Consider the following 144,179-nt stretch of genomic DNA (forward strand, 5'->3'; position numbering starts at 1 on the left):
TGAACATCAAGATGCACCAGACGATGTGCACGATGGTGCTGCAACGGGCGAAGCTGCTGAAGATCAAGAGGAACCAGACGATGTGCCCGATGATGATGATCTCCGCCGGGTCATTGTCGATGCAAGGACACAATGCGAAAGTCAAAAGGAGAAGCTGAAGTTCGATCGCATGTTAGAGGATTACAAAAAGGGGTTGTACCCCAATTGCGAAGATGGCAACACAAAGCTCGGTACCGTACTCGAATTGCTACAGTGGAAGGTAGAGAATGTTGTGCCTGATAAAGGATTTGAGAAGCTACTAAAAATAATGAAGAAGAAGCTTCCAAAGGATAACGAATTGCCCGACAGTACATACGCAGCAAAGAAGGTCGTATGCCCTCTAGGATTGGAGGTTGAGAAGATACATGCATGCCCTAATGACTGCATCCTCTACCACGGTGCCTACAAGGATCTGAACGCATGCCTGGTATGCGGTGCATTGCGGTATAAGCTCAGACGAGATGACCCTGGTGATGTTGACGGCGAGCCTCCCAGGAAGAGGGTTCCTGCGAAGGTGATGTGGTATGCTCATATAATACCACGGTTGAAACGTCTGTTCAGAAACGGAGAGCATGCCAAGTTGATGCGATGGCACAATGAGGACCGTAAGAAAGACGGGAAGTTGAGAGCACCCGCTGACGGGTCGCAGTGGAGAAAAATTGAGAGAAAGTACTGGGATGAGTTTGCAAAGGACCCAAGGAACGTATGGTTTGCTTTAAGCGCGGATGGCATTAATCCTTTCGGGGAGCAGAGCAGCAATCACAGCACCTGGCCCGTGACTCTATGTATGTATAACCTTCCTCCTTGGATGTGCATGAAGCGGAAGTTCATTATGATGCCAGTTCTCATCCAAGGCCCTAAGCAACCCGGCAACGACATTGATGTGTACCTAAGGCCATTAGTTGAAGAACTTTTACAGCTGTGGAATGGAAACGGTGTACGTACGTGGGATGAGCACAAATAGGAGGAATTTAACCTAAAGGCGTTGCTGTTCATGACCATCAACGATTGGCCCGCTCTCAGTAACCTTTCAGGACAGACAAACAAGGGATACCACGCATGCACGCACTGTTTACTTGACACCGATAGTATATACCTGGCAAGCTGCAGGAAGAATGTGTACCTGGGCCATCGTCGATTTCTTCCGACCAACCATCAATGTCGAAAGAAAGGCAAGCATTTCAAAGGCGAGGCAGATCACCGGAAGAAGCCTGCAATGCATACCGGTGATCACGTACTTGCTATGGTCAATGATTTACACGTAATCTTTGGAAAGGGTCCCGGCGGACTAGCTGTTCCGAATGACGCTGAGAATCACGCACCCATGTGGAAGAAGAAATCTATATTTTGGGACCTACCCTACTGGAAATACCTAGAGGTCCGCTCTTCGATCGACGTGATGCACGTGACGAAGAACCTTTGCGTGAACCTGCTAGGCTTCTTGGGCGTGTATGGGAAGACAAAAGATACACCTGAGGCACGAGAGGACCTGCAACGCTTGCACGAAAAAGAGGGCATGCCTCCGAAGCAGTATGAAGGTCCTGCCAGCTACGCTCTTACGAAAGAAGAGAAAGAAATATTCTTTCAATGCCTGCTCAGTATGAAGGTCCCGACTGGCTTCTCGTCGAATATAAAGGGAATAATAAATATGCCAGAGAAAAAGTTCCAGAACCTAAAGTCTCATGACTGCCACGTGATTATGACGCAACTCCTTCCGGTTGCATTGAGGGGGCTTCTACCGGAAAACGTCCGACTAGCCATTGTGAAGCTATGTGCATTCCTCAATGCAATATCTCAGAAGGTGATCGATCCAGAAATCGTACCAACGCTAAGGAGTTATGTGGCGCAATGTCTTGTCAGTTTCGAGCTGGTGTTCCCACCATCCTTCTTCAATATCATGACGCACGTCCTAGTTCATCTAGTCGACGAGATTGTCATTCTGGGGCCCGTATTTCTACACAATATGTACCCCTTTGAGAGGTTCGTGGGAGTCCTAAAGAAATATGTTCGTAACCGCGCTAGGCCAGAAGGAAGCATCTCCATGGGCCATCAAACAGAGGATGTCATCGGGTTTGGTGTTGACTTCATTCCTGGCCTTAAGAAGATAGGTCTCCCTAAATCGCGGTATGAGGGGAGACTGATTGGAAAAGGCACGCTTGGAAGGGACTCAATAATATGCAGGGACGGATATTCTTGGTCTCAAGCACACTACACAGTTCTATAGAACTCTACCTTGGTGACCCCGTATGTCGATGAACACAAGAACAGTCTGCGCTCCAAAAACCCGGAGCAGTGTGACGACTGGATTACATGTGAACACATCAGGACTTTCAGCAGTTGGTTGGAAACACGTCTCAGAGGTGACAGCACTGTTTGTGATGAGCTGTACTTGTTGTCCAGGGGACCATCTTCGACTGTAATGATTTGGAAAGGATACGAGATAAATGGGAATACATTTTACACGATTGACCAAGATGAAAAGAGCACCAACCAAAACAGCGGTGTCTGCTTTGATGCAGCGATCGACAATGGAAATGACACATATTATGGTTACATAGCAGACATATGGGAACTTGACTACGGAGTAGATTTTAAGGTCCCTTTGTTTAAGTGCAAGTGGGTCAATCTGTCAGGAGGCGGGGTACAGGTAGACCCACAGTACGGAATGACCACAGTGGATCTGAAAAATCTTGGGTACACTGACGAACCGTTCGTCCTAGCCAATGATGTGGCACAGGTTATCTATGTGAAGGACATGTCTACCAGACCGAGGAAAAGAAAAGATAAGGAAGCGAATACATCATACAATGAGCCAAAGCGCCACATAGTTCTTTCAGGAAAAAGGGACATCCTAGGAGTGGAGGGCAAGACAGACATGTCTGAAGAGTATGAAAGTTTCATGAAATTCCCCCCTTCAAAGTCAAGGCTGACCCAAGCATCCTGATAAACGATGAAGATTATCCATGGTTACGGCGCAATAAGCAAACGACACAAGCGAAGAAAAAGTGAAGACTTTCTCCCGCAACTATTATGATGATAACATGCCAACTTTGTAACAGACGAGTATGATACCATTGTCCGTTTTGTACATGCACATGCTATGCCAACTTTTTCAGAGTTCATTTGAAAACTATGAATTTTAAAACCTCGCCAACCGAAGGGCGCTCACACCAGTTTATAAATAAAGCAACGAAGAAAACAAAAAAAGAGTTTCCAAATTTGAAAACTAATGGCACTAACAGAAAGTTTATAATTTTTCTAAAACTAAAAGCAAAAAGAATTAAAAAATAAAGCAAAAAACAAAAAAAAAATAATGCAGAAAACAGAACAAAAAACTGAAAAAAAATAAAAATAGCAACAATAAGTATTTTGTTGTAAGTAGAAACAAAATAAAATAAATAAAGCAACAAAGGAAAGAAAAAAAGAGTTTTCAGATTTGAAAACTAATGGCACTAACAGAAAGTTTATAATTTTTCTAAAACTAAAAGCAAAAAGAATTAAAAATAAAGCAAAAAACAACAAAAACTAAATAGTGCAGAAAACAGAACAAAAAACTGAAAAAAATAAAAATAGCAACAATAAGTATTTTGTTGTAAGTAGAAACAAAATAAAATAAATAAAGCAACAAAAAAACAAAAAAAGAGTTTTCAGATTTGAAAACTAATGGCACTAACAGAAAGTTTATAATTTTTCTAAAACTAAAAACAAAAAAGAATTAAAAATAAAGCAAAAGACCAAAATAAAAATAAACCAAAACCAAAATAAACTAAATAAAGCAACAAATAAAACAAAAAAACAAAAAAAATGCCACCTATTGGGCCCCCACGGCCTGAATACGACTAGAAACCCTATGGGCCAGGATTCAGGCCCGTGGAAGGCACAGTAGGCCCACATGCACAGATGGCAGAGGTAGGCCCGAAAGCCTGCTTTAGAGAGGAGCTCGAGAGGGGAGCCGCACCGCACCTTATAAACTGGTGCGGCTCCCTCTCAACTAGCGAGGTGGGACTAAACATTTGGCGCGGGGCAGCACAAGGCCTTTGGTCCCGGTTGGTGCCACCAACCGGGACTAAAGGGGGCCTTTGGTCCCGGTTGGTGGCACCAACCGGGACCAAAGGCCCCCTTTAGTCCCGGTTGGTGCCACCAACCGGGACCAAAGGCTGCCGCTTCCCTCCCTTTGGGCTGCTGAAAATTGGCCTTTGGTCCCGGTTGGTGGCACCAACCGGGACTAAAGGGGGGCATTAGTCCCGGTTGGTGCCACCAACCGGGACTAATGCTCAGTGTATATAAAAAACACTTGTGAAAATTTTCAGTTTCATCGCGCATTTGCCCCCCGACGACGCCGCCAGGCTGCCCCGCCGCCGTCGCCATCGCCCGTGCCCCGAGCCCACGCCGTCGCCGGCCGCGCCCTCGAGCCCAGACGCCGTCGCCACCCCGCGCTGCCCCGACGCCGTCGCCACCCCGCGCCGCCCCGACGCCGTCGCCGCGGGCCACCCCGGCCGCGCCGTCCCGACGCCGTCGCCGCCCCGCCTCTGCCTCTCCGTCGCCTCTGCCTCGCCGTCGCCTCTGCCTCGCCGTCGCCTCTGCCTCGCCCCGCGCTGCTTTGGTCAGGGCCGGCACCGCCCCCCTCTTCCCCCTTTTTTTTGCAAATATAGTTTTTTTTTCCTGATTATGTGTGTATATGTATGAGTATATATGTATATGTGTATATCTGTTTATATGTATTTTTTAAAAAAAAATTTGTTTTTTGCATTTTTATGAAAATGTATATATGTTCTCTGTGTGTATATATGTTTTATGTTCATAGATTTTTATTTGAACATTATTTAAAAAACAAGCAATACAAGAAGAAGAAAAAGAATGAGAGGAAAAAGGAAAAAATAAGAGGAAGAAAGGAGAAGAAGAGGGGATAGGAAGAAGAGGAGAAATAAATAAGAAGAAGAAAAAAGAAAAAAAGAAGAGGAGAAGAAGAAAAGAATAGAGGAGAAGAAGAAAAAGTAGAATTTTTTTTCTATTTTTTCTTCTTCTCCTCTATTCTTTTCTTCTTCTCCTCTTTTTTTTTCTTCTTTTTTTCTTCTTCTTCTTCCTTCTTCCTTCTTCCTCTTTTCTTCCTTTTCCTTATTTTCCTTTCTCGAGGGATAAGAAGAAAAGAAGAGGAGAAGAAGAAAGAAAGGAATAGAGGAGAAAGAAGAAACTTTGACACGAGGGGGGGGGTACCGATACCCCCTCCCCGATAACATTATTTTCCCATGTATATGTATGTTGCGTCGTTGTCGATATAACGAGGGTGTCGAGGATCACCGAGGGGTCGAGGGTCGGGAACTAGGGTAGAGGGTCAAGGGTCGTTAAGGGGTCAAGGGTCGAAGGTTTCAGGGTCGAGGGTTCATATAGTGTCAAAGTATTGAAGAAATCCATGGCTTCATCATTAGCCGGAAGTAACCATGGCATGATGGTACGAAGTCCTCCAAAGTTGTTCTGGAATGGAGTCTCGGATAGGATAATTTGCCTTTTTGCTGAACTTTGTACCAAAAAGCGAATTATCCTATCTGGAACTCCGTTCCAAAACAACTTTGGAGAGCTTCGTACCATCATGCACCTGTTACTTTCGCCTAATGATGAAGACATGGTTTTGTTGAATCCTTTCACACTAGGCAACCTCCCGACCCCTCGGCGATCTTCGACCCCTTGACCCTCGACCGCTCTGCGATCCACGGCCCTCTACCCTACCGCGGGCGTCGATGCCCACGTCACTTGTGGGACATAGATGTACTGTTCAACACCGACCCCCTCCCGATAGCTTCAACACGTGGGGGTGGGGTCGATATTACCCCCTCCTAGCTTGAAGCGTTCTCGAGGCCACCCCTAACCCTTGAAGCGTTGTCGAGGCCACCCCAAACCCTAGAGAAGCGGCGTCGAGGCCACTAATATGATTCCTTATTGTGATTAGCTAGCTAGTTCTACGTTTGCCACTAATATATCCATATCTGTCATGTTTGAATAATAATTGCCATGTGGTAAATATTTGTAGAAACTATGGACACCCCCCGAGACGAAGCACAAGAAGCGTTGTTGAGGGACATAATCGCAGAAGGAAGTGATGCCCTCTCCTCCATGTTTCTCAACGACAAGATGGTCTGGAAGGAGAGGGTGAAGAAGCAGCTGGCCCTCTCCTCATTGATTTACATGGCTCCGATGACCCAATGCCGGTGCAAGAAGGCGAGGGTGAAGAAGTAGACCGTGAGGACGGCTCCGGTGATCACCAAACCGAGTCCGGCCAGGTATATATATTAGTTAAGCCTGTGCTGACTAGCTAACTGATGCATTCATTGTTTTGGTATGTACACATATTAATTAACTCTCGTCTTTGTTCTTTTTTCTAGCCCTCCGGATCGAGCACAACTTCGGTAAAGAGACGAGGCCCGAAGAAAAAGTTGTGCTCAGATGAAAAGTTTGAGATCATACAAATCGCGCGCCACGGCCAACCGATTGAACCCTACCGGACAAAGAAGGCATTTGTTGCTCAGTGTGGGGTTCTGGTTAGGGACAAGATCCCGATCAGCATCCAGCAATGGCATAAGCCTAAGAACGAAGACCCTGAGGTGTCTTATGTCAATGAGATGCAGAAAGAGAATCTTTGGACTGAGCTGAAGTCAAATTTCACCCTACCGCCGGAGGATGATCCGGAGAAGCCAGTTATAGAGCCATTAATCAAGTCTTTGGCTCTGAGGAAGATGGCAGACCTATTCAGGAATTGGAAGAAAGAACTCAATAGGTATGTCGAAAAAAATGAGACACCAGAATTCATTGGCAAATATGAGAAGATCAGAGATGACTGGCTCGCATTTGTGGCCCACAAGACATCGGAAAAGAGTAAAAAAATGTCGGCGACAAACAAGAGAAATGCTGAGAAGAAGAAGATTCACCATCGCACGGGGTCAGGTGGCTACCTCGTAGCCCAGCCTAAGTGGGCCAAGGCTGAGAATGATCTGCTTGATAAAGGGATCGAACCAGAGACAATGAACTGGCCAGAACATTGCCGGACTTGGTTCTTTGGGGTCGGCGGATCCTTGGACCCTATAACAGGGAAGTGCATTTGGACGGAGGAACAATTGGACATACCAGTCAAGAAGCTTCAGCAATATATCGAAGCAGCGCAGGAAGGGACGTTCGTTCCAGACAGGGAGAAGGACGAGCTCACAATTCCCTCGGCAATCCTAAGCACCCTGGACGGACACGAGGCATGCCAGGCTCCGTTTCGTGGAAGGCTGGATTTCCGGACGCAGGGGGTTACAAAACCCACGAGAGGAGGAAGAAACTGGAGCAGAGCCAACTGCAGTCGCTGCACGAAAGGGTAATGGGGCTAGAGGAACGAGAAGCAGATCGCAACAAACGACCTGCCGAAGCTTCCCCCGAAGCTACCCCGCCATCTCAACGGAAAAGCAGCGTGGCTTCCACCGAGCTGCTTCAGCCAGAGCATGCCTTGACGGCTCCTGCCAGCTATCCCGTGGATGCTATCACGGATGCTGAAAATTGCCACCTTATGGCGCAATGGAGCAATTTGAAGGTCAAGGCGGCTGTTGGCTCTGTTTATCCTACTAAACCCGACTCAACTTTTCACTGCCGGCCGATTCCAGAAGGATATGCTAAGGTGATGGTCGATGAAATAACGAAGGGATTTGAGGACCTCCGGCTTGACCACCCTACCGGTGAAGGGGAGTATCAGCTGGGTTCTGCTCTGAAGACTCCATGCCTATGGCGGAAGGATCTCATCAACCTTCCGAACTGGACGCCTCCGCCTCCGCCTCCTCCTCCGGCGAGTCAGGGCACTCCGCCTCCTCCACCGGCGAGTGACGATCAGGGCACTTGGCCCGCTCCTTCTCCGGCGCGTGGCGGCACTCCGCCTCCTTCTCCGCCTGCGCCGGTGCGCCCGAGCAGCCAGCCTCCTCCTTCTCCGCCTCGTCAGCAAGGGCGGAAGAGACCCGCCGCCGCTCCGGCTTCTACGGCGCGTCGCAGTCCTTCTCCTCCACCTCGTAAGCAAGGAAAGAAGACATCCGCTCCGTCTACTCTGCCGGCGTCTAGCAGTACAGCCAAAGGCGGGAGGAGATACAGATTCGGTCCTTCTCTGAAGACTCCAGAGAAGTTACCGTACGAGAGGAGCGAGGAGGAAAATGCGAAGATCGCGCAGACCGAAGTGGATGACTGGTTTCAAGGGTTGAAAGCAAAGAGACATCCACCTCCGGAGGAGAAGGTAGATTCGGTGAAAGGGAAGCGCACTCTGGCTGCCCTGACAAAACCACCCAAGTCTCTGCCGAAAGGCAACTATGAGCGCATTATTGGAAAGGCATTTGCCGAAGCGGAGAGGTCGGGAAGTACTAAAAGTGATCAAAGGATGAAAGAACGACGAGCTGGGAAACAAATTGCCCAGCTCGGCGAACAAGCGAAGCAATCGTGCCCCCCGCTCAAGGTGCCTGCTAGCGACATCGTCGATCCGAGGATGGTGCCCGGTTATGGCAATCCTGCAAATTACCTGCTCGACGATGTACATTATGATATCATGGAGGTGCAGATACAAAGATACGAGTACGGGAAGCCTCTCGTCAAAGATGAAAGTTCTCTATCAACGATGATGCGAAGATTGCATGATTGGTACATGAAAACCTGCAATGAGTCTGAGGGGAGGAATACTTTGTATATGAGAGTTAAAAAGGAGCATGACCTCCTTGGAATTGAACTGTTGCCTATTCCATTTGAGGAGTTCTATCAGTTTTTCAATCAATTGGCCATCGATAAAGCAACGGTCACCTCCTACTGTCTGTAAGTAGTACTACTTCCGTCATTAAGTCTCTCTATATAACTCAGCCCTTTCATTTGCATGTATTTATAATTAGCGTCACTATATTATGCAGATTGAAGATCGCCGAATTGAAGAAAAGACAAGTGGGAGATATTGGGTTCATTAACACGTATCTCATAGATGCAACTGAGGTTCAATATCGTGCCCAAGAAACCGAGGCCAACTTGCTACGATCGTTGGAAATAAATGAACACAAAGATATAATACTCTTTCCTTACAACTTCAAGTGAGAGTTACTGTCTTGTGGCACATTCGGTTTCCTTATTAGTCCAGGTTCTAGTAATGTAATATTGATGAGTTATGCATGTGTGCGCAGCTACCACTATATTCTCCTAGAGATTAAGCTTGAGAAGGGAGTAGTAACTGTCTTAGACTCCAAGTGAAAAGATCCCAAGGAGTATGCGGACATGACTGAAATGCTCGAGAAGTAAGTTAAATCGATCATTATCCACCATATCAGCAACTTTGTTCATTTCTGATATCAAGTAATTGTTTTCTTTGTATGGCAGGGCTTGGAGAAAATTCACCAAAAAAGCTCCGGGACTACCGAAGAAGCTGCAATTTAGGCACCCGAAAGTAAGTACTATATAGTAGCATATTCCAGGCATCTCCTAGTGATTCAAGCGCTAGTTTCATCAATACCATTTAGCATGCTTGCTAATTATCAGTTTGATTGACCTCTATTTCTTGTAAAGTGGTTGTGGCAGGAACAAGGGAATGATTTATGTGGATACTACATTTGCGAGTCCATCCGCCAGACGACCTGTGAGCGGGGCTACTCCGACAAACAATATGAAGTGCGTAAATAACAATATTCACAATTTTATTTTATTACCATCATTTGTGTTGAGTTTCATTCATTCATATATATATATATATATATATATGTATTGACCCCCTTCTTAAAATTAGATGTTTCGGATGCGGGATGAACTCCTAGCACCAGATCGCATGCGAGCAATTCAAGAGGAATTGGCGGCATTCTTTCTTGACCACGTGATCGCTGAAGACGGAGAATACTATGTGGACCACGCGTCCGTATTTTAGGAGATTATATATTTATTGTATATATGTAGCCGGTAGTGTCGGATAGATATACGAGAACTTGTTTGTTCGACCAATCTCTCGGAGAAGGAGAGGTGGTCGATATCACTTCTCTCTGTATGCATATATGTTCATGACGATCTTCTGTTTGCTTACTAGCTAGCTAGCGTGTCTAGCTAGTCCTCTCTATACGTATGTATGTATGGTACGTAGCGTCGACCAAGCACGGACAAAAGAGAGGACACTTCTCTATATTAATTAGCTAGCTATAGCACAATATATGAAACACCTAAATTAACCCCCCAAACCCCCCCCCCTTTCAAAAAAAAAACAAAAACCACAGCCACATAAACGCTGACGCGTGGATGCCTATTGGTCCTGGTTGGTGCCACCAACCGGGACCAAAGGCCCTCCTGCCTGGGCTCAGGGGACAGGCCACGTGGAGGCCCTTCTGTCCCAGTTCTGGATTGAACCGGGACTAAAGGGGGGAGGCATTAGTACCGACCCTTTAGTCCCGGTTCACCAACCGGGACTAAAGGCCCTTACCAACCGGGACAATAGGCCCTTTTTCTACTAGTGCGCCAAATCTTGCGTAGGCGGCCTCTCACAAGTCTGGAAGTGTTGTGCTGGTTGCAAACGCCCCACATGTGTCTCCGGGGTGTGGCCCCCCTCACGGACAGCGCCGCCGCCGGCACCTGGAGGGGGGAAACGAACGCGTCGAGTCTACACGGAGGGGATGTAGCTGTGGGTTTGGCCCGGATGTTTCTCCCAGGTGTCCCTCTTTGCTGACCTGACACAACCGGGTGGAGATGTCCACTGGTCAAAGCCTGTTCATGGAAAGTCAAAGGGCTAGATCTCGTGGTCAACTGCTCCAGGGTTAGGCGGGACGGGGGCCCTGGGGGGTAGCAATGCCACCGGAGCGTTGCACCGGGCCCTCATACATGCCGTACGGTGTTGTGGCATGTCCGAAGAGGCGACACGCATCTCCGGGGTGTGGCCCCTCTCACGGACGGCGATGACACAGTAGTAGACCACTAGTAGAAAAGAGGGCTTTGGTTCAGGCCGGGTCAGCCCATTACCCCCGGTTCAGTCCAGAACCGGGACCCATGGGGGCATTGGTCCTGGTTCGTGAGCCTAGTGGGCCGGCCGGGCCACGTGGGCCATTGGTCCTGGTTCGTTTGGACCTTTTGGTCCCGGTTGGTGGGACGAACCGGGACTAATGGGCCTGGCTCCTGGCCCACCACCATTGGTCCCGGTTGGTGGCTTGAACCGGGACAACAGGCTACCCTTTAGTCCCGGTTCGTGCCACCAACCGGGACCATTGAGGTGCCTATATATACCCCTCGCCCGCGAGCAGAGCACTCAAGTGCTCTGTTTTTCTCTGGCCGGCGAGGGGAGGGCTTTGTGGTGCTCTAGTTCACCTCCTATGCACATGAGGTGTTCGATGAAATGCCCGAGCCACACTAGTTAAGCTTTCTCCTCTCAAAGCACAACCTCCGAACTCTATTTTTCCCGAGATTTGTCTAGGTTTATATTAGCGGCCCGTCACGCCCCGTCCCCATCTTCACTGTCGTCGATTGTCCGCGCCGATCTCGTCGCCTGCACCACCGTGGTGAGCCTCTTGTTCTTATCTTCTTTCTGAAAGAAAAAATTCTTGCTTTAGATAGATACTTGTCTAATTTTCTTACTATTTTATTGCTTGTTATTATATAGTGCAATGGTTTTGGTATCCACCCCCGTCGGCCCTCGTCCTATCTATGATTCGGATGTGGTATATATTATCTTTATAACTATTGGTTCATTTATTGTTTATGAAAATTATGCCGACCAACATGACATAGATTTTATTTATCTAGGAGGTATGTGAACCAGAAATTCCAACCGACCCTATTGTTGAGAGGTTAAATTTAGTTGAAGAAGAAAACAATTTCTTGAAGGAAAATATAAGAAAAATTGAGGAGGAGAAGATGATATTGGAGTTGCATGTTGCGGATGTCGTCGATGATCACAAGATCAAGATGGATGCAATGCGCTTGAAGATTAGTAAGATTAGAAAATATGCCATTCATACCGAGGCTTGGTATCATTATGCCGTTGGATCAATTGTTACCTTGGTTGAGATTATGATCACATTTGTTTTCACGTAGAAATGTTTTACATGGTTTCAATGTATGGTTTAATTAATTTAAATGCTCCGGAGAGCTTTATGTTGTTAGATGAGAACTATGTATGTACTTTGGTTTTAATGTGATGATGAACTTCTATTAATTTGGTCACTTAATTATCTATTCATGATGTTCTGTAATGGTTTTTGATACACTTAATTATATTTAATGCACGCAGATGAACCGGCAATGGATGTACGGTGACAGACACTCCTCCGAGTACATTAAGGGCGTGCATGATTTTCTTGAAGTGGCTGAGGCAAACAAGCAGAATGGTTTTATGTGTTGTCCATGATCTAAATGTGGGAATACAAAGTCTTACTCTTACCGGAAAATCCTTCACACCCACCTGCTTTACAATGGTTTCATGCCACACTATAATGTTTGGACGAGGCACGGAGAAATAGGGGTTATGATGGAAGACGGCAAAGAAGAAGAGGACGATGACAACTATGTGCCCCCTGAATACGGTGATGCTGCAACGGGGGAAGCTGCTGAAGATCAAGAGGAACCAGATGATGTGCCCAATGATGCTGCAACGAGGGAAGCTGCTGAAGATCAAGAGGAACCATACGATATGCCCGATGATGATGATCTCCGCCGGGTCATTGTCAATGCAAGGACGCAATGCGAAAGTCAAAAGGAGAAGCTGAAGTTCGATTGCATGTTAGAGGATCACAAAAAAGGGTTGTACCCCAATTGCGAAGATGGCAACACAAAGCTCGGTACCGTACTGGAATTGCTGCAGTGGAAGGCAGAGAATGCTGTGCCTGACAAAGGATTTGAGAAGCTACTGAAAATATTGAAGAAGAAGCTTCCAAAGGATAACGAATTGCCCGACAGTACATATGCAGCAAAGAAAGTCGTATGCCCTCTAGGATTGGAGGTGCAGAAGATACATGCATGCCCTAATGACTGCATCCTCCACCGCGGTGCGTACAAGGATCTGAACGCATGTGTCACATCCTAGCTAGTCTATGCATTAGAGTGTTGCATCATGTTTACCTTTCATCAGAAATTTGAAATGGGGAAGACAGAACCCCCAGAACCCTCTGAATCCAACTAGGGTTTACTAAAAATATTTTCAATGAACCCGAAATGCCCTTCTAAAATGTTCATCACCTTTGCCTTGGTCCTAAACCACTGTCAGAAGTGATGCACGGATTTCTAGGTCACTCTAAGGTCACTGGATTAAATCTCTAACTATTTGAATTTGGGCATTTAAATTATATAAAATATTTCAAATGCTCAAATAATCCCAAACTAAAATGTTCCATGCTGGAAATATTCCAACTAAGGACCAGGTGCAGTTTGGTGATTTTTGGAGTTGCCTAGGTATTTTTAGAAATGCAACAAACCTATAGAATATTAAAAAAAACAGAAACAAAAGAGAAAGTCTTACATGGCGCCACCCAGCAGGCCCACCTGCCGGCCCAGCCCAGCCACCGCTCCAGCGAGCTGCTTGGCTTGGCCAGGCAGGCAGGCAGCTGCTCGACGGCGAGCACAGCATGCGTGCCACGTAGCTGCCCGCCGCCTCGCCGCTCCCCTCGTCCAGCTGTTGACGTGGGACGAACCCTCTCCCTCTCCCCGACCCCGCAGACACCCGCTCCTCCCTCTGGGTCCTCTCCCTCGCCATACCCGATGTCGACCGAGACGTCACCGTCGCGGCCGCTCGCCGCAGCCGCGTCCAACGCCGTCCCCGCGCCCTCGCACCGTGTCCGGACGGTTCGTCGTCGTCGACTACGTCGACTAGCCAAGCCGCACGACGCCGGAGCTCCTGCATCATCCCCGCTGCCGTCGTCTTCAACCTCGGGCCGCCCCAAATCGCCGTCGCCGTTCCGACCGCACTGAGCCTTCCCCGAGCACGCTGACCATCCCTGCGGCTTCTCGGTGAGCTTCTGATCATCCTCCCCCTCTCCGTTCTCTCTCTGGCATGCCGTAGCCGCCACGCCCCTCTCGCCCGACTGCGCCGCCGCCTGCACTCGCCGCCGACACGACTCCGGCGACCATTTGGTCACGGGCTTGTGCCCGTCATACTCCCCGCAACGCATAGGAGCCGTAGATGCTAGCGCCACACCGCCTAGGCCACTGCAGCCACGCGCATGAGCTGGCCCGAGCTTCGGCCTCCGCTAAACTCGTCGCCGGTGATGCTCCGGCCACTCCCCGACCAAGCCATCACCACGGCTGGATGCAGGCGAGCACCAGCTGCCCGTAACTGCTCTCCGCGTAGCAAATGGAGCCCTGTGGGCAAATCTCGCAGCACGCCGCCGCGTCTGGCCTCGCCGGCGGCTAAACGGCGGCAGGCGTTGACCCACTGACCGGCGGGTTTGACCGTTGACGTTGACTGGGTGGGCCCAAGATGACTCCCCTGAGTCAATGACAAGTGGGACCCCCCTGCTAACTAACCAGATTAGTTTAATTAAAATTAGTTAGCCTAATTAATTGCTGACAAGCGGGACCCACTGGTCAGGTTGACCTGGACGCCTCGTTGACCCCCTGACGTCAGTCTGACGCACTGCTGATGCAATAACTAATTTCTGGATTTATTTTTATTTAGAAAATTCCAGAAATTGTTGCAAACTTCTAAAAATCATAGAGAATCAATTGTAGCTCCAAATCAAATAAATTATATATGAAAAATGATTAGAAAAATCCAATCTATCCATCTGCACTGGTTTCATGCATGTTAGAACACATTAACCTTGTTGTTTAGGTGAAACAATTTAATGCACTATTATGACCTCTTGAAATGGGTTTGCATTTGAATCTTTGGTTCAAATGGACTCATCTCAATCTGTTCTAGCTTGCATTAGCCAAAACACATTCTATTGCCATGTCATGATCATGCATCATATTGTGCATTGCATTGATTGTATTTCTTCTCTGTTGCCGGTATTTGCCCCCTCTCGATAGACGTGTTCCGACGATGAGTTCGATGACACCGATGAAGAGCTATATTTCTTCAGAAGTGCCAGGCAAGCAAAACCCCCTTATTCATTCCGATACAATCCTACTCTCTCGCTCCTGCTCTCTTTTACTGCATTAGGACAACAACGATTCATCTGTTACTTGCTACGGTAGCTGAACCCCTTTATCCTCTACATGACCTGTCATTGCCACAGTAAATAGATGAAACCCACTAGCATGAGTAGGAGTTGTTTGAGCCCTGTTGTGCCTACTCATTCATGCTTGTTTGTCATGCCTGCTACTGCTTAGAGTTGAGTCAGGTCTGATTCATTGGGGATGAATCAGAGGTGTGTGAACATGTCCTACTGTGTGTGAGCTAAGTGTGTGAACACGATTTGGTAAAGGTAGCGGTGAGAGGCCATGTAGGAGTACATGGTGGGTTGTCTCATTGCAGTCGTCCTCAGGAACTGAGTTCTGTGTTTGTGATCCATGAAACAGATACTACCACGCATTGGGCCCGAAACCAATGGACCCTCTCGGCTTCTTAATCACCCTTGTCCTCTGTCCAGGAGTTGCAAGTAGTTTCTGGTGTTTGTAGTTGCTGGAGGTCGTGGGCAGCGCTGACCGGAGGGGTGGGCTGTGATGTGGTAGGCACGTGGCCGGGTATACCGAGCGCCCGTTTGGTGTCACGGAACCCTGTACACATCGTTTGGGGCTGTGAGCGAAACCCCGGCCGGATCTCCTCACGGATGGAACCCGAATAGGCGATAAACCTGGACTAGAGACTTGAGTGTTTAGGTAGGCCGTGGCCGACACCCACGTTGGGCTTCCGCTTGAAGGTTGCCGAGTACATGTCGTGTAAACGGCGGTAAGTGGTGAGAGCGTGTGTGAAGAAGTACACCCCTGCAGGGTTAACATCATCTATTCGAATAGCCGTGTCCGCGGAAAAGGACTTCTGGGTTGCCTGTACAGTTCATAGACAAGTGAAAGTGGATACTTTAAAATGCGCAAGATAAGCGTGAGTGCTATGGATGGCGTTCTCGTAGGGAGACGGGAGCGGATCCATAGTGGTGTATTGGTTGGTGAATATGTGGACTCGTGTGCGCCACCTCAAAAGAGTTACTTGCAGTCGTAGTTCAGGATAGCCACCGAGTCAAAGCTGGCTTGCTGCAGTTAAACCCCACCATCCCCTTTGTTGATAATGATGCATATGTAGTTAGTTCTGATGTAAGTCTTGCTGGGTACATTTGTACTCACGTTTGCCTATTTTATGTTTTTGCAGAGAGACTTCAGTCTCACTAGTAGTTCCGCGTGGACTTCGACGTTTAGCTTGTTACCTCAGCTACGATCTTGTGCCCTCGGCAGGATCTGGTAGTTAGTCAGGCTTCTAGCCTTTTTCATTTGTAGATGTCTGTACTCAGACATGTTAAGCTTCCGCATGTGCTTTGACTTGTATGCTCTGAATGTTGGGTCACGAGACCTATGTTTGTAATATCTCGCTCCTCGGAGCCTATTGAATAAATACTTGAGTCGTAGAGTCATGTTGTGATGCCATGTTGTATTTGCACATATCGAGCATATTGTGTGTATGTTATTGAAATGCTTGGTATGTGTGGGATCTGACTATCTAGTTGTTTATCCTTGGTAGCCTCTCTTACCGGGAAATGTCTCTTAGTGCTTCCACTGAGCCATGGTAGCTTGCTACTGCTCCGGAACACTTAGGCTGGCCGGCATGTGTCCTTCTTCGTTCCTGTGTCTGTCCCTTCGGGGAAATGTCACGCGATGAATACCGGAGTCCTGTTAGCCCGCTACAGCCCGGTTCACCGGAGTCCTGCTAGCCCAGTGCTACAGCCTGGATTCACTCGCTGATGATTGACACGTTCGATGTTGGGTCATGGATGCCTGTCCCTATAAGTTTCTGCCAATTTGGGTCTACGACTAGCCATGTCAGCCCGGGCTCCTTATCATATGGATGCTAGCGACACTGTCATATACGTGTGCCAAAAGGCACAAACGGTCCCGGGCAAAGGTAAGGCGACACCTGTGGGAATACCATGCATGAGGCCGCAAAGTGATATGAGGTGTTACATGCTAGATCGATGTGGCATTGAGTCGGGGTCCTGACCGCTTTGGTATCAGAGCCTGACTGCCTGTAGGATTACCAAGCCAAACTGGTCGAAGTTGAGTCTAGAAATTTTTAGTTATATAAGGGAATTGATTGTGGGATGGAACATAAGGCTCTTTTTACTCCTTTTACCTTATGGCCTTCTGATCTGAGTCATCTTATCTTTCCTGCGGGGTTAAGAAACTAGGCTTCCTCCTCTTCTATCAGGATCACGTGTTACTAATCCGTAGACTTATAAGATTGTTGGATTTAAGCCTCAGTTCAGTTTCTACCTCTGTATGTTAACCATTGATCTCGAAACCTTGATATTGTGCTTCTGAGTGGTTATGCCACCATTTTTGTAGCATGTCTCAAATCCTTTTTGAGCATTTACAGCCGTTATGCTGTCTGAGTCATCCTTGGTTTCTAAACATTCTGATGCATTTGCAAATCCCTTCTTCCCGTTCCCGATGTTCCTTTGGCCAGATTAATGACACAAATTAGTGAGTTGAGGTACTTTATTGCCTCGACACATACGTTGGAGTTAATATTATGACCCTAGGTGTTTTAGGGGATCATCTAGTAGTCTAGCCATGATCTGTGTTTCCAGTGTGATGATTCTGGCCGTCATTATCGAAAGCATCCCGTGATGCCATTTAGTTAGTAGGCATTCTATTTCTGGGTTCTGAACCCGAGATTCACCCCATTTACCTCATGTTGATAGTGTTTGCTAGTTCCTTTAGGAAATTAGTAACCTTTGCATTAGTCCTCGAGGTCCATGGTATTTTCCTTCCTCCAAATACTATGAACCACTTATGGCAGTAGTTTGTTGGATCAAAGATCATAACAGGAGTGCTCTCGATGGGTTCTCTATTCTATATTGTGACTCTGCCAGTTCAACTTTTCTGCATGGGTTATCCGGAAGAAATTTGTTGAACTTGGTTCAACATACTAATCTATGCATCCACAACTCAGAAAACCGTATGTTCCTTTGAGTTGTCCCGCTTTAGTCGTCTTCTGACCCTCGTCTATCAATTGATAGTCAAGAGTATGCGTGCATTCATTCATCGATGCCTGTTACTCTTGTGGTCCGTCAAGCCATTCTAGTTCAGAATGACTAGGAGAAAGAAACTTCAGTAGCTCATCCATTTCTAGGATTGGGTCAAAGCAGTTGTCTTCCGCAGATCAAATGCAATCCAGCTTTTGAATTCTGTTCTACCCTGGAGTATCACCCCCTTTATGTCAGGTTTTTCATGAGAATTGCTCCAGCTCTTGTGAATTCTTGACGTAGTGATACTTCTCGCCATCATTACTCATTCCTTGGTTCTGTGTTGTCGCAACCGGAATACCGACAAGTGAATCGTGATGTGTGAAATCAATACTCATAGCAACCTTGTTGCTTGGTAGTAAATGGACAATATTATCATTCTTAGCGTGTTGGTTATTGAATCATCATTCTAAGATAGATTGTGCTACCTAGTCCTTATTTTTGGTGCACTCTTCGATCAATGAGTCAGGATTATTCAATCCTTGCTTATTTGATCATATCGTCTTGCCCTGAAAAGCAAGATTGTTCCCGAACTTAGTAACATACCGGTGGTTCGTGATTTTCCGTATATCTTCTTGGAAGTATAACCAGGTTGTCACCTGACCGCTATGTTGAGTTCGTGATCAAGTAGGTTTCTGATAAACCACCCCTTCTCCAAGAACCTGTGTTGGGTACCCTGAGCTAGTTGGTTAAGCTAAACAACAACTTGGAGAGTTGGAAGATAAAAGCTTTCCTGGCTTAGTTCATTTTAAGGGATATCCCTTTGTGCGTGTGTTGAAGGAAGATGATATCTTCATTGATTGATCCTCATGGTCAACTGTTGGATCTATTGTCTTACCAAAACTTTGATTTGAGTGTGGGCTATCCTCAAACCAAATCAGAACCAACGATGTTCCTAATGTTGTCTTACTCGTGGTTGATCCCTCGAGCATACACCATTATATCCCTGGGTCTGACCAATGCTATCACTTGTTCACATGATTATGGAATTCCATTTTTATGGAAACTTGGATGAATTGTTGTTGAGCCCATCAGCAACATTGTTATCTCCTCCATGATTTTTGTTGAATATTAAGCTAGTGTTGGAAACTTTTGAAAGCATTTCTTCATGTTAGTTCATGAAGCATATGCCCGGAAGAAAGAAGTGATTTCCTCTAGCTCATGTGCATTTGATGCAAGTTGTCGCCATGACTACGAGAAAGTCAATGTTGCTTCTTTTGGAATCATCCCAAATCGGTCATGCATACGTGCGAAGTATTCTGTGGTTCAGAGATTTGCAGCCTTCATTCTATATGTATTCCTAGCACACCAAGCCACTGATTGATTTGTTCAAGGAGAAGAAGTTCCTTCTTAAGAGCAAGACTTAGGCAAGGACTTCGACATCCTCGATGATGGTTCCCCTCCTGAACTCGGTAGTGTTTTATTGTAAGACTACTTTGTGGTCATGCTTGTCTTGGACAACATGTTCACATGTTGTAGCAGAACCGGCTCGTGTTTTTGGAGCTTGCTATCATAGTTCATTCCCCGAGAATCTCGCAATGTCGTCTCGTCGATTTGTGTTGCAAACTTTCATTTTTCTTCTTAGACTCGATGAGTCTGCATATCCTGACACCAGCCAGATCTGAATCTCAGGCAGATATGATGGTTGGAACGTTTTCCCAAGAACTATAATATTGGTCTCTTTGTAACCCGGTAGAGTGGATGTCGTGGCCAACACATCTAGCCGGAAGACCCATTATTGTAGGCTCTTGATTGAGAAAGTTGGCTACCTCCCCATAAGGATTTCGTGGGATTTACTCCCTAGTTGACCCTTATGGATTTTGAGATCCCGAAGTCCGACCTTTTACTTGATGTTCTAGATATAAAACCATATCTATGAATGGATTACGCTAGCACATCAAGGAGAACATTAGAAGCGGAGTGCTAAATGTCTCTTGGTCAATCATCCAGATTTTGTCCCCTTGGTTTCGCTAAGGTGAAATCTGAGAAAGTGTTATCCTCCTTTGCATCTGCATCCTCCATCACCATTCATCATGGTAGTAAGTTGTGTTGCCCGGATCCTTGACACGGATATTGGTAAACCTTGATGGATATGGAAATGCTCAAGTTCTTGAGAGCACGTATAAGCTCTAGGTGTTATCAGCGACACTAACTAGGATTGCTCCTAGCTTCCTCGGTTATGCTATAACTTTTCAAATAATGGACTCACTCTCTTCTGTTGAGCTTCTCCCCATGTTACCAAAATTATCCCTTGTGTTGTCTTCAACAAGGTAATCCACATCATCCATTCTAGTCTGGGTATGCCATTCCTTCGAACTCTGCCAAACGATTGATGTGTTTTGCCTTAGGCTGATATAGAGAGTCTCAATGATCTCTATATCAAAGATAATTCTTTTTGCCACTTAAGGTAATAATTCTACGAATCACCCTCCTCCAAGATGTCTCGTTATGGTATCATGGAAACTCAACTCCTCGCTACGTTGAAAACCGTTCACCACCTTCTTAAGCGTGAAAATTGTTGTCCACCTAGTGAACCTTCGTCATCTGCTTCACCCCATTCCTATGGATGTGTGCTTCGCGTCTCAGCTCGTGAGATGTTTCTATGTCTCAATCCGTGAGTTGATCATGAGTTGCTTGATCTTTGAGAAGATCGATCCTTCTAGAGTTTCTTTTCCCTCTCGTGGTCATATTGGTCGGAGTTCCTGGAGGAAGACATCGAGTTAATGATGGTGATCGAATCAATGTTCTTATGAAGGGCAACCTGGATCGTGAGGATTGTGTTAGGTTGCGTTTCCCCTTCGTCTTACCCTACGCTGGAATCTCGGGTCGAGATTCTTGTTTAGTGGGGGTGAGTTGTCACATCCTAGCTAGTCCATGCATTAGAGTGTTGCATCATGTTTACCTTTCATCAGAAATTTGAAATGGGGAAGACAGAACCCCCAGAACCCTCTGAATCCAACTAGGGTTTACTAAAAATATTTTCAATGAACCCGAAATGCCCTTCTAAAATGTTCATCACCTTTGCCTTGGTCCTAAACCACTGTCAGAAGTGATGCACAGATTTCTAGGTCACTCTAAGGTCACTGGATTAAATCTCTAACTATTTGAATTTGGGCATTTAAATTATATAAAATATTTCAAATGCTCAAATAATCCCAAACTAAAATGTTCCATGCTGGAAATATTCCAACTAAGGACCAGGTGCAGTTTGGTGATTTTTGGAGTTGCCTAGGTATTTTTAGAAATGCAACAAACCTACAGAATATTAAAAAAACACAAACAAAAGAGAAAGTTACCTGGCGCCACCCAGCAGGCCCACCTGCCGGCCTAGCCCAGCCACTGCTCCAGCGAGCTGCTTGGCTTGGCCACGCAAGCAGGCAGCTGCTCGACGGGGAGCACAACATGCGTGCCATGCAGCTGCCCGTCGCCTCGCCGCTCCCCTCGTCCAGCTGTTGTCGTGGGACGAACCCTCTCCCTCTCCCCGACCCCGCAGACACCCGCTCCTTCCTCTGGCTCCTCTCCCTCGCCCTCCCCGATGTCGCCCGAGACATCACCGTCGCTGCCGCTCGCCGCAGCCGCGTCCAACGCCGTCCCCGCGCCCTCACACTGTGTCCGGACGGTTCGTCGTCGTCAACTACGTCGACTAGCCAAGCCGCACGACGCTGGAGCCCCTGCATCATCCCCGCTGCCGTCGTCTTCAACCTCGGGCCGCCCCAGATCGCCGTCGTTGTTCCGACCGCACCGAGCCTTCCCCGAGCACGCTGACCATCCCTTCGGCTTCTCGGTGAGCTTCTGATCATCCTCCCCCTCTCCATTCTCTCTCTGGCACGCCGTAACCACCACGCCCCTCTCGCCCGACTGCGCCGCCGCCTGCACTCGCCGCTGACACGACTCCGGCGACCATTTGGTCATCGGCTTGTGCCCGTCATACTCCCCGCAACGCGTAGGAGCCGTAGATGCTAGCGCCACACCGCCTAGGCCACTGCAGCCACGTGCACGAGCTGGCCCGAGCTTCGGCCTCCGCCAAACTCGTTGCCGGCGATGCTCCAGCCACTCCCCGGCCAAGCCATCACCACGGCTGGATGCGGGCGAGCACCAGCTGCCCGTAGCTGCTCTCCGCGTAGCAAATGGAGCCCCGTGGGCAAATCCCGCAGCACGCCGCCGCGTCTGGCCTCGCCGGCGGCTAAACGACGGCAGGCTTTGACCCGCTGACCGGTGGGTTTGACCGTTGACGTTGACTGGGTGGGCCCAAGCAGACTCCCCTGAGTCAATGACAAGTGGGACCCCCCTGCTAACTAACCAGATTAGTTTAACTAAAATAAGTTAGCCAAATTAATTGCTGACAAGCGGGACCCACTGGCCAGGTTGACCTGGACGCCCCGTTGACCCGCTGACGTCACTCTGACGCACTGCTGATGCAATAACTAATTTCTAGATTTATTTTTATTTAGAAAATTCTAGAAATTGTTGCAAACTTCTAAAAATCATAGAAAATCAACCGTAGCTCCAAATCAAATAAATTATATATGAAAAATGATCAGAAAAATCTAGTATATCCATCTGCACTGGTTTCATGCATGTTAGAACACATTAACCTTGTTGTTTAGGTGAAACAATTTAATGCACTATTATGACCTCTTAAAATGGGTTTGCATTTGAATCTTTGGTTCAAATGGACTCATCTCAATCTGTTCTAGCTTGCATTAGCCAAAACACATTCTATTGCCATGTCATGATCATGCATCATATTGTGCATTGCATTGATTGTATTTCTTCTCTGTTGCCGGTATTTGCCCCCTCTCGATAGACGTGTTTCGACGATGAGTTCGATGACACCGATGAAGAGCTATATTTCTTCAGAAGTGCCAGGCAAGCAAAACCCCCTTGTTCATTCTGATACAATCCTACTCTCTCGCTCCTGCTCTCTTTTACTGCATTAGGACAACAATGATTCATCTTTTACTTGCTACGGTAGCTGAACCCCTTTATCCTCTGCATGACCTGTCATTGCCACAGTAAATAGATGAAACCCACTAGCATGAGTAGGAGTTGTTTGAGCCCTGTTATGCCTACTCATTCATGCTTGTTTTTCATGCCTGGTACTGCTTAGAGTTGAGTCAGGTCTGATTCATTGGGGATGAATCAGAGGTGTGTGAACATGTCCTACTGTGTGTGAGCTAAGTGTGTGAACACGATTTGGTAAAGGTAGCGGTGAGAGGCCATGTAGGAGTACATGGTGGGTTGTCTCATTGCAGCCGTCCTCAGGAACTGAGTTCTGTGCTTGTGATCCATGAAACATATACTACCACGCATTGGGCCCGAAACCAATGGACCCTCTCGGCTTCTTAATCACCCTTGTCCTCTGTCCAGGAGTTGCAAGTAGTTTCTGGTGTTTGTAGTTGCTGGAGGCCGTGGGAAGCGTTGACCGGAGGGGTGGGATGTGATGCGGTAGGCACGTGGCCGGGTATACCAGGCGCCCGTTTGGTGTCACGGAACCCTGTACACATCATTTGGGGCTGTGAGTGAAACCCCGGCCGGATCTCCTCACGGATGGAACCCGAATAGGCGATAAACCTGGACTAGAGACTTGAGTGTTTAGGTAGGCCGTGGCCGACACCCACGTTGGGCTTCCGCTTGAAGGTTGCCGAGTACATGTCGTGTAAACGGCGGTAAGTGGTGAGAGCGTGTGTGAAGAAGTACACCCCTGCAGGGTTAACATCATCTATTCGAATAGCTGTGTCCACGGAAAAGGACTTCTGGGTTGCTTGTACCGTTCATAGACAAGTGAAAGTGGATACTTTAAAATGCGCAAGATAAGTGTGAGTGCTATGGATGGCGTTCTCGTAGGGAGACGGGAGCGGATCCATAGTGGTGTATTGGTTGGTGAATATGTGGACTCGTGTGCGCCACCTCAAAAGAGTTACTTGCAGTCATAGTTCAGGATAGCCACCGAGTCAAAGCTGGCTTGCTGCAGTTAAACCCCACCATCCCCTTTGTTGATAATGATGCATAAGTAGATAGTTCTGATGTAAGTCTTGCTGGGTACATTTGTATTCACGTTTGCCTATTTTATGTTTTTGCAGAGAGAGACTTCAGTCTCACTAGTAGTTCCGCTTGGTCTTCGACGTTTAGCTTGTTACCTCAGCTACGATCTTGTGCCCTCGGCAGGATCTGGTAGTTAGTCAGGCTTCTTAGCCTTTTTCATTTGTAGATGTCTGTACTCAGACATGTTAAGCTTCCGCATGTGCTTTGACCAGTATGCTCTGAATGTTGGGTCACAAGACCTATGTTTGTAATATCTCGCTCCTCGGAGCCTATTGAATAAAATACTTGAGTCGTAGAGTTATGTTGTGATGCCATGTTGTATTTACACATATCGAGCATATTGTGTGTATGTTATTGAAATGCTTGGTATGTGTGGGATCTGACTATCTAGTTGTTTATCCTTGGTAGCCTCTCTTATCGGGAAATGTCTCCTAGTGCTTCCACTGAGCCATGGTAGCTTGCTACTGCTCCGGAACACTTAGGCTGGCCGGCATATGCCCTTCTTCGTTCCTGTGTCTATCCCTTCGGGGAAATGTCACCCGATGAATACCGGAGTCCTGTTAGCCCGCTACAGCCCGGTTCACCGGAGTCCTGCTAGCCCAGTGCTACAGCCTGGATTCACTCCCTGATGGCCGACACGTTCGATGTTGGGTCATGGATGCCTGTCCCTGTAAGTTTGTGCCACTTTGGGTCTACGACTAGCCATGTCAGCCCGGGCTCCTTATCATATGGATGCTAGCGACACTGTCATATACGTGAAACGGTCCCGGGCAAAGGTAAGGCGACACCCCTGGGAATACCGTGCGTGAGGCCGCAAAGTGATATGAGGTGTTACATGCTAGATCGATGTGGCATTGAGTCGGGGTCCTGACAGCATGCCCGGTATGCGGTGCATTACGGTATAAGATTAGACGAGATGACCCTGGTGATGTTGACGACGAGCCCCCCCGGGAAGAGGGTTCCTGCGAAGGTGATGTGGTATGCCCCTATAATACCACGGCTGAAACATCTGTTCAGAAACGGAGAGCATGCCAAGTTGATGCGATGGCAAGTGAGGACCGTAAGAAAGATGGAAAGTTGAGAGCACCCGCTGATGGGTCGCAGTGGAGAAAAATCGAGAGAAAGTACTGGGATGAGTTTGCAAGTGACCCAAGGAACGTATGGTTTGCTTTAAGCGCGGATGGCATTAGTCCTTTCGGGGAGCAGAGCAGCAATCACAGCACCTGGCCCGTGACTCTATGTATGTATAACCTTCCTCCTTGGATGTTCATGAAGCGCAAGTTCATTATGATGCCAGTTCTCATCCAAGGCCCTAAGCAACCCAGCAACGACATTGATGTGTACCTAAGGCCATTAGTTGAAGAATTTTACAACTGTGGAATGGAAACGGTGTATGTATGTGGGATGAGCACAAATAGGAGGAATTTGACCTAAAGGCGTTGCTGTTCGTGACCATCAAGGATTGGCCCGCTCTCAGTAACCTTTTAGGATAGACAAACAAGGGATACAACGCATGCACGCACTGTTTAGATGACACTGAAAGTATATACCTGGACAAATGCAGGAAGAATGTGTACCTGGTCCATCATCGATTTCTTCCGACCAACCATCAATGTCGATAGAAAGGCAAGCATTTCAAAGGCGAGGCCGATCACCGGAAGAAGCCCACCATGCATACCGGTGATCACGTACTTGCTATGGTCAATGATTTACACGCAATGTTTGGAAAGGGTCCCGACGGACTAGCTGTTCCGAATGATGCTGAGGGACACGCACCCATGTGGAACAAGAAATCTATATTTTGGGACCTACCCTACTGGAAAGACCTAGTGGTCCGCTCTTCAATCGACATGATGCACGTGACGAAGAACCTTTGCGTGAACCTGCTAGGATTCTTGGGCGTGTATGGGAAGACAAAAGATACACCTGAGGCACGGGAGGACCTGCAATGCTTGCACGAAAAAGACGGCATGCCTCCGAAGCAGTACGAAGGTCCTGCCAGCTACGCTCTTACGAAAGAAGAGAAAGAAATCTTCTTTGAATGCCTGCTCAGTATGAAGGTCCCGACTAGCTTCTCGTCGAATATAAAGGGAATAATAAATATGCCTGAGAAAAAGTTCCAGAACCTAAAGTCTCATGACTGCCACGTGATTACGACGCAACTGCTTCCGGTTGCATGGGGGGGCTTCTACTGGAAAACGTCCGATTAGCCATTGTGAAGCTATGTGCATTCCTCAATGCAATATCTCAGAAGGTGATCAACCCAGAAATCGTACCAAGGCTAAGGAGTGATGTGGCGCAATGTCTTGTCAGTTTCGAGCTGGTGTTCCCACCATCCTTCTTCAATATCATGACGCACGTCCTAGTTCATCTAGTCGACGAGATTGTCATTCTGGGGCCCGTATTTCTACACAATATGTTCCCCTTTGAGAGATTCATGGGAGTCCTAAAGAAATATGTCCGTAATCGCGCTAGGCCAGAAGGAAGCATCTCCACGGGCCATCAAACAGAGGATGTCATTGGGTCTTGTGTTGACTTCATTCCTGGTCTTAAGAAGATAAGTCTCCCTAAATCGCGGTATGAGAGGAGACTAACTGGAAAAGGCATGATTGGAGCAGACTACATAATATGCAGGGACGGATATTCTTGGTCTCAAGCACACTACACAGTTCTATAGAACTCTACCTTGGTGACCACGTATGTCGATGAACACAAGAATAGTCTGCGCTTCAAACACCCGGAGCAGTGCGACGACTGGATTACATGCGAACACATCAAGACTTTCAGCAGTTGGTTGGAAACACGTCTCAGAGGTGACAAGACTGTTTGTGATGAGCTGTACTTGTTGTCCAGGGGACCATCTTTGACTGTATTGATTTACAAAGGATACGAGATAAATGGGAATACATTTTACACGATTGAACAAGATCAAAAGAGCACCAACCAAAACAGCGGTGTCCGCTTTGATGCAGTGTAAGTGCATCTAGTGCCCCTTAGTGATTTTGGTGTATTGAAGACTTATAGGTTAAGGGACTAATGTGTTTATGAGTGTACACAGGTCTGTAAGTCTATGAGGAGTTTGATATTTACAGAGAAATTCGACCCCTAAAAATGAAGTTCTTTGACTAAAGACTTTGGTATTCTGAAGACTTTCTGAAGACTTTGAAAGTGAAGAAATTGGTGTGACCTTGAAGACTTGGTATTCATTTGAGGAACATGAAGCGTGAAGACTTTTGTTTTCGTAGTTTCGTTTTCTCTTTATTGAGTCATAGGAAACACCCTACTGTTAAAGGGGGTCGAGGAAATACTAAGGAAAAATTTCCATGTGATGCTCAACTCAAAATCCTACACCTACCAATACCTTCGAGTGAAGCCTTTGGAAATCTCATACAGTTCAGTCAATTTCTTCAATGACAGAGACGAAGTTCTTCTGGTCACTGAGGAATTTGTTCTGACTGAGGAGTTAGGAATTCGCCAGTGCGGATTGCCTACACAGTGAGGAACATGATAGCCGTGAAGAATTTGAGAGTCAAATTTCCGACCGTTGCTGTGATGCGTGCCAGCTGTCCTAAAATATCTTATCCACCTAACTGTCATATCATTGAAGGGCATGTATGACTTATCATGTCGGGCTGCTCCCTAGGCTATAAATAGCCGCCCCCTACAATCACTAGCTGGTTGGCTGCTCCGAGAGAAACTGACACTTGTCATTTGAGAGCAACCCATCCTCCGAGGACTTTGAGCGAAAATCATCGAGTGAGGAAAAACCCAAACCCAAACACCTACAAACCCAAAGTGATTGAGCATCACTGAAGAGATTGATCCTGCGTGGATCTGACGCTTGTTACCTTTGAATACTGTGCTTCTTACAGACGGTTAGGCGTCATGGTCTAGAGCATCCAAGAGGAGTTGTGGATCGCCGAGTGACCGAGTTTGTGAAGGTTTGGATGTCGGTTGAAGACTTACCATGAGTGATTGGACGAGGTCTGTGTGACCTTAGTTGAAGGAGAATACGGTGAGGACTTGGTGTCCTGAGCTGCGTGCTCAGCGACTGGGTGTCCGGTACTGTGTCTCCTCGAGTTTAAATACTTAGCCGCTCCAACCAGACGTACAACTGAGACAGCAGTTGGAACTGGTCTACCAAATCATTGTCTTCACCAACCTTACTGGTTCTATTTCCTCAACTCTTTCATTTCCTCATTACTGTGTTGACTGTTTGTTCATATCTGTGTTTGAAGACTTTGACTGAAGACTTTCTCAATTTCCTCAGTTCAATTTCTTCAGTCTACTTGTCTTCATCTTGTGTTATCCTGTGTTTACGCTTTCTGTACTCTGTGCGTGTCTTCATGTCATCATGATAACCATGCATGTATTCTGTTATGTTTACTTCTGAGTACTTATTCCGCTGCAAGTAGTTCTTCGCTAAGGAATTTCCTCACCGGCAAATTCCTCAGTGAAGAATTCACAAAAATCGCCTATTCACCCCCCCTCTAGTCGATATAACGCACTTTCATGCAGCAACCGAGAGGGGAAATGACATATATTATGGTTACATAGTGGACATATGGGAACTTGACTACGGACATGATTTTGAGGTCCCTTTGTTTAAGTGCAAATGGGTCAATCTGTCAGGAGGCGGGGTACAACTAGACCCATAGTACGGAATGACAACAGTGGATCTGAAAAATCTTGGGTACACTGACGAACCGTTCGTCCTAGCCAATGATGTGGCACAGGTTATCTATGTGAAGGACATGTCTACCAAACCAAGAAAAAGAAAAGATAAGGAAGCGAATACATCATACGATGAGCCAAAGGGCCACATAGTTCTTTCAGGAAAAAGGGACATCGTGGGAGTGGAGGGCAAGATAGACATGTATGAAGATTATGAAAAGTTTCATGAAATTCCTCCCTTCAAAGTCAAGGCTGACCCAAGCATCCTGATAAACGATGAAGATTATCCATGGTTACGGTGCAATAAGCAAATGACACAAGCGAAGAAAAAGTGAAGACTTTCTCCCGCAACTATTATGATGATACCATGCCAACTTTGTAATAGACGAGCATGATACCATTGTCCGTTTTGTACATGCACATGCTATGTGGGTGAAATTATGATACCATGCCAACTTTCAACTTTTTCAGAGTTCATTTGAAATGCTTTAATGTCTTATGGTTCGGCCCTCGTAATACCATTAATCCCGGTTCGCTCCTTGTCAACTATGTTCTCACCAAGAACACTCAAGAGGGCAGCCACGTGGGCCATTGATCCCGGTTCGTCTGGACCTTTTGGTCCCGGTTCCATGCACGAACCGGGACCAATGCGCCTCGCCCCTGGCCATGACCATTAGTCCCGGTTTGTGCCACAAACCGGGACTAAAGGGTTGGTCCTCGTTGCGGACAGAGTTTAGTCCCACCTCGCCAACCGAAGGGCGCTCACACTGGTTTATAAGCCCCTCCCTCTCTGCCTTGTTGAGCTCCTCTCAAAGTGAAAATAGATGCCCTTATATAGGGAATTTGACCTAAATTCATACTGAATTTCTCTGAAATTCATAGAAATTTATTATGAATTTAGGTTGACTTTTCTCTATAGGCGCATCTATGCTCATTTTTTTAGTAAGTTAATCACAAACTTGTGATTTACACAAATTTCAAAGAATTCAAATCTTAACTATTCAAATTTGAAAACTAATGGCACTCACAGAAAGTTTATAATTTTTGTAAAACTAGTGGCACTAACAGAAAGTTTATAATTTTGCTGACCTAAAGGCAAAAAGAATTAAAAAATAAAGAAAAAACAAAAGAAAATAAACAATGCAAAAAACAACACAAAAAAACTAGAAAAAAACTTTGAATTTTAAACACAGTAATATTAAACACAATAATTTTAACTATTCAAATTTGAAAACTAATGGCACTAACAGAAAGTTTATAATTTTTGTGACCTAAAAGAAAAATAATGAAAAATAAACTTTAATAAAATAAATAAAAATATCAACAATAAGTATTTTTTTGTAAGTAGAACCAAAATAAAATAAATAAAGTAATAAAGAAAACAAAAAAACAAAATAATTTTTCTAAAACTAATGGCACTAAGAGAAAGTTTACAATTTTGCTGACCTAAAAGCAAAAAGAATTAAAAAAAGCAAAAAACAAAAGAAAATAAATAATGCAAAAAGCAGAACAAAAAACTAGAAAAAAACTTTGAATTTTAAACACAGTAATATTAAACACAGTAATTTTAACTATTCAAATTTGAAAACTAATAGCACTAACAAAAAGTTTATAATTTTTGTGACCTAAAAGAAAAATAATTAAAAGTAAACTTTAATAAAATAAATAAAAATAGCAACAATAAGTATTTTGTTGTAAGTAGAAACAAAATAAAATAAATAAAGCAACAAAGAAAACAGGAAAACAAAAAAGTGCCACTACTAGGCCCCCACGGCCTGAATAGGACTAGAAACCTTACCATGGGCCAGGATTCAGGCCCGCAGGAGGCCCAGTAGGCCCACAGGCACACAGCATACGGTTAGGCCCGAAAGCCTACAATTGAGAGGAGCTTGAGAGGGTGGGCGTAGAAGCGCTTATAAACCACTCTCGAGCTCTCTCAGCTAGCGAGGTGGTACTAAACTTTTGACGTGGGGCAGCGCAAGGCCTTTGGTCCCGGTTGGTGCCACCAACCGGGACTAAAGGGGTGCATTGGTACCGGTTCGTGGCATCAACCAGGACCAATGCCACCCTTTAGTCCCGGTTGGTGCTACCAACCGGGACCAAAGGCCGCCGCTTCCCGCCCTTTGGGCTACTGAAAAGAGGCCTTTTGTCCCGGTTGGTGGCACCAACCGGGACTAAAGGGTTGCATTGGTCCCGGTTGATGCCACGAACCGGGACCAAAGCCTTTTCTATATAACCAAACACTTAGGAAATTTCCACCCACCCGCCATTCTTCTCTCGAACGCCGCCAGGCTGCTGCTGCTCCTCGACGCCGGCCCCTGCCCCAACGTTGTCGTCCCCTCCCCGAGCCGCCCGAGGTCGCCGTTGCCGCCCGCTCGCCGTCGCCCGTGCCCTCGCCCGACGCCGTCGCCGCTCGCCGCCCTGCCCCGACGCGCGTCGCGTGCCCCAGCCCGCCCCCGTCGTCGTCGTCGCCCTGCCCCGCCCCCTTCCTCGCCGGCCGTCGCCCCTGCGCCGTCACCGTCCTTGCCGTCGAACGCGCGCCCCCTGCCCCGTCGCCGTCCTCGCCGCCGAACCCGCACCCCTGCCCGTCCTCACCTTGGTCCGGCCGACGCCCCTCCCCTGTCCTTGTTTTTTTTCATATATTAAATGCTTGTTTTTTTCAAATTATATATATGTATATATGTGAGTATATGTATTGTGTATATATTATATACGCCTTCTTTTCAGATTTTTTGTTCATATATATGATTATTTGTATTTTGCTTTTTTATAAAAATGTATATATGTTTGTATGTTCTCTGTGTATATATGTTCATATATGCAAAAGGTAGATTTATATATCTAGAAAAGGATTATCTATATATGTTCTCTGATTTAGTACATTTTAGGTTAGTTTCATTTTTAGATAAGTTTTATATATTTAGGAGAGTAAAAAGGAAAATAAGAAGAGGAAAAAGGAGAATAAGAGGAGAGGAAGAAAAGGAAGAGGAGAAGAAGAAAGTAATAGAGGATAAGAAGAAAAAATAGAATGTTTTTCTACTTTCTCTTCTTCTCCTCTATTCCTTTCTTCTTCTCCTCTTTTTTCTTCTTCTTTTTTTTCTTCGATCTTCTCCTCTATTCCTTTCTTCTTCTCCTCTTTTTTCTTCTTCTTTTTTTCTTCGATCTTCTCCTCTATTCCTTTCTTCTTCTCCTCTTTTTATTTCTTCGTTGTTTTCTTATGTTTTATCGAGTCTGTCGTCGTCGATATACCCCTCCCTATAACTTCAACACGAGGGGGGGGGGTCGATATACCCCCTCCCCGATAATATTATTTTCCCATTTACATATGTCGTCGTTGTCGATATAACCCCCTCCCGATAACTTAAACATGTGGGGGGGTCGATATACCCCCTCCCCAATAACATTATTTTCCCGTGTATGTATGTCATCGTTGTCGATATTACCCCCTCCCGGATAACTTCGACATGAGGGGCAGTCAATATATATACCCCCTCTCGACTGTGATAACTTATACCGCGGGAGCACCCCCGACCCTCTCGCTCGACCAAAACTCTCGAGGACACCCAAACCCTAGAAAAAAACGATGTAGGTCTCCTACCCCCTCCCGCCGCGCCCCTACCCGACAAACTCTCTCGAGGCCACCCCAAACCCTTGAAGCGTTGTCGAGGCCACCCCAAACACTAGAGAAGAAGTGTCAAGGCCACTAATTAATATGATTCCTTACTGTGATTAGCTAGCTAGTTCTACGTTTGCCATTAATATATCCATCTGTCATGTTTGAATAATAATTGCCATGTTGTAAATATTTGTAGAAACTATGGACACCCCCTGAGACGAAGCAACAAAAGCGGTGTTGGGGGACATAATCGCATAAGGAAGTGATGCCGTCTTCTCGTTTCTCAACGACACCTATGGTCTGGAAGGACAGGGTGAAGAAGCAGGCTATGATTATGATGGCTCCTTTGACCCAATGCCGGTGCAAGAAGGGGACCGTGAGGACGGCTCCGGTGACCCAATGACGGTGCAAGAAGGAGACTGTGATGATGGCTCCGGTGACCGAACCGAGTCCGGCCAGGTATATATATTAGTTAAGCCTGTGCTGACTAGCTAATTGATGCATTCATTGTTTTGGTATGTACACATATTAATTAACTATCGTCTTTCTTCTTTTTTCTAGCCCTCCGGATCAAGCACAACTTCGGTAAAGAGACGAGGCCCGAAGAAAAAGTTGTGCTCGGATGAAAGGTTTGAGATCACAGCAATCACGCGCAACGGCTAACCGGTTGAACCCATCCGGACAAAAGATGCATTTTCTGCTCAGTGCGGGGTTCTTGTTAGGGACAAGATCCCGATCAGCGTCCACCAATGGTATAAGCCTAAGAACGAAGACCCTATGGTGTCTTATGTCAATGATATGCAGAAAGATGATCTTTGGACAGAGCTGAAGTCAAATTTCACCCTACCGCCACAGGAGGATGTTGGGGAACATAGTAATTTCAAAAAAAATCCTATGCACACGCAAGATCATGGTGATACATAGCATCGAGAGGGGAGAGTGTTGTCCACGTACCCTCGTACACCGAAAGCGGAAGCGTTAGAACAACGCGGTTGATGTAGTCGTACGTCTTCACGGCCCGACCGATCAAGCACCGAAACTACGGCACCTCCGAGTTCTAGCACACGTTCAGCTCGATGACGATCCCCGGACTCTAATCTAGTAGAATGTCGGGGAAGAGTTTCGTCAGCATGACGGCATGGTGACGATCTTGATGTTCTACCATCGCAGGGCTTTTCCTAAGCACCACTACAATATTATAGAGGACTATGGTGGAGGGGGGCACCGCACACGGCTAAGAGATCAAGAGATCAATTGTTGTGTCTTTGGGGTGCTCCCCACTCCCGTATATAAAGGAGCAAGGGGGAGGTCGGCCGGCCCTCTATGGCGCGCCCCCAAGAGGGGAATCCTACTAGGACTCCAAGTCCGAGTAGGTTTCCACCTAAAGGGAGAGAGGGGGAAGGAAGGAGAGGGAGAGGGAGAAGGAAAGGGGGGCACCTCCCACCTCTCCTAGTCCAATTCGGACCAGAGGGGGAGGGGGCGTGCGGCCTGCCCTGGTCGCCCCTCTCTCTCTCCACTAAGGCCCATCGAGGCCCATTAGTTCCCCCGGGGGTTCCGAAAACCCTCCGGCACTCCGGTTTTATCCGAAACTTCTCCGGAACACTTCCGTTGTCGGAATATAGTCGTCCAATATATCAATCTTCATGTCTCGACCATTTTGAGACTCCTCGTCATGTCCGTGATCACATCCAGGACTCCGAACAAACTTTGGTACATCAAAACTCATAAACTCATAATATAACTGTCATCGAAACCTTAAGCGTGCGGACCCTACGGGTTCGAGAACTATGTAGACATGACTGAGAACCATTCCGGGTCAATAACCAATAGCGGAACCTGGATGCTCATATTGTCTCCTACATATTCTACGAAGATCTTTATGGTCAAACCGCATAACAACATACGTTGTTCCCTTTGTCATCGGTATGTTACTTGCCCGAGATTCGATCGTCGGTATCTCAATACCTAGTTCAATCTCGTTACCGGCAAGTCTCTTTACTCGTTATGTAATGAATCATTCTGTAACTAACTCATTAGCTACATTGCTTGCAAGGCTTATAGTGATGTGCATTACCGAGAGGGCCCAAAGATACCTCTCCGACAATCGAAGTGACAAAACCTAATCTCTAAATACGCCAACTCAGCATGTACCTTTGGAGACACCTGTAGAGCTCCTTTATAATCACCCAGTTACGTTTTGACGTTTGGTAGCACACAAAGTGTTCCTCCAGTAAACGGGAGTTGCATAATCTCATAGTTATAGGAACTTGTATAGGTCATGAATAAAGCAATAGCAACATACTAAACAATCAAGTGCTAAGCTAACAGAATGGGTCAAGTCAATCACATCATTCTCCAAATGAAGTGATCTCGTTAATCAAATGACAACACATGTCTATGGTTAGGAAACATAACCATCTTTTATTAATGAGCTAGTCAAGTAGAGGCATACTAGTGACATTAAGTTTGTCTATGTATTCACACATGTATCATGTTTCCGGTTAATACAATTCTAGCATGAATAATAAACATTTATCATGATATGAGGAAATAAATAATAACTTTATTATTGCCTCTAGGGCATATTTCCTTCAAAGGATCTGGAGAAGTCAGTTAAAGAGCAATTAATCAAGTCTTTTGCTCTTAAGAAGATGGTAGACCTATTCTGGAGGTGGAAGAATGAGCTGAAAAGGTTTGTCGACAAAGAAGAGACGCCAGAATTCATCGGAAAATATGAGAAGATCATAGATCACTGGCCCGCATTTGTGGCCCACAAGACATCGAAAAAGAGTAAGAAGATGTCGGCGACAAACAAGCAAAATGTTGCGAAGAAGAAGCTTCACCATCGCACGAGTAAGTTGGGTACCTCAAAGCCTGGCCTAAGTGGGCCAAGGATGAGAATGATCTGCTTGATAAAGGGATCGAACCAGAGACAATGAACTGGCCAGACCGTTGCCAGACTTGGTTCTTCGGGGCTGGCGGAACCTTGCACCCTGTATTTGGGAAGTGCCTTTGGACGGACGAGCAAATGAAAATACCAGTCAAGAGGCTTCAGCACTATATCGATGCAGCGCAGCAAGGGACGTTCGTTCCAGACAGAGAGAACGACGAGCTCACAATGGCCCTCGGGAATCCTGAGCACCCTGGACGGACACGAGGCACGCCAGGCTCCGTTCCGTGGAAGGCTGGTTTTCCGGACGCAGGCGGTTACAAATGCCAGGAGAGGAGGAAGAAAGTGCAGCAGACCTAACTGCAGGCGCTGCATACAAGGGTGCAAGCGATAGAGGAATGAGAAGCAAATCGCAGCAAACGAACTGCCGAAGCTTCCCCCGACGCTATCCCGCCATCTCAGTGGAGAAGCAGCGTGGCTTCCACCGAGCTGCTTCAGCCGAAGCATGTCTTGACGGCTCCTGCTAGCTACCCCGTGGATGCTATCAGGAGTCTCAAAATTGCCACCTTATGACGCAATGGCAGAACTTAAAAGTCAAGGCGGCTGTCGGCTTTGTTCGACCTTCTGAACCCGGGGCAACTTTTCACTGTCGTTCGATTCCATAAGGATATGCTAGGGTGACGGTGGATGAAATAACGGAGGGATTTGAGGACCTCCAGCTTGACCACCCTACCGGTGAAGGGAAGACTCGGCTGGGTTCTGCTTTGAAGACTCCATGCCTATGGCGGAAGGAGTTCATCAACCTTCCGACCTGGATGCCTCCGCCTCCTCCTCCTCCTCCGGAGAGTCAGGGCACTCTGCCTCCTCCACCGTCTCCTCCTCCGGCGAGTGATGATTAGGGCACTCAGGCTCCTTCTCCGGCGCGTGGCAGCAAGTCACCTCCTTCTCCGCCTGCGCCGGCGCTCCCGAGTAGCCAGCAGCCTCCTCCTTCTCCGCCTCGCCAGCAAGGGCGGAAGGGACCCGCCGCCGCGACGGCTGCTCAGGCACGTCGTATTCCTTCTCCTCTGCCTTGTAAGCAAGCACGAAAGAAGACAACCGCAGCCGATCCATCTGCTCCGGCGTCTAGCAGTACAGCCAGAGGCGGGAGGCAATACAAATACGGTCCACATCTCAAGCCTCTAGAGAAGTTACCGTACGAGAGGACCGAGGAGGAAAACATGAAGATCATGCGGACCGAAGTGAAGGACTTCTTTGAAGGGTTGAAAGCAAAGAGACATCCACCTCCGGAGGAGAAGGTAGATCCGGCCAAAGCAAAGCGCACTATCGATGCCCTGAGGAAACCACCAAAGTCTCCGCCGAAAACCAACTATGAGCGCATTACTGAAAAGGCATATCTCGAAGCGGAGTGGTCGGGAAAAACTGTCAGTGATCAAAGGTTAAAAGAACGAGCAGCTGTGAAAAAAATTGCCCAGCTCGGCGAACAAGCAAAGCAATCGTGCCCCCCGCGCAATGTGTCTAGCGACATCGTCGCTAATGCTCTGGGGACAGTGCCCGGTTATAGAAATCTTGGAGATTACCTTCCTGACGATGTAAATTTTGATTTCTTGGAGGTGGACGAACACAGATACGAGTACGGGAAGCTTCTCGTCAAAGATGAAAAATCTCTAACGTCGATGGTGCAAAGATTCCATAATTGGTACATGAAAACCTGCAGAGAGTCTGGGGGACGAATACTTTGTATCTGAGAATTAAAGAGGAGCACGACCTCGTTGGAACTGATCTGTTGCCTGTTCCATTTGAGGAGTTCTTCGAGTTCTTCAATCAAAAGGCCCTCGATAATTAACGGTCTTTTGCTAATGTCTGTAAGTACTATTTCTGTCATTAAGTCTCTATATATAGCTCAGCTCTTTCATTGCATGTATTTATAATTAATTATCTTCACTATATTATGCAGATTGAAGATCGTCGAGTGTAGAAAACAAGAAATGTATGATATTGGGTTCATTAACACAAATATCATAGATGAATTTCTGGTTACAAAGGACGCCGAAGAGGCCGAGACCTACTTGCTACAATCGTTGATCAAAAATCAAAACAAAGATTTAATACTCTTTCCTTACAACTTTGAGTGAGTGTTACTGTCGTGTGCATATTCGGTTTCCCTTATTACTCGAGCAAGGTTATAGTAATGTAATTGATGAATTATGCATCCGTGCGCAGCTTCCACTATGTTCTTCTGGAGATTAAGCTTGAGCGGGGACTAGTAACCGTCTTAGACTCGAGACGAAAAGATCCCGAAATGTATGCGGACATGACTAAAATGCTCAACAAGTAAGTTCAATCGATCATTATCGCACCATATCGGCAACTTTTTGTTCATTTCCTGATATCTCAAGTAATAATAATTATTTTCTTTGTCTTGCAGGGTTTGGAAACAGTTCACCGCAGAAGCTCCGGGACTGCCGAAGGAGCTGCGATATACATACCCAAAAGTTAGTACTACTAGCTAGCTAGTTGCGTGCATCTCCCGTTGATTCTATAGCTATACTTTCATCAATGCCATTTATAATACTTCATTATCAGTTTGATTGACCTCTATTTCACATAAAGTTCTCGTGGCAGGAACAAGGGAATAATTACTGTGGATACTACATGTGCGAGTTCATCTACAACGCGACTTTGAAAAATAAGCGGGGCTACTCTAAAAGACAATATGAAGTGCGTAAGCAATAATATTCACAATTTCATTTTATTACACCATCATTTCTGTTGAGTTTCATTCATATATATGTATTAACCCCCTTCTTCAAGTTAGACGTGGCAGATGCGGAATGAACTCCTACCACAAGATCGCATTAAAGCAATTCAAGAGGAATTGGCGGAATTCTTTCTTGACCATGTCATCAATAAAGCCGGATAATACCATGTGGAAGTTGATTTCAAATGCTAGGGGATTGTAAGAGATCTTACATATTGTATATGTATGTAGCCAGTAGCATCGGATAGATAATACGAAAACTTGTTGTTCGACCAATCTCTCGGAGAAGGAGAGGTCGATCGATCACTTCTCTCGGTATGCATGACGAACTTCTGTACTTAATGGTTTCCTTCATTTTCTTACTAGCTAGCGTGTCGAGGGCCTCTCTATCTATAGTACGTAGCATCGACTAAGCACGGACATAAGAGAGGACACTTCTCTCTATTAATTAGCTAGCTAACACAATATATGAAACACCTAAATTAACCACCCAAAACCCCCAACCCCCCCCCCCTTTCAAAAAAAGCGAAAACCCCAGCCCCTGAAATGCTAACGCGTGGATGCCTTTTGGTCCTCGTTGGTGCCACCAACCGGGACCAAAGGCCCTCATGCCTGGGCTCGATGCACCGGCCACGTGGAGGCCCATCTATCCCAGTTCTTGTTAGAACCGGGACTAAAGGTCTATGGCATTAGTAACGACCCTTTAGTCCCGGTTCAAGAACCGGGACAAAAGGCCCTAACCAATCGGGACGAATGGGGGTTTTCCTACTAGTGAACGTTCTGCGGTAACGATGCGGCGTGAATATTATTAAATATTCAGATCGCGATAAAATCATTAGTTTTTTACACGACGTGGGCACATGTGCTATAGGAGCGATGGTAATTTTTCATAATTTTTGGTGATGGAGAAGTATCCGAACACTTCCCTCTGCGCGGATTGCCCTTCGCATGTCTACGACTGTGGCCGGCGGCCTCCGTGGGCTAGCATGCTGCAAAACTTGCATAGGCGGCCTCTCACAAGTCTGAGAGTGTTGTGGCGGTTGCAAACGCCCGGCACGCGTCCCCGGGGCATTCCCCCCTCATGGACGGCGCCGCCGCCGGCACCTGGAGGGGGGAAACAGACGCATCAGGACTACATGGAGGGGATCTTGCTGTGGGTATGGCCCGGATGTTGCACCAAAGTGTTCCTATGGGCTGACCTAACACAACCGGGTGGAGAGGTCCGCTAGTCAAAGCCCGTCTATGCAAAGTCAAAGGGCTAGATCCTGTGGTCAAACGCTACAGGGTTAGGCGGGACGGGGGTCCTGGGGGGGGAGGGGTAGCAATGCCACCGGAGCGTCGCACCAGGCCCTCATACATGTCGTACACTACAGGAATCTGCTACTTTGCCATCTGCCACGGTGGACGACAAAGGCATGGATGGCGGACAGCAAAGACCTTTGCCGTCGGCCGCGGACGTAAAAAGGTGACAGCAAAGTAGGGGACGGCAAAGAGCTGCGTTGCCGTCTGCTTTGGCCAGCTGACGGCAAAGGGGCCTTTGCCATCAGCAGCAGACGGCAAAGAAGACGGACGACAATAAATGCGCTGTTACTCCATTAGGTGGTTAACGGCAGGCCTTTGCCGTCCATTGCGGACGGCAAAGCCTTTGCCGTCAGCTGTTGATGGCAAACTGACCAAATTGGTCAGCCTCCCAGGAAGCACAGTTGCCTGCCACGTGGCCTCTTTGCCCTCCGCTGCTGATGGCAAAGGTCTCTTTGCCGTCGGTGGCAGACGGCAAAGATCCTGCATATTGTCTCTTTTTTTTATTTTATTTACTCCAACAATTTTCACAGCAAATATATATCACATATCCAGCACATAAGTTTCATATCAAATATCCAGCACATAAGTTTCATATCACATATCACATATCACATATCACATCAGTTTCATCCATACACATTGTTCATACATAAGCAAGTTCCATCCATACACATTGTTCATACATAAGCAAGTTCATGATAGCAAGCTAGATACAATGCAAAGTTTCATCAAAGGAAAAGCAAGCACTCCATCATAGCAAGCTAGCTTCCATGAAGTGAATGAAATCTACAAAATGGTAAATAAGAAAGTTAGAAATAGGTGACATGAACAAGAAGAAGACTAGAACAAGAAGTATATGTCATTTATGAGCTAACTTAGGTGAAATGGATCATATATGAGCTAACAAAGTTGAAATGGGTTGTTTATGAGCTAACTTAGTTGAAATGGATCATTTATGAGCTAACTTCTTTGAAATGAGTTGTTTATGAGCTAACTTAGTTGAAATGGATCATTTATGAGCTAACTTAGTTAAAATGGGTCGTTTATGAGCTAACTAAGGTGAAGGGCATCCTTTTTGAGCTAAGTAAGGTGAAATGGATTGTTTTTGAGCTAACTTAGGTGACATGGATCATTTATGAGCTTTTATGAGCTAACTTAGTTGAAATGGGTCGTTTATGACCTAACTAAGGTGAAATGCCACGTTTTTGAGCTAACTAAGGTGAAATGGATCTTTTTAGCTAACTTAGGTGAAATGGATCATTTATGAGCTAATTTAGGTGAAATGGATCGTTTTTAGCTAACTTAGGTGAAATGGATCGTTTAGGAGCAAATCTAGGTGAAATGGGTCATTTTGGAGCTAACCTAGGTGAAATGGGTCATTTTGGAGCTAAACTAGGTGAAATGGGTCATTTTAAAGCTAACGTAGGTAAAATGGATCAATTAGGAGCTAATCTACGTAAAATGGGTCATTTTAGAGCTAACTTGGATAAACTGGATCACTTGTAAGCTAATTAAGGTAAAATGAGTAATTTTAGAGCTAACTTTAGGTAAAATGGATCGTTTATGAGCTAACTAAGCTAATTATGCAATTTTTGACATAAGTAACCTAAGTACATATCGTTTTAGAGCTAACTTAGGTAGAATGGATGGTTTATGAGGTCAGTAAGCATATTAAGTCATTTTGGAGGAAAAGAAGCTAACTCTAGGTCATTATGGTAAGCATATTGGTGGAAATAAAGCTAAATCTAGGTCTGTATGCATTTGTTAAGCAAAACACTAGAGAAACTTACCGTGATCAGGAAGGTGTACGAGCGGGCTGGCTCGCGCCGGTAGCTGGAGAAGGATCGTGCGATGCGTTTCTGGAGTTAAGCTGCACCAAAGATCATTTCCAATGTCTCGTTAGCATTATGACACTCAAATATTAACACTAGCAAGTAATGTCCATTCTAATTAAACTCATCGTTCTCCCAAGAGCAATCACTGGCATCGGCGGAGCGGTCTGACCGGACTTCTCACACACAGACTGCACATTTGGTTTTCACAACAGAGTCATACTAGTTAGTAATGAGACTCAAATGTTAAGACTAGCAAGTAATCTGCAGAAGAAACTTACCACAAGGAGCTCATACATGGCCCTTGCCTGCATGTCATTCCGTGCCCTCTTCTCCTCCAACATCTTTGTCATCCTCTCCTCCAACTCCCGCTGCCTCTCCACCGCCTCCACCAGAAGTTTCTCCGTTCTATCTCTCTCACTCTGTATAGCAGCCTGCAACACCACTCACATGACCATTTGTAATCATTGATGGAAGCGCACACAATGTAATGGAGAAAGATAGCTGAGTACGTATAACTAACCTTGATGGCGAGTTGGACTGGCCGTTCACGAGGCCTTATCTCAGGAGTGGAGCTCGACTGGCGCGCCTTGATCTCCGGGAGAGTGCTAGGACAACAGATAAGTCCATCTCCCATGGCTATGGAGCCATGGGACCTCCCGCCACCAGATATCATCAGCAACTCTGTATCAATGGGACCCTGGCTCGGGTTAAAGTCCTCTCCTTTCCTCGCCTTCCCCTGATCTCTATATTGCACGAGCTTGTCGTGGGCGGAGATGTTGGTGAATTTCTTTGGATCATCGAGGTCAGACGCAGAGAATGCCTTGACTTTCTTGTAAGAGCCAGTGTGGGCCATGGCATACAGGTCGTACACCTCTGGCACCTTATCCGCCTTATTGTAGCATGCCTGAAAGAGAGAAACAAAGTAAATTAGTAATTAAAGGGCTAAAGCTAGCATGATGAATGAATTGTATGAATCATAAAGCAAACCACATACCCAGTTCCGCCCGTACTGAAATAAGTTGGAGTTGCCTTGGTGGTGTGGCACTCCTTCCATTTGGGCATGTTTGTCCTTGGCCTCGTTGTGGGTGGCCCGCCATTCTTTTGAGCACCACCCATCTACCAACACCTCCCAACAATCCATCCGATCCGCACACCATCTCTAAGGGGCCTAAGTTAGCAAATAGAAACTTCAGCGCTACGGCTATGAATTACTAAATGAAGGAATTAAGTACAAGGCCTTAAGAATTACCTTCATGTACTGCTCCTTACTCAAGAACTTATCGTGGCAATCCCGCTTGGACTTCTTGATACCACGGTCGGCGTAGTAGTCTCGAATAGACTACACCCGAGCCTCATGCCGTAAGTTGTGAAGTAGGTGCTTGCACTCCTTCTGGATAACATCTGCCGCCTCCTCCTCGTATACCTCCTCACACCTGTAGAATGTCTGCAATCAAATGAGACAATATTGATTAGTACAATTAATAACTAGCTAGTTGAAGATTTTTAATTGTGTAAAGGAGAAATTACCCAGAACTTTCTGATCACCATGTCTGCCCTCGTCTTGCACAAGACACCGTCAATAATCTCACCCGACGGGGCCGGGGCAGCCAAGTAGTGCTCCCAACTCAATCCAACCTCTAGAAGCCGACCCTCACCAGGCAACGTGACAATCCCCGGAAAGTTTTGCCGAATCAGAACTCCAAGGACGGAGTTGGGCCGGCGGACACTTTCATGGTGGTCCCAACCCCTGTAGCATGACAAGGCCAACACATTAGTTATTTCAAGAAACGTGAATGCAGAAGGTACAAAAAGATTAAATGCACTTACCTCTCCCCATCAGGGAAAATCAACCACCTCTGCTCGCGGGTCGCCGGCACGGACGAGAGCCGTGTAGCACCATGCTGGTAGACGTTGCCCCCCTCCCCCCCTCCTCCTCAAAATCAGTCGGCTCCCCGCCATCATCAGCATGGCCACTCGGCTCCCCGCCATCATCAGCATGGCCACTCGGCTCCCCGCCATCCTCAGGGTGACCCGACCAAGTACCCCATCCAGACATGTGCTCCTCCGGGGTCTCGTGGGCCCAACTCTCGTGGGCCGTAGACCCGTGGACCGAAGGCTCGTGGACCGGAGTCCGTGTAGGCTCCTCCTCAGACGAGTCCACCCTAGCAGTCACGTGCTCGGGTGAAACAACTGGGGGCGGCGGCGAGAAAGGTGCCGTAAGAGTCACCCTACCTCCTCTCCCGCGACCACGTGCTCCACCTCGGCCCTTCTTCTTACCTCGTCCCCTGCTGGGCACCGCGGTCGACGAATAAGGGCCCGACGGTGTCGCCATACTGTCCAGCAACGCTCGGCGGAGAGGTGCGTGTGGAATGGAAGACCTCACACTACGCGCCGACGAAGAAGGGGCCTCAGCGCGCTCCCGACCAGCGCCCACCATCTTTCAACACCTGCCATGACAAAGAATAAACGCAATTAGTACAACATGAAAAAAAGTACCGACATGAATAATAATATGTATATCACTTAAGTGTATCATCATCAAGTACAACATAAACAACTGCACATTTAAAACTACCCGATCAACACAATTATATATGATGTTTTTCATAAAAAAATCAAAAAATATATGACCTAACTAATAATTCACAAATATATGACCCCGTCGGCCTCTGGAACGCCAAAGAACACCTTTTTGGGTGGTGTCGGGGGTCGGGGTGTCGTGTCGGTGTCGGGGTGCCGTGTTGGGGTCGGGGTCTCGGGGTCGGGGTGTCCGGTCGGGGTGCCGGGTCGGGGTCGGGGTGCCGTGTCGGTGTCGGGGTCGGGGTGTCGGGTCAGGCTCGGGGTCGGGGTGTCGGGTCAGGCTCGGGGTCGGGGTGTCGGTGTCGGGGTTGGGGTCGGGGTCGGGGTCTCGGGGTCGGGGTGTCGGGTCGGGGTGCCAGGTCGGGGTCGGGGTGTCATGTCGGTGTCGGGGTCAGGGTGTCGGTGTCGGGGTCGGGGTGCCGGGCCGGGGTCGGGGTGCCATGTCGGTGTCGGGGTCGGGGTGTCGGGTCAGGTTAGGGGTCGGGGTGTCGGTGTCGAGGTCGGGGTCGGGGTGTCGGGGTCGGGGTGTCGGGTCGGGGTGCCGGGTCGGGGTCGGGGTGTCGTGTCGGTGTCGGGGTCGGGGTCTCGGGGTCGGGGTGTCGTGTCGGGGTGCCGGGTCGGGGTTGGGGTGCCGTGTCGGGTCGTTTTTTTTCCTCTTTTTTCCTTTTCTTCTTCTTCCTCTTCTTCCTTTTCTTCCTTTTTTTCCTTTTTCTTCTTCTTCTTCTTCTCCTTCCTCCTTTCCTTTTTCCTCTTCTTCTTCTCCTCCTCTCCTCTTTTTTCTTCTTCTTCTTCCTCTTCTTCTTTTTTCTTCTCCTCCTCTTCTTCTTCCTTTCCTTTTTCCTCTTCTTCTTCTCCTCCTCTCCTCTTTTTTCTTCTTCTTCTTCCTCTTCTTCTTTTTTCTTCTCCTCCTCCTCTTCTTCTTCTTCCTTTCCTTTTTCCTCTTCTTCTTCTCCTCCTCTCCTATTTTTTTCTTCTTCTTTTTCTTTCCTAAAACTGAACTAAACCTAAAACTAAACCTAAATCTAAAACTAAAACTAAAACTAAAACTAAAACTAAATCTAAACTAAACATAAACCTAAAACTAAGAAAAAGAAAAAAAAAGGAAAAAACTAAATCTAAACCTAAAACTAAACTAAAACTAAACCTAAACAAAAAACTAAACCTAAAACTAAAACTAAAACTAAATCTAAACTAAACATAAACCTAAAACTAAAAAAAGAGAAAAAAAGGAAAAACAGAGGAGGTAGAGCTCACCTGGGCTGGTGGAGGAGGTGGCCGGTGGAGGAGGGGGGTGGGGCGGCCTGGGGCGGCGGCGCCGGGCCCAGGGCGGTGGGGCGCGCGGGGGGGGGGGGGGCGCCGGGGGGCCGGGGTGCGGCGGGGCCGGGGTGCGGCGGGGCCGGGGTGCGGCGGCGCCGAGACGGCAGGGCGGCGGGGGCGACGGGGCGGGGGGCCGGTGGGTCGACGGCGCCGGGCGGCAGTGGCGATGAGGCGGGGGGCCGGTGGAGGAGGGGGGCGGGGCGGCCGGGGGTGGCAGCACCGGGCCCGGGGCGGGGCGGACTGCGGCGGCGATGCGGGCCCGGGGCGGTGGGGCGCGGGGGGGGGGGGGCTGGGGCGCGGCGGCGGGCTGGCCGGGGTGGGGGGCCGGTGGGGCGGCGGGGTGGTGGGGCGGCAGGGGTGACGGGATGACGGGGCGGCGTGGCGACCGGGCGGCAGCGAGTGCTGGGGGCGGCGGCACGTGTGTGGGAGCAGGAGAGAAATAGAGAGAGAGGGCGGGGTGGGGCGCGCCGTTATTTTTGTTGAATGTTTGCCGTCCTCCCTCTTTGTCGTCCGCTTTTTTGCTCTTTGCCATCTGCTAGCCGACGGCAAAGAGGGGGGACGTTAAGTATTTTTAGACAGCTCCTCAGTGCCCCCCTCCCTCTTTGCCGTCTGCTAGCGGACGGCAAAGATTCTTTGCCGTCAGCTAGCGGACGGCAAAGAACAGGCTGATGGCAAAGAGCAAAAAAGCGGACGACAAAGAGGGCGGACGACAAGAAAGCCTTTGCCATCAAGAAAGCCTTTGCCATCAGCCAGTTCTTTTCCGTCTGCTTTCGGGTAGCTGATGGCAAAGAGCTTCTTTGTCGTCCGCTAGCTGACGGCAAAGAGCTGGCAGATGGCAAAGTAGCTGATTCCAGTAGTGGTACGGTGTGGCGGCATGTCCGAATAGGCGGCACGCGTCTTCAGGGTGTGGCCCCCCTCACGGACGGCGATGACACGGTAGTAGACGTTCTACGGTAACGATGTGGCGTGAATATTATTAAATACTCAGAGCGCGATAAAATCATGAGTTTTTTACATGACGTGGGCACATGTGCTATAGGACTGAAGGTAATTTTTCATAATTTTTGTGATGGAGAAGTATTCGAACACTTCCCTCTACGCGGATTGCTCTTTGCGTGTCTACGAATGTGGCCGGCGGCCTCCGGGGTCTAGCATGCCGCCAAATCTTGCGTAGATGGCCTTTCACAAGTCTGGAAATGTTGTGGCGGTCGCAAATGCCCGGCACGCGTCTCAAGGGTGTGGCCCCGCTCACGGACGGCGCCGCCGCCGGCACCTGGAGGGGGGAAACGGACGTGTCGGGTCTACACAGAGGGGATGTCGATGTGGGTTTGGCCCGGATGTTGCTCCCAGGTGTCCCGTGCGAACCATCTCCCTCCGACGAACTTTGATCCGCCGCCGCTCCCACCCCAACCCCCACCGTCGACGACCCCCCTCCCCCTTCACTCCGCTGGCCTACTAAGCTCCACATCGAGCACGCGAGGTGACAGCCATGCGCTCCTAGACCCGCGACCAGGCCACGGCCTCGGCGAACGAAGCTGCTCGAGTTCGGGGCCTCCCCTCCCCTCTGTCTGGTTCTGGGAGAGGAGAGGGCCGAGCGGTTAAAAAAAATAAAAAATCCATATGGAATAATAATACATAAAAAAACATAAAAAAGGAAAAATATAATGTAAAAAAACATTAAAAAATCTATATAAAATAAGAAAACATAAAGAAGGAAAAATACAAACTATTAAAAGCATTAAAAAAATAAAAATATAACTATGCCGCCGGCAAAGCCGTCGGCATAGCTGCGGCCATACAAAAGGAAAAATATAACTATAAGAAAATATTAAAAAAATCTAATATATATATATATATGCCTACGGCTAAGCCGTCGGCATAGGTGCTAGTGGTATCGTTAGCTATGCCGATGGCTTAGCTGTCGGCATACTTCGCCTTATCCGTTCACGGGCTCGCCCCCTCCACCCATTCCTCATCGCGCCCCCGACTCCCCACCCGCCACCCCGCGCCGCCACCGTCACGCTCTCCGCCCACCTCCTTGCGCCGCCGCCGTCAGCCTCGCCACCAGGACCCGCGTCGCCGCTGCCTCCAGCCCGCACCCTCACCCCACCGCCCCCTGCTCGCGCCGTGCCCCTCTCCACACCCTCCTCGCGCCGCGCCGTCCCAGCTAGGCCGCCCCGAGTCTGCCTCCCTCCTGCTCGGGCCTCGGCCCTCGCCGTGCCGGCCTCGGCTCGGAGACCTCCTCCAGCGACCCCTGCAGCGGTGGCCCCGCCATCCTGTCCCGGCCCCCGCCCTGCTGCCTGTCCTGGCCCCTGCCCCGCCGCCCGTCCCGGCCCCTGCCCCGGCAACCCCTGCAGCGGTGAGATGGATGCATGGATGATTTTTTTTGCATTATGTTACTAGTTGTTATGTGCATGGATGCATGGATGAAATTTGTGATAGTTGTTATGTTACTTGTTGTTAAATGAATTAATGAATATTGGTAGATGGATGGATTGATGAATGTTGTTATGTTTTCTTAGATGAATTTGTGATAGATGGATGGATTAATGAATTTGGTAGATGGATTTGTGATAGATGGATGGATGAAATTTTGTTAGATGGATGGATTGATGAATACTTATAAGTTTTGTGTTTGGTCATGTTGTTTCATATGATACGTTATTTGTCATGTCTAGTGTTAGGTCACGTTGTTCCATAGGACACTTAAATAAAGCTTTTTTTGCAATTTGAGATGTTGTTTCATGTTGGTTCATAATATAGTGTCAATGCATTATGTGATATGTGATGACCTAAATTTTTATCACTCGGTGAAATTAACAGTATTTGTGGTGTTCCATCTTCCGGGAGTGATCTTCGACGTTGGAGGTGTTGGTCCACGATCGTCCCTCCTTTGATCGACTACATCCTCTACATCGGAGGGTGAGCAATAATTTCATGATCTCGTCCACTTTTTTTCCATGTCACTAGATTAAATTTTCACATCAAGTCGCGTAACCTAGGTCTCCCGTCCGAAAGGGTTGCATCGATAAATATGCATTCAATTGCATATTTATCACCGCAGCTCTTTCGGATTGTCTAGCGCTTTCCACGGATAGCCCGAGGATGTGTAGATTGGGTACGTTGTTCATGCTCTACCTCGTTCCGAGACAGGATTTTAGCGGCGCATCCCTATTGTTCTCCGGATGCACATCTCTTAGCATTTTGCCGAGACGTGTATTTGGAGAACAGCAGGGAGGTCCTGCCGAAATTTTGTCTCGGAATGGGGTAGAGCGTGGACAACATACTCAATCTACACATTCTCGGGTGGGATTAGGACCCATCTTTACCTATTAGAGATGTAGGTGGGTTCAATGTCATTTCTCGTCAACCTTGTAAAAAATAAAATACTGATGTGAGTAATTTAAATGAATCCTTAATTTTGTTGTGTGGCTTCCTATAAAGCAGAGATGGCAGATAATCAGTGGATGTATAGTGGGTTTTTCCGTCGGAATCAAGTAACAACGGAGTGGGTCGAGAAAACTGATGTGTTTTTGAAAGAGATATTCCGTAGTCTAGTGAGGATGGTGCCAGAATGCCCGTGTGCCAAATGTAAGAGACGTATCCGTAGAGATAAGAGTGCGATGACTAAGCACCTTCGCATGCATGGATTTATGCCCAACTTTAATATGCCGATAAACTTTGCCCAGCGGGACCATGGTACAGAGGATGTGATACGACAACGCGTCGCTGGTTATGAGGACGATGGGGTTAGAGACATGCTAGATGATGTCTTTGTTGCACAGCCGACACCTCCGTCACATTCAGCGAATGAACCGGAGGAAATCGCAAAGGCCTTCCTGGAAATCTTGGCCTCGTCAAAGAAACCTCTCTATGAGGGTGCCAAGCTGTCTATGCTGGATGCCATCTCGCAGCTGATGGCAGTCAAGGCTGAGTACGGCTGTAGCCAAGGTTGCTTCGAATCATTTCTGGGAGTATTGGCTAACAGCCTTCCTGAGGGCCATTAACTGCCGAAAATCATGTACGCTACGAAGAAAATCATGAAGGCGCTCTCCATGGACTATGAGAAAATACATGTTTGTCCAAAGAGTTACCTTTTGTTTACGCATGAGTATGCAGATGACAACTACTGTAGGAAGTGCGGTTCCTCTCGGTATATTGAGGTGGTCGATAAGCATGGTCAGAAGCAGGAGCTGAAAATCCCTGTGAAGGTTCATCGGTATCTTGATTTTATAAAAAGACTGCAGCGCCTTTTCATCACCGAGGAGTCTTCCAAAATGATGAAGTGGCACAAGGAAGGGAAAAGGTACAATCCAAAAAAAATTGTACATCCATCAGAAGGTGAAGCATGGAAGTCATTCGATATAGAGTACCCGGAGGAAGCAACCAAGGCTGGGAATGTCAGAATGGCTATAACAGGTGATGGGTTCAATCCATATGGTATGTCATCTAATCCATACAGATGCTGGCCCGTATTTGTTATTCCGCTCAATCTCCCTCCCGGTGCCATAATGCAACGCAAGACCATGTTCCTGTCGCTTATCATTCCGGGGCTTGAATATCAGGGGAAGAATTTGAGTGTGTTTATGCAGCCGTTGGTGGATGATTTGCACCTCTCTTGTTACTTCCCGAGGTTGACATACGACCGGCATCTGCAGAAAAATATCTTGATGAAAGTTTGGCTACAGTATTGCATGCATGACTTTCCCGGCTATGCCCTGTTCTGCGGATGGTGTACAAGTGGAAAGATGCCTTGCCCAGTGTGCATGCAGGCCTTGATTTTCATTTGGCTGAAGAAGGGTGGCAAGTATGTTGCCTTTGACCTGCATCGACAGTTCCTCCCTCCAGACAATCCTGATAGGGAAGAGAAGAAGAAGTTCGCAAAAGGCAAAGTTGTCCATGAAGTAAACGAGATTCCAATGTTTTCTGGTGCGGATGTTCTTGCTTAGCTGAAAGCTCTTAAGCCTGCCGGTGAAGGGAAAGGGAAAGGCAAAGGCAAAGCCACAGGCGAAGACGAGGGCAAGGGCAAAGGAAAAGGTAAAGGGAAAAATGTTTTGAAGGATATGGTGAGACGCACAACTAGACTCACATTACCCCCTTCATGTAGCTTCCCTATTTGAAGGACCTCAAACTTCCATACAACATCGACGTGATGCACACCGAAAAGAATGTCGCAGAGTCCCTTTTTCGCACGATCCTCAACATTCCCTATAAGACAAAGGATACTGTTAATGCTAGAGTCATTCAAAAGAATATTTGTGATAGACCATGTCTACACATGCAACCTCCCACAGGCAGTCGAAAATCTTGGTTCAAGCCAGATGCTGACTTCGTACTTAAAAAGGATCATAAGATGGAGGCATTCAAGTGGCTGAAACACCTCGTGAAGTTCACTGATGGTTATGCGTCGAATATAAGTAAGGGGGTCAATCTTTCAACGGGCAGAGTGGCCGGGCTCAAGAGTCATGACTATCATGTATGGATTGAGCGGATTATGACGGTGATGGTTCGGGGCGTGTTTGGCGTGTGCTTGCAGAGTTAATCCATTTCTTCCGCATGCTTTGTGCTAAAGAAGCATGTCCTGAGAAGATAAAAGAAATGCATAAGAAGGCGCCGGAGTTGATATGCAAGCTAGAGAAGATCTTCCTGCCAGGCTTCTTTACTCCGATGACGCATCTCATGTTGCACATCGCGAACGAGGTATTATTGGGGGGGGGGGCTATGCAGAATCGTTGGAAGTACAGCCCTGAGAGACAGAACAAGCATCTGAGACATAAATGTGGAAACAAAGCTAAGACTGAAGCTTCCATAGCTGAGGCAGTTATCCTAGAGGAGGTGGCAGACCTCATGACAGCCTACTATCCGGACCATGTTCCCACGTTGCACAATAAGGTGTCTCGATACAATACAGAAGAACCCAAGTATAATCCCAAGTTGCCTCTATTCCTCGGGCAAGGTGGCAGGGCTGGATGCTCGACACCTTATGTCATGCCACGAGATGAGTGGGAGGATGTCATGTTCTATATCTTGCACAACATCAAGGAAGTTGAGGATGAGTGGATGAGGTAATACCTTTGCACCATTCTTTTAGTCAATTCGTTATGTTCACTTTGCCTAGTTCTTATACCGCTTTTCTTATTGTAGTCGATTCGTTGATGAAGAGTGGATGGGAATGCTGCCTCCTACTGAAGTGGAGGCACTTGCTCTTCTCCGAAAGGGTGCTGATGGAAGGAAAAATTTCGTTGTGTGGTTCATGGATAAAGTAATTTTTCACACTTCCCTATTGCCCATTTCACCGTACAATTCCAATTAAACTCATGCACCCTATAATTTCAATTAAACTTGTAGGGAAATGATCCGAGCGAATCAATGGATGAAGAATTGAGATGGGTTTCCATGGGTTTTGACCCTACCGTCATGACATGCCAAAAGTATGATGTGAATGGGTATCACTTCCATACAGAGGAGCACCAGAACAGTCGGCCTGATCCCAAAACCATAAATACCAGAGTCTTCACTGAAGGAGATAATAAAGTAGATTACTACCAAAGGGTAGGAAAAATATACGAGCTTACATTCAAACGTGGCCGTAAACACCTAAGTCTCACTGTGTTCAAATGCCGATGGTTCGACCCCAAAAAGGGCCTGAGACATACGCCTTCTGTTAGTTTAGTTGAAGTTAAACCATCAACCGTCTATGCCGGAGCTGATCTCCTTATCGCCGCTAGCCAGGCCAAACAAGTATATTATCTGCCTTACCCATGCCAGAAAGAGTACCTAAAGGGTTGGGAAGTTGTGTTCAAGGTGTCACCACATGGTAAGCAACCGGACCCGAACGATGATGATTACTACAACATAAACCCCATGACATACGAGGGAGTGTTCTTTCAAGAGGAACATGATGATGTGGTCCGAAACAAGGAGGATGATGACTTGGGTTATGTTGACCTGGACCCAAACGACGACGGCGCACGGATTGATGGTGAGGCAGTTGTGAATCAAAGAGACATAATTACGCTTGAAAAGTTAAATGAAGACGCTGACGCTGACGATGAGGAAGAGCCTCCACCTCCGTCAGACAACGAAGAAGATATGCGGGATAGTGATGATGAGACCGGTCGACAAATAGATTACAATAGTGATGATTCATATGGGTTCTAGAAAATGTAAGTTCTTTTAATGATCATTACAATAGTATGCTTAATGTGCTCTTCTGTTATTAATGTCTTTCTTGTATGCTTGTTTTTTTATATCCTTACTAATTATTTATTCTCTTCTCAATGCAGGTTTGCTAATCATGGGCAAGTCTAGCGGCGCCAGTTTCCTCAGTAAACTCAAAGGAGGACTTACTCGGAGTGAACGAGCCCACAAGGTTACCTCCTAACTACACGAGGATGGCACCTCATAGGGAGGTGGAGGGGTCGAGTGAGGAGACCCTAGAGGAGGAGGGGGTGGGGGGAGAGACCCTAGAGGACGAGGAGGTGGGGGAGAGGCAGCCGGGGCAAAAAACTCTGGGCCGTGTCTGAAATAGGAGGGTCTTCTTCGATGCCCTCCTATGCTGAGGCAGCTTCTGAGTCTGAGGAGGAGGAGTATGTTCCTGATGGCAAGGAGGAAGAGGGTGAGGAGGAGGAGGGTGAGGAGGAGGAGGCCGAGGAGGAGGGTGAGGAGGAGGGCGAGGAGGAGGAGGCCGAGGAGGAGGGTGAGGAGGAGGGCGAGGAGGGTGGTGGAGGGGACGTTGACCCCGAGTTGTGGGATGACTTGCCACCGGGTGCTCCGCAGGGGTGGCTGTGTGGTACTGCCGGAGTACCTACACCACCTTCTATCGAGGCGCACAAGTGGCTCATTGAACCTGCGGGGACAGAGTAAGTGCCTCTCAATCATATTTTCAACACATGACAACATTTTCTTATTGTACACATGGCAATCCTTTGATTCTTTTGCAGTAACTGGATCCTTCGCGGAAAGGGTCGTAAACCGAACGACCTTATCACTGTCCTGTTGAAGGAGTTTTGGCCTGGCCTATTCTGCCCGCGGCCAGACAGGGACCCGCAGCTGCGTGTTTTAGCCACGAGCTGGGCCCACTACGAGGCTTGCAGCAACGCGGAGTACGAGACGGCCGCTAAGGCTGTGGTCACCAAATTTTGGGTAAGTTCTCTTCTGAATCACTTGTCTTCAGTTTAGTTCATAGTTTATCATTGAATCACTCAACTCATGCCTTGTTTGCTTCTAGTTTATGCATGATTGCAGCAACTCTATAGAGTTCTTGACGGGCAGAAGGCCAGAGCCGACATGGTCTTACTGGCGGCTGTGAAGAAGAAAGCTCATTAGTTGCAGTACGAGGTGCGTTGGGTTGCCGTCTCGTAGTACTACCACATCTACCTGCAACAAAATATGACCAAAACTCAAGCACAGAAGCAACAACTTACCATGAGCAGGGAGGAGTTCATGATGGTAACTATTACTAACTTTTCATTGTTTCAAGCAGTCAACTATATGTTTCGCGCTCACACGTCATGCTTCCAAAATTTGCATAGGTTGTTCCTCGTTGGTGCTATGGAAGGCATGACGGATGGGCGAGTTTGTTGGATAGGTGGATCGGCGACGATGCATAGTTTGCTGCCAAGAGCATCAAGGCCCGGGCTAACCGTGGAAAAGACGGGACACACGACCAAGGAAACAGGAACCACTAGGGCTTCAAGGCCATGAAGGTATATCTATATGCATGATGCATTTTTGTTCTTATTTACCGTCATGTTCTTATGTATGGCTAACTTTTGTTTGACGTTGCAGGAGGACAAGTTGAAGAGGCCGCTCTCAGACATGGAGTCGTGGAAGCTGGCCCACGAGCAGAGTGATCGCAAGGACGGCGAGAGTCAGTACTACGGCAACACCGAGCAGCACCTGGAGTCTTACACTCAAAACTATCAGAAGTTGCATCCGGATGTTCCTGTTCCTGAGGTCGCCTAGTCTCAGATCGACGACACGGCGGTGGTGGCCATCCAGGGTAAGTCCCATGGCCGGTATCCGTGTTTCGATGGCTTGATCACTCCGTCGAACTCGTACACACGGCTTCGGGCTACCAACTCAAGCCCGCTAGAGAGTACGGGGCGTTCACAGACTCCCTTAGCCCGCCAGCATGCTGTAAGTACTTCCCCTTTATCTTTTTCTCTCTAGCATTCTCAGTTTATTTTCAGCATTGCTCACTTAGAAACAACCTAAATTATGTAGGCATATAAGGCCTTTGTCAAGCATAGGAATCTCGAGGTGTAAGAGTACTTGCAACGAGTGAAGGCAAACGATGATTACAATCGTCAGATGATGGCAGTTAGTTTTGCCCTCTTAAAACCAAGCTAAAATTTTGCACTTTTATTCCTTCTGACCTTCTAGTTTGCTTGTTTAACTAACATCCAGGCTATGTTGGCGTCTTGGAGTAACTGCACGGATCCACCACAAATGGGACCCCCACCACCACCTATGGGAGAACCCCCACACGTGCCCACGTTCGTTGAATGGGTGGCACTAGGCAGTGATAGTCGGTTAGTACATTTGCCTAACTACTGACAAACTAGTTCTCGTTCATTCAACACTATCATATCATATTAACCATTAGAAGCTTCTCTCAAACATGTAGGGGCCCAGTGGCTCGACTCCTGCTCCGTCGACCCCAGTCACTCCGATCTTTCAGAGTGATGATGGTCGCGGTGGCGGTTTTGGCGGAGGTGGTCTTGGCGGTGGTGGTTTTGGCGGAGGTGGACTTGGTAGTGGTGGTTTTGGCGGAGGTGGTCTTGCTTGATGTCGATGATGATTCCGTGCATGTGGCCGTCGTACCATGCCTGTCATGTTCCTAATTTTATGATGTTCCATGTCTTGCACTACTTTTATGTTCATGAACTTTCACCGGTGATGATCTTTAGATGATGAACTTGACTATGTTTAAAAGATGATGATGAACTTGAGTATGTTTAGATGATGAACTGTCATATTTCTGCATAATTCCATATTATTCTGCTTTGAAATGTTGTCAAATGAATTGAAAAATAGAAAATAGGGAGAAAAACTATGCCTACGGCAAAGCCGTCGGCATATATAAGCCCAGGAGTTACCAGGACGTGCCACATGGCAGAGCTATGCCTACGGCAAAGCCGTAGGCATAGCCCTGCCGCCAGGATAAACCAGGGACGACACGTGGCAAGGATATGCCTACGGCAAAGCCGTCGGCATAGATTCCATCTATGCCTACGGCTTTGCCGTAGGCATAGCCCTGCCACTAGGAGACACCACAGAACACCACATGGCACAGGTATACCGACGGCTACCTCTACCACGTGGCATTCCGTGAATCGTCAGCGCTTTTGACGACGCCGTCCGTTGCCATCAGACAAAAAACACTGCCGACGGCTAAACTATGCCGACGGCTGACTCCCGACCGTCGGCATAGTCCCCTATGCCAACGGCTATACTACGCCGACGGTCTGACAAGACTACGCTGACGTGATCTACACCGACGGGTCTATGCCGACGGCAGCCTTAGGCATAGATCTATGCCGACGGCAAAGGACCTATGCCGACGGCCCTGGGTCGTAGGCATAGGCCGCGAGTCCGGTAGTGCTTCTTGGAGGCGTTTCTTTTGGAGAACCTCTTTTGTAATCCAGGTGTTGTCTTTCGATGGTTGTGGTTGTTAGAGTGCTGCTAGTGATTGAACATCGTGGCTGGATCTTTTTCCTTTTAGCTTGTGTCAAAGGCCACTCGAACCAACGTTGTTGTTATTGCCGCTACAGCGCTTGGAAAAGTCGGGCCAGCAGCCGCTGCATTCGTTCCAGGCCGCGGCTATGCAAACAGACAGTATCCACCACGCATCCTCCTTTGTCGTCGTCGTGCTTTCCTCACCTTCTTGCGGAGCTCGCACTCTTTGACTTGACGACGGCGATCTTGAGGAGCTCCTGACTGGTCCAGCGTCGGACTCTGCCATGGTCTTAGACCGGCTGGCAAAGACCCAATCCGGTGCCACCCGTGTCTTGGCAAAGGACACCGGACGATGTGCCTGGCGCCGCTCCACCGCGGTGAACGATCGCTGGCGAGCTTCAATCCGTCAAAAAAGATCGACTTTTTTTCACACAACGCAACAAGAGATCCATACGTGTACAAGGCGAGGGATCATAGCCTAGCTTGCATCTTCCCAAGTTCCGGCACTGGCCATGCTTCGCCGCCATGACGACGAGAAAGTATTCATTTGCATCGTATTAACCTAGCTAGCAACAAAGCTTCCTGCTTGTCGCATGCACACAATATGGAGGGAACCATACGTTGAGCGACTCCCTTCGCGTGGTCGCGGGTGTGGCCATGCTCCTGCTCGCGCTCGACTATGCCCGACGCACGCTGAGGAAGCAACAAGATCAAGGTGACCTCTTCCACTTTTGGCTACCAGCCACGTTAGTGTCGTGCCTTCTCGTGTCCCCTCCGTCCGCCGTCGACGAGTTCATCCCCATGCATGCATGCAAGCTGCAGTCCACCGACGAGCTACCTCAAAAAAGCTCGGGTTTTCTCTCTCTCTTGCAAAGAATCTCGATCTCGCTTCGCTGCTGAATTTTCGATTGCATCAAAAGAAGCAATTGATCGGTGACATCAATCAGTCACCATTTTCTTCTTTTTCTTTTTCTCATAACAACAGACACAACACTAACAAAGTAAGACTATCTAGGCGTTCGGGTCCGGGATCTTGGGATGAAGGCGGTTCCCCTCTTTCTTCGACATTGCCTCGGTGACGGGGGAGGACAATGGTGGGTGACGTTTTGACGTGGCACAAGATTCTACCAAAGTGAAATTCTAGTTTTATTTCTTGTGAAGTCTTTAATGCAATATTGCAAGACATCTATGCACTAGTAGAAAAGGGGGCAATGGTCCAGGCCAGGTCAGCCCATTAGTCCCGGTTCAACCCAGAACCGGGACCAATGGGGGCATTGGACCCGGTTCGTGAGCCCCGGGGGCCGGCCGGGCCACGTGGGCCATTGGACCAGGTTCGTCTGGACCTTTTGGTCCCGGTTGGTTGAACGAACCGGGACCAATGCGCCTCGCTCCTGGCCCACCATCATTGGTCCCGGTTGGTGGGACGAACCGGGACCAAAGTCTGCCCTTTAGTCCCGGTTCAAGCCACCAACCGGGACTAAAGGGTTGGCCCTCGTTGCGGTCAGAGTTTAGTCCCACCTCGCCAACCGAAGGGGAATCAGACCGGTTTATAAGCCCCTCCTTCTCTCCCTTTGTTGAGCTCCTCTCAAAATGAAAATAGATGCCCTTATACAGGAAATTTAATCTAAATTCATATGAATTTCTCTAAAATTAGTAGACATTCATTATGAATTTAGGTTGAATTTTCTCTATAAGCGCATCTATGCTCATTACTGAGCAGTTTTTTATATAGTTTTTTTCTTTTCTGCTAAATTTATTTTTTTCTTTTTATTTCTGAGTTGTAATAAGTAATTAAAAATAAGCATCTATGCTCATTTTTTAGTTAACTTAAGCACAACTATTTTTTTCTATTTATTTCTGAGTAGTTTTTATATAGTTTTTTTCTTTTCTGCTATATTTATCTTTTTCTATTTATTTCTGAATTGTAATAAGTCATTAAAAATAAGCATCTATGCTCATTTTTAAGTAAAGTTAATCACAACTATTTTTGCTTCTATTTATTTCTGAGTAGTTTTTATATAGTTTTTTTTCTTTTCTGCTAATTTTTTTTTATTTCTGAGTTGTAATAAGTCATTAAAAATAAGCATCTATGCTCATTTTTTAGTTAAGTTAATCACAACTATTTTTTTTATTTATTTCTGAATTGTAATAAGTCATTAAAAATAAGCATCTATGCTCATTTTTTAAGTAAAGTTAATCACAACTATTTTTGCTTCTATTTATTTCTGAGTAGTTTTTTATATAGTTTTTTTTCTTTTCTGCTATATTTTTTTTTATTTATTTCTGAATTGTAATAAGTCATTAAAAATAAGCATCTATGCTCATATTTTAGTTAAGTTAATCACAACTTTTTTTCTATTTATTTCTGATCACAACTATTTTTACTTCTATTTATTTCTGAGTAGTTTTTTATATAGTTTTTTTCTTTTCTGCTATATTTATTTTTTTCTATTTATTTCTGAATTGTAATAAGTTATTAAAAATAAGCATCTATGCTCATTTTTTAGTTAAGTTAATCACAACTATTTTTTTCTATTTATTTCTGACCACAACTATTTTTGCTTCTATTTATTTTTGAGTAGTTTTTTATATAGTTTTTTTCTTTTCTGCTATATTTTTTTTCTTATTTTTGAGTTGTAATAAGTCATTAAAAATAAGCATCTATGCTCATTATTTAGTTAAGTTAATCACAAGTATTAAAAATAAGTCATTAAAAATAAAAAAGAGGCGCAATGCTCGTTAATTTGCTTCAAGCCTTTCGGAATAGTGTCAACTGCACTGCACATAACTCTGTGCAATCTACCCCTATTCCTCAAGGCTTGAAGCTAACCAACGTGCAGGTGAGCATTGAGCCTCTTCTTCATCGTCTCTGCACTTAGGGCTTATAAACAGCTGCGAATGCCTCTCGCTGGGCGAGGTGGGACTAAAAAAACAGCTGCAGAAAGAATCCACTAAAAAACAGTTGCAGAAAATAAAAAATTAGACAGGTCCATTGGTACCGGTTGGTGGAGGCAACAGGTACGAATACCCCTCTTTGGTACCGGTTGGTGCCACCAACCGGTACCAATGCCCTCCTTTTGTCCCGGTTGGTGCCACCAACCGAGACCAAAGGTCCTCGTTTCCCGCCATTTGCGGTGTCGAAAAGAGGCCTTTGGTCCCGGTTGGTGGCTCCAACCGGGACAAAAGGCGTGCATTGGTACCGGTTTGCCGTACGAACTAGGACCAAAGTCTTTGCTATATAAGTAGCACTGTCGCGCTGCCCCGAGTTCGATCTCTCCCGACGCAGCGCGCCGCCACCTCGCCGTCGCCGCCCCGCCCCGACGCCGTCGCCGCCCCACCCCGCGATGGCCCCGCCCCGACGCCGTCGCCGCCCCGCCCCGACGCCGTCCCCTGCCGCCCCGACGCGCGCCGTCGCCGCCCCGCCCCGCTGCCGTCCCCGACGTCGCCGCCCGCCCTGCTGCACCTCGCCGTCGCCGTAGCCGTCGTCGCCGTCGCCGGCCGTGAGAAACTTTATTTTATTTTTGTTAGATTTTTTTAGATCTTTTTGTTAGTTCATAGATTTTTTTTGTTAGATTAGATTTGTTGTAATTTAGATATGTAGTTCATATTGTGTAATTTAGATTGTATAATTAATTTGTTCATATTATGTTAGATTTTTTTTAGATTTTTTGTTAGTTCATAGATTTATTTGTTAGATTAGATGTGGTGTAATTTAGATATGTAGTTCATGTTGTGTAATTTAGATTGTGTAATTAATTTGTTCATATTATGTTAGAATTTTTTTTCTGTTAGTAGATTTTTTTGTTAGATTTTGTTAGATTTTTTATGATTTTTGTTAGATTTTGTTAGATTTTTTTAAGATTTTTTTGTAGTTCATAGATTTTTTTTGTTGGATGTGTAGTAATTTAGATGTGTAGTTCATAGATTTTCTGTTCATAGAATCTTTATGATTTTTTTCTGTTGTAATTTTGTTTATAGAATTTTAATGATTTTTTTGTTCATAGTACGTATTTAGAAAAATGAAAAAAATAAGAAGAGAAAGTGTTTAATATAATTAGTTAGAAAAATACTAGTTTATTTTTAGTAATTCTACTTTATTTTATTTATATTAAGTGCTTCATATATAGTTGAACTAGCTAGTTGATTTAATAAACTACTTTATTTTACTATATATAGAAGTAGTTTATTTTTAGTAAGTACTACTTTATTTATTCATAGTAAGTGTTTAGTAGTTGAACTAGCTAGTTGATTTAATTAATAAAACTACTTTATTTAACTATATATAGAAGTAGTTCCGCATCGACGTCGGCGATGCCTATCCCGCATCCTCGTTGTCGTCGACTCGGCGGTGGAGCTTGCTAGATTAGGGCCATGTTCGGGACTGGGCTCCGCCGGGCTGGTATTGGGAGGTGCTACCTTCCGGGGGACGTAGGTTGGTGAGGAGGCAGCCCATTGTTGACCCGATCCTTGTTTGGTGGTGGTCGCGTGGTCCAGTGACGGTGCCGAGGCTTCCGGACACCGCGGAGGTGGTATGTCACCGTGTCAGCGAGGAGGACGAGCACGTCCGTCGCTACATGGTTGCATTGGAGGGCAGGTTCGAGAATACCTGGCAGGTTCTCCAGGGATCTTACTGGAGCTATGATCCTGTGATGGTTCCTTATCTTTGGGTGTCCACCGCCCGCGTCGATACCCGTCGGGCGCTACGGTTCTAGTTGTATTAGTGATGCTATATTAGTGATAATATTCATCGATGTACGGACACCAAGAGATGATGTACTTTTGCTTATAATTATTGAATGCATGCTAATTTGAATACTACTTTATTTTATGATTTAGTTTTGCTTATTTTATGATTTGGTTTTGCTTACTGAATGCTCATATTGGATAAGTTCTCCTTCATTCCTGTGTGCTAGACAATTTGATGTAATAATGCACTCGGGAATGAAAGGAGGAGCTACGTACATCACCGATAGTCAACCCGTGATTAATAATCTAGTTTAATATTTGAATTATGAACATAGGCCGGAAATGTCATACTCGGACGACGAAAACCGCCCGGGGGAGTGCGACTGGTGCCACGACGACAGTCGGTATCTGCGACAGGTTCATTGAGCTGGACGAAGATCGTCGCTTCAGCATTAAGCTCGAGGAGACCTTCAATGTTCATACGATACGCAACCGACGATAATAGTTTTTTCGTAATTACTCATGACTTCAACTATTTTAATCATCACAATATTTTCATCTTTTCCAATTCGAATAGCTTATCCCATGCTTTGCAAGACGCTATGTCTTGGAGAGGATGGGTTTTGAAGACCATGAAAGTTTCGAAACCAAAAAAATTATCCTAAGTACCCATCATGGTGTGGATTTTCAAGTAAAGATGTACAATGCTCAGAGTGTAACCCATTTTGGTTGCAAAAATTGGGAAGCACTTTGCAAGATGTATGGTTTTGATGAGGTTATGCTTGTTACCATGGATCTTGGTGATCCTACAATCGAGCAAGAGAGACCTACGATTTTCGTCCTTGTGGATACACCTCCAATTCTTCCTTCATGTGAGCTTAACATAGTTATTAAGTAATTTATATTGTTTATTTCAAAATAGTTGACAACTTATTCTCCATTGATAGCTTATTTTCATTCTTCAAAGAATGTGCGGAAGATGGTAGACAGAACCTACTACACCGAAGGCTCTGAACTAACTTATCAGGAGAAAAATCATCTGGTCGCATTTTGTACTGATCTTGAGAATTACAATGTCTACAATCGAACTCCTCAACATTATGGTCAATACGTGCCACTAGTGCACGTGTTGAACTACGGTAACTACCATGGAGATACCCTAGTAATATTTTTTACTATTACGACATCCGGGCATCTTTTTGCACACTTCTAAAACTAGTACATCATATCATTGCTAACTACGAAGTTATTACTATGTTTTTCAATAGATAATCCTGAATGATTGTGTGCCTCATCTGATGTATACACACAGTAGCCTTCATGTTTTGAACATACAACCAGGTCTTCCTACGAATCTGAACTGTCCATACCGGGTTTCTAAAAGAAGTGGAGACATGACCATCAAAGAATGGAAAAAATGTATGGACAGTCGTAAGGAGCTTCTTGGAAGCAACATTCAGCGAAGGGCAAAAATTGGAGACAGGATGATCGCCATTCTTCATAATGGAGAGTCAGGGTCTATATTGTTTTATGCTATTTTACCTTAAGTGTGTTTAGGTCCTACTTGATACTGATGATCATGTGTTAAGAACAATTATGTAGGGTTGGGTTCGATGACTATGAGGATGATGATCGTATGACTTATTATTAATAACAGTAGAAGTTGTATGATGATGCATGATTAGCAGGACGAGTACTTGTTATTATATATGCTGATGTATGCGAGCATGCATGCGTTATTATATCAGCGGGTAAAATGAACATATATAGCAGTAGCGTTGGTAAACCAAGGACGAAGATATAAGAGAGGACACTTCTCTCTATTAGCTAGCTAATATAACAACCTAAAAATAACCCCCAAAACCCCTAAAGCAGCCACTTTCCAAAACAAACATGGACTTTTGGTCCCGGTTGGTGCCACCAACCGGGACCAAAGGCCCCCTGACTGGGCTCGGCGCACAGAGCCACGTGGAAGCACATTAGTCCCGGTTCTTGTTTGAACCGGGACTAATGGGTGGAGGTATTAGTAACGGCCCATTAGTCCCGGTTCATGAACCGGGACTAAAGGCCCTCACGAACCGGGACTATTAGGTGTTTTTCTACTAGTGATGTATGTCTTTTCTGATGATCACATGTGTACTCTTTGTAATACATTTGTCCAGTAAACTTACAACACGAATGTTGTGAGGAACTGCGAGATTAGGCTGCTGGTCAAAGGAAATTTAAATGATCGACCGTGCGCGACAAATCTGACAAAATTCGTCCAGAATAGCTCCAAACGGGAAGACGAAATTAAGAACTTACGACCGACGAAACTACGAACCGATCACCTAAATGGAACCGTAGCATCGAGGTTCATCTTTTTCGTGTAGAGCTTACCTCGAATCAAAGCACCATTGTGTAGATCAGAGAGGGAGATTAGATAGGAGCTTAGTGGAGGTTAAAGAAGACCTCATGTAATCATATCGTATCCCTCCCGTCACTGGTAGAATAAGGGCCTATTGTCCCGGTTGGTAACGGCCTTTAGTCCCGGTTCCTAAACCGGGACTAATGGGTCGGTACTAATGCCCTGGCCCTTTAGTCCCGGTTCAGTCCAAAACCGGGACATATGGGCCTCCACGTGGCCTGTGCGCCGAGCCTAGGCAGGAGGGCCTTTGGTCCCGGTTGGTGTCACCAACCGGGACCAATAGGCATCCACGTGTCAGCATTTCAGGGGCTTGGTTTTTTTTGAAGGGGGGGGGGGGTTGGGGGTTTTGGGGGTTTAATTTAGGTGTTTCATATATTCTGTTAGCTAGCTAATTAATAGAGAGAAGTGTCCTCTCTTTCGTCCGTGCTTGGTCGACGCTACGTACTATACATACGTATAGAGAGGACTAGCTAGACACGCTACGAAGGAAACATAAGATCGTCATGAACATATATGCATACAGAGAGAAGTGATATCGACCACCTCTCCTTCTCCGAGAGATTGGTCGAACAACAAGTTCTCGTATATCTATCCGACACTACCGGCTACATATATACAGTAATTATATTTTACAAATATAATCTCCTAACATACGGACGCGTGGTCCACATAGTATTCTCCGTCTTCAGCGATCACATGGTCAAGAAAGAATGCCGCCAATTCCTCTTGAATTGCTCGCATGCGATCTGGTGCTAGGAGTTCATCCCGCATCCGAAACATCTAATTTTAAGAAGGGGGTCAATACATATATATATGAATGAATGAAACTCAACACAAATGATGGTAATAAAATAAAATTGTGAATATTGTTATTTACGCACTTCATATTGTTTGTCAGAGTAGCCCCGCTCACAGGTCGTGTGGCGGATGGACTCGCAAATGTAGTATCCACAGAAATCATTCCCTTGTTCCTGCCACAACCACTTTACAAGAAATAGAGGTCAATCAAACTAATAATTAGCAAGCATGCTAAATGGTATTGATGAAACTAGCGCTTGAATCACTAGGAGATGCGCTTGAATCACTAGGAGATGCGTGGAATATGCTACTATAGTACTTACTTTCGGGTGTCTAAATTGAAGCTTCTTCGGCAGTCCCGGAGCTTTTTTGGTGAATTTTCTCCAAACCCTGCCATACAAAGAAAACAATTACTTGATATCAGAAATGAACAAAGTTGCTGATATGGTGGATAATGATCGATTTAAGTTACTTCTCGAGCATTTCAGTCATGTCCGCATACTCCTCCGAATTTTTTCGTTTGGAGTCTAAGACAGTTACTACTCCCTGCACAAGCTTAATCTCTAGGAGAATATAGTGATAGCTGCGCACGCATGCATAACTCATCATATATATATACCTATACTAATTCTTGACTTCCCGTAAATTCCCACGTTAATCAGATTTTACGAGCCGTTAATCTGACGGGACCGAATTATAACGGTGTAGATTCATCCTTATAATTCTGGGCAAAAAATAAAAAAAATACCTCCAAAAACTATCACGTAATCCAGTCTCACGTATCTCTCTCCAACGATAAAAAAAACTCCTACATATCTCTCACGACCCAAAACTGTCTCCACCTTTCACGTATCTCCACCTAAAAAAAGATAAGTTCACGCATCTCTTCAAAAATCCTTCGCAATATATCTCTCCAATAAGGAAAAACATACATCTAAAAAATCTCTCATGCATCTCTCTCGAATGAGAAAAAAAAATCTCCGTACATATCTCTCCCATAAATCAAAACTCTCAATCTCTGAACTAAAAAAAAACTCTCTCAATCTCTCACAAGAGATCTCCCATATTCGACTCAAAAATAATAATCTCACACCAAAGATCTCCCATATTCGATCCAAAAAAGAACAATATCTCTCACGAGAGGAAGTCTCTCACGAAGAAACAATCCGTCCATCCTCTCTCTTATCCCCTTCCTTGAAGCTTGAACCCGTGACCAATCCATGGTGAACTAGAGGATTAGAGACTTCGATAACCCGATCATACTGCAATCAAGGATGAGGGATGCAGTAGATAAGGAGTTGCTGAGTCGGATCAAATTGCCGCCATTGTTAGCGATGCCGCAGGGTGAAGGAAGTACATGAGATCAGAGGAAAAAGAACTACCCTCGGCGTCACGCTATCTCCGCCACGGACTTCTCCCGAAGACTTCGCCGCCTCCAACATGATCCGCTTCCTCACCCCAGCACTGCATCCTCAATATCCACATCGAATCCAACTTCGGCTGGTACATCACCAGTGTCAAGGCATGTCCTCTCCTGGCCAAGATCTCCGCTGCCTTATTTGTGCAAGATCGGCCATGGTGTTGCCGTTGGTTTATTCTCCAATATGGCTTACAATCCTATCTCAACAAATTCGAGATCCCAGGTTCCTTCTGGCAAAAGCTCGATTGAATCCCTAACCAATTGCAGATGTACAAATTTTTATGTCCGAAGCTTATTAAATATGCTGCGGCAGCTGTTTATTTGACGGAAGATTGGAGCGGGGCGGTTTGTCATGAATCATATGGTTTGTTTCTATTCAATCTTACTGAGAAATATGATATATTTTCCTTTTCGTTCTCATTAGAGGGAACAAAGTCGAACATGAAGAGACTATCAGTTTGTGGCTATAAGCACATAATTATGTGATTTATAACACAAGGTGTTTGTATTTAGTTGAGTGGGATGTGCTAATTATCTGGCATCTCTTTTTTTGGTTCTCAGATAATTAGTATAATCGGTTGACATATGAGATGCCTTATGCCGCCTGACACTGACACTGACACTGACATTATACTGCAATATACCTGCAGTATAAGAAATTATCAGAAGTAAATACCATCGAAACGATTGTTGCTTTTTTGGAGCTGGAAATACGTGAGATATATTAAGCAATAAGAGGGCAAGGAATGATGGTTGCTGATAACTATACATTTTTATGGATATTCATCTACCTGGATGACCTTCAAGCATGAATGGTAGATACCTTCTAGCACAAATAGTTGAATTCTTACCATAGTATAAAATCATGGGCGAACAGAAATTGCAGCAGAGATTTTAGCCGCGATGTGTAAGGAAGGAATGGCGCAATCTCCGGCGATATTCATCCGGCCGTTTCCATTCCATGCAGATTGCGCATCCGTTTCAGATCCGTGATAGCGCCGAAATAGAGGCAGTTTCACCCGAGAATGTTTATTCTTATATTACATAAACGATATTGTTTGCCAATGATTATTTCTTATGTAGTTTTCCTTTCCTGAGTTCGTATGTTTGTGTCATAGTATATCTTTCCATGAGAATGATACTCGGAAAATCCATCTGTAACATGCATGGCAGAATATTATCATTGTATCCTAACACCCGACAGTTAAACTGTAGCAACATACAAACAGGGATGGGCAAATCAGCTTGATTACAGTGGATGGACAAAAGAGCATTGGATTATTGTTGCACAGAGCTAGCTCTTGCCGCATTATCATCTATCTCTATAGCTTTCAAGGAACAGTAATTGTATGTGATTGGTACAACAAAATTTACAATCTTTTTTTATCACCATCTTAATTTCAGGATGAATTGGAGAAGGGAGTCTGTACTACGTTTTCTAATCTGTCACAGTCAATGTGAATTTCTGGTATATTGATGTATAGTTATTAAGGATGTTTTATTATCCAGATATTCTGCTAATGATAGGAAGCATGGTTGAAACTTTCTCTAACTGGAGTTGTATGCTTTGTAACTGAAGACTAGAGACTGGTCACTGGCGTCACGGCGACTTGCAGCCACTCCTGATGGTCCTACCAACCAGATTCCACTCTCTCGATTTTTTTATTTTCATATTAACACTGCCATTGGGGTCAAACTATGTTGTTTACTGATCTGACTATCCTCATGTCCTTTAGGCAGTTCTAACTATCACTCCTTCATCTATTCTTGGACCTGCTCGCTGTGTATTAGGTATTGTGGGAACAAAACAACCATTGTGATGGTCAAGACACTCGAGGCGTCCAACTGGAAGTGTGTAAAGAAATGTAATTAGCATTTTCTAACCAGACTATGCTACACATAAGATGCATTATCCTTCACCAGCGAGGGGTCAGACATACTGAGGTTTTTCAAGTCTCACATATATTCTCTTATATTGGCTCTTTCCATCACGTCATTAATATCTGATCCTGTATAATATAGGTCAGCACATATATATGCAAGGTTCATTGCTATTCAACAAAAGCTCTTTCCATGTTGTGCCTTTCTTCAAATTCCAACACTATCAAGTTGCCGGTTTGTCTAATGCAAACTTATTGGTTCTATAATTGCCTGATTTTTTAACTCACAACATTCCGTATGAGGTTTCAAGCATATCAAATATCTGAATGTACTCTTATTGTTTTACATGGAATGAGTTAATTTACAGGAAAAATAGTTTCTATAGATAAGGAAATAAATTAGCTTCACACTCTTTAGTTCAATATAATATAATGTTTTCATAGATGATTATAGTATGTAAAAATGCTAATATTTCCAAATAGTACACATATAAATACCAAGCATATACATATACAGATTAGACCTAAGAGAGTAAGAAGTATATATTAGGCTACTCTGCATGCTTTTGAAATGACATAAAAAATTAGTTTTGAATATCCTCAAAAATATAAAGGATAAAATAATATAAAGATTTAATATCAAGTTATCCCAGCACATACCACTTTTGGGTGTCACCTTATAACTATTGTATTTGCAGCCAACTAACTCCTATGTGGAAATACATTCTCCTATGAATCCCCATGTTGAAAATCCTTTACGACTTACTAGAAAGAAAAATAGTAGATGGCACGTCCCAATGTAAATGTACACAACACATGGCTTTATGCTACATAGATTATAATGTAATATTAAATAACTAGGCCGTGCGAATGCACGGGTTGGCGACTAGTATTTACTAATCGGAGGCACTAATCGAGGCTCCACGTTAATTCTTGAAAAGCAGCAAAACTAACCATCAGATCTACCTATTAGTCATCTATAACGGTTGGATGAAGTATCCAAAGAAGTCCTCTCAATTTGTCCCACTTAAAGCCTCTTCCTTATACGGGACTCATGTACAGGCTAGGATTTCTCAAAAAAAGAAAAGGCCAGGAATCCTTATACGGGACTGATGTACAGGCTGGATTTTTCATCAACAAAAAAACATTGGCCACCAAGAAAGAAAACCCACACGCAAGCTCTTTCCCATGGCTCCTCCTAGCCAATCGATATGTCATACCAAGATGCTCTCCCCCATCTTCCTACACGCAACATCTTCTTTTCAGGATCTCTAATCTTTTTTCTTGATGTTCCCTTCGCCAATCTCAGGTATTCATGCCCTAATCTCTCAAATTGCTCTAACCGCTTTATTGTTTTACAGGTCCATCTGTCAATATCAATAACATATTCATCAATATCTCTTCCTAGAGCACGTGATTGGGCAAGAAGTGGCTAGAATTTTGTTTTTGTTTCTGAATATACTTGGATGATTCCATCAGTGGTGATTCATGTGGTATTTTAATCTCATCGTCATCTTCTGCCTCGAGAAGAAAAAAAAAAGCAGGAAATCCAATTGTCATGTATCGCGAAAAGAAAAGAGAAAGGGATCCCATACCACAGAAGCAGATGTTTTTTCTTGCCATGGCCTTTCAATAAGAAAATCTGGCAGGTGGCGGGCGATCCAGTAGGAACAGCCTACAATATTGGCCGGTGCAGGTGGGGAGAAGTCGCCGCCGACGTAGTCTCCCAGTGCTCATGGCCCTCAAGTATCCGCAGTCCCTATTCTGCAATAGCAATTGGAATAGGAATTTCAGAAATCTGTCCACGTCATCAGTCAAGAGCAGTTCATAGACGTACATGCGGTGGCTGGTGGTTTGACAAGGGCATGCACTCACGTCCAGGTCTCCCAAGTGTCCTCTACATGTCGCTACTCTAAACGGATGTTTGCATGGACCATGCAAGCGTCAGCAGTTAGCAGGTGGATTGCTTTTAACAATGCCTAGCCACCACCATGAATCATTCCACCTGCCAACGCCCATCACAGATTGAGCCGATCACTACTGTTAAATTGATCTTGGTCTACACCTTGGCAGACCCATACCGCATAATCCATGAAGGTTTCTCCAGCGTGGGTGATGCATCTCCCATGTAAGAAAGAATCAACATTGCATCGCACTGTCAGTAACAGATTCGATCTGTTTTTACACCCCTCAGTAGTTCTCCCTATATTCAGGTACTTCTCCATGAATATCTTCAGTTTGTCTTTGTTTCCATATGAACTCAGGAAAACTTACAGCAGAATCTAGCGCTATATTTGTGCGTTCCAAGCAAGAATATTAATCGGACAGTCCACATAGTGGAGTTTGCATGATCCCTCAAATTCTGACTGAAAATATTAATATATTTAGTGTCTTATTTGACTTTTAGAACTCTTACTTTCCGAGCTATCTATCCAATCCTGCCGTGTTTCTTTGGGCCTTTTTAGTTGCAGATACAGTTTAGTTAGTAAAAAAGTGTGTGATGTGTTGTTTTCGGTCATCAGCAGGTGTCATAAGTTTTTTGTATTCAGTATGATTCCTCTAACTCAGGTTTGTATTCTCAAGGATGATAGCAGAGATACAGTATGGATTAATTTTCTAATTCGCTTTAAGAATACTTTTATATATTTTCCACTTCCAGTTGACTCTTATACATATGTAGTCTGCTAAATAACATGTGCGTTCAGTCAAGCGTTTTATGTCAATAGCAACAGCTAACAGAGGTCCATGTGCATCGCATTAACATTTAGGACAGTATAACCGAGCCTAATCCCAGCCCTCTCACGCATTCAACATGTTTGGCCGTTCGATTTCATCTGCTGAACCTCCCAGTCCGTTAGATCATCTGTCAACACGATTTTCTCGCGAGATGGGCTGGCTGTCCTAAAGGGAAGCTATTCCCGTAGCTTTTTTGGCCCACTGTGGTTAACTGGGCTGATATTTGGTTTTCTGGCCCATTTCTCCGCCTCGACTCGTCGATGCAAATCTCTCAGCCTCGACTCATCCTCTCCCCGACGGAATTCCCTATTCGCCGCATTCTGCGGCAAACTGTCGGCAGATCGCACACCCATCGATCCTTCACGGGCCGGCCCATGACGGCTGCTTCATACAGAGAAAATCCCGCAAAAACTAGACGAGAGGGGAATCGAACCTCGAACCTCCAACGCCTCGAGCAAAGTTGCTAGCCACCGGAGCTCCACAACGTTCGTGTCCTATAAATGCTAGAGATAGGCTATTCTCTGTTTCCTTTTTTCGTGTTTTTCATTTTGTTATTCTTTTTCTTTCTTTCTTTTATTTTTTCTTTCGAAAAATCGCAATTTCAGAAAAGTTCAACATATTCAATACTTTTGTTCGGCTTTAAAAAATGTTCAAATTTATTTGTTCAGGTTCTCAAAAGACATGTTGTTCTTTCCAAAAAATGTACAAAACTTGTTTGTATTTTGAAAATTTGTTTGCTGTTTCAAAATTTGTTCGTGATTTTCAAAAAATGTTCGTGTTTCAAATTTCAAAAAAGTTTTGGAATTTCAAATTTGTTCCCATTTTTCAAATTTTGTTCGTGATTTTCAAAAAATGTTCGCATTTTCAAATTTGTTCAAGTTTTCAAAAAAGTTTTGGAATTTCACATTTGTTCCCATTTTTCAAAAATTGTTCGCATTTTTCGTTTTTCCTGTTTATTTTTATTCTTTTTTCGTTCTCCTCTTTATTTTGTTCAAAAATTTCAAATATTGTTTGGCATTTCAAAAGTGTTCTCTTTTTAAAAATTTGTTCAGATTTTTCAAAAACTGTTCAGGAATTTCAAAAAATGTTTGCACGTTCAAAATTTTGTTCACAATTTCAGAAAATGATCGTATTCTCAAAAAAATAATTCACAATTTAATATATGTTCATGTTTTAAAAATGTTCTTATTTAGAAAAATTGTTCATTTTTTTAAAAAAATGTTCATGTTTTCATTTTTTCATGAGGTTCAAAAAACACTTTCTAGTTTCAAAAATTGTTCACAAGTTTTCATAAATGTTCGTGTTGTCGAATTTTTTCCGGAAGTTTCATATTCGCATTTCTAGGTTTGGTTTTCGAATTTCAAAAAATGTTCCCATTTAAAAAAATATCTTCATTTTCGAAAAATGTTCTATTTCAGAAAAAAATGTCCATCATTTTCAAAAGTGGTCCTGTTTTGGAAAATATTCATCATTTTAGAAAGAAATCGCATTTTTTTCACGAAATGTTTTAGTTTTCCCGAAAATGTTTTTTTATGTGAACGCTGCTTTTGAGTTCTTATAAGATTTCGCGCTGCATACAGTTATCTATTCCCGTCTGGCGTGGTGGTGTGTCGCAGCCAATATGAATCCGAGGTCGTGAGCTCGAATCCTCGCGCCCTCTTATATTTTTACATATTTTTGAAGTGATGCGGGCGTGGTCTACTGATGGGCCGGCCCAGTGGAGGCACCTGTGTGCGTCACGCCCGACCTCTTCTCTTATGTCCGCCTGCAGGGCCGCACGCGCTTGACCACCGGCTGGTGAAGGAGTCGGGGCTGGATCCAGCGGCTTCTTGCCGCGCTTAATGACCGCATCCATCGCGACTGGGTGGTGCCTCCGGCCCCATCCCGCCGCCGTCACCGATCCAGGCCTCCGACCCCGACCTCAATCCCTTCCTGTTCCTCCCCATCAAGCAGGCCGGCGCGCTCCACTAACGTTGACCTCGAGCGGCAGAGCCGTCCGCCGACCTCAACCTCCAGTGTCAGCGTCCACCATATCTAGCTATATTGTCCACCGGCGATGCTACCAGATTCTCCTGCGATCTCAACCTCCTGTCGCATTATCCATCATATCTGGCCATATCATCCGCCGGCGGCGCCACCCGTCCACATGTGCGATGCACTTGCTGTCCAAGATAGCTGCCGCACATCCATGCCTTGCCTACAGGTACAGCTAGTCTTTCCCCATACGCGATATGCCTAGGCTAGAGATGGAGAGGCCTTTCCCCATACGAGAATCACCCAAGACATGGCTATGCTAGATACATATTTTTTCTACTTGTCCTATGTATTCCAAATAAGTTCAGAATTCTCTTATTTATTTCATGTATGGTTTAATTGCTTTTTGAAGTGTACATTGTATGTTGGTGATAAGTTTTTAATTGATTCTTTCTCTTTTAGACTTTTATTACTGGATTGAGCAGAAAAAAAAGAATAAACCTTTTTGTTTAGTTTATACTAATAGAGAAAGGAACTTAGAAGGAAATTAAATTTTGTCACAGAAATTGATGCTAAGTATCTTCTGCATTTAACTTTGAGGGGAAACCGCACCAATAGAAATTCAAGAATCAGTTGTCTAACTAGGTTTACTAAACATCTATGCATTTCTCTTATTTATTTTTTATATTCATTACTATTTTATGATTTGGTTGTGGTAACGAATGGGATTAAGGAGAAGATCGCCTCCAGCCTGCTGAAAGCCCCTTCGTGGCGACCTCAAGGCAACTCAAGAGAAGATCGCCAATGGAAGCTACACCATCCTGCTCCAGCCGGCTCCGGAGGCCGCTGCACCATGATTCACCAAGGGCACCGTCGTGAGGTTCGTCGTCTATTTGTCGACTGTCTTGTGTCTGTTTGTCGGTTGCCCATGGCAACAGCAGTGTCGGCTCATTTTGGTGGTTGCTTATTGTTGGTAGGTTTGTGCAGCACACTGGAGGTTCAGGAGCGGGTGGTGAGGTGACCATCGAGTCCAAGATACTGCAGCTCGATCACACCATCGCTGTCCAGAGCAATGATATCTTGGATTGAAATTTGTAAGTGAAGGATACATTGTAACCTGTAAAAGAATGTGTACCTGTTGAGAGAGTAATTGATAATAGCAGAATGTTGACATGTTTGTGCTTGGGATTGTTAGGCAGAAGGCCACGATAGGAAACTGATCGACTCCGTGGAAGGTACAATACTGCTGATTTCTTTTCTGAATGCTGCGGTCACAATATCTAAGAAAAAATATCTTCGGCAGTGCTTATTCGTAGCTGAAAATCCTCTCCTCCTCTGACGTTGATGTCAAATCCCCTTCTCCAAGGTAACTAGACAATCCATTTCCTACAAATTTGCAAGCTTTGTTTCTCTAAAGTCTTCCACTCAACCCTGGACAATATTTCATTGAATCTGTGAATATTCTCCTGAACTGATAGAGGCTGTTGCAGGTCAAAACATTGTGATAGGAAGTAATGGAAATATTAATGGAGGAAATTTACTTTTACATATCGTATAGATTATCTTTATCTAAATCATGTGGTCCTTTTTAAGTTACGAGTTGCAGTACTACAACATGAAGATTATAAATTAGGTACGATTGGTTTTTCTTTCTAATTCACGAGTACGTGAGTACAAACTCAGTATCTAATTTTCACCATGTGATGGCACGACAACCGTGGGGCGAATATGATTGAACCTTAAAGCCATGGTTTTGGGTACCGCCCGAGAAAAACGGATACCGGGCGGTAACCGCATTCCTCGGTAACCGTGGTTACCAGGAATATCGCCCACCCACGAGAAAATTTGCCTATTTGGGATCCAAAACCTTGCTTAAAGCTGGCCTCAAGAACACAAAGATCAGTTCCATTTTATTTCCCCGGACCTCATAAATACAAATTCTGCTTATAATAGTTCCGAGGTATGACAAAAAATTAAGCAGAAAGCAATGCTTGCTACAGATTCCTATAATTGTCTTTCTTGAGAACGTCTAACCCTTAGTATATAATTCCTAGAGATAAAAAAAATCTTAATCGCTCTAGCTGGGTTTAAATTTAGGACATTTCTTTTTGGTTGTTGAACAAGGTTTCACAACAGTGGTAGATATAGTTCAAACTTGCAATAGCTCTGTGTCAGATGAAAAACAACAACAGAAAAAGCGAGCATGTCAATCATGGGTAGACTGTTATTGCTCAACATTTCCAATAGTGTTGCAGAAAACTTGGTTATTGCCTGTTGAACGGATGTTATGTTTTCAAAGAGAATTCAAGTTCGTCTTTTATGTATTTATAGGTACTGATGCAATAAAATTTGATTGAATCTTCTCTGAAATTTATTTCAGTCCTAATGCATAACTAAGTAGTGATATACTGACATATTACGCATATTGCTTTTTTTTTCAGTTATCACTTTTTTGTAGTACTCTTTGTCTTTCATTTTATAAATGATGTTACTTTGCTATATCAGTTATGTTATCCTGACCGGAAAGTTATCTTTTCTGTAAGCGACACAGGTGGTTGCTGATTGGTTAACATTTTAATTTGGACCTTATTTAATTCGTGGGAGTGTAGTGACACCATTTTCCATGTTGGTTTGTTTTGGTAAGCATTTTCATGTATAAAATGGAATTGCCGGTCTGCCACTTTATTACATATAGCTTTCAGCCTGGTTGCTCTTTAACAAAACAAGCAAACAAAAATGAAAAATATGATTACGACATATCCCTGCTACTGCTCGTATGGTAGTATTTAGTATATATCATTATGTGATATTGCAAAATCCTTGTTAGGACGCTTGTCCTATGGATCTGATGCCTTCCACAAGAAACGGCCAGCTGCATTAGGCTGACATAAATCTTCTTTGTTTCCGAACATGGCAGCCCTTTGGTAGAGGCATGTGAAGATTCCATTTATGCATGATGTATACAATCTATTTCTTATTGCCTATTATCTATATTGATTAGTTGTATTTACAATCTAAATTGTTCTGGATGTTGTTATACCAAGCCAATTTGTATATGTGACCTTGCCTTTACCGAATATATATAAGATTTTCTTGGATTACCGACTAATGTATGGTTATGTTTAGACAAATTTGATATATCTCATGTGGTCATTTATTTATCAAAACACCTATCATTTCTTTTTTTTTGCGAGAAAAAACACCTACTCCCTCCTTCCATCTATATAGGGCCTAATGCGTTTTTTAAGACCGCCTTTGACTATTGACAAGATTGATAGTACATGACATGAATGTGAAAATTATATCATTGAAAGCTCATTTCACACACGAATTTAACGGTGTGCTTTGTGTAAGTTGCATGTCATATATTATTGCTCTAATATTTGGTCAAAGTTAGCCTCGAAAAACGCATTAGGCCCTATATAGATGGAAGGAGGGAGTATCATTTCATTGTAGAAATACACGGGCACAGCAACGCGCGCCATCAATGATCTAGTTACTATGATAGGCCAGGAGTATGGGTAAAACCTAGGTACTATTGTTATATCTAAATATACTTTATCATGTGAACGTACTACTTTATGTATCTTTAACATCCACTACTATTTATTGTAATTTTTCTTTTGCGGGTGCACTACTGTTTATTGTTGTTCAGTTCATTCTACCCATTGGTGTTGGCTGACAAGTACCATTAGTTTATGTTGACGTGGTCAGTTAACTATACTGAGATAACCAAACTGAAAGGATTGGAGGAGTTTGGTATGATCTATTGAATTGTTTACTATATATATTTTGACAAAAGGATTTATCACATGAACGAGATGATTTCCTCCGAAGAGCATTCCGTTTTCTCCATATTATCATAGTACAACTAATTATACCAAAGGGTCATATCAATATAATTTAGGTTGTAACTGTGTGTAGGCTTTATGACTTTTTGTATTTCGCTTATCGGTTCAGCTTCCACTACAACAATAGGCCAAATAATCAAAAGAAAATTAGTTAGATCATTGGACCAGACATAAAGATTGTGATTTATGCCGTCAAATGAAGGTATACTTGCACATGTAAAATAACGTTTTTATTTTTATAAAAAGAGGGGAAAACGGCATCTGCATCGATTCATGTATGCGGATTTAGACATGTCAAATAATGGTAAGATCCACATTGCAGATAGATCGATTGGTTCAGCATGTATCTATATAACTTAGCCTTTCCTCCACGGGAAGAGATTCTTCAACGTACAGAAGAGGAATCGGTAAACAATGTGCCCAGCCACAGAGGTGTTAATCAAAGAACCAACCCGCAACAATAAAACCATGTGTTCCCTAATTCTTGCCAAGTGGATTTCCGTATATAGCTAGCTGAATTATTTGATTGCAGTTTTTCCGTGCAGTAATAGCGCATCTTCCATGACGAAATCATTCATTGACTTAATTGTTTCAACTATGACTTTTATTGAAACATTTTGGAATATCTTGAATATCTTTAAGTGTTCCCTATGAAGGACCACAATTCTACACCTACAATTCTAACATATGGTTTATGTAAGGTTAACGAGGTTGCTGCACGGACACAATCCGGAGATGCGTGTGTGATAAAAGCTCCCCCATTAATCTAAGAAATATTTTCTTTGTTTAACCAACAAATTCCATGGTCATGATTAATTAATCGATTCTCATATCTGGGTTATGAATGTCTGATTTACATCGATACATAGGACTTCACACATACATACTGTACATGGAATCGTACCAAACTATTAAACTGAGAACATAGTTTTCTACTTTCCTTATAATCCAATAGGAAAATAATTCATACAGGAAAATTGCTACATGGATCCTCATGTAATCTATGTACTTCTTACTAGCCCGTGCAGTGGTACAGGTTGACGACTAGTTACTATAACCTGGACTAATAAGGGAAACCGAATATGCCACAAGACAGTAACACTCACCTGAAGTTGTAAGGAAAGAGTATTATATCTTTGTGTTCATTTATTACCAACGATTGTAGCAAGTTGGCCTCGGTATTTTCGGCATGAAATTTAACCTCAGTTGCATCTATGAGATATGTGTTAATGAACCCAATATCACCCACTTGTCTTTTCTTCAATTCGGCGATCTTCAATCTGCATAATATAGTGAGAATAATTATAAATACATGCAATGAAAGAGCTGAGTTATATAGAGAGACTTAATGACAGAAGTAGTACTACTTACAGACAGTAGCAGGTGACCGTTGCTTTATCGAGGGCCAATTGATTGAAAAACTGATAGAACTCCTCAAATGGAATAGGCAACAGTTCAATTCCAACGAGGTCATGCTCCTTTTTAACTCTCACATACAAAGTACTCCTCCCCTCAGACTCTCTGCAGGTTTTCATGTACCAATCATGCAATCTTCGCATCATCATTGATAGAGATCTTTCATCTTTGACGAGAGGCTTCCCGTACTCGTATCTTTGTATATGCACCTCCAAGAAATCATAATGTACATCATCGGGCAGGTAATCTCCAGGATTGCTATAACCGGGCACCATCCTCGGATCGACGATGTCGCTAGCAGGCACCTTGAGTGGGGGGCACGGTTGCTTCGCTTGTTCGCCGAGCTGGTCAATTTGTTTCCCAGCTCGTCGTTCTTTCATCCTTTGATCACTGACTGTACTTCCCGACCTCTCCGCTTCAGCAAATGTCTTTCCAATAATGCGCTCATAGTTGCCTTTCGGCGGAGACTTGGATGGTTTTGTCAGGGCAGCCAGAGTGCGCTTCGCTTTCACCGGATCTACCTTCTCCTCCGGAGGTGGATGTCTCTGTGCTTTCAACCCTTGAAACCAGTCCTTCACTTCGGTTCACGCGATCTTCGCGTCCTCCTCCGGGGTCATCTCGTATGGTAACTTCTCTGGAGTCTTCAGAGAAGGACCGAATCTGTATGTCCTCCCGCCTTTGGCTGTAGTGCTAGACGCTGGCAGAGCAGACGGAGCGGATGTCTTCTTTCCTTGCTTACGAGGTGGAGGAGAAGGACTACGACGCGCCGGAGCAGCGGTGGGTCGCTTCCGCCCTTGCTGACGAGGCGGAGAAGGAGGAGGCTAGCTGCTCGGGTGCGCCGGCGCAGGCAGAGATGGAGGCGGAGTGTCGCCGCGCGCCGGAGAAGGAGTCGGCCGAGTGCCCTGATCGTCACTCGCCGGAGGAGGAGGCGGTGGAGGAGGCGTAGTGCCCTGACTCGCCGGAGGAGGAGGAGGAGGAGGAGGCGGAGGCGGAGGCATCCAGTTCGGAAGGTTGATGAGATCCTTCCGCCAAAGGCATGGAGTCTTCAGAGCAGACCCCAGCCGGGTCTCCCCTTCACCGGTAGGGTGGTCAAGCCGGAGGTCCTCAAATCCCTCTGTGATTTCATCCACCATCACCCTAGCATGTCCTTCTGGAATCGGCCGGCAGTGAAAAGTTGCGCCGGATTTAGTAGGATAAACAGAGCCAACAACCGCCTTGACCTTCAAATTCATCCATTGCGCCATAAGGTGGCAATTTTTAGCCTCCATGATAGCATCCACGGGATAGCTGGCAGGAGCCGTCAAGGCATGCTCCGGCTGAAGCAGCTTGGTGGTAGCCACGCCGCTTCTCCGCTGAGATGGCGGAGTAGCTTCGGGGGAAGCTTCGGTAGGTTGTTTGCTACGATCTGCTTCTCGTTCCTCTATCGCTTGTACCCTTGCATGCAATGCCTGCAGTTCGGTCTGCTGCACTTTCTTCCTCCTATCCTGGCATTTGTAACCGCCTTCGTCCGGAAACCCAGCCTTCCATGAAACGGAGCCTGGCGTGCCTCATGTCCGTCCAGGGTGCTCAGGATTCCCGAGGGCCATTGTGAGCTCGTCGTTCTCTCTGTCTGGAAAGAACGTCCCTTGCTGTGCTGCTTCGATATATTGCTGAAGCCTCTTGACTGGTATGTCCAATTGATCGTCCGTCCAAATGCACTTCCCTGATACAGGGTCCAAGGTTCCGCCAGCCCCGAAGAGCCAAGTTCGGCAACGGTCTGGCCAGTTCATTGTCTCTGGTTCGATCGCTTTATCAAGCAGATCATTCTCAGCCTTGGCCCACTTAGGCCGGGCTATGAGGTAGCCACCTGACCCCGTGCGATGGTGAAGCTTCTTCTTCGCAGCATTTTTCTTGTTTGTCGCCAACATCTTTTTACTCTTTTCCGATGTCTCGTGGGCCACAAATGCGGGCCAGTCATCTCTGATCTTCTCCTATTTGCCCTTGAATTCTGGGGTCTCTTTTTTATCGACAAACTTATTCAGGTCTTTCTTCCAATTCCTGAATAGGTCTGCCATCTTCTTAAGAGCAAAAGACTTGATTAATTGCTCAACTGGCTTCTCCAGATCATCCTCTGGCGGTAGGGTGAAATTTGACTTCAGCTCAGTCCAAAGATCATTTTTCTGCATATCATTGACATAAGACACCTCAGGGTCTTCGTTCTTAGGCTTATACCATTGCTGGATGCTAATCGGGATCTTGTCCCTAACCAGAACCCCGCACTGAGAAACAAATGCCTTCTTTGTCCGGATGGGTTCAATCGGTTGGCCGTCGCGCGCGATTTCTATGATCTCAAACTTTTCATCCGAGCTCAACTTTTTCTTTGGGCCTCGTCTCTTTACCGAAGTTGTGCTCGATCTGGAGGGCTAGAAAAAAGAATAAAGACGAGAGTTAATTAATATGTGTACATACCAAAACAATGAATGCATCAATTAGCTAGTCAACACAGGCTTAACTAATATATATACCTGGCCGGACTCGGTTCGGTCACCGGAGCCATCCTCATGGTCTACTTCTTCTTGCACCGACATTGGGTCATCGGAGCCATCATAATCATAGCCAGCTGCTTCTTCACCCTCTCCTTCCAGACCATCGGTGTCGTTGAGAAACATCAACGAGCAGACGACATCACTTCCTTCGGTGATTATGTCCCTCAACAACGCTTCTTGTGCTTCGTCTCGGGGGGTGTCCATAGTTTCTACAAATATTTACAACATGGCAATTATATATTATTCAAACATGACAGATATGGATATATTAGTGGCAAACATAGAACTAGCTAGGTAATCACAATAAGGAATCATATTAATTAGTGGCCTCAACGTTGCTTCTCTAGGGTTTCGGGTGGCCTCAACAATGCTTCAAGGGTTAGGGGTGGCCTCGAGAACGCTTCAAGGAGGGGGTAATATCGACCCCCCCACGTGTTGAAGCTATCGGGAGGGGGTATATCGACAACGACGACATACGACGTACATGGGAAAATAATATGCTTGTTTTTCCTTCTTAAAAAATACATGAAGCTATCGGGAGGGGGTATATCGACAACAACAACGACGACACTACATCTATGTCCCACAAGTGACGTGGGTATATTGATAACGACGATATACATACATGGAAAAAATGTTATCGGGGAGGGGGTATATCGACCCCCCCTCCCTCATGTCGAATTCCCAAGAGAGTTAGGAACCGGAGGGGGACTCCTCCCCCTCATGTCTGATGATTTTTTACTCCCTCCCTTCCATGAAACATTCATCGAACAAACTTAATACGAGTTTTAACAGAAAACATTCATCGAACTAAATTACAACAGGAAAAATTTACTAACCTAAAATGCACAAAAATGCTCGAAGAAGAAGAAATAGACTAACCTAAAATTACTAACCTAAAATGCACTAACAACAACTAACCTAAAATGCACTACAAATCAACTAACCTAAAATGCACTAACCTAAATCAACTAACCTAAAATGCACTAACCTAAATCAACTAACTCAACATATGAAGAAGGAAATGCTATCGGAGAGGGGGTATATCGACCCCCCTCATGTATCCCATACATACATCTATACATACATACATTTCTCATATATACATACATACATTTCTCATGTATAAGTTTTTCTTCTTCTTCTTCTTCCTTTCTTCCTTCTTCCTAGCTAGATAAATAAATTTTTGCATATATAAAATACATATATACTTGCATATATGTATAAATTTTTGCATATATAAACTTTTGCATATATAAAGTTTTTCTAAATTCTAACTTTTGCATATATGAACATATATACACAGAGAACATATACATATATATACATTTTTATAATACTGAAAAAATGAGAGGGAAGGGCGCCGGCGGCTGGACCGATGGCGGCGGTGTGTGGTCGCGGCGACGGCGACGGGGTCGGGGAAGGGGCGGCGCGCGCGGCGATGGCGATGGGGTCGGGGAAGGGGCGGCGCGCGCGGCGACGTCGACGGGGTCGGGGAACGGGTGGCGCGCGCGGCGACGGCGATGGGGTCAGGGCAGGGGCGGCACGCGCGGTGACGGTGATGGTGTCGGTGCCGGCAGGGGCGGCGAGCGCGGCGACGGTGTCGGGGCAGTGGCTCGGCGGCGGCGACGGCGAGGTGGACCAGCCTGACATCGTCGGGGCAGGGCTCGGCAGCGACGGCGACGAGGAGCAGAAGGCGTCGGGGCAGAGAAGAAACAGATGGATTTTGGCGAAAACTGCTAAGTGCTGTATATATAGCAAGAGCATTGGTCCCGGTTCGTGAAACCAACCGGGAGTAATGCACCCTTTAGTCCCGGTTGGTGCCACCAACCGGGACCAAAGGCCTCTTTTCAGCGGCCCAAAGGGCGGGAAGCGGCGGCCTTTGGTCCCGGTTGGTGGCACCAACAGGGACTAAAGGGGGGCATTGGTCCCGGTTTGTGCCACGAACCGGGACCAATGCCCCCCTTTAGTCCCGGTTGGTGCCACCAACCGGGACCAAAGGCCTTGTGCTGCCCCGCGCCCAAAAGTTTAGTCCCACCTCGCTAGTTGAGAGGGCTCGAGAGTGGTTTATAAGCGCTGCTGCGCCCACCCTCTCGAGCTCCTCTCAACTGTAGGCTTTCGGGCCTAATCTGTCACTAGCTATGTGCCTGTGGGCCTACTTGGCCTCCTGCGGGCCTGAATCCTGGCCCATGTAGGGTTTCTAGTCGTATTTAGGCCGTGGAGGCCAAGTAGGAGGCACTATTTTTATTTTTTTCTAGTTTTTTTTGTTTTGTTTTCTTCATTATTTATTTTTTGTTGTTTTTGCTTTATTTTTTAATTCTTTTTGCTTTTAGTTTTAGAAAAATTATAAACTTTCTGTTAGTGCCATTAGTTTTCAAATTAGAAAACACTTTTTTTGTTTTCTTTGTTCCTTTATTTATTTTATTTTTTTTCTACTTACAACAAAATACTTATTATTGCTATTTTTATTTTTTTCCAGTTTTTTTGTTTTGTTTTCTGCATTATTTATTTTTTGTTGTTTTTTGCTTTATTTTTTAATTCTTTTTGCTTTTAGTTTTAGAAAAATTATAAACTTTCTGTTAGTGCCATTAGTTTTCAAATTTGAAAACACTTTTTTTGTTTTCTTTGTTGCTTTATTTATTTAATTTTGTTTCTACTTACAACAAAATACTTATTGTTGCTATTTTATTTTTTTCCAGTTTTTTTGTTTTGTTTTCTGCATTATTTATTTTCTTTTTGGTTTTTTGCTTTATTTTTTAATTATTTTTGCTTTTAGGTCAGCAAAATTATAAACTTTCTGTTAGTGCCATTAGTTTTAGAAAAATTGTAAACTTTCTGTTTGTGCCATTAGTTTTCAAATTTGAATAGTTAAAATTTGAATTCTTTGAAATTTGTGTGAATCACAAGTTTGTGATTAATTTTACTAAAAAAATGAACATAGATGCACCTATAGAGAAAAGTCGACCTAAATTCATAATCAATTTGTATGAATTTCAGAGAAATTCACTATGAATTTAGGTCAAATTCCCTGTATAGGGGCATCTATTTTCACTTTGAGAGGAGCTCAACAAGGCAGAGAGAGACGGGATTATAAACCGGTGTGAGCGCCCTTCAGTTGGAGAGGTGGGACTAAACTCTGAGCGCAATGAGGACCAACCCTTTAGTCCAGGTTTGTGGCACAAACCGGGACTAATGGGCATGGGCCAAGGGCGAGCCGCATGGGCCAGGGACTAATATATGAACATAGATGCATCTATAGAGAAAATTCGACCTAAATTCATAGTTTTCAAATGAACTCTGGAAAAGTTGGCATAGCATGTGCATGTACAAAACGGACAACAATATTATACTCGAAACTGACAAGACATTGCGCCACATCACTCCTTAGCGTTGGTACGATTTCTTGATCGATCACCTTCTGAGATATTGCATTGAGGAATGCACATAGCTTCACAATGGCTAATCAGATGTTTTCCGGTAGAAGCCCCCTCAATGCAACCGGAAGCAGTTGCCTCATAATCACATGCCAGTCATGAGACTTTAGGTTCTGGAACATTTTCTCTGGCATATTTATTATTCCCTTTATATTCGACGAGAAGCCAGTCGGGACCTTCATACTGAGCAGGCATTCAAAGAAGATTTCTTTCTCTTCTTTTGTAAGAGCGTAGCTGGCAGGACCTTCATACTGCTTCGGAGGCATGCCCTCTTTTTCGTGCAAGCGTTGTAGGTCCTCCCGTGCCTTAGGTGTATCTTTTGTCTTCCCATACACACCCAAGAAGCCTAGCAGGTTCACGCAAAGGTTCTTCATCGCGTGCATCACGTCGATCGAAGAGCGCACCTCTAGGTCTTTCTAGTAGGGTAGGTCCCAAAGTATAGATTTCTTCTTCCACATGGGTGCGTGATTCTCAGCATCAGTCGGAACAGCTAGTCCGCCGGGATCCTTTCCAAAGATTACGTGTAAATCATTGACCATAGCAAGTACGTGATCACCGGTACGCATGGCGGGCTTCTTCCGGTGATCTGCCTCGCCTTTGAAATGCTTGCCTTTCTTTCGACATTGATGGTTGGTCGGAAGAAATCAATGATGGCCCAGGTACACATTCTTCCTGCAGCTTCCCAGGTATATACTATCGGTGTCAAGTAAACAGTGCATGCATGCATGGTATCCCTTGTTTGTCTATCCTGAAAGGTTACTGAGAGGGGGCCAATCGTTGATGGTCACGAACAGCAACGCCTTTATGTCAAATTCCTCCTTTTCGTGCTCATCCCACGTACGTACACCATTTCAATTCCACAGCTGTAAAAGTTCTTGAACTAATCGCCTTAGGTACACATCAATGTCATTGCCGGGTTGCTTAGGGCCTTGGATGAGAACTGGCATCATAATGAACTTCCGCTTCATGCACATCCAAGGAAGAAGGTTATACATACATAGAGTCACGGGCCAGGTGATGTGATTGCTGCTCTGCTCCCCGAAAGGATTAATGCCATCGGCGCTTAAAGCAAACCATACGTTCCTTGGGTCCTTTGCAAACTCATCCCAGTACTTTCTCTCGATTTTTGTCCACTGCGACCCGTCAGCGGGTGCTCTCAACTTCCCGTCTTTCTTATGGTCCTCACTGTGCCATCGCATCAACTTGGCATGCTCTCCGTTTCTGAACAGACATTTCAACCGTGGTATTATAGGAGCATACCACATCACCTTCGCAGGAACCCTCTTCCTGTGAGGCTCGCCATCAACATCATCAGGGTCATCTCGTCTGATCTTATACCGCAATGCACCGCATAACGGGCATGCTTTCAGATCCTTGTATGCACCGCGGTAGAGGATGCAGTCATTAGGGCATGCATGTATCTTCTGCACCTCCAATCCTAGAGGGCATACGACCTTCTTTGCTGCGTATGTACTGTCCGGCAATTCATTATCCTTTGGAAGCTTCTTCTTCAATATTTTCAGTAGCTTCTCAAATCCTTTATCAGGCACATCATTCTCTGCCTTCCACTGCAGAAATTCCAGTACGGTACCGAGCTTTGTGTTGCCATCATCGCAATTGGGGTACAACCCTTTTTTGTGATCCTCTAACATGTGATCGAACTTCAGCTTCTCCTTTTGACTTTCGCATTGCGTCCTTGCATCGACAATGACCCGGCGGAGATCATCATCATCGGGCACATCGGCTAGTTCCTCTTGATCTTTAGCAGCTTCGCCCGTTGCAGCATCATCGTGCACATCGTCTGGTTCCTCTTGATCTTCAGCAGCTTCGCCCGTTGCAGCATCATCGTGCACATCGTTTGGTTCCTCTTGATGTTCAGTAGCATCACCGTATTCAGGGGGCACATAGTTGTCATTGTACTCTTCTTCTTTGCCGTCTTCCATCATAACCCCTATTTCTCCCTGCCTCGTCCAAACATTATAGTGTGGCATGAAACCCTTGTAAAGTAGGTGGGTGTGAAGGATTTTCCGGTCAGAGTAAGACTTCGTATTCCCACATATAGGGCATGGACAACACATAAAACCATTATGCTTGTTTGTCTCAGCCACTTCGAGAAAATCATGCACGCCCTTAATGTACTCGGAGGTGTGTCTGTCACCGTACGTCCATTGCCGGTTCATCTGCGTGCATTATATATAATTAAGTGTGGCAAAAATCATTATAGAACATCATGAATAGATAACTAAGTGACCAAATTAATAGAAGTTCATCATCACATAAAAACCAAAGTACATACATAGTTCTCATCTAACAACATAAAGCTCTGCAGAGCATCTAAATTAATTAAACCATACATTGAAACTATGTAAAACATTTCAATGCGAAAACAAATGCGATCGTAATCGCAACCAAGGTAACAACTGATCCAACGGCATAATGATACGAAGCCTCGGTATGAATGGCATATTTTCTAGTATTTCTAATCTTCAAGCGCATTGCATCCATCTTGATCTTGTGATCATTGACGACATCCGCAACATGCAACTCCAATATCATCTTCTCCTCCTCAAGTTTTTTTATTTTTTCCTTCAAGAAATTGTTTTCTTCTTCAACTAAATTTAACCACTCGACAATAGGGTCAGTTGGAATTTCCGGTTCAACAACCTCCTAGATAAATAAAATCTATGTCACGTTGGTCGGCATAATTTTCATAAACAATAAATGAACCAATAGTTATGAAAAGATAATATATACCACATCCGAATCATAGACAGGACGAGGGCCGACGGGGGCGGAGACCAAAACCATCGCACTATATAAGATGCAATAAAAAAGTAAGAAAATAATACAAGTATCTATCTAAACATACAAGTAAGAATATTTTTCCTTTCAGAAAGAAGATAAGAACAAGAGGCTCAGCACGGTGGTGTCGGCGATGAGATCGGCGCGGGTGATCGACGGTGGTGAAGACAGGGACGGGGTGTGACGGACCGCTAAACCTAGACAAATATTGAGGAAAATGGAGCTTGGAGAGGAGAAAGCTTAAGTAGTGTGGCTCGGGCATTCCATCGAACACCTTGTGTGCATAGGAGGTGAGCTAGAGCACCACCAAGCCCTCTCCCCCTCGGCGGCCAGAAAAAACAGAGCAGTGTGATCTGCTCTCACGCGAAGGGGTATATATAGGCACCTCATTGGTCCCGATTCGTGGCATGAACCGGGACTAAAGGGCAGCCTTTGGTCCCGGTTCAAGCCACCAACCGGGACCAATGGTGATGGGCCAGGAGCGAGGCCCATTGGTCCCGGTTCGTCCCACCAACCGGGACCAAAAGTGCCAGACGAACAGGGACCAATGCCCACGAGGCCCCGGCCGGCCCCTGGGATCACGAACTGGGGCAAATACCTCCATTGGTCCCGGTTCGTGGAAGAACCGGGACTAATGGGCTGAGCAGGCCTGGGTCATTGCCCCCTTTTCTACTAGTTCTCCACTCGTGCGAGGGCCTACTCGCTTGCGCTCGGCTCGGCCTGGCTCACGAGAAACTGCAGATTCTAGTGTTTCCAGCGAGTCAGGCTCTGGACTGCTTTAAGAAGCGTGCGATGCAGGCCCAATAGTGAAACCAGACAACCAAACATGCCTCTTCCTTCCCACGCGAGCCTGGTTGGGCTCGATGCGGGCAACCAAACACGCCCCAAATACATGGACTGCGCCATGTTGAAGCAGGAGCAAAGGCGCTTTAGATTTTCTCTGTCGTGTGTGTCTTCCAATTTTATCCTTGAGCAAAAATATACAACTCTATATGATGTCCAGTAGTATCGGTGGATCTGGGCCATGGGCTCATATTTTTCAGTAGATACCAAAAAGGACTCATAATCTATATACTCCTTCCGTCCCAAAATTTTTGTCTTAGATTTGTCTAGATACGGATGAATCTAATACTAAAACGTGACTTGATACATCCGTATTTAGAAAAATCTAAGACAAGAATTTTGGGATGGAGGAAGTGTACCCCAGGATGGTTTGATCCATACACATATACTACTTTAGATTTCTATCTGTAGTTTCTTTTTTCAATCTCAAGCCATTGGCTCGGAGTGAATCTTCTTGGTGGCCTAGTGCTTGAGCTGCACATCCACGTCGACGTAGATGGTCTTAGTAGACTCCACCTTGTACTTGTACCTGCTGGCGAGCGCAGCAAAGGCGACGCAGTTGGCGACCGCGAGCAACGTGAGAAATGCGTAGTAGTAATCGACTTGCGAGGCGTTGTGGTTGTTGGACACCCAGGCTTTGCCCGTCCTCGCGCGGGTCACCCGCGCCACCAGTGACAGGAAGAAGCTGCTAAGGACGTTGCCCACGCCATACACTGTGAGCAACAGCGCCATGCCGAGGCTCTTCATGCCCTCGGGCGCTTGGTCGTAGAAGAACTCTATCTCCCCCGCCAGCACGAACGCGTCCGCCAGGCCCATCAGCACATACTGTGGCAAGAGAACTATGATCGTGAGGGGGAGCATGCCGCCGGTCACGTCCAACCCATGGCTCCGCGCGTAGCTCAAGCATCGGTTCTTAGTGAGCGATGTAAGATTGATTTGGTGGAAGCGTTCCTACTCCTCCGTAGAGGAGCCGCGGGTATATATTGATCGAGGGAAGGAATAACCCCTGCCGTGGTTTACAAGTCTTCTACCGATCACTAGGATACGGCAGGATAAGAGATAGGAGGTTACAAGGGAGAGGAAGAGATAGGAGGTTACAAGGGAGAGGAAGAGATAAGTAGTTAAGATTACAATTAGATATATCTCTAAGTCTAACACCCTCTCTTAATCTGAACTACCTATCCTAGATTAAGATTGTTCTTGAATGCTTCAAATGGCTTGTATGGTAGAGCTTGGTGTATCCATTAGCTACTTGATCTTTGGAAGGAATAAAACTTATCTCCAACTTCTTCTCTGCAACTCTTTCTCGTGCAAAGTGAAAGTCTATCTCAATGTGCTTGGTTCTGGCATGAAAGACAGGATTGACACTTAAATAAGTAGCACCCAAATTATCACACCATAGATATGAAGTACGATGTTGCTTTACACCCAATTCCTCAAGCAAAGACTCAAGCCAAATGATTTCTGCAGTTGCGTTTGCACCAATGATTTGTACTCAGCTTCAGTACTTGACCTTGACACTGTTGCTTGCACTAGTGCAGAACCGGGCTATAGCTCCGGTTCGTAAGGCCCTTTAGTGCACTAAAGGGTGGCCTTTAGTGCACTAAAGGGTGGGGACTAAAGCACTACAAAAAAAGACACATCCGTGACATTTTGGGCCGAAAGAATTTTTGTTCTGTCATACATATGACACTTCTTTGGGCCGTCCATGAGGGAAAAAACCATGGTAAAAGCGAGGGGGAGGAAAATTTCTGGGAGTTGCCGGTTACGGTGGGAGGTCGGGGGCCGAGCGATGCGCGTTTCTCTCATACGTACGCGGGTGTGTGCGAGGTTTTCGCTCTAACTGAACCCGAGCTAGGCGTTGGGCTCTAACTGAACCCGAGCGATTGCATTGCAGGCTATGCTTTACTGAACCCGAGTGTCGTGGAATTATCACGTCAGATGTCCTTGTGAAAGGACTTAGTCGTGGAGCCATCGCAACGGGTTAGCTTGAAGGGGTTAAACCGGACAAGGGACACGGGAGTTTTATACTAGTTCGGCCCCTTCGATGAAGGTAAAAGCCTATGTCTAGTTGTGATGGGATTGATTGGGTTTCGATGATCAGGGAGCGGAATACGCTTGCCTGAGTCTCGAGTTGTTGTTTTTTGTCCCTGAACCGCCGCTGGGTCGTCCCCTTATATACACGGGTTGACGCCCAGCCGGTTTACAGAGTCCCGAGGCCGACTCATACAAGTGTTCGGCTCGGTCTCTCATTTCCTTATCTTACAATACAAGCTATATGACTATGGCGGTTTACCACTATGGGCCCTAATCCGCCTTTGGGCTCTGGGCCTCTAAGTTTCATAGTAAAGCGTCACCTTCTGGGTCTTCGTGGGCTTCAATATGGTTGAGTGTGAACCGGCCCCTCCTGGGCGTTTTATACTCAGTAGTTATATCCCCAACATTAGGCCCCAGATTGATTTGAACCTGTTCATGTTAATCTTCAATACTTAGCAAAATCCTGTGAACGCCTTCCTTCATTTCTCGTAAACCGCCATGATGCCTTCTTTTATAAACTTTGTTAAACCGTCGTGACGTCATCCTCTGGATACAGCAACGGATCATCATGACGTCATTTCTGTAAAAAATAAATAAAAAGATTCCCTTCATTTAATGCCATCCTGGAAATCGAGGCAACAGCTGCGCCACTTGCCGCTTTGGACTCCTCGATTCTCGCGCCTGTCACTTATCTCCCTGCCCTGTTATAAATAAACCCGACGGGCACTTTCATTTTCTCCCCTTTCTTCTCTTCTTCTTCCTCGCGACCGGAAGAACCCCAGCGCCGCCGCCGCCGTCGATCTTCGAATCTGCACCGACCAAGGCTGCTGCATCACCCTATTTGTTCCAGAGACCCTGCCACGCTCTTCCGCCGCCGTGTGGCCCTGGTAAGTTCGCTTCCCTGTAACCCTAGATCTCCATTAGGGTTTCAAGTTCATCCATGTTCATCGCCGTTCATCAGTTCTTTTGTGTTCCTCCTTCTAGTCTTCCTGTTGAATATACATATGTGTGCCTGATAGTTTTGAACTGCGGCTAGATTCATGTTGTTAGTTCACCGTACCATAGTATCTTACTGCTTCTGAATAGACTCCGTCTGGTTCGTCTCTGTTCCTCTTTAGCGCCATTGTAGGGCTCGGGAACATTTTCTTTAACTATCCACGGTAGATCCAAAATTGTACTGCCATATTGTGAAACCTGTTTTTGTAACACTTAGCAGAAATTTCGAATTCTGGCCATCCTGCCTATAGGCGGTTTAACTCGTTAAAAGTCAATCCGCCATATAACATTAGCCCTCTCTTAAACCGCCAACTAAACTTGCACAGTATCCTTCTCCGGTTTAACACTGAATTAGACGCCTTAAACCAGCACTTTTTATTTTCAGTTCCTCATTCTGGAATGTCGAAGCAATTTTCTGCTTGCAATTGGGTTCCATCCCGGATCACAGAGACACAGATCAATGGTTACGTCATTACTGGTGCTTTAGCCTCGAAGAAAATTCTCCACTGGCGAGTTCCGGAATCGGAATGTCCACCTGAACCTCAAGAGGGAGAGGTGATTGTTTTTATGCAACATTTAGACCGGGGATTTAGTCCGCCCGGATCAAAATATTTCCGGGATGTCCTTGCCAGCTTCCAACTCCATCCGCAAGATATTGGTCCGAACTCTGTATCAAACATATGCAACTTTTAAGTATTCTGCGAAGTTTACCTTCAAGAAGAGCCAACCGTGGAGCTGTTCCGGGATTTCTTTCATCTGAACCGCCACACAGAATTCTCAGATGGCCCCAACACAGAGCTTGGTGGCGTATCAATTCAAAAGAGGAAAGAATTTGATTTCCCTCATGCCAAACACCATAGCCATCCTAAAGATTGGAACCAGACCTGGTTTTACTGCCGGAATACTACTCCTGATGGAGAAAATCCCTTGCCAGGCTACGGCCCTCACCGGCTTAGCAATGGCCACCCAATGCCTCCGCGTCTAACCGCCGCGGAACGGAAGAATTTTTCTCCTCAACTCGCCAAGCTCCGGGCTCTGATGGCCAACGGTTTAACCGGCATTGATCTTGTCTGCTGCTGGGTTTCGTGGGGCATTCTGCCTTTGAGCCGCCGCCCCGGATTGATGTATGAGTATACCGGAAGTGTAAAAGACCCTCAACGGTATCATGAAGTAATAATGACCGAGCTTGAAATCACTGAATGTGTAAAGAGGATGCTTGATGAATCGGTCGCTGCATGCAGTCAAACCGGTTTGGCTCCGTTTTGCGTCTCCAATAAACCACCGGCAGTAAGTTCATGTACATACTTTACTGATTTCCACAACGACCGTTTACTAACCTTTCTTTGCCTTAATTTCAGGGCAACAACTCTTTCTGGAAACGTAATAAACCGGCCCGTGCTCCTCGTGTAAAAACCGAGGTCACCAAGAAGGCCGGAAAGAAGAAAGCTGCCGATTCTTCTGAACCGCCAGAGGAAGAAGAATCAGATGCTGAGGTAGAACTTGACTCACTTGGCTCCTTTTTATACATCTTATTGACAATGATCATCTTCAGGATGATGCTGAAGCCAGCCATGCAGATCATGTTGAGGTAATTCTTCTTTCTTCCGACTCAGATCCTGTGCCGGTTCAAAGAACTCGCCGTATAGTCCGGAAAGTAAAACAATCTCACCCCCTTGCTCATTTGGATCCAAAATTTTCTTTGAAGAAACGACAAGCAGAAGAACGTCGCACAACCCGGCATAGTGGTCAACAATCACTTCGTCCGGTTTAGCTGATACGCCCCCCCCCGGAAACGCCGTCCAGAGGTGATTTGTTCTGCTAAAAAACAATATCCTTTTAAAGGTTTCTTCCGATACCCTCTCAATCCGTCTGACCCGAATTACCAGGCTTCTTCCAGCTCGTCTGGCGGTTCGTCGACCACCCAATTGCCTCCTCTCAAAGTAGTTGCCGGGTAAGTGTTACCTGATTTATAACTTTATTTTGTCGGTTTATCATACTCTAACCTTTGGTGTTATAGCGCCAAAGCTCGATTAAGCAAGAAGGCCAAGACCAGCGACCCTACTGTTGAAATTGATCCGGAAAAGACACCCGAGCATCATAACGAAAACCCGGAAGTTGCCATGGACAGCTCTGCTGGGCCGAATCAAGATGGTAATGCTAACCCGCCAGAAGCTGAACCGACTGCAGAGGCTGATACTTCAAATCCTCCTGCTCCTCCGAGCCCAGCAATGGAACAACGGGACTCAATTGCTGATCCACCAAGTCCAGCTAACAAACCGCCAAACCCTGTTTAGAATATTGACTCTTCCAGCCCGGCCAAGGATGATGATGTTGTTGTTACAGGCACTGCATATACCGCCCCTGGTAATCCGGTTGCTCTATCAAATTATACTGCTAAAGATGAATTTGCTGCCGTGAACAAAGGGAAGGGTAAGACTGATTTGTCTGCTTATACCGATCTCTCTGCTCAAGACCTTCATTCCGGCTTTCTGAACCGGCTGTATACAAGCCGTGATTATGAAGCCGGTTTAGTAAATCTGATGAAGGAACGCTATGAGGTAAACATTGCGCTTTAGAAGTTCTGCACCTTCATTGCATTGTAGCCCCCAAGGGCCGGTTTGTCTTGAGAAAGTCAGACCGGTACTTTATATTCTTCATGCTGTACCTTGTGAACTGTTCTTTGTCTTGATCAAATACACATTAGCCCCCAAGTGCCATGATTAAAACTTGTATTAATCCTTGGGACTTGAAGTATCCGCATAAAAAATGATCTGCATTAGCCCCCAAGTGCCGAGTGTATAACTGGTTATATGCTTGGGACTTTGAACAAAGATATTAACATGCTCTCTTACTGTGACAGAGTGAAATAAATCAACAAACCTCACAAATTGCTGATCTTCGAGCAAATCTTGAGACCCAACAAGCAGAAACCACCAAGGCCAAGGATGAGCTGAAAACCGCTTTGACCACCATGGAGCAACTTAAAGAATGGTTTAAATCTGAGCAGGCGAACTGGGACACCGAGAAGGCCGGATTGGTGAAGCGGGCGGAGACTGCTGAATCGGCTCTTAAACCGGTGGCAGAAGAATTATCTGGACTGAAGCGCCAAATCAATGCCATGACCTCTGCCATATTTGGTAAGTAGTGGTTGCCAAAATTTGTATCCCTTTGAAATTTCATTGGTTTAACACGTATTTCTTGAACCGATATAGGAAATCACATCGCTCACCTGGGTTCTGACATGCGGAAGAAGCTTAAAGCGGCATATACACTGATTGAGTAGCTGTATACCGGCGCTCAACGGGTTATATGCGCAACTTCATATGATAATGCGGCACCAACACTTATCAAAGATACGCTGGATCGTCTTTCAATGACGCCAGCGCAAATAGAAGAGCTGAAGGGATCCGCTGCTCGGGCCGGCGCTTTGCTGGCGCTGACTCGAGCCAATGCATGGATAGCTGATCTTGACCCGGCTGATATATCCAAAGGCTTCCCCAGTGCCCAAGAAAATGGCGAAGAATTTGACAATGACGCCCTAAAACGGGTAACAAGGGAGATGCGTCCTTTGGCGAGTCAACTGGCCGAAGAGGCGAACCTGACGGTTCACCGATCGTTCTATGATGCAGACAACAAACGGGTTGAAGCTGTGATTCCTGAAGTGCAGATCCTCATTCCACCAATCCGTAAGCATACTTACACTCCCGACGTTGATCCGGCTGAGCTTATAAGTGAAGAGGCTGTCTTTCAGGCCTTAACCCGGATTGACTGGACCACCAATGACTTCCAGTCATTGGATGAGGAGGAGGTTGAACCGACGCCAGATGATCCATCTACCTCACGTCAACCCGGTGATGAAGCTTAATCCGTCCAGGCGGTTGGTACATCAGGAACGATCAATGAATATTTCCATATTTTGGGCCTTGGAGTGCCGTGTAATAGGATAGCAAGAAACTTATGCTGATCTGCTGCCATCGTGCAAGAGATATTTTGCATTGATCCGCCATATCAATGTCAATTTTTGTTCCAAGTATCATAATATGCATTTCCTGTATGCATTAAAAGACAAAGGGTCCTGGCGGTTTACCGCCGGACGGGTCATAACGCCCAAAATAGGCCGGATTGATAATCAAATCATAATAATATGAATTTATACATACCGGTAGTACCAGATCCCTGGCTAGTTGGCGAGCCAACTTGAATTGCGATATGGGTGAAAAACCCAAATCTGAATTATTTGTATCGCCATCATTTTCTGATGTCGTAGATTAAGTCATGCCGGGTGATGATTCACGCCAGACGATCCGGGCTGTTGACAGGAAATCAATGCCAAGCCGGGTTAAGAAAACTCCGGTTTTAAAATAAAGGTCTGTCAACGTAAAGTTGCAAACCAAGCCGGTTTAATAAATGCCGGTCTTAGAAGACGGTTGAACAAGCCAAAAAATCGGTTTAAAATTCAGCCAAAGTTCAAATGAAAACCGTGTAGTCGAGGCTTTTTGGGGGCTGCCAGGCCCAAATGCGAGGCTTTTTGTGGGCTGCCAGGCCACTGAGTTGAACCATTTAACAAAGCCTTTTAAGATAGACCTCCAACTAGCCAATCACCGTTTTAACTTTGACAAGTGCAGGGTCTCAAGGAGAGTAACTGTCAAACGTTCGGAGGGCCGTGCCAGGATGACCTGGATAGGAGTGTGTTACTTGATGAAGGCAGGTTAACCCGGGGTTTTAGGTAAATATACCAGGCTTCCAAGCCGTGGGTCGATACCCAGCTACAAGGGTCCATTCAGACTTCTTGGTATTGGACCAAGGAGCCCCCAAGTAACGTGATGAGCGGTGCTCATTAGGTGCCTATGTTTGAGTTGTGCATAGCATCGAAACTCTCTTTGGCCCTTTGGGTGTGAAGCTCCCAAGCTCTATGGCGTGATAGCCGGTTCAAGGGATAGTACTTCGCTTGGTCAGCTGAAGCCCCCATGTAACTCAAAGAACATTTGAGAAAAAACAACAGAGGCCCCGCTTTGAAGCAAGGATGCTGATTTATTTATTGATGATAATATATACATCGTCAAAATATGTACATAAAAGAGAGCCTATGGCTCAAGTGTAGTAAGGCCGGAGGAGAGCTATGTTCCAGGGCCACCGGATCTCCTCCTCAGATTTGCGTGAGTCGTCTCGAACGTCAATGAGGTAGTATGATCCGTTGTGCAGATTCTTATTGACCACAAAGGGTCCTTCCCAAGCGGGGATAACTTGTGTATACCGGTCTGATCCTGGATAAGCCGGAGCACCAAGTCACCTTCTTGAAAGGCTCTTGTCCTAACCCGACGGCTGTGATAATGCCGCAGGTCTTGTTGATAAACCGCCGAGCGTGCCAAAGCCATATCCCGCTTCTCATCTAGTAAATCCAGTGCCTCTTGGCGAGCTTGCTCGTTGTCCGCTTCGACATAATTAGCAACCCGGGGGGAATCATGACGTATATCACTTGGGAGAACCGCCTCTGCTCCATAGACCATGAAGAAATGCGTATATCCTGTTGATCGATTGGGGGTGGTGTTGATACTCCACAACACAGAAGGTAATTCTGCCACCCAACAACCCGGCGTCTGTTTCAATGGAATCATGAGCCGGGGTTTAAGACCCTTTAAGATTTCTTGATTAGCTCGCGCTGCTTGACCGTTGGATTGAGGGTGTGCCACAGATGCTAGGTCAAGCCGGATATGCTCTCTTTGATAGAAATCCTCCATCTCACCTTTGGAGAGGTTAGTACCATTATCCGTGATAATGCTGTGTGGATAACCAAAGCGGAAAATAATCTTTTTGAGAAATTGAACCGTCGTCGCTGCATCACAGTTGCTGACAGGCTCCGCTTCAACCCACTTGGTGAATTTATCAACTACCACCAACAGGTGGGTTTTCTTGTCTCGGGAACGCTTAAAAGGCCCCACCATATCAAGCCCCCAAGTAGCAAAAGGCCAAGTGATTGGAATCATCCGTAGCTCCTGAGCCGGAACATGAGCTCTGCGGGAAATTTTTTGACAAGCATCACATCGCTTTACCAGATCCTCCGCATCAACATGAGTTGTCAACCAGTAAAACCCATGACGAAAAGCTTTTGCAACCAGGGACTTTGAATCGGCGTGATGACCACAATCCCCTTCATGAATTTCCCGGAGGATCGCTTGGCCTTCTTCCGGAGAAACACAACGCTGAAATACGCCTGAAACGCTACAGCGGTGTAACTCGCCATTGTGGATAACCATGGATTTAGAACGCCGGACTATCTGTCGGGCCAGGACTTGATCATTTGGTAGCTCACCCCGGTTCATATATGCTAGATATGGAATCGTCCAATCCGGCACGACGTGTAAAGCAGCCACCAGCTGCGCCTCCGGATCAGGAACAGCCAGATCCGCTTCTGTAGGCAATTTAACAGACGGGTTATGCAAGATATCCAGAAAGGTGTTAGGAGGTACCGGTTTACGCTGAGATCCAAGTCGTCTCAAAGCGTCTGCTGCTTCGTTTTTGCGCCGATCAATATGCTCAACCTGGTAACCTTTGAAGTGACCCGCCACCATATCTACCTCACGCCTGTAAGCCGCCATGAGTGGATCCTTAGAATCCCAAGTACCAGAAACTTGCTGAGCCACCAGATCAGAATCGCCGAAGCAACGAACTCGAGTTAAGTTCATCTCCATAGCCACGCGGAGACCATGAAGTAGGGCTTCATATTCAGCTGCATTGTTAGTACAAGGAAACATCAAGCGGAGGACGTAGCAAATTTTATCACCTCGGGGGGAAGTAAGGACAACTCCAGCCCCCGAGCCTTCCAACTGCCTTGATCCATCGAAATGAATGGTCCAGTATGTATTATCCGGTTTCTCTTCCGGTGCTTGTAACTCGGTCCAGTCATTGATAAAGTCCACAAGAGCCTGAGACTTAATGGCTGTGCGAGGCACATACTTCAAACCATGCGGACCAAGCTCAATTGCCCACTTTGCAACCCGGCCAGTTGCTTCTCTGTTTTGGATGATATCGCCCAAGGGAGCCGAACTAACCACTGTGATGGGGTGACCTTGAAAATATTGCTTGAGTTTTTGACTGGCCATAAAAACCCCATACACCAACTTTTGCCAATGTGGATAGCGTTGCTTTGACTCGATCAGGACTTCACTGATGTAATACACTGGACGTTGAACCGGATATTCCTTCCCAGCCTCTTTATGCTCTACAATGATAGCCACACTGACCGCTTGGGCATTAGCAGCCACATATAATAGTAAAGGCTCATGATCAACTGGGGCTGCCAGAACTGGCGGTTCAACCAATTGCCTCTTTAACTCCTCAAAGGCCGCATTGGCTGCATCACTCCAGACGAAATTATCCGTTTTCTTCAGCATCTAATACAAGGGAATGGCCTTCTCACCCAAACGACTGAACCGGCTGAGAGCTGCGATCCGGCCTGCGAGACGCTGAACATCATTGATACATGTCGGTTTGGCCAAGGATGTGATTGCCTTGATCTTTTCCGGATTAGCCTCAATGCCCCTGTTAGACACCAGAAAACCGAGCAGCTTGCCTGCCGGAACACCAAAGACACACTTATCCGGATTAAGCATCATTTTGTAAACCCGGAGGTTGTCAAACGTCTCCTTGAGATCAGCTATTAATGTCTCCTTTTTCCTGAATTTCACCACAATGTCATCCACATAGGCATGAACGTTACGCCCAATCTGCGTGTGAAGACAATTTTGCACACAACGCTGATAGGTTGCTTGAGCACTCTTGAGCCCAAAGGGCATAGAAACATAGTAGAAGGCTCCAAAGGGAGTGATGAAGGCTGTTTTCTCCTAGTCCTTAACTGCCATTTTGATCTGATGGTACCCTGAGTAAGCATCCAAAAAACTCAGGCGCTCACAACCCGCCGTCGCATCAATTATTTGATCAATACGCGGGAGAGCAAAAGGATCAGCTGGGCGAGCCTTATTTAAGTCCTGTTTTTCTTAAGAACCAGCACCGGATTAGCCAACCATTCAGGATGAAAAACTTTAACGATAAACCCAGCCACCAACAGCCGGGCTACCTCCTCCCCAATTGCTTTGCGTCTCTCTTCATTAAAGCAACGAAGGAATTGCTTGACTGGTTTAAACTTCGGATCAATGTTAAGGGTGTGCTCAGCGAGTTCCCTCGGTATACCTGGCATGTCAAAAGGCTTCCATGCAAAGATGTCCCGGTTCTCATGGATGAACTCGATGAGCGCGCTTTCCTATTTTGGATCCAGATTGGTGCTGATGCTGAACTGTTTGGACGAATCGCCAGGTACAAAGTCAACAAGCTTCGTCTCATCCGCCGGTTTGAAGTGCAGGGTTGGGTCGTGCTCAATGGTGGGCTTCTTCAGAGGGGTCATATCTGCCGGATCAACATTCTCCATGTAAAATTTTAACTCCTCTGTAGCACAAACCGACTCAGCGTAAGCCGCATCACTCTCTTCGCAATCCAAAGCGATTTTTCGACTTCCATGAACCGTGATGGTTCCTTTGTGACCCGGCATCTTGAGCTACAAGTAAATATAACATGGCCTTGCCATGAATTTTGCATAAGCCGGTCGCCCAAACAGTGCGTGATACAGGCTCTGGATTCACACCACCTCGAAAGTCAATGTCTCAGACCGGGAATCATGCTCATCCCCAAACACAACTTCCAAAGCAATCTTGCCCACTAGATATGCCGACTTTCCTGGTACTACACCATGAAAAACAGTATTGGACGGTTTAAGATTCTTATCTGTCAGCCCCATGCGACGGAATGTCTCATAATACAGAATATTAATACTGCTTCCTCCATCCATAAGTACTTTGGTGAACTTGTAACCTCCCACCTGAGGTGCCACCACCAGAGCTAGCTGACCCGGATTGTCAACCCGGGGCGGATGATCCTCCCTACTCCACACGATAGGTTGTTCCGACCAGCGCAGATAGCGTGGAACTGCCGGTTCAACCGCATTAACTGCCCTCTTATGTAGCTTCAGATCTCGCTTGCACAGACTAGTGGTGAATATATGATATTGTCCACCATTCAGCTGCTTCGGGTTACTCTGGTAACCTGACTGCTATTGATTCCCTTGATTACCCTACTGGTTATTACCGCTTTGGTTGTTCTGGTTATTCTGATTGTTTTGAAATCCAGAGCCTGAACCGCCGCCACCATGAAAACCTGGACCTGAACCGCCCGACGGGCCCTGATCATATCGGAAGAGATCAGAGTTTTTGAATTGCCTCATAATGTTGCAATCCTTCCAGAGATGAGTTGCGGGGGCTTCTTTGGTTCCGTGCTTTGGACAGGGCTGATTCAACAAGCGCTCCAGATTCATCGTTCCACCACGCTGGGGCGGTTTACCTTTACGACGCTGCACATTAGCATTAGCCACAAAATCTGAATCCGCTTTACGCTTACCATTATTCCCATGGCCTCCCTGGTTGTGCTGCTGTCCCTTCGCACCTCCATTCCTCTTTCCCTTCTCCGGTTTGTCATTATCAGAATCGGGATCCTTGGTATTATCAGAATCGACATATTTTACCAAGGCTGCCATGAGGGTTCCCAGGTCGTTGCAGTGACGTTTGATTCGTCCCAACTTCTCCTTCAGTGACTTAAACCGGCAATTATGCTCTAGCGTGATAATCGCTTGGCCGGCGTTAATTCGGTCGGCCGAGTGCAAAACTTCTGAGACCCGGCGCACCCAATGAGTTGTGGAATCATTCTCGCCCTGAACACGAGCATCCAGATCTACAATGGACATAGGCTGTTTGCACGTATCCTTAAAATTGGCTATAAACCGGGCCTTCAACTGATCCCATGACTCGATGGAGTTAGCCAGCAGATTTTTCAACCAGGTACGGGCTGTTCCTTCCAACATCATCGTGAAGTACTTTGCACAAGCTGCCTCATCCACATCCAGCATCTCCATTGCCATCTCGTAAGTCTCGACCCACGCCTCAGGCGGCTGATCCGCCGTGTAATTAGGCACCTTGCGTGGACCATTGAAATCCTTGGGCAGACGCACATTACGGAGAGCCGGAATGAGGCACGGCACTCCCCAGGAACTGAAAGCAAACCCGGTGCCTCTGTCAACCGATACTGCTGGCTGAACCGGGGCGGGTTGATGACGACCCAAAACACCATCCCTTCGTGCCCTGCCATGATCCACTACTTCCTGAGCATTGCGACGCCGCACGCTGCTAGATATTTCCGGTTCGTCCATCCGCCTGCTATAACTTGGGCTCGGACGAGGAGTTGAATGAATTCTATCCCGGCTGTATGAATAAGCCTACTGCTGCATTACGGCGGTTTGAAGGAGGTCTCTTGCTCGTCGCGTCTCAACTGCCTCTATTGAATCTCCTTCCATCGGGATGGCGGCCAGGCGTGAGGCCGCAGCAATCATGTTATCCAGGGGGCTCGAAAAGTGACCCGGTGGCGTAGGAATATACTGTGGCGGGTTAACCGTCCGTCGGGGTAGCTCCATTGCTTGTGGCTGATCCGGGGCGATCCTAGGCGCCTCGGCTCGGTTTGCGGCTGCCGGATTGCTCGGCCCAGCGCCTGGTGTCTGAAAGAGATTTACCCCTTCGTAAACCGGTGGCAATCGTGACCGATATTTCCTTCGCATCACATCCTCTGACGCAGTCCGATCTAACATGAGTCGGTAATTCTGTGCGTGTATCTGCTGTGATTGAGCATTCTAAGCGGCCTGTTCCTCAGCCATCCTATTGTCCTCAGCCACCAAGTCCTCCTTAGCCTGCGCAATTTGCTCTTTCAGTATTGCAACCTCTGCATCGTGCTGATTCCGTGTTTCCGGGGTAACTGTCGCAGTTAACAAGGTCTCCCAAGCATCCATTAAACCGGCGAGAACCTGCGCCGGCCGGCGCGCCGAAGTACCTGCCCCGGCCGCTGATCCGGTATCTATTGCCGCGGTAGATGAAGACTGCAAAACGGGCTGTGTGCCGGCCATGTAAATAGCAACCCAGCTCGGTGCTTCAAGGAGATCCGGAATACTGTTGCCATCGGAATACCCCTCGGGCATGCCGTCATGAATCTGGTACCAGGACTCAGTTTCACCAGTGGATGATTCGCCGTCGGAGTATACTGCCGTCTCATCCTCAGACACCGGTTCAGATCCGATCCCATGGACACATCCTACGAACGCACGCTTCATGGCGGGCGTAACCCGGGCTGGACTCGCACGCTGAGCCGTCTCGACGAGGTCGGTGCAGGTGTCCGGCTCAGGGCCCGGTTCGCCGATCTTGCCAATGAAGACATGAATTCCGCCGAAGGGAACCCGGTACCCATACTCGATTGAGCCGGCTTCGGGGCCCCATCCTTTGTCGTCGATGTAGAGCTTGCCGCGACGACTTTTGGTCATCCGGCCGATCACGTACCCCTTAAGTCCTTCAGAGCAGCCCTTCAAGAACTCGACACCATCGTGCGATAGCCCCACGGTGGGCGCCAACTGTCGTGGAATTATCACGTCATATGTCCTTGTGAAAGGACTTAGTCGTGGAGCCATCACAACGGGTTAGCTTGAAGGGGTTAAACCGGACAAGGGACACAGGAGTTTTATACTAGTTCGGCCCCTTCGATGAAAGTAAAAGCCTACGTCTAGTTGTGATGGGATTGATTGGGTTTCGATGATCAAGGAGCGGAATACGTTTGCCTGAGTCTCGAGTTGTTGTTTTTTGTCCCTGAACCACCGCCGGGTTGTCCCCTTATATACACGGGTTGACGCCCAGCCGGTTTACAGAGTCCCGAGGCCGACTCATACAAGTGTTCGGCTCGGTCTCTCCTTTCCTTATCTTACAATACAAGCTATATGACTATGGCGGTTTACCACTATGGGCCCTAATCCGCCTTTGGGCTCTGGGCCTCTAAGTTTCATAGTAAAGCGCCACCTTCTGGGTCTTCGTGGGCTTCAATATGGTTGAGTGTGAACCGGCCCCTCCTGGGCGGTTTATACTCAGTAGTTATATCCCAACCAAGCGATCGATTTATGGCTGTTAACTGAACCCGATGGAGCGATTCCTTCACTGCTACTGCTAACTGAAGCCGATCGATTGGACGAACAGTGAGCATTGTGGGGGGGGGGGTTGGATGAACAGTGAGCGGTGGCGTTGCCTCTGGATGAACAGGACCCCGTGGTGTGGAGGGCTGGATGAACAATAGACGGTGGAGGCGTGGCCGTGGAGGGGTGGTTGAACAGGACCCCGTGGTGTGGAGGGCTGGATGAACAGTAGACGGTGGAGGGGTGCCCGTAGAGGGGTGGTTGAACAGTAGCCGGTGGAGTAGCACGCGGTGGAGGCTGGATGAATAGGAGCCCGTGGAGGCTGGAGGAGGTCGACGGTGGAGACGAACAGTATCCCGTGGAGTCCCGTTTTGCGGTACGCCACACCCCTCCCGATGAACAGGACCCCCGTTTCGACTGTAGCGCTCCAACACAGGTCCGTTTCCTCCGTTTTGCGGTACGCCACACCCCTCTCGATCAACAGGACCCCCGTTTCGACCGTAGGAGGTCCGTTTCCTCTGTTTTGCGGTACGCCAGACCCCTCCCAATGAACAGGATCCCGTTTTAAACGTGGCCAATCGAACACAAGGCCGTTTCCTCCGTTGTGCGGTACGCCGGGCCGCGTTTCCATCGCCTGTTCCGTCCAAGCCCTCCCGATGAACACGACCACCATTCCGTTCCGACCCAGCCGGTTGGCTCCCACGCGTTCTGTTGCCTCCCGATGAACACGACGCATTCCATTGCCTCCCCATGAACACCACGCATTCCGTTGCCTCCCCATGAACACGACGATGATGTTGTTTCTCTGTTCTGACCCAGACATGTACGTATGCGCGAGTAGGCATTCGAGACCCTGCCCGTATGTACGTACGTGGCCGTATTTTCTTTCTTGCACCCTCGCTGCTCTATGTATGTGTATATGCTACGTGCGCGCCTCTACTACGACACGTGCGAGCCTCTACATCCACCAGTATATATATACGTACACGTTCACGACCAGAATGACAATGCTACGTACACTTCGACCAGGTGGGTCCCGACTCTCAGGCACTTCCTTGCCTGCAAAGATGTAGCTGGTGGGTCCCAACAGTCAGGGGGGTGAATCATTTTTTTCCCCAGACGCACTTCCTTGCGTGCGAAGATGTAGCTGGTGGGTCCCAGCAGTCAGGGGGGCGAATCGTTTTGTTTTGTTTTTGCCCGGACACACTTCCTTGTGTGTGAAGGTGTAGCTGGTGGGTCCCAGCAGTCAGGGGGGGGGAAAGTATTTTTCACAAAATATGGTGGCCCGTCCGGTGGGTCCCTGCTGTCAGGTGGAGGAATAATTATTTTGCACGTAATAAGGAGGCACTTCCTTGCTGCGGCCATGGACCCAACTGTCAGCCTCTCCACGTACAGTCCACGTCCGATGGAAGGCGTTCCTTGACCACGTTGACCACGCCGTGCCGAGAGCACCAGGGCATTGGACGGCGGCGAGGCCTAGGAAGGGGACGACGCGGAGCCGGGGAAGACACGGCAGTGGATGCCCACGCGTAGAGGAGTACGTGGGTTCACTGGTTCACTGCGGTGTGAGGCTGCCGTCGCCTCAAAATAACAGGGCGTGTGGGTGAGTAGAGGGATGGCCTAGCCAGTGGTGGGAGTAGTAGGGGGCGGTGAGGCCTCCGCCGCATCACAACCGGCCATGGGAGTCACGAGCACGAGGCACGACCGACGCTGGTTTGGGCGGCTGGAGCAAGAAGACCAGAGGTTGAAGAAGCACTACCGCCGTTGGATGGACATCGTATGGTCACTTGAGCTTGAATCATGCATATTGACTAAGTTGACAAAGCCCTCCATCCCCGTCAACTTAGTAGGCCCACATGTCAGCCTGCCACTATACTGGGTCCCAGCTAACAGGGGGAGTATTCATTTTTTTGTGCATAATAAGAAGGCACTTCCTTGCGTACGAAGATATAGTTGATGGGTCCGAGCTGTCAGCGGCGGTAACGTTTTTTTCACGAAATACAAAGGCCCTTTCGATGGGTCCCTGATATCAGCTGGAGGAATCATTATTTTGCGCGTAATAAGGAGGCATTTCCTTGCGTGCAGCCGTGGACCCAGCTATCGGCCTCTCCACGTACAATCCACTTCAGATGCATGTCGGTCGTTTACCATGTTGACAAGGCCGCGCCGAGAGCACCAGGGCGGTGGACGACGATGAGGCCTAGGAAGGGAACGACACGGAGGTAGGGAAGACTCGGCAGTTGTTTTCCACACGGAGGGGAGTACGACTGTACGAGGGTTTGCTGGTTCGTCTGTCGTCGCCGGAGAATAACAGCAGGTGTGAGTGAGTAGAGGGATGGCTAGGCCAGCGATGGGAGTACGGTGGGGCGGTGAGGCCTATGCGGCAGCACAGCCGGCCGCGGGGAGGAGGGAGCAGGCAGTCCCATAGGCGCTTGTTTGAGCGGCTGGAGCAGGAAGAGCAGAGATTGAAGAAGCACGACGGCCATTGGATGGACATCCAACAGTCACTGCTTGTGCGTCAACCTTTTTTTAGGAAAGCCTCAAATCTGTGGAAAACAGCATACAACCCATCTGCCATTATTTCTAATAATTTACAACCCATTTGCTAGTTCTTAAGGTTTTTTTTGGAGCCCATATTCTTTTTGTTAGCATTAGAGCCCATACTGTGGCCACGGTTAAAAAATTATACGAAATTTTGCATATTTCGGCGCGGTCCAAACTGTTTTTAATCCCGAAATTTTGACTCACATTCAAACTGATTTTAAAAATAAATGTATATCAATATAAAATCCAACAAATTCTCCACGTATAAAAATTAATGTTATTTAAAATCTCGAAATGAAAAAAAAGATATTTGAAACTAATTGCCGGTTTGATGTGTTTTAAAAATGTACAGCCCATTTCTCATTACTGATGGGCCATTTTCTCGGCTAGCCGAATGAAAGCCCTCCTTGTCTTGAAAGATTTGCAGCCCAACAGACCTGACAAAGCGACTTACTTGGCAAATCACAAAAAAACTGGGCTGTGGTCGTGGACCCAGCTGTCAGCCTCTCCACGTACAGTACTCTTCTGAAGGAATGTCGTTGACCACATTGACCACGCCGCACCGTGAGCACCAAGGCGGTGGACGACGGCGAGGCCTAGGAAGGGAACAACACAGAGGCAGGGAAGACTGGCAGTTGTTTCCCACGCGGAGGGGAGTACGACTGTACGAGGGTTTACTGGTTCGTCTACCGTCGCCGGAGAATAACAGCAGGTATGAGTGAGTAGAGGGATGGCTAGGCCAGCGATGGGAGTACGGTGGGGCAGTGAGGCCTGTGCCGCAGCACAGCCGGCCGTGGGGAGGAGGGAGCAGGCAGTCCCACCAGCTCTTGTTTGAGCGGCTGGAGCAGGAAGAGCAGAGATTGAAGAAGCACGACGGCTGTTGGATGGACATCCAACAGTCACTGCTTGTGCGCCAACCTTTTTTTAGGAAAGCCTCAAATCTATGGAAAACAGCATACAACCCATCTGCCATTATTTCTAATAATTTACATCCCATTTGCTAATTCTTAAGGTTTTTTTGGAGCCCATATTCTTTTTGTTAGCATTACAGCCCATACTGTGGCCACGGTTAAAAAATTATACGAAATTTTGCATATTTCGGTGCGGTCTGAACTGTTTTTAATCCTGAAATTTCGACTCACATTCAAAATGATTTAAAAAAAATGTATATCAATATAAAATCCAACAAATTCTCCACGCATAAAAATTAATGTAATTTAAAATCTCGAAATGAAAAAAAAGATATTTGAAACTAATTGCCGATTTGATGTGTTTTAAAAATGTACAACCCATTTCTCATTACTGATGGGCCATGTTCTCAGCCAGCCGAATGAAAGCTCTCCTCATCTTGAAAGATTTACAGCCCAACAGGCCTGACAAAGCGACTTACTTGGCAAATCACAAAAAACTGGGCTGTGGTCGTGGACCCAGCTGTCAGCCTCTCCACGTACAGTACTCTTCCGATGGAATGTTGTTGAGCACATTGACCATGCCGCACCGAGAGCACCAAGGCGGTGGACGACGGCGAGGCCTAGGAAGGGGACGACACGGAGCCGGGGAAGACGCGGCAGTGGATGCCCATGTGTAGAGGAGTACGAGGGTTCATTGGTTCGGCTGCGGTGTGAGGCTGCCGTCACCGCAAGGCCTGGCTAGCGGTGGGAGTAGTAGGGGGCGATGAGGCCTCAACGACAGCACAACCGGCCACTGGATGCAGGAGCAGGCGGTCTCCCCGGCGATGGTTTGGGAGGCTGGTACAAGAAGAGCAGCAATTGAAGAAGCAGCAGGACTGTTCGATTTAAATCCAACGGTTACTGCTGCTAGAATTTTTTGTTGACTAAGTTGACAAGTCTCGTGCACGCTCAACATAGTAGGCCCACAGGTCAGCCTCCCAACTGGTGCGCCCCAGATGTCAGTGGGAGGAATCATTTTTTTTGCGTAATAAGGAGGCAGTTGATTGCGTGCGGCCAGGCCAGTGGAGGGAGTAGGGTGGGCTGGGGAAGCCTGCGCGGTATCACATCGGGCCACAAGAGGAGGGAGCATGCAGTCCCGCCGGCGCTAGTTTAGGCAGCTGGAGTAGGAAGATCAGAGATTGAAGAAGCACGTCGGCCGTTGGATTGACATCCAACAGTCATTGCTGCTAGAATCGTGTGTTCACTGACAAAGCCTTGCGTAAACAAGTCAGCCTCGAAATCTGTGGCGTGTACAACCCATTTTCTTTTATTTTTATAATTTTTACTCATTTTCTAATTCATATGGAATTTATGGCAGCCCCTTTTCCATTTTTAGAATTGCCGGCCATTTTCTGGTCAGTACCAGGGTCAAAAAATTAACTAAATATATGGTAAATTTTGAAAATTCGCAAATTTTTGCTAGGGAACGAAACATTCTTAATCCAAAAATTAATAGCCATACTAAAACAAATTTAAAAATAAATTAGTACTATGTCATGTTAAATCCAATGAAATACGTATAAGATATCAGTGAAGAACAAAATTAAAAAAAACTAATATCCCATTTGCTATAATTTTTTTGGAATTTTCAACCCCTTTTGATATTACTTTTAACAGACATTGATCATACTCTTTGGCCAGGACGGAATGCATCCCTCCTCGTCTTGAAAGATTTGCAGCCCAGTAATTCAGAGAAAACAAATAGGCCTAGCTTGGGTATTCTTCAAAAAGAAATACTGGGCTACCTATTTTCCCAATGAACTGGTGCATGAGCATTTAGCTTTATTTATTTATTTACTTATTTATGTTTAGGGGACCATGAGCATGTACCTGGGCCGGATTCATGTGAGAGCCTTCCTTCCAGTTAATTATGGGCTTCTCTATTGGGCCTTCATCAGCGGGCTGCATGTTATCAACAAGTGGAAAATGTGTTCCGTATGAAAAATAGTATGAGCTACGTACGGTACGAGGCACTAAAGGATCGAACCGTGCAACGACTTCCAAAACAACACATTTCACTAGTAGAAAAGGGGGTAATGGCCCAGGCCGATTCAGCCCATTAGTCCCGGTTCTTCCATGAACCGGGACCAATGGAGCTATTTGTCCCGGTTCATGAGCCCAGGGGGCCGGCCGAGCCACGTGGGCCATTGGTCCCGGTTCGTCTGGACCTTTTGGTCCCGGTTGGTGGGACAAACCGGGACCAATGGGCCTGGCTCCCAGCCCACCACTATTGGTCCCGGTTGGTGGCTTGAACCGGGACCAAAGGCTTCCCTTTAGTCCTGGTTCATGCCACCAACCGGGGCCAATGGTGGTGCCTATATATACCCCCTCGCGCAAGAGCAGAGCACGCTGCTCTGTTTTTTCTGGCCGAGGGGGAGAGGGCTTGGTGGTGCTCTAGCTCACCTCCTATGCACACAAGGTGTTCGATGGAATGCCCGAGCCACACTACTTAAGGTTTCTCCTCTCCAAGCTCGACCGCCAAGATCCATTTTCCTCAATATTTATCTAGGTTTAGTGGTCTGTCACGCCCCGTCCCCGTCTTCACCGCCGTCGATCACCGTGGTGAGCCTCTTGTTCTTATCTTCTTTCTGAAAGGAAAAATATTCTTACTTTTATTATTGCATCTTATATAGTGCGATGGTTTTGGTATCCGCCCCCGTCGGCCCTCGTCCTGTCTATGATACGGATGTGGTATATATTATCTTTTCATAACTATTGGTTCATTTATTGTTTATGAAAATTATGCCGACCAACGTGACATAGAATTTATTTATCTAGGAGGTTGTTGAACCGGAAATTCCAACCGACCCTATTGTCGAGAGGTTAAATTTAGTTGAAGAAGAAAACAATTTCTTGAAGGAAAAAAACTTGAGGAGGAGAAGATGATATTGGAGTTGCATGTTGCGGATGTCGTCGATGATCACAAGATCAAGATGGATGCAATGCGCTTGAAGATTAGAAAGATTAGAAAATATGCCATTCATACCAAGGCTTGGTATCATTATGCCATTGGATCAGTTGTTACCTTGGTTGCGATTATGATTGCATTTGTTTTCGCATTGAAATGTTTTACATAGTTTCAATGTATGGTTTAATTAATTCAGATGCTCTGCCGAGCTTTATGTTGTTAGATGAGAACTATGTATGTACTTTGGTTTTTATGTGATGATGAACTTCTATTAATTTGGTCACTTAATTATCTATTCATGATGTTCTGTAATGATTTTTGACACACTTAATTATATATAATGCACGCAGATGAACCGGCAATGGATGTACGGTGACAGACACACCTCCGAGTACACTAAGGGCGTGCATGATTTTATCGAAGTGGCTGAGGCAAACAAGCAAAATGGTTTTATGTGTTGTCCATGCCCTATATGTGGGAATACGAAGTCTTACTCTGACCGGAAAATCCTTCACACCCACCTACTTTAGAAGGGTTTCATGCCACACTATAATGTTTGGACGAGGCACGGAGAAATAGGGGTTATGATGGAAGACGGCGAAGAAGAAGAGTACGATGACAACTATGTGCCCCCTGAATACGGTGATGCTACTGAACAAACAGACGATGTGCACGATAGTGCTGCAACGGGCGAAGCTGCTGAATATCAAGAGGAACCAGACGATGTGCCCAATGATGATGATCTCCACCGGGTCATTGTCGATGCAAGGACGCAATGCGAAAGTCAAAAGGAGAAGCTGAAGTTCGATCGCATGTTAGAGGATCACAAAAAAGGGTTGTACCCCAATTGCGAAGATGGCAACACAAAGATCGGTACCGTACTGGAATTGCTGCAGTGGAAGGCAAAGAATGCTGTGCCTGATAAAGGATTTGAGAAGCTACTGGAAATAATGAAGAAGAAGCTTCCAAAGGATAACGAATTACCCGACAGTACATAGGCAGCAAAGAAGGTCGTATGCTCTCTAGGATTGGAGGTGGAGAAGATACATGCATGCCCTAATGACTGCATCCTCTATCGCGGTGCATACAAGGATCTGAACGCATGCCCAGTATGCGGTGCATTGCGGTATAAGATCAGACGAGTTGACCCTGGTGATGTTGACGACGAGCCTCCCAGGAAGAGCGTTCCTGCGAAGGTGGTGTGTTATGCTCCTATAATACCACGGTTGAAACGTCTGTTCAGAAATGGAGAGCATGCCAAGTTGATGCGATGGCACAGTGAGGACCGTAAGAAAGACGGGCAGTTGAGAGCACCCGCTGACGGGTCGCAGTGGAGAAAAATCGAGAGAAAGTACTGGGATGAGTTTGCAAAGTACCCAAGGAACGTATGGTTTGCTTTAAGCGCGGATGGCATTAATCCTTTCGGGGAGCAGAGCAGCAATCACAGCACCTGGCCCGTGACTCTATGTATGTATAACCTTCCTCCTTGGATGTGCATGAAGCGGAAGTTCATTATGATGCCAGTTCTCATCCAAGGCCCTAAGAAACCCGGCAACGACATTGATGTGTACCTAAGGCCATTAGTTCAAGAACTTTTACAGCTGTGGAATTGAAATCCTGTACGTACGTGGGATGAGCACGAAAAGGAGGAATTTGACATAAAGGTGTTGCTGTTCGTGACCATCAACGATTGGCCCCCTCTCAGTAACCTTTCAGGACAGACAAACAAGGGATACCATGCATGCACGCACTGTTTACTTGACACCGATAGTATATACCTGGGAAGCTGCAGGAAGAATGTGTACCTGGGCCATCGTCGATTTCTTCCGACCAACCGTCAATGTCGAAAGAAAGGCAAGCATTTCAAAGGCGAGGCAGATCACCGGAAGAAGCCCGCCATGCGTACCGGTGATCACGTACTTGCTATGGCCAATGATTTACACGTAATCTTTGGAAAGGGTCCCAGCGGACTAGCTGTTCCGAATGATGCTGAGAATCACGCACCCATGTGGAAGAAGAAATCTATACTTTGGGACCTACCCTACTGGAAAGACCTAGAGGTCCGCTCTTCGATCGACTTGATGCACATGACGAAGAACCTTTGCGTGAACCTGCTAGGCTTCTTGGGTGTGTATGGGAAGACAAAAGATACACCTGAGGCACGGGAGGACCTGCAACGCTTGCACAAAAAAGAGGGCATGCCTCCGAAGCAGTATGAAGGTCCTGCCAGCTACGCTCTTACGAAAGAAGAGAAAGAAATCTTCTTTGAATACCTGCTCAGTATGAAGGTCCTACTGGTGTCTCGTTGAATATAAAGGTAATAATAAATCTGCCAGAGAAAAAGTTCCAGAACCTAAAGTCTCATGACTGCCACGTGATTATGATGCAACTGCTTCCGGTTGCATTGAGGGGGCTTCTACCAAAAAACATCCGATTAGCCATTGTGAAGCTATGTGCATTCCTCAATGCAATATCTCAGAAGGTGATCGATCCAGAAATCGTACCAACGCTAAGGAGTGATGTAGCGCAATGTCTTGTTAGTTTGGAGCTGGTGTTCGCACCATCCTTCTTCAATATCATGACGCATGTCCTAGTTCATCTAGTCGACGAGATTGTCATTCTGGGGCCCGTATTTCTACACAATATGTACCCCTTTGAGAGGTTCATGGGAGTCGTAAAGAAATATGTTCGTAACCGCGCTAGGCCAGAAGGAAGCATCTCCTTGGGCCATCAAACAGAGGATGTCATCGGGCTTTGTGTTGACTTCATTCCTGGTCTTAAGAAGATAGGTCTCCCTAAATCGCGGTATGAGGGGAGACTAACTGGAAAAGGCACGCTTGGAAGGGACTCAATAATATGCAGGGATGGATATTCTTGGTCTCAAGCACACTACACAGTTCTACAGAACTCTACCTTGGTGACCCCGTATGTCGATGAACACAAGAACAGTCTACGGTACAAACACCCGGAGCAGTGCGACGACTGGATCACATGTGAACACATCAGGACTTTCAACAGTTGGTTGGAAACACGTCTCAGAGGTGACAACACTGTTTGTGATGAGTTGTACTTGTTACCCAGGGGACCATCTTCGACTGTAATGATTTGGAAAGGATACGAGATAAATGGGAATACATTTTACACGATTGACCAAGATCTAAAGAGCACCAACCAAAACAGCGGTGTCCGCTTTGGTGCAGCAAACCGATAGGGGAAAGGACACATATTATGGTCACATAGTAGAGATATGGGAACTTGACTACGGAGTAGATTTTAAGGTCCCTTTGTTTAAGTGCAAGTGGGTCAATCTGTCAGGAGGCGGGGTACAGGTAGACCCATAGTACGGAATGACAACAGTGGATCTGAAAAATCTTGGGTACCCTGACGAACCGTTCGTCCTAGCCAATGATGTGGCACATGTTATCTATGTGAAGGACATGTCTACCAGACCGAGGAAAAGAAAAGATAAGGAAGCGAATACATCGTACGATGAGCCAAAGCGCCACATAGTTCTTTTAGGAAAAAGGGACATCCTGGGAGTGGAGGGCAAGACAAACATGTCTGAAGAGTATGAAAAGTTTAATGAAATTCCTCCCTTCAAAGTCAAGGCTGACCCAAGCATCCTGATAAACGATGAATATTATCCATGGTTACGGCGCAATAAGCAAATGACACAAGTGAAGAAAAAGTGAAGACTTTCTCCCGCAACTATTATGATGATACCATGCCAACTTTGTAACAGACGAGTATGATACCATTGTCCGTTTTGTATATGCACATGCTATGCCAACTTTTTCAGAGATCATTTGAAAACTATGATTTTGAAAACCTCGCCAACCGATTATCCATTTGAAAACTAATGGCACTAACAGAAAGTTTATAATTTTGCTGACCTAAAAGCAAAAAGAATTAAAAAATAAAGCAAAAAACCCAAAGAAAAGAAATAATGCAGAAAACAAAACAAAAAAACTGGAAATAAAAATAAAAATAGCAACAATAAGTATTTTGTTGTAAGTAGAAACAAAATAAAATAAATAAAGCAACAAAGAAAACAAAAAAAGTGTTTTAAAATTTGAAAACTAATGGCACTAACAGAAAGTTTATATTTTTTCTAAAACTAAAAGCAAAAAGAATTAAAAAATGAAGCAAAAAACCAAAAGAAAATAAATAATGCAGAAAACAAAACAAAAAAACTGGAAAAAAATAAAAATAGCAGCAATAAGTATTTTGTTGTAAGTAGAAACAAAATAAAATAAATAAAGCAACAAAGAAAACAAAAAAAGTGTTTTCAAATTTGAAAACTAATGGCACTAACAGAAAGTTTATATTTTTTCTAAAACTAAAAGAGAAAAGAATTAAAAAATAAAGCAAAAAACCAAAAGAAAATAAATAATGCAGAAAACAAAACAAAAAAACAGGAAAATAAATAAATATAGCAACAATAAGTATTTTGTTGTAAATAGAAACAAAATAAACTAAATAAAGCAACAAATAAAACAAAAAAACAAAAAAGTGCCACCTGCTGGGCCCCCACGGCCTGAATATGACTAGAAACCCTACCATGGGCCAGGATTCAGGCCCGCGGGACGCCCAGTAGGCCCACATGCACAGATTGCACGGTTAGGCCCGAAAGCCTCCTTTAGAGAGGAGCTCGAGAGGAAGGCGCACCGCACCTTATAAACTAGCAAGGTGGGACTAAACATTTGGGTGCGGGGCAGCACAACGCCTTTGGTCCCACTTGGTGGCACCAACCGGGACTAAAGGGGGACATTGGTCCCGGTTGGTGGCACCAACCGGGACTAAAGGGGGGCATTAGTCCCGGTTTGTGGCACGAACCGGGACCAATGCTCTTGCAATATAAGCCAGATCTTAGGAAAATTTGACGAACACATCACCAGTTGCCCCCCGGCCCGCCCGACGATGCCGAGCTCATCGACGCCGCCAGGCTGCCTGGATCGACGCCGTCCGCTGCCCCGATGCCGCCCGCCGCCCAAACGTCGTCCGAGCGCCCCCCCGACGCCGTCCGCGCGCCCCCGTCGTCGCCCCTGCCCCGTCGCCGCCAGGCGTTGCCCCGACGCCGCCCGTCGCCCCCGCCGACACCTTCTTCGTCGCCCGCTCCTGTCGTCGCCGTCGTCGTCGCCCCCGAGCGCGCCTGGTCATGCCCCTGCCCCACGACCCACCCCCCACCGTCGCCGTCGTCGCCGGCCACACCGCTGCCCCGGCCCGCCGTGGTCGTCGCCGACGCCCTCACCACCCCCGCCATCGCCCTCGCCGGCCGCCCCCGTTGTGTGAGCCGCCGCCGTCGAGGCTCTGTGTTCAGTGCTTTTTTTCATACGTACATACATGTGTATTTTTTGTTCATTGCATTTTTTCAGATATATAATGTATATATGTATGTGGTAGCTATATGATGAATGGATGTGGCTATGTATATATGAATATAATGTTCATAGCATTTTTTGTTTATATATATTTTTTCATATATGTATTAATTTTTTATTTAGGTTGTTAGTAGATATCGATTTTAGGTTAGTGCATTTTAATTAGGTTAGTGTAGAGGAAAAAGTAAAATAAGGAAAAGGAAGAAAAGAGGAAGAAGGAAGAAGGAAGAAGGAAGAAGAAGAAGAAAAAGAAGGAGAGGAAAAAGTAAAATAAGTAGAGAAAGAAGGATAAGAAGAAGGAGAAGACGAGGAGAGGAAGAACAGGAAGAAGAAGAAAAAAAGAGGACAAGAAGAAGGAATAGAGGAGCTTCTTCTCCTTTTTTTTCACCTCTTTTTTTTCTGAGGGTGTCGAGGATCGCCGAGGGGTCGAGGGTCGGGAACTAGGGTAGAGGGTCGAGGGTCGTTAAGGGGTCAAGGGTCGAGGGTTCCAGGATCGAGGGTTCGAGGGTTCTATAGGGTCGAGGGATCGAGGGTCGAGGGTTCCAGAGTCGTCTAGGGGTCGAGGGTTCCAGGGTCGTCGAGGGTTCGAGGGGTCGAGGATCGCCGAGGGGTCGAGAGAGGTTTCCTAGTGTCAAAGTATTGAATAAATCCATGGCTTCATCATTAGCCGGAAGTAACCAGGGAATGATGGTACGAAGTCCTCCAAAGTTATTCTGGAATGGATTCCCGGATAGGATAATTTGCCTTTTTGTACAAACTTCAGCAAAGGCCTTCCAAATAACAATATTCGGAAGGTTCTTGCTGAACTTTGTACCAAAAAGCAAATTATCCTATCTGGGACTCCGTGCCAAAATAACTTTGGAGAGCTTCGTACCATCATGCACCTGTTACTTTCGCCTAATGATGAAGACATGGTTTTATTGAATCCTTTGACACTAGGCAACCTCCCGATCCCTCGGCGATCCTCGACCCCTTGACCCTGAGAAGAAGAAGAGGATAAAAAAAGAAGAGGAAGAAAAAAAAAGAGGAGAAGAAAGAATAGAGGAGAAGAACTCCTTTATTCTTTCTTCTAGAACTCCTTTATTCTTTCTTCTCCTCTTTTTTTCTTCTTCTTCCTCTTTTTTTATCGGGAACGAGGGTCGTCGAGGGTCGTCAAGCGGTAGAGGAAACCCTAATTAAATAGCAAGTATCGTCAGTGTGAGATACATGTGGCCGTCGGTGTCGGACACTACATCCATGTCCCACAAGTGACGCGGGCGTCGATGCCCACGTCACTTGTGGGACATAGATGTAGTATCGTCGTTGTTGTTGTCGATATACCCCCTCCTGATAGCTTCAACACGTGGGGGGGTCGATATTACCCCCTCCTTGAAGCGTTCTCGAGGCCACCCCTAACCCTTGAAGCGTTGTCGAGGCCACCCGAAACCCTAGAGAAGCAGCGTCGAGGCCACTAATTAATATGATTCCTTATTGTGATTAGCTAGCTAGTTCTACGTTTGCCACTAATATATCCATATCTGTCATGTTTGAATAATAATTGCCATTTTGTAAATATTTGTAGAAACTATGGACACCCCGCCCCGAGACGAAGCACAAGAAGCATTGTTGAGGGACATAATCATAGAAGGAAGTGATGTCGTCTGCTCGTTGATGTTTCTCAACGACACCGATGGTCTGGAAGGAGAGGGTCAAGAAGCAGCTCGCTATGATTATGATGGCTCCGATGACCCAATGCCGGTGCAAGGAGAGGGTGAAGAAGTAGACCGTGAGGACTGCTCCTGTGATCCCCAAACTGAGTCCGGCCAGGTATATATATTAGTTAAGCCTGTGCTGACTAGCTAAATGATGCATTCATTGTTTTGTTATGTACTCATATTAATTAACTCTTGTCTTTGTTTCTTTTTTCTAGCCCTCCAGATCGAGCACAATTTCGGTAAAGAGACGAGGCCCAAAGAAAAAGTTGAGCTCGGATGAAAGGTTTGAGATCATAGAAATCGCACGCGACGGCCAACCGATTGAGCCCATCCGGACAAAGAAGGCATTTGTTGCTTAGTGCGGGGTTCTGGTTAGGGACAAGATCCCGATAAGCATCCAGCAATGGTATAACCCTAAGAACGAAGACCCTGAGGTGTCTTATGTCAGTGATTTGCACAAAAATGATCTTTGGACTGAGCTGAAGTCAAATTTCACCCTACCGCCAGAGGATGATCCGGAGAAGCCAGTTATAGAGCCATTAATGAGGTCTTTTGCTCTTAAGAAGATGGCTGACCTATTCAGGAATTGGAAGAAAGACCTAAATAAGTTTGTCGATAAAAAAGAGACACCAGAATTCAAGGGCAAATATGAGAAGATCAGAGATGACTGGCCCGCATTTGTGGCCCACAAGACATCGGAAAAGAGTAAAAAGATGTCGGCGACAAACAAGCAAAATGCTGCGAAGAAGAAGCTTCACCATCGCACGGGGTCAGGTGGCTACCTCATAGCCCGGCCTAAGTGGGCCAAGGCTGAGAATGATCTGCTTGATAAAGGGATCGAACCAGAGACAATGAACTGGCCATACCGTTGCCGGACTTGGTTCTTCGGGGCTGGCGGAACCTTGGACCCTATATGAGGGAAGTTCATTTGGACGGACAATCAATTGGACATACCAGTCAAGAGGCTAAAGCAATATATCGACGCAGCACAGCAAGGGAAGTTCATTCCAGACAGGGAGAAGGACGAGCTCACAATGGCCCTCGCGAATCCTGAGCACCCTGGACGGACACGAGGCACGCCAGGCTCCATTTCGTGGAAGGCTGGATTTCCGGATGCAGGGGGTTACAAAACCCATGAGAGGAGGAAGAAACTAGAGCAAAGCCAAATGCAGGCGCTGCACGAAAGGGTAATGGGGCTAGAGGAACGAGAAGAAGAACAGAGCAAACGACCTACCGAAGCTTCCCCCGAAGCTACCCCGCCATCTCAGCGGAGAAGCAGCGTGGCTTCCACCGAGCTGCTTCAGCCAGAGCATGCCTTGACGGCTCCTGCCAGCTATCCCGTGGATGCTATCATGGAGTCTCAAAATTGCCACCTTATGGAGGAATGGAGCAATTTGAAGGTCAAGGCGGCTGTTGTCTCTGTTTATCCTACTAAACCCGACTCAACTTTTCACTGCCGGCCGATTCCAGAAGGATATGCTAAGGTGATGGTGGATGAAATAACGGAGGGATTTGAGGACCTCCGGCTTGACCACCCTAGCGGTGAAGGGGAGTATCGGCTGGGTTCTGCTCTGAAGACTCCATGCCTATGGAGGAAGGATCTCATCAACCTTCCGAATTGGACGCCTCCGCCTCCTCCTCCTCCTCCGGCGAGTCAGGGCACTCCGCCTCCTCCACCATCTCCTCCTCCGGCGTGTGACAATCAGGGCACTCGGCGGCTCCTTCTACGGAGCGTGGCGGCACTCCGCCTCCTTCTCCGCCTGCACCGGCGCGCCCGAGCATCCAGCCTCCTCCTTCTCCGCCTCGTCAGCAAGGGCGGAAGAGACCCGCCGCTGCTCTGGCTGCTCCGGCGCATCATAGTCCTTCTCCTCCTCCTCGTAAGCAAGGAAAAAAGACATCCGCTCCGTCTGCTCTGCCGGCGTCTAGCAGTACAACCAAAGGTGGGAGGAGATACAGATTCGGTCCTTCTCTGAAGACTCCAGAGAAGTTACCGTACGAGAGGACCGAGGAGGAAAACGCGAAGATCGCGCAGACCGAAGTGGATGACTGGTTTGAAGGGTTAAAAGCAAAGAGACATCCACCTCCGGAGGAGAAGGTAGATCCGGTGAAAGAGAAGCGCACTCTGGCTGCCCTGACAAAACCACCCAAGTCTCCGTCGAAAGGCAACTATGAGCGCATTATTGGAAAGGCATTTGCCTAAGCGGAGAGGTCGGGAAGTACTAAAAGTGATCAAAGAATGAAAGAACGATGAGCTGGGAAACAAATTGCCTAGCTTGGCGAACAAGCGAAGCAATCGTGCCCCCCGCTCAAGGTGCCTGCTAGCGACATCGTCGATCCGAGGATGGTGCCCGATTATGGCAATCCTGAAGATTACCTGCCCGAGGATGTACATTATGATTTCTTGGAGGTGTAGATACAAATATACGAGTACGGGAAGCCTCTCATCAAAGATGAAAGATCTCTATCAACGATGATGCGAAGATTGAATGATTGGTACATGAAAACCTACAGAGAGTCTGAGGGGAGGAGTACTTTGTATGTGAGAGTTAAAAAGGAGCATGACCTCGTTGGAATTGAACTGTTGCCTATTCCATTTGAGGAGTTCTATCAGTTTTTCAATCAATTGGCCCTCGATAAAGCAACAGTCACCTGCTACTGTCTGTAAGTACTACTACTTCTGTCATTAAGTCTCTCTATATAACTCAGCTCTTTCATTGCATGTATTTATAATTATCCTCACTATATTATGCAGATTGAAGATCACCGAATTGAAGAAAAGACAAGTGGGTGATATTGGGTTCATTAACACATATGTCATAGATGCAACTGAGGTTGAATTTCATGCAGAAAATACCGAGGCAAACTTGCTACAATCGTTGGTAATAAATGAACACAAAGATATAATACTCTTTCCTTACAACTTCAAGTGAGTGTTACTGTCTTGTGGCATATTCGGTTTCCCTTATTAGTCTAGGTTATAGTAATGTAATATTGATGAGTTATGCATGCGTGCGCAGGTACCACTATATTCTTCTAGAAATTAAGCTTGAGCAGGGAGTAGTAACTGTCTTAGACTCCAAACGATAAGATCCCAAGGAATATGCGGACATGACTGAAATGCTCGACAAGTAAGTTAAATCGATCATTAGCCACCATATCAGCAACTTTGTTCATTTCTGATATCAAGTAATTGTTTTCTTTGTATGGAAGGGTTTGGAGAAAATTCACCAAAAAAGCTCCGGGACTGCCGAAGAAGCTGCAATTTAGACACCCGAAAGTAAGTACTATAGTAGCATCTTCCACGCATCTCCTAGTGATTCGAGAGCTAGATTCATCAATACCATTTAGCATGCTTGCTAATTATCAGTTTGATTAACCTCTATTTCTTGTAAAGTGGTTGTGGCAGGAACAAGGGAATGATTTCTGTGGATACTACATTTGCGAGTCCATCCGTCACACGACCTGTGAGCGGGGCTACTCTGACAAACAATATGAAGTGCGTAAATAACAATATTCACAATTTTATTTTATTACCATCATTTGTGTTGAGTTTCATTCATTCATATATATATATGTATTGACCCCCTTCTTAAAATTAGATGTTTCGGATGCGGGATGAACTCCTAGCACCAGATCGCCTGCGAGCAATTCAAGAGGAATTGGCGGCATTCTTTCTTGACCACGTGATCGCTGAAGACGGGGAATACTATGTGGACCACGCGTCCGTATGTTAGGAGATTATATTTGTAAAATATAATTATTGTATATATGTAGCCGGTAGTGTCGGATAGATATACGAGAACTTGTTGTTCGACCAATCTCTCGGAGAAGGAGAGGTGGTCGATATCACTTCTCTCTGTATGCATATATGTTCATGACGATCTTCTGTTTCCTTCGTTTGCTTACTAGCTAGCTAGCGTGTCTAGCTAGTACTCCCTATATGTATGTATAGTACGTAGCATCGACCAAGCACGGACAAAAGAGAGGACACTTCTCTCTATTAATTAGCTAGCTAACACAATATATGAAACACCTAAATTAACCCCCCAAAACCCCCAACCCCCCCCCCTTTCAAAAAAAACAAAAACCCGAGCCACAGAAATGCTGACGCGTGGATGCCTATTCGTCCCGGTTGGTGCCACCAACCGGGACCAAAGGCCCTCCTACCTGGGATCAGCGCACATGCCACGTGGAGGCCCATCTGTCCCGGTTCTGGATTGAACCGGGACAAAAGGGCCAGGGCATTAGTACCGACCCTTTAGTCCCGGTTCATGAACCAGGACTAAAGGCCCTCACCAACCGGGACAATAGGCCCTTTTTCTACTAGTGTTTATTCAACCAACAGACGAAATATACTACTGATTGTACATTGAAAACAACAGCAGCAGCAGCAGCAACCAGGGCTGGGGGTGCAACAGAAGCAGTAAGCAGGCCAGAAGTGTGAAGACGCAGCTCTCTCTTCCAAACCAAACATCAGCCATCATTACAAAAGGGCTACCAAAGACAAGTGTATGCATCAAACTAAATAAAGATCCTACTACACAAAGTGTACGCATCTAACTAACTGGCTCAGTTAGACGTTACTATTTATTAAGCTGTGGAGATTGGCTGACGACTTGAACCAGATGGGTGCCTGACTGGGGAAACTCCAGCCAGCAGGTCGAAGTCTGATACTTGCAACCCTCTCTCCTACTTTGGGCTGCAGAGCGTGGCGGCACATATCAGGGTATGGTGCATGCAGAGACGCATGGTACGCTATGTACACACAGTTTTGCCTGATGAACGAAACTGCGCTGCCATCATGATCCTTGCCGTCGGTTATCTCCTGGTTAATCGAATAATCCAGTCCGACAAACAGAGAGCGTGTACCAAGGCTACTTACCAGCCTCCAGTCAAACTGCTCAAAGACCTGGCAGTGAATGTGATTGTATTCCGCGAAACAACACGTCCGATACGTGCGAATGATCATCAATCTTTCGCTGTCGTCTGATCGAGCCAGTAACCACCTGCAACTACCATGCCGCTTTTTTGAAAGGTTCTAGGATTAGGAAGGGTAGGGACACCAGGCTGCCTACAACATCATATCAAGTTGGAGTCAAATAAAAAAGGGCTCTTGATTTAGTCAATCTTAAGAACAACATGTTATGAGCATGAATATTTTTTCAGTAAATGTTGACAGTAATATAAGCAAGCCATCATGATATCATAGGAAAGTAACATACTGCTGTAACAGCTGTTTGTAGCGATGACTGGAGTAGGCCAGCAATACGCCCAGCCATAGAAGGAGTCGACAGCATAAATGAAGCCCTTATGTTCAATGGCATCAGAGAACCATGGAGGATGTATGACCCTGCGATGGACGTGCAGATTTATCCACTTACCGCAGTGACTTGTTAGATAGGCGAGACCGCGGTTGAAGAATGCAATTAGCCTGAAATCTTTATAATTCGCAGATCTTGTGGGAACTTGGTAGATTGCAACCTTGAGCAAATCAAACTTGGTATCATCTTGGCTACTGTAAGATTCCGAGTATTCTGGGCCGCGGTGCCAAAGCAGTGCAGTGTTAATCGAAGGAAGGGGGATTAACCGCCGGGTGTAGACCTCCACGAGGATCCAACTGCCGCAACCGTCGACGAGCACCATCCAAGATGTGTTCATGCCGACCCAGTACATACCGTTAATGTAGTTGAGGCTGACGGGGATCAGATCGCAGTGAAGGGGGTTGATGCTCGCCACCCTACGACCGTTATGCTGCGTGACATGCCGTTTCTGAAGATCAGGCGGCATCAGCAAGCAAGGAGCTGGCTTAAAAAGCTTTGGCCTGAGGGTTTTGAGTAAACGGTACAGCCCCGACGAGCACGCAGTGAGCGGCATGGTACTGAGATTGTCCACGCGAAAAAACAATGAGCTTGATTACCTCTGTGGGGAGCGAATTCCAGACACTCTTTCGGTGGACGCTGATCGGTTCTGCCATTGTTAGTGCTTGGGTTTCGGACGAGGGGGAGGCGCCTTAGCGGGGATGGAAGCTTGGACGAGATTATGTGCGGACAAAGATAGAGAATATGTGTTGCGGGAAGTGGATAGGTGATGATGACTACAGCATGCCGCTTGACTTACAAGACACATACCAGCAGCGTAGGGTCATATCGATGCCAGACAACTTGCTTGAGTGATCACAGTACTGGTACTCCCTACAGTACCTACTACAGTACTATGCCCTAGCTTGCTAGAGTAGAGTAGTAGAGTAGGACTCTGCTCTACTACTATCATTGGAGGAGTAGTATGTTCTAATCTAAAATAGTTACAAACTTCAATTCCCGAGCGTGGAACGACTACGAACCATGCTCAAAGACCGTGTCTACATGGTGTTTGGACTTATATGCAATAAAAATAGCAAGATGCCCATGCATTGCACGGCACACCATCATCACCAACTCGGTTTTTTCTCTACTCCTTCTCCTATAAAAGACTCAGTTGGTGATGATGGAGGCGAGGAGGCGTGTTCAGCTGGGCGTGCACTGGACGGTGCAGCACTATTCGATTTGTTATAAAAAAAGTAGTAGAGATAGAGACATAGGGAGGAGCACGAGGTTGTGGGAGATAAGGATGAACAAGGCAAGGCCTTATCTGTAAATGTGGAGAGAGGTGCGGGTATCTTTTGTAAAATTGACATAGTTGGCTTTCTATCCGTCATATATAGATCGGACGTCTGTATTACAAGATGGCAGGCATACCATCATCACCAACTCGGTTTTCTATAAGAGTAGATATATATAGATATAGATAGATAGAGACTAGGGAGTACTAGTAAGGACACCATCTACTGCTTCGTGTGCTACTCCTGCGCTCCATTCGGTGGCCGCAACGTCCCCTATAGCCACTCCCTCCTGCGCTCCATTTGGCGGGCGCTGTTGAAATCTGGGGAGCGCACTCTCGCGACTGCTGGTAGCCACGACTTCACCGACGACGACTTATTCCCCGACCGCGGCAACCTCTTCCTTAACAACATGCGAACAACCTCAACGCCAACGGTGCTGCTCCCATTGCACCGTATGTGTTTCTGTCCTTCCTGTTCGAAATCGTGGTAGAATTCATGTTTCTACTCTGTATCCTACTACTATGCTAGTCCACATGATTAGTTTCATCTTTGTTATAGCCGTCATGATTTATTTTGTGCTTATTCGGATTAAATCTCGTAGTAACTTGCTCACATATTCAACTGGCGCAACGTCCCCTACAGCCACTCCCATTTCATGGACGGCCTGGTCGATGCCTCCAAGGAGCCCTTCGTCCACTGCTATGAGTGCCCGATGCCGTTTTGTGGCTTGCCGGCGGACATGGTGCATCACCTCACGGATGCGTGCAGCGGTCACTGCTGGCCCTTGGCGGAGAACATCAAGTACGATACGTGCTACCGGTTCACCATGCCGGAGTCGCTGGAGGATCACCGCCGCCTGCTAGTCTCGGAGGAGGACGGCAGCGTCTTCCTCTTGATCATGGGCACCGGCGAGGCCCGCGCAGGCCGCCGCCCCGTCTTTGTAGCGTGCGTCAGGGGCGTCGCCGCTGACGCTGACACTAACACGAGGCAGATGTACGGGTGCGTGGTCAATGTGACTACCCCTCCGGGTCGCCTGGGCAGAGAAACCGGCCTCATCGGACAGACTTGGACTCTGAGGAGCTGGGACTATCCCACCAATGTGGACTTGGAAAACCCATGGCAACCGTTCTATCCTTTACCCGCCGACTCGGTGCACGGGGACTCCAAGGTGGTTCACCTGGACATACGCATTATCAAATGCACTTAGAAAACATGTAGTGTGTGTGTGGGCGCTTATGGCCCGTGTTTTTGCTACTTTTGATTCTGTAAGCTTGTCGTTAAACTTGAGTGGCTTTCGACGCAGTCCTTCCTTTGAACTGCTCCTCTCAGTGAGCTGATGTAAGACACTTTGGGTTTCATTTGATAATGGAACCGGGGAGGAGCCTCCCTGTTCTTCTAAAAAAATACGCATTATCAAGTTAAATGTTGATCGTTTGTCTTCGCTCAATGTAAGCCGCTGTCTAAGCATGTGGAGACTTCCATGCAGGATCTTGCTCTATTGGAGTATCGCACATGAATAAAAGTGTATCCGTTTATGGTTTAGTCTAGAATCTTCCATGTATGAAATTTTACTACAGTACTGGTGAAAGACTTACGATGAACCATTTCTTACATCTCCTCTGCCCCCTTGCAAGTCATCCTGATTTAATCCCTCCGTCTAGGTGTATAAGGGCATGGTTAATATTACTTAATAGTATAGCCAGCTGTTGACTATAAGAAAGTGCCATGTAATCTGTAGCCAACATGTATAACAATCGATACTAATTCTTATAGATCATTTCTTCCAAAGCACAATAAGTGTTATTTCTTCACAAGTTTTGGATGCAGGTTGAACAGTTGAACGCTTTTGTTTGCAAAAGATACCTTTTTATCTATTTCACCCGGATGTTTTTGAGCTCTAGAGATGAGATAATATCCGAAGAAACCTATCGATACTCGTTACACATGAGATGACCCCCACATCGTTTGTCAAAATAAACAACTCCCCGATCAATGCATTTCACTCTTCGGTGCAACGCACGGGCACCTTACTACTATAGATTAGTACGACCAAAAATTGAACCAACATTATATATAGTATGATAAATACTGATGCATGTCACCTAAAAGTATATCATTCAAAACTATGTTCAAATACGAATCCAACGATATAGTTTTTCTTGACATGCACTAACATTTTGTCAGTTAAATCTTCAGTCAAATTCAATGGGGGACTAATAAACCACGACCGATGTAGTACAAGTGGAGAGGGCGGCGTTGCACGGGAGTCTCACCTCTCACTCGTTTGGGCGGCAGTAAAGCCATCATATCACAAAACCCAACCACTCCTAGTAATAAGTGGCCTAGTAAAATAAACGGACAAAGCAACCTCACATCCCTCCGTATTTTTTGCATTTCATCTCTCTGCATTTACTTTCTCCGGTTCATCTCCCACACTCGATCCCTAGCTACTACTCCTAGGGCCAGTTCTTTTGGCGGCTTCCCCAGCTTTTCCCACAAGACTAGTCACAGTGGAGAGTAACAATAAGGCGCCTCACTCATTTATTTGGGCTTCTAAACTACTACTCCATCCTGGTTTATTCCTCACCATTGTAATTTGTGCTAAATTTTGACCAAAGATTTAACTGATAAAATGTTACTCAAAACACTCAGGCGCGGTGCATCTAGGTGTGTAAGTCATCTTACGAAAACCAAATAATTCCAAAGCACTTAGGCGCGGTGCATTAACTTCTACCTCGTTTCTTATTTCTTGACATATCAACCAATAAGAGATAAAGAATGTGCATGCTTTTAATGACTTGAGATGTCAAACATGACATGAGTGGTTAGTTCATTGCATGCAATACTATTAATTATAAAATAAACATTAACGTTTCTCGTTTTCTCCTCCTCCTTGGTCACGGTGCATAGCCTAAGATGACTTACTCACCTAGACGGATGGAGTAGTGCATGTGACATGCACTAACATTTCATTAGTTAAATTTATGATCAAAATTTGACAAAGATTACAATGGGACCAATAAACCAGGACGGAGGTAGTAGTTATGGGATTACTAATCTAGAAGCCTAAAAGAACTAGCCCCTTGTACTCCTACTAGTAGTAGTACTCACGTTGGAATCGTTTCACAAGCTTGACTAGTGCTGTTTTTCTACTTTTAAAAAAACCGCATCGTAATGTTAAAACGTGCATTTGCACGTACATAAGTAATACTAGTACTCCCTCCGTCTAGTTGTACAAATCTTTCCTCCTTCTTGGTCACCATGCACAACCAAAGATGACTTATTGACCTGGACAGAGGGAGTAGAAAAGTCTGCAAGCATATATCGAGAGACGTGTAGTCCGATAGTGTATAGTAAAGTTTGTGCTATATGCACGTACTTGCCAAATGCGTAATAATACACAACGTTTCCAAACTTTCCCTTTTACATACTTAATTAAGGACGCTAAAAATTCCTGAACGTTCGGGATTTATCATTTGTGTCCCAAAACTAATGAGATCGCCTTACGAAACAAAAATTATACTCCTCCTAAAAGCCACGGCGCACGCAGGAGCACTTGCGGCGCGCCACGAGTGCCCTGGTGCACGGCTATTTCCCAGCGCGCCGACACAACGCCTCTTCCTCAGCCTCGCAACTCGCGAGGTGCTGATTGGCGGCTAGCCGGCGGGCGAGCGCGATCTCACCGGTGTGGTGATCCGGCGCCAACAGGTACTCCTCCTGGCTGGAAGCGTGCACCCGGTCCACGTACTGACAAGCGTAGATGAGGCGCTTGGGCCTGACTGCACTCAGGGTGTCGACACGGGCGTCCTCCGCCACCCTCACAGCCCTCACACGAGCCTTCGACCAAAGAACCAATTGCTTGACTCTCTCGGACAAGACATAGATCTCCCAGAAAGCTTGTTGTGCGGTGCGCTTCTCTTCCTCGGCCTTCTTCTCCGCCTCTATTTTGGCACGCTCTGCTGGAGGCAAAGCCTCCGAGAAAGGCGACATCCATTTCTTGCCAAAGCTCCTCAAGGCTGGGGGGCTCGGCGGGAGGTGCGGCGTTCTCCTCGTAGCGGGGAGCCGACGCGTCCTCCGACACGCATGCTGGGAGATTGGGAACGCCGACGTGTCCACCTCGACACGTCGCGGCGAGGAGCGGAACGCCGACGTGTCCTCCTCGACTAGTGGCGGCGAGGAACAGAACAACGACGCATCACGTAGCGGTGAGGAGCGGAACGCTGACGCGTCCTCCTCGACTAGTGGCGGCGAGGAACGGAACGGCGACGCGTGACCGTCCGTGCGGTGCAGCGAGGGGCTCCTAGGGCTTGGTAGGGGCGATGCCTTGGTGGTTGACGTGAGAGGGAGGGGGAGGAGATAGCGATGAATGTGAACGTGAGGGGGAGGAGATAGCGATTTCGTGGGAGGCGCAGTATTTATAGCGAGCAATGGCACATCTACGTAAGATATGGACTGAGCTGCACTGACTTAACTGCAGGTCCAGTTGCGTCACTGACATGTGGGCCAGTACACCGCTGGGCCCGTATGTCAGTGACCCAATGCACCTGAAGTTAAGTAAAAGCTAAGTGGGCATATTTGTTGGAGTAAATTACGGGGGAGCGAAGGGGTGGAAATATTGCTAGTCACAACGGATTGGACGAGCGTTGGGGGAGGAGGGTCATGCATGCAGATTTTCTCACACGGGGTGGAGTGGTGGCACCGCCGGAGGGAGAAGGAGAGTTTGGCAGGCATATTGTTTCCACACATGGAGAGGAAAAGATTTGGAGAGGAACGGGCTTCCTGCAGGTATGGGGAACGGTGCATATTAAGTCATCTTGCATGCCGGCCTAGGTATAGTCTCAAGTCATTAAAAACATACATGCCCACACATGTTCATATTTCAAGGTGCACTAAATTATTGCATGTGATGATTAAGGCTGGCCATAATGGTGGTATCTTAGCTGGTATCATGCACACGGGAATAGCAAACATGCTGATGTGGCAAAGAATTAAAGAGGAGAGGGGGGTTAGAGTAACTAGTGTTCATGCATGCATTGGTAAACACATTTTTTGAAGAACGATGACATTAGTTGAGTACTTTTGCAGACTTCAAAACTATTCCACCGCCTCTACTATCTTGCTAAGAGTAGGTGAAAATTTTGAGTTGAGCCCTTTAAACTAGAAGGGAGGTAGTGGTACTCTAATAGGTATGTAAGTCATCTTACGAAAACCAAATAATCCCAAAACACATAGGCGCGGTGCATAACTTCTACCTCGTTTCTTGTTTCTTGACATATCAACCAATAAGAGATGATGGTGTGCATGCTTTTAATGACCTGAGACTATCAAACATGACATGAAGTGGTTAGTTCATTGCATGCAATACTATTTAATTAGCAAATAAAAATTAATGTCTCTCGTTTTCCCCTCCTCCTTGGTCACGGTGCACAGCCTAAGATGACTTACTCACCTAGACGGAGGGAGTATCAACATTCACAATGTCAAATCAATATTTTTACACTCATTATAAAACGTAGTTCTTACACTCATTGTAATCAGTATTGTAGATATTGATATTTTTAGTATAAATTTGGTCGTGGGATTTCATTGATGCCTGTCAAGGTGTGGAGGAACCGGAGCTTAGGGCTTGCATTGCCGGTCTCTACATAGGTATTTCTCTTCATAATCCTGTAATTTTAGACACTGATTGCGCTTTTTTGGTAGCGTCTCTTGCATCGGGGGACTATGACAGGTCTGCTATGTGTGACCTGAAGATGAAAGCGTTGAGCATCTCGAAGTTGATCAACAATCTTCAATTGTCAAAGATTAGCCGTTCGGCCAATAAGGTGGCACACTTAATCGCTAAGTATAGCTTTGACAATAGATTAGATGGTATTCTTGTAAATAACGTACCACCCTGTGTGGTGAATATTGTATCGAATGAGTGTACTCGGGTGGCTGGTTAACTAATATAAGGTGGTATTCAAAAAAAAGGTATATATTTGGTCAAACACTTTGCAAACGGTTGACGGGAGTAAAAAGGACCAGAGGGAGTATCATGCACGCGGAGTAGGCAAAAAATTTGCTCATTTATAGCCGGTCGAAGTCTCAAAGGGCGCGACCGCGCGAGGGAGGCGAAGGTCGTGGGAGGCACGACGGTTGACAGAATTAAGTGAATTTACATCCACGCGCCGGCATGGCGTGCGAACTGGCAGAAGCTATATCGTCAGGCCTACGATATGGGTCTAGTAGACATGACATCTAGTGGGTCCTGCATAGTTCTTGAGAACTCTTTGGGGGCTTGCAGCCGTTTATCCACCGGGTAAGCCAGCAACCCCATGCTGTTCGCACGGCCTACTCGTCCCCGTCTTCTACCTCACAATAGTTTACTCCCAGTCGTCCCGTCCTTTCACATTAGTTCGCTCCCAGTTTTTGCGGGGTACAACAATTCAACTTCTCCTAACCCTCCTCCAAAATCCATGGCCTCCCAAATCTCCATAGTCGTCGCTGAGTACCAGGTTAGAGCCATCACTGGCGATCGATTCATCGTCATCTACACACGTGGATCCGCGATGGTGAAAGCATGGCTTGCTCACTTCCTACGCATGTTCAACAGTTCAACGGATGAGTGGGTCGCTGGGCTAGATGTTGAGTACACCACAGTCCTGGGACGAGAGAAGGATCTAAAGGACGAAGAGAGGAAGAAGCCCGCCGTGATCCAGGTTTGCGTACATAACGTTTTCTTGGTCTACCACATATGCCATGCCGACGTTGAGTGCCAGGACTTTAAGAACTTCCTCAAGGACAAAAGAGTGAAATTCGTTACTGTAAGCTTTAAGAACGATAGAGATGTCCTGCGTCTGATAGGTCTCGTTGTAGGCTAGCCCTTCGATCTCCAGAAGGCTAGACTGGTGTCCTCCTCTCAACCTTCCACTACTAGAAAAACCCCTACTAATGGCGCACCTAATATGGCCATTAATGGCGCATCTGTGCTGCGCCATTAACAACACGCCATTAGTAATTTTTACTAATGGCGCACCACCTGGTGCGCCATTAGTATCTGGTATACTAATGGCGCACCACGGGTGCGCCATTAGTATAGGCCAGCGTGCGCCATTAGTATGCCTCCCAGGGGCCATGTATAGCCAGGTGCTTTGGCATACTAATGGCGCACCACCACTGGATGCGCCATTAGTAACCGCGGCATACTAATGGCGCACTACCCAGTGATGCACCATTAGTATGCACTGTCATACTAATGGCGCACTGTCATGTGATGCGCCATTAGTATGAATATTAGGCTTTTTTTATTTTTTTATTTTCTGTTTTTTGCACAGGTTACAAAATGTATAATTTGACAAAATATAGACAGCACACATCAACAACAGATTCATCGAATACAATAGAAGATTAGTCTTTGAATAGGATTCATCATATTAGTCTCCGAATACAATTCATCATATTAGTCTCCGAATTAAAAAGACCGAACAAAGATAGAACATTATATTACAAGTCTCGAGACCGCGAGTAGCGAGTTTGTCTTCACATTACAAGTCGATATCGATCATCTAAACTACCATCACATAGAAGAGAGCTGCGGTCATCACGATGAGCATCATCACGATGAAACTCGTCTTCATCCGGTTCCTCCAACGCTCCCTCCCCTCTCCCGGTAGATAGCGGGCGTATCTAGATTCGGCCTCGGCCCTAGTGGTGTACCCTTTGTAACTGTTACCGCTGAATCGGTGAACCTGTCTCCGACACTCCCCCCAGTCATCGTAGACTCCGGGAACCTTACCCTTGTACACGACATACGTCGGCATCGCTATGCACTAGCCAAACGAAACGTTAGTACCAATTCACAGACAATACATAAGCAATATATAATTATGCAACAGAACGATCGGAAGAGAAAAGCAAGACATTAATAGCATCGATTACATCTAAGTTGAATGACTCTCGAAACCAAAGAGACATACTACAAGTTCATTAAAGTTTAATTACAACATGAGCCAATCGATGTTTCAGAACTAGACAACTCGACTCAAGGGACCGGAGCATGGATGAAGCCGCCGTCTATCGTGGGAGTCATGAAAGAACGGGCGTTGTCAACCTGCATTTGTAGCATTGTGTCGATGTCACTATTGGACGGTTGTTTTCTGAGGTAGAACTTCCCCGAGGTACGAAGGACATCTTGATGGATGATTTCCGCAAACTCCGACTGGATGCGAAAGAATTCTTGTCGGAGGTCCGCGTCCTGGATTGCCGACACGCTCGTGGCCCAATCTTTGAGTTTACTCGGTAGCAGAAGTTGATGATGGTCCCGTACGATCGCCCGCATGTGATGGATGGCGTGGTAGGCACCCTTCTGACCGCCAGGCGGCTGCTTGACGCAGCAGAACGTCGTATTGTGGGAGAACACGTGCTTGCCGTACTTACGAATAGGCCTGGTGAAGGTGCCTCCAGATTGGGCGTAGCCGGGGAGAACATCATCAAGAACCTTCTTGACATTTGTGTAGTCTACATTCGACTGACGGTCCGGATCGAAATACGTGGCCATGGAATATTTGGGGCTTAGGAGGATGAGCGTGCAACGTGTGTCACTGCAGAAAACACGGAATGTTAAAAGAAAAACGATCGAAATGTAAGAATTCATATGTTACGGGCCGGTTGAGGGGAGGACTTACTCGGGAAAGTAAGGCACGAGGAAGTTATCCTTATCTTGGTTTGCCAGAATGACGCCTTCGAGGTAAGAACTCGCGACTTGCCGGTCCCCAGTGCTGCCCAAGATCTTGGCACGCATGTAGAAGGGGTCGACTATCACGATGTCCGGGGTCTTGTCGCGAATGATCCGCATCTCCATACTCAGCGAAAATAGCCGAACGAAGGTGTAGTGCAGCGGATGAAGGTTCAACATAGCGTGGATGTCATCAAAACGCAGGACGATCGTACGCCCGATGGAGTTATCCACAAAGCCCTTGCCCTCTGGCACCTTGGCCGCGAAAACCGGGTATGCCACATCCTTCTCCCTGAGACGCCGCTTCTCCAAAGCAAGAACACTGTCATGCAGACTCCGCATAGCACCGGTTGCAGCATTGAGCATATTTGTCGGTAGCATCGCCCTACCCGCCACATGCACCCTCCTCGAGATATCCTGCGGTGAAGGTGGCCCGTCCTGAGCATGGATCATACTCGGTGCCGGCTGGCTCGCACCCTTCTTAGTCTTTCTTTTGCGTGCCTTCTTCTTCTCCTGTAATGGGACCGAGTTCTGCTCACAGACCGCCTTCTTGAGTGTGTTGGGGCTGATAATATTTCGCACCTCGCCTATCTGAGGCTCGTGAAGTCGGCAGCTGGAGGCGTCTCCTGAGAGCTGAACGCCAGACGGCGCCTGTTGCAACTTGGCTTCTCCGCGGTACGAGCTAGATCGCACACATCTTTTGTTGGGTTTGGTTCTTGAGAAGGAGGCCCCATGAAGTTGCCATCGTACCCATGCTCGGCAAAGTACTGATCGATGTTGCCAAATGTATCATCGTCGTCGTCGTCATCGTTCTGATCCTCTGCCATATGCATGTTTGGATCCAGTGGCATAGGGATGTCCGGCACCGTTAGGGCGGTCTTGCCATGGGGCCGACTTGGCGCCGGCACGACTGGCGGTGTTGTCTTTGGGGTGGTGTCCCCCGCCCCAAACGAATCTGGCTCTTCGGCCAAAGCAGGGGCCAGCTCAGGCAGGTGCTGACGGTCATCACGTCTACATCGTCGGCCCCGACGGGTCGAATCGGAGGTAACAAGTCGTCGCAGCCTGGCATCACCCGAACCAGTTGAACCCTAAACAAGTTGGGTGGCATCTGGGTACCGTGGAACAAGGGGTCGCCCGGTTGAACGATTTTGCCCCTGGCGACATCGACCAACTTGTTGTTCACGAAGTGGAGGAGAGTGCACGGAACGTCGGCGGTGCCCTGCGAAAACATGTAGGGCGTCAGGGATGCCCAGTCAAAGGCAAGGAGATGAAGTCCTCAGCCGAGAGAGGCTTAATTAGTTACCGTGATGGTGGCGTCGAGCTCGGCTAATGTCGAGGCACCACCAACGGCGGGCGTGCAGTTGACGGAGGGGCCGCTTGCTGAAGAGGTGCCGGCTGGCGTTCACCCGGGTGCATTAAGCTCCCGTGCCGGCGTCGGAGACACCAATGCCGCCTCCGCTGGAGGCACCAATGGCCCCGCCATCGCATTATGCGAGTTGCTCTGTCACATCCCTAGTTCTGGCCTGACCTATGCTTGCTTCCATCTGTGCATCATGTTTAAATTTTTGAAAACTTGAACTGAGGAATTTAGAAGTCTCAAAACCCTAAATAAAAGAAGGGCAAAAAAACCCTAAAATCTCATTCATTGTTCCAAAATGCTCTTCTTAAATGTTTGATAATTTTTGGCAAGGGTTCTGGTCCCAACCAAAATATTGAACATTTTTAAGGATTTATTTTTGGGACTTTGAATTTAAATCATTAGCTATTTGAATTTGAATTATATTCATATAACTAGAATATAATTTCAAATACCCCTGAAATATTTTATGAGCTTTTGGAAAAGACCATCTAGCAAAATAAAAATATTCAGAGGAGCTTTTGGCATTGTTTGAATTATTTTAAATTCAAAACAGTGGCAAAAGATTAAATAAAAATAAAACAGAACAGAAAAATTAAAAAAAGAGCAGAAGACTTACCTGGTAGCCCACCAGCAGCCCAGCCACTTACCTGGTGCCACCCACCGGCCCAGCATGGCCCAGCCCACCGCCGCTTTTCCCCCTGTCGTCTTCCTCCCCTCGCACCGAAGCAGCTCGGTGGCGAGCGCCGACGCCGCCCTGGCCACCTCCTGCTTGCCACCGAGGCGCCCCGACGCGTCTGGATACGCCCGTAGCCCCCTCGCTCCTCCCTCTCACTCTCTCCCGACCCCTTCTCCCTTCTCTGCTCTCCCCCTCTCGCGCCCGAGCACGCTCGTCGCCGCCGTCCACTGCCACCACAGCCACCGGGCCTCCCTCGTTTCCCCGACTAGCCCACAAGCTCCGCCACTCCATCCTCGACCTCCCCACCAAGCCAAGCACCGCCGAACACCCTGTGACGATGCCTCCGAGCTCGTCACCGCCGCATCTGCCGCCGGACTTCGCCCGTTGGTCTGCATCGCCCAGTCCCTCCCCGAGCTCAATGACGGCGCCGTTCGAATCCCTGTGAGCCCCGCCGTCATCTCCCCCTCTCCCCATGGTCGATTTCTTGCTGCAACGCCGATGACCGCGAGTCCCGTATGCCGCCGCCGCACGAGGTCGTCGCCGATGAGGCTCCGGTGACCAAATGGTCACGTGCGTGCCTCCGTTGGGTTCGTGAGCTCTCGTAGATCATGTAGGTGCAAACCGCTGGTCCTCCCGCGCGCCGTATCGTCGATCCCGTCGACACCCGAGCTCCGGCCGCCGCCCAGCTCGCCGCTGCCGCCGCTATGGACCACCTCGCGCCCTCTCACTGCCACCGCTGGATGCGCACGAGCCCCAGCTCTCCATAGGACCCAACCGCATCGCAAACCGCCGCCTGTAGCGCGAGCCCGAGCAACTCCGGCGAGCCTCCGCCGCGAGATGTGGTCGCCGGTGCTTAATCCGGCGACACTGACGTGGCACCAGCATTAGCGCTAATGACGCACTAACTAACCCCCCTAAAGCCACTGCCATGTGGGCCCTTGTACCTGTTTAGGTTAGTTTTATTTTCTGTTTAGATTAGTTCATAAGCAGTGGGACCCACCCGTCAGCATTGACTCTGCTGACATGGCCGTTGACCTGGCCCCACCTGTCAACGACACTAGTCAGCATTGTGTCACTGACCAGTGGACCCCACTGGTCAAGTTTGACCTGGACCGCCCTGTTGACCTGCTGACGTCATGCCAACGTCATGCTGACGCAGTAATGTTTTCTGGATTTAATTTAATTCTGAAAATTCCAGAAAATAGCTAAAACTTCTAAAATTCATAGAAATTCAACCGTAACTCCAAATTAAATAAATTATATATGAAAAATTATCAGAAAAATTCATGGAATCCATCTATACCATTTTCATGCATGGTTGAACAATGTTTGTCCTCTGTGTTGGACAAAACAAATAAAGGGCATTTAAATAACCATATATGGAGTTGGAATTTGAATCATGTATTCAAACCAACTTCATTTAAATCATAGCTAGGTGTATTAGCTCAAAACACATTCATATTGCCATGTCATAGCATGCATCATATTGTGCATTGCATTGATCGTGTTTCTTCTGTGTTTGCCGGTGTTGTCCCCCCTCGGTAGATGTTGTACCGACGATGTGATCGTTGACACTGATGAAGACTCAATGTTATCTTCAGAAGTGCCAGGCAAGCAAAACCCCCTTGTTCATTCCGATACAATCCCACTCTCTCGCTCCTGCTCTCTTTTACTGCATTAGGACAACGACGATTCAACTGTTACTTGCTGCGGTAGCTGAACCCCTTTATCCTTTGCATGACCTGTCATTCCACAGTAAATAGATGAAACCCACTAGCATGAGTAGGAGTTGTTTGAGCCCTGTTGTGCCTACTCATTCATGCTTGTTTGTCATGCCTGCTACTGCTTAGAGTTGAGTCAGGTCTGATTCATCGGGGATGAATCAGAGGTGTGTGAACATGTTCTACTGTGTGTGAGCTAAGTGTGCGAATACGATTTGGTAAAGGTAGCGGTGAGAGGCCATGTAGGAGTACATGGTGGGTTGTCTCATTGCAGCCGTCCTCAGGAACTGAGTTCTGTGTTTGTGATCCATGATTCAGCTACTACCACGCATTGGGCCCGAAACCAATGGACCCTCTCGGCTTCTTAATCACCCTTGTCCTCTGTCCAGGAGTTGCAAGTAGTTTCTGGTGTTTGTAGTATGCTGGAGGCCGTGCGCAGCGCTGACCGTAGGGGTGGGCTGTGATGCGGTAGGCACCTGGCACGGTGTACCGGGCGCCCCTTTGGTGTCTCGGGAACCCTGTTCACATCGTTTGGGGCTATGAGCGAAACTCCGGTCGGATCTCCTCATGGATGGAACCCGAATAGGCGATAAACCTGGACTAGAGACTTGAGTGTTTAGGCAGGCCGTGGCCGACACCCACGTTGGGCTTCCGCTTGAAGGTTGCCGAGTACATGTCGTGTAAACGGCGGTAAGTGGTGAGAGCGTGTGTGAAGAAGTACACCCCTGCAGGGTTAACATCATCTATTCGAATAGCCGTGTCCGCGGAAAAGGACTTCTGGGTTGCTTATATCAGTTCATAGACAAGTGAAAGTGGATACTTTAAAATGCGCAAGATAAGCATGAGTGCTATGGATGGCGTTCTCGTAGGGAGACGGGAGTGGATCCATAGTGGTGTATTGATATGGTGAGTATGTGGCCTCGTGTGCGCCACCTCAAAAGAGTTACTTGCAGTCGTAGTTCAGGATAGCCACCGAGTCAAAGATGGCTTGCTGCAGTTAAACCCCACCATCCCCTTTGTTGATAATGATGCATATGTAGTTAGTTCTGATGTAAGTCTTGCTGGGTACATTTGAACTCACGTTTGCCTATTTTATGTTTTGCAGAGAGACTTCGGTCTCGCTAGTAGTTCCGCGTGGACTTCGACGTTTATCTTGTTACCTCAGCTACGATCTTGTGCCGTCGGCAGGATCTGGTAGATAGTCAGGCTTTCAAGCCTTTTTCATTTATAGATGTCTGTACTCAGACATGATAGCTTCCGCTTGTGCTTTGACTTGTATGCTCTGAATGTTGGGTCATGAGACCCCTGTTTGTAATATCTCGCTCCTTGGAGCCTATTAAATAAATACTTAAGTCGTAGAGTCATGTTGTGATGCCATGTTGTGTTTGCACATATCGAGCATATTGTGTGTATGTTATTGAAATGCTTGGTATGTGTGGGATCTGACTATCTAGTTGTTTATCTTTAGTAGCCTCTCTTACCGGGAAATGTCTCCTAGTGTTTCCACCGAGCCATGGTAGCTTGCTACTGCTCCGGAACACTTAGGCTGGCCGGCATGTGTCCTTCTTCGTTCCTGTGTCTATCCCTTCGGGGAAATGTCACGCGATGGATACCGGAGTCCTGTTAGCCCGCTACAGCCCGGTTCACCGGAGTCCTGCTAGCCCAGTGCTACAGCCTGGATTCACTCGCTGATGACCGACACGTTCGATGCTGGGTCATGGATGCCTGTCCCTGTAAGTCTGTGCCACTTTGGGTTTACGACTAGCCATGTCAGCCCGGGCTCCTTATCATATGGATGCTAGCGACACTATCATATACGTGTGCCAAAAGACGCAAACGGTCCCGGGCAAAGGTAAGGCGACACCCGTGGGAATACCGTGCGTGAGGCCGCAAAGTGATATGAGGTGTTACATGCTAGATCGATGTGGCATTGAGTCGGGGTCCTGACAGCGTTGGTATCAGAGCTTGACTGCCTGTAGGATTACCAAGCCAAACTGGTCGAAGTTGAGTCTAGAAATTCTTTAGTTATATAAGGGAATTGATTGTGGGATGGAACGTAAGGCTCTTTTTACTCATTATACCTTATGCCCGTCTGATCTGAGTCATCTTATCTTCCTACGGGGATTAAGAACTAGGCTATCTCTTTTTTCTATCAGGATCACGTGTTACTAATCCGTAGACTTATAAGATTGTCGGATTTAAGCTTGAGTTCAGTTCCTACGACTTCTGTATGTTAACTGTTGATCTCGAAACCTTGGTATTGTGCTTCTGAGTGGCTATGCCACCATTTTTGTAGCATGTCTCAAATCTTTTCTGAGCATTTACAGCTGTTATGCTGTCCGAGTCATCCCAGGTTTCCAAAGAGTCTGATGCATTTGCAAAATCCTTTCCCTCTGGTTTCGATGTTCCTTTATGCCAGCTCAATCACACTAATTGTTGAGTTGAGGTATTCTATTGCCTTGACATTTATGTGGGAGTTATTATTATGACCCTAGGTGTCTTAGGGGATCGTCTAGTAATTTAGCCATGATTTGTGTCCCAGTGTGATGCTTTTGGCCTTTATTCCCGAAAGCATCCCATGATGCTACTTAGTAGTAGGTACTCTATCCCTGGGTTCCTGAACCCGAGATTCACACTACTTATCTCATGTTGATAGTGTTGCTAGTTCCTTTAGGATATTAGTAACCTTTGTGATAGTCCTCGAGGTTCGTGGTACATCCTTCTTCCATCTACCATGAACCATTCTTGGCAGGAGTTCTTCTGAACCAAAAGATGACAACAAGAGTGCTCTCGATGGGTTCTCCATGCTATATTGTGACTCTGCCAGCTCAACCTTTCTGCATGGGTTATCTGGAAGAATTATGTTGAACTTGGTTCAACATACTAATCTATGCATCCACAACTCAGAAAGTTATATGTTCCTTTGAGTTGTCCCTCTTTAGTTGTCTACTGACCTTCGTCTATCAATTGATAGTCAAGAGTATGTGTGCATTCGTTTATCGATGCCTATGACTCTTGTGGTCCGTCAAGCCATTCTATTCCGGAATGACTAGGAGAAACAAACTCCAGTACCTCTTCCATATCCAGGATTGGGTCAAAGAAGTTGTGCTCCGCAGACCAAAATGCTAATCCAGCCTTTGTACTGTTCTACCCTGAAGTATTACCATCTTTATATCAAGAATATCCTGGGAATTGCACACCATCCCATGAACTCTTGATATAGTGATACTCCCTCCATCATTATTCATTTCTCGATTCCCGTGTTGTTGCAACCGGAATGTCGACAAGTGAATCATGATGTGTGAAATCTATAATCCTAGCAACCCCGTTGCTTGGTGGTTAAAGGACAATATTTCATTCTTAGCGTGTTGGTTTTTGAATCATCCTTCTAAGATTGATCGTGCTACCTAGTCCTTATTCCTGGTGCACTTTTCAATCAATGAGTTAGGATAGTGTCAATCCTTGCTTGTTTGATTATATCGTCTTGCCCTGAAAAGCAAGATTGTTCTCAAGCTTAGTAACATACCGGTGGTTCGTGATTTTCCGAATATCTTCTCGAAAGTATCACCAGGTTGTCACCTGACTGTTATGTTGAGCTCGTGATCAAGTTGGTTTATCCTGTAAACCATCCTTTCTCCAAGAATCTGTGTTCGGTACCCCTGAGCTAGTTGGCTAAGCTGAACAACAACTTGGAGAGTTGGAAGATGGAAGCTTGTCCGATTTAGTTCATCTTAAGGGATATCTTGTGTGTGTGTGTGTGTTGAAGATAGATGATATCTTTATTGGTTGATCCTCGTGATCAATTGTTGGATCTATTATCTTACCCAAACCTTTGATTTGAGTGTGGGCTATTCTCAAATCAAATCAGAACCAACAATGTTCTTAATGTTGTCTTACTCGTGGTTGATCCCTCGAGCATACACCATTATATCTTTTGGGTCTGACCAATGCTATCACCGTGTTCTCATGATGGTGGAAGTCCAGTGATATGGAAATTCCGATGAGTTGTTGTTGAGCCCATTGACAACATCCTTATCTCCTCCATGATTTTGTTGAACATTAAGCTAGTGTTGGAAACTTTTGAAAGCATTTTCTTCATGCTAGTTCATGAAGTACTTGTTTGATGAAAGGAGTGACTTCCTCTTATACACGTGCATTTGATGTAAGTTGCCGCCATGAATTCGAGGAAGATTGTTTTGTTTCCTTTGGAATCATCCCAAATCAGTCATGCACACGTGCGAAGTATCCTGTAGTCTGGAGACTTGCAACCTTCATTCTATATGTGTCCCTAGCACACTAAGCCACTGATTGACTTGTTCAAGGAAAAGAAGTCTATGCTTGGGATCTAATCCATGGACTTGCGTAAAAACTTCGATATCCTCGATTATGGTTCCCCACCTGAACTTGGTAGTGTTTAATTATAAGACTACTACGTGAACATGCTTGTCTGGGACAACGTGTTCACATGTTTGTAGCAGAACCAGCTCATGTTTTGGAGCTTACTATCGTAGTTCATTCCCCGAGAATCTCGCAACGTCATCTCGTTGATTTGTGTTGCAAACTTTCGTTTTTCTTCCTAGACTCGATGAGTCTGGAATATCCTGACACCAACCAGATCTGAATCTCAGGCAGACTTGATGGTTGGAATGTTTCCCAAGAACTACAATATCGGTCCCTCGGAAACCGGTAAAGTGGATGTCGTGGCCAACACACCCCGCCGGAAGACCTATTATTGTAGTATCTTGATTGAGGAAGTTGGCCACCTCCCCATAGGGATTTCGTAGGATTTACTCCCTAGTTGTTCCTTATGGATTCTTGAGCTCCCGAAGTCCGACCTTTACTTGATATTCTAGATACCAGACCTTTTCAAGGGATGGGCTACGCTAGTACATCAAGGAGAACATTAGAAGCGGAGTGCTAAATGTCTCTCGGTCGATCATCCAGATTTCGTCCCCTTGGCCTCGCTAAGGTGAAATCTGAGAAAGTGTTATCTTCCTTTACATCTACATCTTCCATCGCTATTCATCATGGTAGTATGTTGTGTTGTCAGCACCCTTGACACGGATGTTGGTAAAATCTTGATGATTATGGAAATGCTCAAGTTCTTGAGAGCACGCACAAGCGCTACGTGTTATCATCGGCACTAACTGGGATTCCTCTCAGTTTCCTCGGCAATGCTATGACTTTTTCAAAACAGTGAACTCACTCTCGATTATTGGGTTCTTCGCCAGTTAACAGAATCATTCCCAGCATTTGCATTTTGTTCCCAGCTTGCACTGCCATCGTGCCACCCTCCTCTAAATTACCCTTCTCAGCAATTACTGATCAGGATCATCTTCAAAGTGGTCCTACCATGGGTTCCATCCATCCCCGATGATAAGCAAATTCATCCATTACGTTGTCTTCAACAAGGTAATCCACATCATCCAAGTCCGAGTATGCCATTCTACCGACCCCCTCCAAACGATCGCTCGAGAATTGCCTTAGGCTCGTTTAAAGGGTTTCAATGATCTCTGAATCAAAGGTAATTCTTTTTGCCACTTAAGGGGATGATTCTACGAGTCACCTTCCCTAAGGTGCATCATTATGGTATCATGGCAACTCAACTCCTCGCTACGTTGACAACCATTCACCACCCTTTTAAGCGTGGAATTGTAGTCTACCTGGTAAACCTCGTCATCTGCTCCACTCCATCCCTCTAGAGGTGTGCTTCGTCTCTCAGCTCGCGAGATGTTGCTATGTCTCATTCCGAGAGTTAATCCTGAGTTGTTCGACCTTCGAGAAGATTGATCCTTCTAGAGTTCCCTTCTCCTCTCGTTGTCATGTTGGTTGGAGTTCTCGGAGCAAGACATCAAGATAATGATGGTGATCAAATCAACAATCTTATGGAATGCACCCTGGATCGTGAAGATTATACTAGTTTGCGTTTCCCCTTCGTCTTACCCTACACTTGAATCTCGGGTCGAGATTCTTGTTTAGTGGGGGTGAGTTGTCACATCCCTAGTTTTGGCCTGACCTATGCTTGCTTCCATCTGTGCATCATGTTTAAATTTTTGAAAACTTGAACTGAGGAATTTAGAAGCCTCAAAACCCTAAATAAAAGAAGGGCAAAAAAACCCTAAAATCTCATTCATTGTTCCAAAATGCTCTTCTTAAATGTTTGATAATTTTTGGCAAGGGTTCTGGTCCCAGCCAAAATATTGAACATTTTTAAGGATTTATTTTTGGGACTTTGAATTTAAATCATTAGCTATTTGAATTTGAATTATATTCATATAACTAGAATATAATTTCAAATACCCCTGAAATATTTTATGAGCTTTTGGAAAAGTCCATCTAGCAAAATAAAAATATTCAGAGGAGCTTTTAGCATTGTTTGAATTATTTTAAATTCAAAACAGTGGCAAAAGATTAAATAAAAATAAAACAGAACAGAAAAATGAAAAAAAGAGCAGAAGACTTACCTGGTAGCCCACCAGCAGCCCAGCCACTTACCTGGCGCCACCCACCGGCCCAGCACGGCCCAGCCCACCGCCGCTTTTCCCCCTATCGTCTTCCTCCCCTCGCACCGAAGCAGCTCGGTGGCGAGCGCCGACGCCGCCCTGGCCACCTCCTCCTTGCCACCGAGGCGACCCGATGCGTCTGGATACGCCCGTGGCCCCCTCGCTCCTCCCTCTCACTCTCTCCCGACCCCTTCTCCCTTCTCTGCTCTCCCCCTCTCGCGCCCGAGCGTGCTCGTCGCCGCCGTCCACTGCCACCACGGCCACCGGGCCTCCCTCGTTTCCCCGACTAGCCCACAAGCTCCGCCACTCCATCCTCGACCTCCCCACCAAGCCAAGCACCGCCGGACACCCTGTGACGATGCCTCCGAGCTCGTCACCGCCGCATCTGCCGCCGGACTTCGCCCGTTGGTCTGCATCGCCCAGTCCCTCCCCGAGCTCAACGACGGTGCCGTTCGAATCCCTGTGAGCCCCGCCGTCATCTCCCCCTCTCCCCATGGTCGATTTCTTGCTGCAACACCGATGACCGCGAGTCCCGTATGCCACCGCCGCACGAGGTCGTCGCCGACGAGGCTCCGGTGACCAAATGGTCACGTGCGTGCCTCCGTTGGGTTCGTGAACTCTCGTAGATCATGTAGGTGCAAACCGCTGGTCCTCCCGCGCGCCGTGTCATCGATTCCGTCGACACCCGAGCTCCGGCCGCCGCCCAGCTCGCCGCTGCCGCCGCTATGGACCACCTCGCGCCCTCTCACTGCCACCGCTGGATGCGCACGAGCCCCAGCTCTCCGTAGGACCCAACCGCATCGCAAACCGCCGCCTGTAGCGCGAGCCCGAGCAACTCCGGCGAGCCTCCGCCGCGAGATGTGGTCGCCGGTGCTTAATCCGGCGACACTGACGTGGCACCAGCATTAGCGCTAATGACGCACTAACTAACCCCCCTAAAGCCACTGCCATGTGGGCCCTTGTACCTATTTAGGTTAGTTTTATTTTCTGTTTAGATTAGTTCATAAGCAGTGGGACCCACCCGTCAGCATTGACTCTGCTGACGTGGCCGTTGACCTGGCCCCACCTGTCAACGACACTAGTCAGCACTGTGTCACTGACCAGTGGACCCCACTGGTCAGGTTTGACCTGGACCGCCCTGTTGACCTGCTGACGTCATGCCAACGTCATGCTGACGCAGTAATGTTTTCTGGATTTAATTTAATTTTGAAAATTCCAGAAAATAGCTAAAACTTCTAAAATTCATAGAAATTCAACCGTAACTCCAAATTAAATAAATTATATATGAAAAATTATCAGAAAAATTCAAGGAATCCATCTATACCATTTTCTTGCATGCTTGAACAATGTTTGTCCTCTGTTTTGGACAAAACAAATAAAGGGCATTTAAATAACCATATATGGAGTTGGAATTTGAATCATGTATTCAAACCAACTTCATTTAAATTATAGCTAGGTGTATTAGATCAAAACACATTCATATTGCCATGTCATAGCATGCATCATATTGTGCATTGCATTGATCGTGTTTCTTCTGTGTTTGCCGGTGCTGTCCCCCCTCGGTAGACGTTGTACCGACGATGTGATCGTTGACACTGATGAAGACTCAATGTTATCTTCAGAAGTGCCAGGCAAGCAAAACCCCCTTGTTCATTCCGATACAATCCCACTCTCTCGCTCCTGCTCTCTTTTACTGCATTAGGACAACAACGATTCAACTGTTACTTGCTGCGGTAGCTGAACCCCTTTATCCTTTGCATGACCTGTCATTCCACAGTAAATAGATGAAACCCACTAGCATGAGTAGGAGTTGTTTGAGCCCTGTTGTGCCTACTCATTCATGCTTGTTTGTCATGCCTACTACTGCTTAGAGTTGAGTCAGGTCTGATTCATCGGGGATGAATGAGAGGTGTGTGAACATGTCCTACTGTGTGTGAGCTAAGTGTGCGAATACGATTTGGTAAAGGTAGCGGTGAGAGGCCATGTAGGAGTACAGGGTGGGTTGTCTCATTGCAGCCATCCTTAGGAACTGAGTTCTGTGTTTGTGATCCATGATTCAGCTACTACCACGCATTGGGGCCGAAACCAATGGACCCTCTCGGCTTCTTAATCACCCTTGTCCTCTGTCCAGGAGTTGCAAGTAGTTTCTGGTGTTTGTAGTATGCTAGAGGCCGTGCGCAGCGCTGACCGTAGGGGTGGGCTGTGATGCGGTAGGCACCTGGCACGGTGCACCGGGCGCCCGTTTGGTGTCTCGGGAACCCTGTTCACATCGTTTGGGGCTATGAGCGAAACTCCGGCCAGATCTCCTCATGGATGGAACCCGAATAGGCGATAAACCTGGACTAGAGACTTGAGTGTTTAGGCAGGCCGTGGCCGACACCCACGTTGGGCTTCCGCTTGAAGGTTACCGAGTACATGTCGTGTAAACGGCGGTAAGTGGTGAGAGCGTGTGTGAAGAAGTACACCCCTGCAGGGTTAACATCATCTATTCGAATAGCCGTGTCCGCGGAAAAGGACTTCTGGGTTGCTTATATCAGTTCATAGACAAGTGAAAGTGGATACTTTAAAATGCGCAAGATAAGCGTGAGTGCTATGGATGGCGTTCTCGTAGGGAGACGGGAGTGGATCCATAGTGGTGTATTGATATGGTGAATATGTGGCCTCGTGTGCGCCACCTCAAAAGAGTTACTTGCAGTCGTAGTTCAGGATATCCACCGAGTCAAAGCTGGCTTGCTGCAGTTAAACCCCACCATCCCCTTTGTTGATAATGATGCATATGTAGTTAGTTCTGATGTAAGTCTTGCTGGGTACATTTGTACTCACTTTGCCTATTTTATGTTTTGCAGAGAGACTTTGGTCTCGCTAGTAGTTCCGCGTGGACTTCGACGTTTAGCTTGTAACCTCAGCTACGATCTTGTGCCCTCGGCAGGATCTGGTAGATAGTTAGGCTTTCAAGCCTTTTTCATTTATAGATGTCTGTACTCAGACGTGATAGCTTCCGCTTGTGCTTTGACTTGTATGCTCTGAATGTTGGGTCATGAGACCCCTGTTTGTAATATCTCGCTCCTCGGAGCCTATTAAATAAATCCTTAAGTCGTAGAGTCATGTTGTGATGCCATGTTGTGTTTGCACATATCGAGCATATTGTGTGTATGTTATTGAAATGCTTGGTATGTGTGGGATCTGACTATCTAGTTTATCTTTAGTAGCCTCTCTTACCGGGAAATGTCTCCTAGTGTTTCCACCGAGCCATGGTAGCTTGCTACTGCTCCGGAACACTTAGGCTGGCCGGCATGTGTCCTTCTTCGTTCCCGTGTCTGTCCCTTCGGGGAAATGTCACGCGATGGATACTGGAGTCCTGTTAGCCCGCTACAGCCCGGTTCACCGGAGTCCTGCTAGCCCAGTGCTACAGCCTGGATTCACTC

This window comes from Triticum aestivum, chromosome 6B (genome assembly GCF_018294505.1).
Source record: "Triticum aestivum cultivar Chinese Spring chromosome 6B, IWGSC CS RefSeq v2.1, whole genome shotgun sequence".
Taxonomy (NCBI): Eukaryota; Viridiplantae; Streptophyta; class Magnoliopsida; order Poales; family Poaceae; genus Triticum; species Triticum aestivum.